The 113,950-nt window shown below is 41.2% G+C and overlaps 12 protein-coding genes and 1 long non-coding RNA gene across 28 annotated transcripts; 10 read left to right on the top strand and 3 right to left on the bottom strand.

Annotated features, from left to right (window-relative positions):
* Positions 1 to 13,030: 13,030 nt before the first annotated feature.
* On the bottom strand, positions 13,031 to 16,857 carry LOC139775449 (uncharacterized). Its single transcript, XR_011718831.1, has 2 exons — positions 16,509 to 16,857; positions 13,031 to 16,022 (listed from the first exon to the last, which is right to left on the bottom strand). It is a non-coding gene; the product is annotated as an uncharacterized lncRNA (long non-coding RNA).
* A 26-nt stretch (positions 16,858 to 16,883) lies between these two features.
* Rhea (Talin_middle and talin-RS domain-containing protein rhea) lies at positions 16,884 to 59,210 on the top strand. 5 transcript variants are annotated; one of them, XM_071711437.1, is made up of 15 exons: positions 16,884 to 17,036; positions 25,858 to 25,973; positions 42,415 to 42,607; positions 43,479 to 43,880; positions 44,005 to 44,275; positions 44,358 to 44,861; positions 45,198 to 45,295; positions 45,837 to 45,925; positions 46,675 to 47,133; positions 47,239 to 47,274; positions 47,619 to 49,432; positions 49,628 to 51,530; positions 51,658 to 52,404; positions 54,321 to 54,959; positions 55,419 to 59,210. In XM_071711437.1, the coding sequence occupies exons 3-15, from the start codon at positions 42,469 to 42,471 to the stop codon at positions 56,982 to 56,984; spliced, it is 8,667 nt and encodes a 2,888-aa protein (XP_071567538.1). In that variant the 5' UTR covers positions 16,884 to 17,036; positions 25,858 to 25,973; positions 42,415 to 42,468; the 3' UTR covers positions 56,985 to 59,210. The 5 variants fall into 5 exon arrangements, with proteins under 5 accessions (XP_071567538.1, XP_071567555.1, XP_071567517.1 ...); XM_071711454.1 differs by lacking the exons at positions 16,884 to 17,036; positions 25,858 to 25,973 and adding an exon at positions 30,563 to 32,155; XM_071711416.1 differs by lacking the exons at positions 16,884 to 17,036; positions 25,858 to 25,973 and adding an exon at positions 34,868 to 35,711.
* Positions 59,211 to 59,949: 739 nt separating this feature from the next.
* Rpl7 (ribosomal protein L7) lies at positions 59,950 to 62,134 on the top strand. The gene is made up of 6 exons (XM_071711327.1): positions 59,950 to 60,086; positions 60,502 to 60,622; positions 60,746 to 60,921; positions 61,025 to 61,272; positions 61,605 to 61,702; positions 61,985 to 62,134. The coding sequence occupies exons 1-6, from the start codon at positions 59,992 to 59,994 to the stop codon at positions 62,093 to 62,095; spliced, it is 849 nt and encodes a 282-aa protein (XP_071567428.1). The 5' UTR covers positions 59,950 to 59,991; the 3' UTR covers positions 62,096 to 62,134.
* Positions 62,135 to 62,285: 151 nt separating this feature from the next.
* On the top strand, positions 62,286 to 69,470 carry LOC139775383 (uncharacterized). Its single transcript, XM_071711320.1, has 21 exons — positions 62,286 to 62,667; positions 63,066 to 63,321; positions 63,396 to 65,002; positions 65,090 to 65,203; positions 65,289 to 65,447; positions 65,538 to 65,695; positions 65,791 to 65,848; positions 65,963 to 66,145; positions 66,228 to 66,450; positions 66,523 to 66,592; positions 66,759 to 66,967; positions 67,069 to 67,267; positions 67,336 to 67,581; positions 67,662 to 67,781; positions 67,859 to 68,001; positions 68,082 to 68,268; positions 68,343 to 68,430; positions 68,517 to 68,639; positions 68,726 to 68,881; positions 68,947 to 69,051; positions 69,208 to 69,470. The coding sequence occupies exons 2-21, from the start codon at positions 63,201 to 63,203 to the stop codon at positions 69,373 to 69,375; spliced, it is 4,437 nt and encodes a 1,478-aa protein (XP_071567421.1). The 5' UTR covers positions 62,286 to 62,667; positions 63,066 to 63,200; the 3' UTR covers positions 69,376 to 69,470.
* Positions 69,471 to 69,616: 146 nt separating this feature from the next.
* Positions 69,617 to 73,054, top strand: LOC139775429 (uncharacterized). 2 transcript variants are annotated; one of them, XM_071711393.1, is made up of 4 exons: positions 69,617 to 69,844; positions 70,540 to 70,739; positions 71,491 to 71,684; positions 72,494 to 73,054. In XM_071711393.1, the coding sequence occupies exons 2-4, from the start codon at positions 70,543 to 70,545 to the stop codon at positions 72,679 to 72,681; spliced, it is 579 nt and encodes a 192-aa protein (XP_071567494.1). In that variant the 5' UTR covers positions 69,617 to 69,844; positions 70,540 to 70,542; the 3' UTR covers positions 72,682 to 73,054. The 2 variants fall into 2 exon arrangements, with proteins under 2 accessions (XP_071567494.1, XP_071567503.1); XM_071711402.1 differs by lacking the exon at positions 69,617 to 69,844 and adding an exon at positions 69,851 to 70,091.
* Positions 73,055 to 73,832: 778 nt separating this feature from the next.
* On the top strand, positions 73,833 to 75,720 carry LOC139775402 (eukaryotic translation initiation factor 4E type 2). 3 transcript variants are annotated; one of them, XM_071711348.1, is made up of 6 exons: positions 73,833 to 74,051; positions 74,536 to 74,611; positions 74,695 to 74,937; positions 75,021 to 75,173; positions 75,252 to 75,461; positions 75,553 to 75,720. In XM_071711348.1, the coding sequence occupies exons 1-5, from the start codon at positions 74,032 to 74,034 to the stop codon at positions 75,405 to 75,407; spliced, it is 648 nt and encodes a 215-aa protein (XP_071567449.1). In that variant the 5' UTR covers positions 73,833 to 74,031; the 3' UTR covers positions 75,408 to 75,461; positions 75,553 to 75,720. The 3 variants fall into 3 exon arrangements, with proteins under 3 accessions (XP_071567449.1, XP_071567439.1, XP_071567434.1); XM_071711338.1 differs by having other exon boundaries at positions 73,834 to 74,051; positions 74,527 to 74,611; positions 75,574 to 75,720; XM_071711333.1 differs by having other exon boundaries at positions 73,836 to 74,051; positions 74,527 to 74,611.
* Positions 75,721 to 76,032: 312 nt separating this feature from the next.
* LOC139775416 (motile sperm domain-containing protein 1) lies at positions 76,033 to 78,487 on the bottom strand. Of its 3 annotated transcripts, none has more exons than XM_071711369.1 (6): positions 78,338 to 78,487; positions 77,682 to 77,852; positions 77,437 to 77,600; positions 77,203 to 77,362; positions 76,822 to 76,965; positions 76,033 to 76,757 (listed from the first exon to the last, which is right to left on the bottom strand). In XM_071711369.1, exons 2-6 carry the CDS (start codon positions 77,818 to 77,820, stop codon positions 76,726 to 76,728), a joined length of 639 nt encoding a protein of 212 aa, XP_071567470.1. In that variant the 5' UTR covers positions 77,821 to 77,852; positions 78,338 to 78,487; the 3' UTR covers positions 76,033 to 76,725. The 3 variants fall into 3 exon arrangements, with proteins under 3 accessions (XP_071567470.1, XP_071567480.1, XP_071567460.1); XM_071711379.1 differs by having other exon boundaries at positions 78,342 to 78,449; XM_071711359.1 differs by lacking the exon at positions 78,338 to 78,487 and adding an exon at positions 78,147 to 78,326.
* Positions 78,488 to 79,244: 757 nt separating this feature from the next.
* Positions 79,245 to 83,986, top strand: Moca-cyp (nuclear cyclophilin protein Moca-cyp). Of its 3 annotated transcripts, XM_071711232.1 has the most exons (10): positions 79,250 to 79,405; positions 79,513 to 79,738; positions 80,015 to 80,319; positions 80,444 to 80,531; positions 81,257 to 81,286; positions 81,393 to 81,538; positions 81,626 to 81,722; positions 81,796 to 82,048; positions 82,240 to 82,335; positions 82,423 to 83,986. In XM_071711232.1, exons 3-10 carry the CDS (start codon positions 80,037 to 80,039, stop codon positions 83,104 to 83,106), a joined length of 1,677 nt encoding a protein of 558 aa, XP_071567333.1. In that variant the 5' UTR covers positions 79,250 to 79,405; positions 79,513 to 79,738; positions 80,015 to 80,036; the 3' UTR covers positions 83,107 to 83,986. The 3 variants fall into 3 exon arrangements, with proteins under 3 accessions (XP_071567323.1, XP_071567333.1, XP_071567343.1); XM_071711222.1 differs by lacking the exon at positions 79,513 to 79,738 and having other exon boundaries at positions 79,245 to 79,458; XM_071711242.1 differs by lacking the exons at positions 79,250 to 79,405; positions 79,513 to 79,738; positions 80,015 to 80,319 and having other exon boundaries at positions 80,438 to 80,531; positions 81,153 to 81,286.
* Positions 83,987 to 84,549: 563 nt separating this feature from the next.
* On the bottom strand, positions 84,550 to 89,331 carry Alix (programmed cell death 6-interacting protein-like protein AliX). The gene is made up of 15 exons (XM_071711210.1): positions 89,053 to 89,331; positions 88,222 to 88,337; positions 87,873 to 88,000; positions 87,515 to 87,793; positions 87,348 to 87,449; positions 87,044 to 87,266; positions 86,772 to 86,895; positions 86,512 to 86,689; positions 86,281 to 86,442; positions 86,069 to 86,212; positions 85,757 to 85,972; positions 85,519 to 85,668; positions 85,302 to 85,446; positions 85,034 to 85,225; positions 84,550 to 84,942 (listed from the first exon to the last, which is right to left on the bottom strand). The coding sequence occupies exons 1-15, from the start codon at positions 89,250 to 89,252 to the stop codon at positions 84,833 to 84,835; spliced, it is 2,469 nt and encodes an 822-aa protein (XP_071567311.1). The 5' UTR covers positions 89,253 to 89,331; the 3' UTR covers positions 84,550 to 84,832.
* A 2,521-nt stretch (positions 89,332 to 91,852) lies between these two features.
* On the top strand, positions 91,853 to 96,193 carry LOC139775350 (cytochrome P450 6A1-like). 3 transcript variants are annotated; one of them, XM_071711288.1, is made up of 7 exons: positions 91,853 to 92,098; positions 92,966 to 93,131; positions 93,585 to 93,960; positions 94,222 to 94,747; positions 94,993 to 95,214; positions 95,372 to 95,623; positions 95,786 to 96,193. In XM_071711288.1, exons 3-7 carry the CDS (start codon positions 93,628 to 93,630, stop codon positions 95,956 to 95,958), a joined length of 1,506 nt encoding a protein of 501 aa, XP_071567389.1. In that variant the 5' UTR covers positions 91,853 to 92,098; positions 92,966 to 93,131; positions 93,585 to 93,627; the 3' UTR covers positions 95,959 to 96,193. The 3 variants fall into 3 exon arrangements, with proteins under 3 accessions (XP_071567389.1, XP_071567381.1, XP_071567396.1); XM_071711280.1 differs by lacking the exon at positions 92,966 to 93,131 and having other exon boundaries at positions 91,854 to 92,098; XM_071711295.1 differs by lacking the exons at positions 91,853 to 92,098; positions 92,966 to 93,131 and adding an exon at positions 92,681 to 92,897.
* Positions 96,194 to 96,960: 767 nt separating this feature from the next.
* On the top strand, positions 96,961 to 101,091 carry LOC139775333 (probable cytochrome P450 6a13). 2 transcript variants are annotated; one of them, XM_071711265.1, is made up of 6 exons: positions 96,961 to 97,188; positions 98,503 to 98,875; positions 99,116 to 99,641; positions 99,922 to 100,143; positions 100,279 to 100,530; positions 100,691 to 101,091. In XM_071711265.1, exons 2-6 carry the CDS (start codon positions 98,543 to 98,545, stop codon positions 100,861 to 100,863), a joined length of 1,506 nt encoding a protein of 501 aa, XP_071567366.1. In that variant the 5' UTR covers positions 96,961 to 97,188; positions 98,503 to 98,542; the 3' UTR covers positions 100,864 to 101,091. The 2 variants fall into 2 exon arrangements, with proteins under 2 accessions (XP_071567366.1, XP_071567371.1); XM_071711270.1 differs by lacking the exon at positions 96,961 to 97,188 and adding an exon at positions 97,456 to 97,869.
* A 1,338-nt stretch (positions 101,092 to 102,429) lies between these two features.
* LOC139775370 (probable cytochrome P450 6a14) lies at positions 102,430 to 107,697 on the top strand. 2 transcript variants are annotated; one of them, XM_071711308.1, is made up of 8 exons: positions 102,430 to 102,615; positions 102,759 to 102,860; positions 104,240 to 104,406; positions 104,673 to 104,848; positions 105,085 to 105,607; positions 106,237 to 106,458; positions 106,595 to 106,846; positions 107,007 to 107,697. In XM_071711308.1, the coding sequence occupies exons 3-8, from the start codon at positions 104,280 to 104,282 to the stop codon at positions 107,177 to 107,179; spliced, it is 1,473 nt and encodes a 490-aa protein (XP_071567409.1). In that variant the 5' UTR covers positions 102,430 to 102,615; positions 102,759 to 102,860; positions 104,240 to 104,279; the 3' UTR covers positions 107,180 to 107,697. The 2 variants fall into 2 exon arrangements, with proteins under 2 accessions (XP_071567409.1, XP_071567413.1); XM_071711312.1 differs by lacking the exon at positions 102,430 to 102,615 and having other exon boundaries at positions 102,701 to 102,860.
* Positions 107,698 to 108,713: 1,016 nt separating this feature from the next.
* LOC139775326 (probable cytochrome P450 6a14) lies at positions 108,714 to 112,846 on the top strand. The gene is made up of 6 exons (XM_071711253.1): positions 108,714 to 108,875; positions 110,284 to 110,656; positions 110,886 to 111,411; positions 111,689 to 111,910; positions 112,040 to 112,291; positions 112,449 to 112,846. The coding sequence occupies exons 2-6, from the start codon at positions 110,324 to 110,326 to the stop codon at positions 112,619 to 112,621; spliced, it is 1,506 nt and encodes a 501-aa protein (XP_071567354.1). The 5' UTR covers positions 108,714 to 108,875; positions 110,284 to 110,323; the 3' UTR covers positions 112,622 to 112,846.
* Positions 112,847 to 113,950: the final 1,104 nt, after the last annotated feature.

Raw genomic sequence — 113,950 nt, 5'->3', positions numbered from 1 at the left:
TTTGTGTGCTTTTTTCGCAACATACAGTAGCTTTTTCCATAAGGAAAGTCGGATGATTAAAATTATTTTGTCTTGGTAAGTACTCGCGTAAAAATCGCTCTTTCGAAAAGAATTTGACTGTAAAATAGGACGTATGGATGATTCGAAAAGATAGACCATCACTTCAATTTCAATACACGCTATTTTTTAAATGTTATAAAATGTAATACTATGTTTTGATATCCCGAGTAAAAAATCTTTCTAAAATGGACTTTAGACAATAGTTCGCGTTAGAATTCTATTTATAATTTTGTGTCATACATTTTAATACGCATGTATTTTGATATATGTAAGCTTTTTATGGATGTTAAATACAATAATTATTGTATATTAAGATCACTTTCGACGATCTAAAATTCATGTCAAAATTTTAGACAAAAGGAAAGAGTCGTTGGATCCAGTTCAGATATATAGAATACATATATTAAAATATATTTTATAATATTAGTTCTTAAATTCTGACACAAATTTTACATCGTCGAAAGGGAGCTAATAAATAATGAAAATAAAGTAATAGTTAGTAATTTTGTTGCATACTGAATATAATACAAGAGAAACAATGTAACTTCTTTCTGAGAGGAAAGAGTTATGTTTGCGATCTATTGGGGCGGCAGTGTGGTCTAGTGGTAGAGCGCCAGACTCGTAATCTGAGGAAACCAGGTTTCGAGTCCACTAGAGCCATGTAAACATGGAAAGTTTTTTCCGAAAGCTGCGCCCTCCGTGCAAGATAGGCTCTTGTGCGGGGCAAACTGGGCTCCGTCTTTCGGAAAGAGACGTTAAGCCGTTGGTCCAAAGGGTTAAGTGAGAGGAGAAGGGTAGTATTGGATGAGAATTGATAAAGGGTTGGAAACGTCCCTACAAAACGCCTTGCAACCCTGAGGGGAGTCAATAAACGTATTTATCTTTTAAGAGTTATGTTTGCGTACGATAATGGCTACCATTGTAACGATATGGATTTACGAAGCGAGAATAGAAGGTGCGGAGAGCGGGTTTCTCCCTTGGAATAACAGTTTATAGAAAAATTAGCGGCACTTTACTATGCAAACACACATCGAGTCCGCCGCGTAATAGCGCGAGGTTCCCTGCGATGTCGGGGCACAAAAAAATCTCTGCAAACAATCCCATAGCTAATATAAAAAGAAACGATTTCTCTTTAACAGCTGCGAAACGCAGATGTACGTTCACGCGCTTGGACAAACACTTTACCGTCATTTCTAACCAAATCGTCATTTTAAGAATTGTACCTTTGGATAAGAATTAAGAAACACTTTGGAAAAATTTTACATTTATCTTTAATTGACCAAAAGCAGATTTGATTGCAAAGTGGAATAAAATAAAATCAAAATTCAAATATAAAAAAAATACACGCGTTTTGTTTCTCCTTAAAATGTAAGCTGTTTCTTTAATTATATTATTACATTAATATATATAACACGCTCTCACACTTATATATATTTTCGCAGCAAAAATAACGCGTCTAATAAATCCTACAGCGATTCTTTCAAGCAATTGTTTACGCGATTAGATTTATGCATAACTCAGATGTTAGATTTCCCGGAGCAGTCTAACGTCCCCGACAATTCCAATCCGGAGGACACACGCGGGGTGCATAAAAGTTTCTATATTTGGGCTCTCACGTCCGTCAGATCCACCCTTACGTGTCGCAGGCGTAACGCGTCCAATCGTCAATAGTGCGTGCTCGCATAAACGCGCGTATCGCCTACTGTGACAAATCAAAATATATATCTCGTCGGCGATGCCCGCGAAGATGTGGGGTCCGCGATTATCTTCTAATAGATTCTTTCGGATACGCGCGCGCACGCGTATTCCGGTTACGCGGATGATTTATACAACGGGGGCGCCCACCCCCCCTTTCCTTCGATGATTTAGGGCACGACGTAGCCCGGGCGTAATTCCACGAGCGATTTGCTTGATCGAATTGCCGCGTCGCGGTAAACGTATCGTATGCGTATCGATTCGATTGATTAAAAGCCCCGGGGCCCCGATTGGAAGTCATGCACGCACGACGGGGTTCGTCGCTCTTCCCGCTCGAATTTATTATTCCACCATCCCGAAATGCGACCCCCGTCGAGAGACGAGAGTAATTTCATTCATATACGACTGGAATGATTTCGGGGGCCCGGGAAGTCATTAGGTGTAATGATATAAGTAACGGTGGGTGTGATGCATCTTTACATGTGTATTCTTAAATTTGTCTCACTGCGAAATTAGGAAATGAGTTAAAAACCTTTGAATCTGATCTAGTCCCTTCTATCCATCTTCTTCGGTCGTATTTATTTTTCAAATAAAAGTGAATAAATTTCGTAATAACAATCAAGATTTGTGGAAATAACTCCAGTCGTAATTTCGTGTTTTCTTCGCTTTTGACGTCGTGATACAAGACACTTATATAGAAGACATGGAGAACCCTTTAACGTGCAAGATTAATTGCATTCTCATTGTGATTCTCCGTAAAACCATCCCACCGTCGGATTCAAATGCAAATGCAAATGCGCGTTCGATAATGGCCTCTCTAAATAATTGATGTTCCGGATGCTGCGCTTTCCTCTTGACTTCCTTGACGTGCAAAATTTCTCCAGTTGTGCCGCGCCGGGGCTCGTTCTCTGAGGGGAGTTTAGACGAGGAAAAACAATGCAAAAATAATCCAGGTAGAACGTACAACTCATAACGACATCATCATCACTTTATTCATCACTTATTGTAAGTTGCTTCAGTCGAAATTCCGGGTACTTGGACCGTGCATTTGGGTCGCGTTCAGTTATTTAATCTCTAGCGTTGCATACATTTCTCGGTAATTACATTGACCTAGTCGACATTTGACGCTCGCGACATTTGCTGAAGTAGTACGCTACACTTCGCTCGTTATATCGCGGTCGCCCACAACATCCTGTAAATTCCTCCGCGCGCATAATGCGCTGGCAATGAGTTGGCGGCGTCGATGACGCGGCGAATTTTCTCTCTCGCGGATTATCAAACATCCTTGCTCCTAATTACAAGAACAAAAAACTCGCGGGAGAAGAAGGAAGCCGCGCAATACTCTCCCGCGCGCGAGGAACAAAGGCGATATATATTACGCGGAAGAAAAAAAAGAGCTACGCGGACGATGACATTTATAATCTTACGCGGGCGAGGGCATAGATCAACGATGTTTTTGCTCGGATGAGAAGGGGATCTCCCTCGGAGATCCTGAATTCGAATTTAATTATTATTAATTGTCTCTCGTCGATGAGACTGCAGGGGCGGTGTCCCCTTCGGCAAGGAAGCTTCTTACTTCTGCAGCCAGGCGAGTTTAACTTAGGTTACTGGAGGTTTCGTTGCAGCTCGCGTATAATTTAACTGCCGAGGTCTCGACGATCGAGGATTAAAATCGCAAGGACCATGGTTACACAAAATCAGTTTTTCATCATCATTATTAACCATTCCTATAGGTCGCCACTGCTCCTACTCAATATGTCGTTAATTTAACTAAACCAATAGAGTTAAAATAATACTGTTTTGTGTTAAAATAATAAATTTCGACACATGGTAGTCAAAAATAACAAAACGTTATTTAACTCAAGATATTGGTTTAAATTTCATCTTTTAATATTTAACAGCCTAGGTATTATCAGATAATATTATCACATCATGAAGAAGGTTTGTACAATGTTATCAAAGTTAATATCCTACCCCTCCGCTGTCCAGCACAAGGGTTAAACGAGCAGTGCAGCGCGGCGTGGGGAAAACACACTCACACATGAGATTAAGGCACCACTTAAGGGAAGAGTATCGAGCCACTTAAGCGGTAATCCGACGTGAACGGGTACTCCTCGGTACGGCGATATCGAGGGGGGGGGGGGCAATCTGTGTACTCTAGCTGCTACCCTCAGCTGGGCGTATCCAGCGTATCGCTCGCTCCAGCTCCAGGGGCCAAGCAACTTTTGTCCAGGCCGACGTGGAGGGTCTCAGCGGGAGGGTTGTCTGCAAAAGGACGCGAATGCGTCTCGAGCACTCACGATGGTCAGTTTATGTGGTTTCCAGATATTTATGGGGTGCGCGGCCAGCGAGCCTTAGAGGGTGACCCCTCTCTTCGGCTATATATTGTACAAATTGGACGCGGACCTCGTGAAAATGCGAGGCAATGATGTGATAGAATTTCCGCCATTTGTATACGCGCCGGCCGGACTGTCCTGCGTTTGCGGCCGATTTAACTAAGAATATTATACATTGTTCCGATGTTATCTGACATTATTTGACGGTATCTGACGTTATACTTTAGTTTTCAAACATCTAATTGATACTGCCCTCAGTGCAGTCAAATTTTTAATCAGGCACTTTGTGGTAATTATTAAAAATTTAGCGGTAAACGATAATATCCATCCTTGGCGATACCACATGGCTATTGATTAAATTACAAACGATGATAAAAAGTTTAACTTTTCGTTGCGCATATAGACGCGTATTGTTTAGAGACGTGATTTTAATTATTTATCAATTTACTCGAACATACATATATTTCTTTTTTTTTCCATTCTGTTTTCGTTTCTATGCTACCCTTCCAGATTTAATTCGCGATCGTGTGAATTTGTAAATGGCGTGGCTAAATGTTTCTTATACATTTCTTCTTCACAATTTCGAATGAGTCAACGGGATCGGAAGCTCTCGCTGCAAACGCGATGACAACGTGCCATGCACGCACAAGTGCACGCAGGCGTTTGTAATTTAATATTCGCGTCCCCCTCCGTGCGACGTGTTCATTACTTAAGTCCGCACCGGGTATACGCGCACATCCCTCCGATCGTCGCGCGTATCCGTGATCGTTCTACCAGGACTAATGCACCGCGCGGCCAAATGTTCGGTGCGATTTAAATGTTAGGGGGGAACGGTTAAGTACCCCGGTAGTTAACGCGCACCACCGCTGTAACTTTCGCGCCGACTGTTAACTTCTCTTTTGGGACCTCGGAAGACTTGTTAACTAACGCTTTATTATCGTCATCGGTTAGCCGTCGCGATCGAGCGAAACGTCGGGCACTATGCAAACGATTATTGTATTTGTAATGCATAGAGATTTACATATCTGCCCTCCCCCTACACAGAAAAAAGTGTAAAATCAAAACTTATGTATTAATAATATTAACGCGTCCATTGAGTTTTGTATATGCGTAACAATCTATAATTTTCTTATAAGAATTTCAACTTTTTTTATTAAGCTTAATAAAATGACTTTATTCAAGCAAGTTTTTCTTCGTTTAACGGAGGAAGATCGGTGAAATAAACGCAGGCCGGTGGATGGTCATTTCAAGATTTCCACGTTAAAACTAAAGATATTTTCAAATCAAGAATATTCTTTTTTCTGTGTACAGATATGAATATAAATACTTTAGTGTTAAAATATTTCCATACCAAACTATATAATTATATGAGTAATTGTTTAAGTAAATAAAGAAGGAATAACTTGGAAGGAATAAAAAATTGTTCGATAAAAATTAGAATTATTACGTAACTCGATATAATATCGACGATATTCATATATCTTGCAGAATTAATTACTTTCAACGGGAAATTATGTGTAATTTAATTTTAACATTTCTTTGAAATTATTATAAGATAATTTGGTTAATCATGAAAATATATTTTAGTGTTTTTGTCACGTTTATAATTGCAAACAACTATTTATCGCGGAAACAAAGAACTTCGACCTCCCCGTTTGATAACTCCGTAAACGCTTTTATCACAGCGAAGGGACTGAAAGAATTCGTGTCTCGGAGTGGATATGACACTTAATCTAAGTTCTTTATACGCGTGTTAATTCGACGGGGCAAATTATGGGCGACACGTGTGCCAAATTGAGACTGTAATTTTAATGGCGCGGGACGAGTGGCGGCGGACCGATTATCGCTGATTTAATTAACCCCGGGGGCTCCATTTCGCGCGAAGCGAATAGAACGTCATGTATATCTCGTCAACGACATAAATTACCAGCAAGTTAATTCTCTAATTCTTCTTTACATTCGATATATTCTTCCGTTGCAAATATTTGTAGTAACCACGCCTACACTGTTAAATATTAAAGGGTGATATTTAAACCAATACCTTAAGTCAAATAACATTTTGTTGTTTTTAACTGCCATGTGTAATTCCATTGATTTAGTTAAATTAACAACATATTGAGAGTAGGAGCAGTGGCAACCTATAGGAATGATTAAAAATGACTCAAATTGAATATAATTGGACACTACGAATTTAATTAACATAATGTATATATAGAATATTCGCAAGATAGATTTTTGCGTTATACTCTGAAACTTTCTCGCGTCAAAGAAATTTTCCAGATAATAAAATGTAAGAACTAAGAACTAACATTACGAGCAAATAAAACTTTTTATGCTCCAGTCTAGATCATTTATTGCATTCTTTTCTGCATTTATGTCTTCAAAAATACGCGGCATCCGGACGGAAATTTGCCTCGAGTATCCCAGAAGATCCGACTTCAAAATGGCGATGCGAACCCCGGATTCGCGTCACTGCTTCTGTCCAGCAAACGACGAGTTTCCGGCGAAACTTCATGCGAGCGTCACGTGCGCCTCCGCTGACAAATGACACCCCGTGATTCTCGGTTTGCTTGAGCCCCGGGCGGATGCGACGACGTATCGTTTCGTCGGCTCTCCTCACTCTCTTTCTTTCCCTCTCTTTCTCTCACCGGCCCTTCTTCCACGCACAATAACTGTTTTTCTTCCCTTTCTTCTGCCGTCGCGGGGGCCAACCCTCTTTGTGCGTGTGCCCGCCGTTTTCGCTCGACTGACTTTTCAGATTCCGTGGAATCATCGTTCGTCTATTCTATCCCTCCGCATAAAAATCGCTACCGGAACCGGATGCCGGAAGCGCCGACAGGGGTGTCGTCAGGGCCGAGAAATGGGCCTCCGTGCACCCTCGAACATCCGTGCCGTTCGTCTTTGGGGGTGAAATCGGATCGAGACTTAATTGATATCTTCGTTCGACACCCGGCATCACGGACGACTTTCCGCGAAACGGAATTGTTGCGTAGAATCAGTATTAATCGAGAAAAAATTCAATTATCCCCTGGAATATATATGTATTTTAAAACACAAATATATCCTAAAGTGCGTTAAAATACTTGACATTTTAAACAATTAATGCTAAAAAATAAATTTCCCAATTATTTATTCACCTTTCTACTCTAAAAGGAGTATAATATTTAAAGATGAGAAGAATACATTTATTCAATGAATTTTTCTATTTCTCCCGTTTATTGAATTTCTTGATTACCTTAATGGTTTTAGTTTCTAAAAATTATCAGACGAAAGGGGGGCTGCTCTATTATATAAAATCTTGCGATTCATATACAGGATGATTCTCTCCCGCATCGTCGGAACACAAAGATCGCGATCAGACACCACGGTTTAATTCCCTTCGAATACACGATCCATCGAGTGCATTGCAGCTACTATTCGCGCGTTAGACACGGGCGATTTTTTATGGTGATTTCGATGCTCGTGCCCGACGCTATCTCGTACCTTTCGTCGTGCAAACCCCGGCGTACACGATCGAGAGTTTGTCAAATCATCCTCGGCTGCGCGCATAAGGGCTCGTTCTATTGTCCCCTTTCTAGGGCTTCACGATGTATCCGTGCCCCTTCTTCTCCGCGGGGAGACCAGTCATAAACTATATGAGGTAGAAACATCTAAACATGAGTAAAGTTAATGTTGCACGCGAGAGCGTTGGCGAATGCAGCTATTTGCATGAAGAGCATCATGGAGCCGTGCTCGTCTTACGCTTGAGTTTGATATCGTTTTAATGTATCTGATTTAATGAAGTAATACCTTTCTCGTACGCGTTATTAATACAATACTAGACCGCAATGTCCAGATTAAAATACAATATCGAATAGATTGGTCCAATCGACTCTGACAAGTACAATCGCGATGAAATTTTATCTCCTCAGAATTGTACGACAATTTTTGATTTAATGAAATAATATGTGTCTTTCTCTGCATATTAATACAATACAATAGACTGCAATGTCCAGGTAAAAATACAATATTAGATAGATTGGATTTAATCGATTCTGAATGCAGTCGCGATAAAATTCCATGCCTTCAGAATTGTACAACCATTTGTGATTGAATAAAATCGTGTCTTTGTCGTACACATTATTAATACAATATTAGACTGCAACGTTCAGATTAAAATACAATATTAAGTCGGTCTAATAGACTCCGAATACAATCGTGATGAAATTTCATGTCCTCAGAATTGTACAACAATTTTTGAATTAATGAAATAATGTCTTTCTCGTACGCATTATTAATACAGTACTAAACTGCAATATCCAGATTAAAATACAATATTGAATAGATTGGTCTAATCGACTCCGAATACAATTGAATAAAATTCTATGCCCTCAGAATTGTACTTTCTACAGTTTCTCTCTTCGATAGGAATAGAGGAACTACTTTACGAGAAAGATACGGCAAGATTTATGGATAATAATCTCACACTTCCCTACGCGCAGTAGTCATTTCTTGAAACAGAAATATTTGCTTCCTATGCTTACAAATAAGTTCGTTTCCCGCAGCGTTTCGAGGAGTAGACGCCATCGAGCAGCAGCCGCAGCTACGAGCGATCGAAACCTCTCACAGAAATGAATTTATTTCAGCGGATTTATTTCCTCGGGTTGACGGGAGCTGACCATAAATCATCTCGACGAAGGATATGATTCCGTTCCGAAGCGATTCTCGCTCGCGAGTTTTCGGCCATCTCTTCGGCGTAAAATTCACCATTTGAATTCTCACACAATTGTACACCGTCGCTTTACGCTTTAATTTGCGCTTTAATTTGCCAGAGAAAACGGCGTCTTATTTTATGAACAATTATTGCCTTGTACAATATATATTTATTACATGTTTATACATCTATAAAATAAGTTGAATGTTTCTCGTAATATTTATCATTATTAATACAACAATTAGATATACAAATATATGAAAAAAACCAACGATACGAAACATATAATTTCCTATAAAATAAATAAAAATTGTTTTTGAATTAGGCGAAATTTATGAAAATAACTAATAAGACGATTTTCGTGCAAATAAGAAAGTTAACTTTATACAAATTATTTTCGCAGATATTTTTATAGTTACTATCAAAAATTACATGGGAGCTTTTTGAATCCTAAGCGACGGAGAGAGCCTAGCGCGAGAAGAAATACATATATACGTTCGGATTTTACTGAGTTATATTATCTCTCCAACGGTCTTATTTACACGTCGGAAAACATGACTGGGATAGTCGTTCGTCTAACGGATTAAGGATCCATTTATCCCCGTTTTCTCAAACTCCGCGGACCTTTGACAAAGCCACCGTGCTCGTTTCGCTTAACAGTGAACGACGTAATCAGCACACGAGCTAGGACGGCGTTGGCGAAACGCTGGCGTTGGCCGGGAACGCTCATCGTGCGGCGGACCAGTTTTCGGGGGCGAGTCCTCTCCCGGGGATGGGAAGTCGCCCGGAATTGACAGGAGCGCGCCCGGGAGAGGGGAGAGGGAGAGACGGGAGACAGAGAGAGAGAGAGGGCCCGGGACATTGGCTCCAGACCCCCTGGCGCCGTCGCGACGCTTCCCAGCTTTTGGCAAAACACATCCTCTATCCCGGTCGCATCCCGGTCCCGCGGGCGCCTAGGTTTCTTTTTTACGACCACCGCCGCTGGTTTCAGCACCCGGGAGTTTCAGCGTCCCCCATAAAATCTCGTCTCCTCCTCGCACAACATCCTCCTCCCTCCCCTACACCAGCCCTCGACGTCCCTCTTGGCCACTCCTTTACGGAGGCAACGCTATCGTCTTAATAGCGGAGACGTAACTTCCTCCGATACGGGAAAGTCGTCGAATTTTATTCCCTCGCGATACGATTTCTCATTACCCGTTCGCTATCGATTATTACGTCCGAAGGTTATTATGAGTGGACGAATGAGAACTTTTCCGCAGTGCGGAACGAGTTTCGTTTCAATAACGATTTAATAATAGGCAAAATCTTGTTTTTCACGAGAAAGAGAGAGAGAGAGAGAGGGGGAGAAAAAAGCTCAAAAAATTTCCATATTATTTGTCAACTTTGAGAATTGGACTATTGGACATGTTAAATGTAATCTTGCCAGCACTACGTGACTAATGACTTGCACTTATTTCGTAGAAAACGCTCGAATAAACTTGAGAGACACTGGTCCTCTCTCCATGCAAGAAAGGCAATAAATATGAAAGCAGATAGTCTCGACGATCTCGATCTTTCTTTCTAGATGAGTCTATCGCCCCTCTCACCCTATTCGCCATTCGTATTGCGTGCTATCGCTACGGTATAACGAAGTGCGTCGTAGGAAACTTTCCCCATTGCCTCCCCGGGAAATTTTATCTCCTACCCAGAATAATAGATCCGACGCCGTCTCTCTTCGAAGAGTTATTTCTATATATTCTCTGATACTCAATAGAGAAAAAAATTTTTTTTTTAATTAAAAGATACAACGAAAATTTACTAAAAGCTTCGATCTTCGCTATCCTGCTTCGTCTATATTGAACTCGAATACGGATCTTGTTCTTATTATTCTTAAATCAGGTTGTATATATGCTATTTCCACTTTTCTTCAAATGTTTTATGTTTATTGTACTGTGTTATTAACAAAAGCGTGTGTACGATGTGTAAATGCATGCGAGCGTACACAAGTTGCATTGCGTTCGGATTCGTGGGTTCGCTAAACCCGAATGACTATACGCGCCGGATCAGTCAACCTTGCGGGATTAATATAAGAGAGCAACAAACGCGGACTCTCAACTGGTGACTTCCAGCGTCTTATTGGTAAACCACAAAAATTCGCGAAAACATAAACTACAAAACCCGATCTCGAAAGTAATTTTGAGGGAATAGAAGTACACGAAATATGAGGGATATTTCTAAAGTTCTGAGAATTGTGCTTATATGATGTCCATTTCCACTAATCCAGATTAATTTTAATCTTCTTATTTTTTCTCATTGTCAGTTTTGAAAATTAAAAAATTTTCGACCAAGTAGGTCAGTCCTGTTTCTCGCACCGCCGTACAGGTAGCACCACGTGGAAATCACTACCGCGGTGAAACTCGGTCGGTAAAGTGACGCGCGTCGCGGCGACGCGCGACGCGACCCGCGCTCACGCGGCGCCGGAAGTCCTGGCCTCGTACGGTAAGAACGAGGCGAGGACTTCCGTAAACGGATGAAAATTGGGGTGCAAAACGTGACTGACTCTGGCGATCGTCCAGATTCATCTCCACCGCCGCCAGCTTTCCTGGCAGCGGGATCTCGCGATAAAGGAAATTTATCGCGCGTCCCGCATATAGATATGTGTGTCACGCAATATCTTTCATATTATACGTTTTATGCGCGGGCGCTCCCTTGTCCTATTTTAGCGAGAGGGCTCCCACTTCCGGTGTTTTGACTCTCGGAAAATTGGGATGGTCTAATGCGCTTTGGAATATTCAAACCGGGCCAACTAATCTTAATCTGCTTTGATCAGTACCTAATCAAACTATTAATAATCATTTAAAAGCGCGTTTAATAATACGTATTATTTTATTTGTCTCGCTATTATATCTTATTTTGTTATATTATATTTTTATTTTAGTACGGCCAGAGAGATTGATTGGTTTTGACCAATTAATAAATGATTGATACAACCAATAGAGTTGCTCGCAACAATATTTCCGCCTACACAACTCAATGGCCCTACACTATTAAATTCATAATGTCCAATTACACTCAATTTGAGTCATTTTTAATCATTCCTACATTTCTGTGGGTCGCCACTGCTCCTACTCAATGTATCGTTAATTTAACTAAACCAATCAAGTTAAAATAATACTGTTTTGTAATTTTGACACACGTAATAGTTAAAAATAACAAAAATGTTATTTCATTCAAGGTAGTGGTTTAAATGTTATCCCTTAATATTTATAACAGTGTAATTCAATCTCTCTTTTCACACCGAATTACTAGCGCAGATATTAGACAAGTCAAATCGATGTTCCGGTCGAAATTGTACGCCTGCAATAAAATATTTCTTTCGAAAAAAATCCTAGAAAAGGAATTGCGGCCGGCAAACGCAAACGCGAAACGCTCTCGTAAAACGCCTACTTGCGGCCGGTCAGGTGCACAGAAGAATCGAAAGGGGCGCCCACGCTAATTGTAAGAGGGAAACGACATACCGAAGGGGGCGAGGGCGAGTCCAGCCTTGTTTCGACGCCGACGCGGCAGGCACGCGAGGAATGCCGCGAGCGGGCGAATTACGCTAAAACCGTGGGCCGGACTGGCCGGCCGGAGTAGCGTAAGTAACGAGCGAGCGTCGCGTTGCATTCTTTTCGCCTTTTTTAGCGTCCAGGCTCGTCCGACGGTATACGGCACGGCGACGCGTCACGTACAGTTTGCCGCATCATTATCCTCGTAAACGTCTCCCGCGCCCGCCCTTAATTATCGCCCCGATGCGGCGCGGCGGCTTTTCGATCCCGCGCCCGAGATCGCTCCTTTCGCGAGACGAGAAATGCGATTCCTGATGGGCGAATGCAAATAAAATCGCGGCGAGCGCCCGAAGCGAGAACGTTGAGATAAACTATGTGTTCGCCTTGATTTGCCTTAATTCCCGTGAGAGAGACCAGCCGTCAATTGGAGGACTTAATCGATCTAGCGAGAGGCAATTAAGATACTGAATCAGAAAACAAAAAACAAACAAAAAAATTCTTAGTGTTCCTTATGTGAAAATCATCTCTGAGAAATTTATTAAAGTCCTTGAAAAACATGATTTTCAAACAGCATGCTCTTTGTTCCCATTTATTTAAAAAAAAAACCGAAACTGGAAAAGACAGACTTAACTTGATGTCTCACTGTGACGTAGTGTATAAAATTTCTTGTAAAAAAAGCAATAAAAGGAAATTAAAGGGCTTAGAGCCACAACTAGGTGTTCATGTTGATGTATTTAATATGAATTAAAGTTCACAAACGTTTTCGGTCTGTGTTTAGACCATCTTCGGTGCAGTTCGCATAATTACAAACGAAAAGGTAATCAAAAATTGCAGAAGCATCCAAAAACGCATTATTTGCAGTCTAACGCAATCTTAGAAAACGCAAAGGTTCCTTCCGCGTGGGCGCGTCCAAAATTAAAAGTGAAAGTAGTGATATAAATGTTCTTTATAACAAGACATATTGTAAACTGTCACTATGATGTTTTAATAACAGTCGAGGGGCACGTATTATATATTTTAGAATTAAGATTCTTATAATTTTGTGAGGCGACTTTAGGCAAGTATTCATAGTCGGTTCTTATATTTAAGTGTAAGATATTTAAGTGTAAGTCATGAACCAATCACAGAGCCATATTAGCATCTTAAGACATTACTTAAGACGATCTTGAAATAAGATCCGACTATGAATACCGGCCTTAGTTTCTCTCCCTTTGCTCATCACACACTTGGCCGTGGCTTATTTTTCAAAGTGTCTTAGCCACGCAAGGAGAAGCTTGCATGTTGTTTCATTTATACGAAAATTGGAAACTGTTGTTATTACTGTCAATGGTCACGTCTCGTATTCGCGATACGCCGCGGGAATGATAAGACAACGAAGTCGAAGGTTTTCCATTCGCGAAATGATAGAAGGAAATGCACGGCCACTTCCTCGAGATAACTCCCTGGATGATAATGCGTCAGTTTGTCCGTCATCGCTTTGCGTAACAGTGCTTCAAATAAAGAATAACGAAAGTTCTTCAGTTTCCGTTTTCTCAAGGCTTCAGTTTGTCAATCTCACGTCCTCTGGAACGATTTAGTGAGTGGATTTCACTTCTTTTTATCAGTTAATCCCAATTTTTATCTCTAGTTCGAATACTTTGTAGACTATGAAAATTGGCAGAATTTTTCTACAGTATTTCCTCTAGAAAATTAAATATCTTTGTACATTCAATTTTTAAATACTCATCTCCCTAACAACACATGTAAATTATGAGAATGTTCGGAGAATATCGCAAAAGTAGAGAATATTATAGCGATGTTCTCAGCTAATTAGCCCGAATTAAGTATATATTCAGTACATTCATGATACCATGTGCTGTTAGGGCTTACGCTCGTCGGAGAGCTTGAGATTATTTAATTCATCTATCACCGCGTCTCTGAAGATGGCTCAAAGCAGAACCAAAACGTACGATTTATAATTTGTATTCAATTATTAATTAAATGTTACGTTAACTCACGCACAACTAACCGCGTTTGACTTTCAAAGCCCACTTCTCCTTGTTACTCGCTAATTTAAAAAAATAATGATTGCACGGCCAATGTGTGCTTTGGTTTTAGTTTCACCGAAACAATCGGCAAAATAGGAAGAAAAGAAGGAAAAAGGAAAGAATATAAATATGCGCCGATAAGCTTGATCATCTTTCGCCGAGCAGTTTTCCCGTGGAGAGAATTTTTCTCTCTGCCGCGCTTCCTTCCCTTTTTCTTTTCCGCATCGCGTAAACTATCCGAAGAATTTATTTTCGTCGACCTGGCGATCGATGTGCCGCGCAAAACTGCAAATCGTAAAGCCGTACGTGCGCATTTTCCCAGCAGCCGCGGGGGCGAACGAGCGTAGCCATGCGCTCCCGCGTCTCGTGCCCGCGATAAGATACGCGAGAGCGCCGGTGTAGTAACACGATTACGTAGCGCACCACGTACGGTACTCACGAGAGAGCCTACGGTCTCTTTCTCTCTCTCTCTCTCTCTCTCTCTCTCTCTGTCCCTGGAAGGAGGCCGCGGCATGACCAAATTTGGTGCGGCCTCTCGCTCTCCCGCTCCTCGGACACTTGCCGGAGAGGAAGTTCGGCGTTTTTAACCCGCCGCACACGTGCGGGACGGAGCGCGGTCCAGATGGAGCGCATTCACTGGGACGCTGACCGCATCCAGTGTTCATTTTCCACCGATATAGATTAACTTTAATCTACCGTTTAACTTACCTTCTATTTTTCTCCAGTTCTAGGAATTAGAAAAGAGGATAAAGAGTATAAATTAAACCGAGATTAAAGTTAATCTGTAGACACACAGAAAAAGAAGAAGCATACTCGTATAATTAAGTCCTACGCAACAATCTATAATCTTGAAAATGAGATTACACTAGGCCAAGTGAAGAAAACTTGCTTGAATGAAGTCATTTGTCCCTAATGTACCTTTGTGTAGTTCAACCAAGAAAATAAAAGTTAAAATGAAAAGTTGAAATTCTTATAAGAAGATTATTGTACATATGTATTCGGGTATATAATATGTATAAGTTTTTATTTGACACTTCAATTTTTTTTATGCAGATAGAAATGGACAGACGCCTGATGCTTTATTATTCGCGCGGTATGCCTACGTTATTATTAATAACGTAGATATTATTAATAACGTTGCACCCGCACGATCGACGTTTTATTTATCGAGAGAAAGAGAGAAAGAGAGAGCGAGCGAATGAGAGATAAGGCAGAGAAAGAGAGTGGGAGAGAATTTACATTTCAACTGTGAAGCGAAAGAGGAATTCCACGCTGCGAATTGCTGAGAATTCGTCGCGAGGCTACGCGCGGCTCGTCGCAAGGTTGCGAAACGCTCTCGCGGCGCGGGCGTAATCGTTATTTTTTGCGGAAGGACAAGCGCGGTCGATTGTTTAACGCCGCGCCGCGCGGCGCCGACGACGGATTCATTCGTGGCGTTCTTATACTTATACTTAGAACAGTCCCCGCTTTCCCGCGGGTTATGGATTTTGGAGGCGGTATTTTTAGAGTGACGCGCGGTTTGTTTGGTTCGGGTTATTTGCATCGGGATCGTAGGGCTGTGCGCGTCGTGCGCGACGCCACGGCCGCGTCCACGTGGAATCGACGAGCGCAAGTGCAATGGTTTTTGTTCTTTTTTTTTAGGTCCAGCGAATTTTGTTCCAGTACCCAGGAACAAGCCTATTACCTGCATAAAACATAAATAATTAGTTATGTGCATAGCAAATAGTTTATGGAAAAACGGTTTAATTTCCGAGTGTGCAGATTGGGGAAAAACTTGCAAAAAACCCATAGTTGATAGTTGATAGGACGAGGGGGAAGGAAAAGGAACAAGGACGTGAGGAAATATGTGTGTATCACACCGAATCTAAGAAATGCTTGGGAAGTTTACATCTGATAGTAAGTGGAATTTCCTTTATGTTGTAATTGCCCGTGTTACTGATGAGGGGATGATTATCGTGATCATAGTTGTATGCTTTAAGAATCATACCCCGGATGACTTCATTTATATACTCTGTCGCAAGTGCAATGAGCGCAAGTCGCGTCATATAAACGTCCCAAACGTAATCTTTTTCTTACGGAGGATAGGATTGTGAACCTTAACCGGGCCTCACGATTAGATTTTTCAAATCAACGAGTGAGAAACGTCTCGGAATTCAAAGCGGAAACGCACCTTTACTGTTTACTTGTCATATTTTACCGAGGAAACGCTTGGAAACGCACGTAGCCCCGGAAAAGCGTAACCCGAAATCAGCACAGAGAAATCGTGGCTCTTTCGAGACGTCACGCGGAAAAACTCGGAAAAATTGAAAAAATCGATCATCAGGAATGCCTCAACCAGAACAATGTAGAATATCTCTTCACATGCCTGTTTGATTCTTTTCACTCAGCCCATGCTGCCCATGATTCGCACACGCATCTTTTTGCCTACTTTTGTCGGATTTCTAACGAAGGGGCGCCGCGGCGCCCTCGCGTTCCCACGCTTCGGCCGGCCCTGGCCGCCGCCGTCGTCTCCGCCGCCGCCGTACGTCGCCGCCGCTACCGCCGCCGAGCCGCCGTTGGACGACAGGAACGGCGGAACCGGGAACGGCGGAGTCGCGAGAGTGTTGTCGGACGTAGTGCCCGTGTGCCTCGAAGTGATAAATTGATTTCGTCCGACGGGAGAGACGGCACCGGCGCGCATCTATGGATATTCCTCGCGGTGAGTAGCGGCGCGACGCGCCCGGCCCCGAATTCGTCCGGCGTGCGATTAAAACGCGCGGCCACGCGGCCGCCGAATATTGATTTTCCCGTTCGGCGTTTCCCGACGGCACGGAATGGGCGTGCTGCTGCCCGCTTACCGCTGCCGCTCGCCCGCGCCGTCCGTTCGTACGTCGAATCCGGCCCCCTTCGGATTCTCCCCCTCCCCCCGTTCCCGCGTGTTTTATCCCGCGTCGCGGACGCCCGGTCGCGCGAGCTTCCCGTCCGCGACGGTCCCCGGCCTCGCCGCGGTCCCCGTGTCGCGCGTCCCTCGGCGTGGACCCGCCGTCGGCTCGGGTAAATAATCGTCGGAGCGGAGCCTTAACCTCAAAGGAGCGACACCTCGGACGTCGGTGCCGTGCGCGCACGGTACAGCGGTACTGGACGATCCAACGGGTGGCTCCCGAAATAGGGATGATTCACGAGACGGCGACTGACAGGTCGGTCCGCCGCGACGACGACGACGACGACGGCGACGACGATTCGTGCGTGTGACACGATCGTGCGCGCGCGCGCTCGCGTGCGGAGGACAGGGGCGGTCGCCTTATTGATATCCACGCTCCGGTGGTTTTCGTTCGGTTAAACGCGCGACGTGCCAAAACAATAGGTCCCCGGAAAATCAATAGGATAGGCCGTGCGAGGGATTAAACAGGGAAACCCGACGTCGTCCCGTCGACGTTTTGCCGCTGCCGCTGCTGGAGGCGGGACGTCGTCGTCGCGACGCCGGATCTCCACCCGGGACTGTTTCCCCGATCCGCCCACGTGTCGCGCGACCCCGGCTGGCTTTATCGGATTCCTTAACGGTCAATCCGGATGCCCGATTTCACCGCGATCTCTCGCGAGACAGATATGAGATTCGTCGTTAATGGCCCACTTGTATGGAACAGCGGATTGCGGATAAAATGGTTTCGGCCTTCCTCGAAGCTCCTCGGCGTTTAATCCCGATTGGACATACTTCGATTCATTTTCTGTTTATTGTTTAATGACCTGTTTCAGCTTATACTTATATTTACGAAGCATAAAATATATCAAATTAATGATTCCACCGTGAGAGATTCACTAAAAGAGTAGATGACCGAAAAAGACGGATCGGTGAAGTTAATCGACTTCCGGAAATGAGGAGTCATTCAATTAGTTTGAAAATTAGCGATGAATCACCTTATATACTACTCTTTTATAGTGAATCCTGCAGTAGAATTTTCTCCTACGAGACAGAAGAAACCGGGACACTTTGCATATACGCGGTATATTGACAAGACTTGTTCTTACGTTCTCACCAATTTCGCCAAAAACCAGTTTTCATTTCGACAGATCAATTTTGACGCGACGATTCCGACAGAGATCTCTCCATCGCGTTGATTAATTGTCTTCTCATTCACCGGGTATCTCTTAATGGCGCTGATGATGGCTTTCTGATCCTCGCGGTAACAATAGCTGTTAATTGTCATTATCGTGACGTAACACCGACGATTTTTTCGGAGATGCGAAGGATTCTTGTACAGTGACTGACGGTAAAAGAATAATTTTATCTACATTGCACACAACGCCCGATATACGACATAATTGGATGCGGGGCTCCGCGGAATGATGATAGCAGTCACAAACCCCAATTTACGGATTCATTATGCGTGACATACGAACACCCAATTATCCAAACGCCGCTCCCACGCGCTCGATGTGGAGCACGTTTTCGCGTCTTAATGGGAGTAGGGCTAATCAAAATTATACCTCCCGTAATCAGTGCGCTAGTCAATCTATGATCGCAGCGAGAGGATTATTACGGGCGAGCACGCGAGGATCGTTAGCAAAAATGTAAGAAAACAATATTAAGACACTGAGGAAGTACAGGTACGCACGTGTATCAAAATGTCAATGAGAATAATTTTAATTTCACGAGAAGGAAAAGAGAGTTAAAGGCATAACAATTGATATCGCAGTTTTTGATACGCACAACAATTGATAGCTCGCGAGACTCTCGATCAGTACAAGTAAGACATGTTTCCACGCTCAATATATCCGAATTCGAATATCTGAAGTTTCGACGAGCGATATATACATTTAAATGAAAATATCACAACATCAAAGTTCTTGGAAAAATAATAAATAAAGATATCTGTCTTTTTCCCCATTTCATGTAATATTTTCTGATACATGAATTTATATAGCTCATCAGTACGTGCGTTTGTTAAACGAATATATAAAAATTCGTCATCACTGGCGTTTATCAAGAGACATGGTAATGCCTCGCGCCAATATACTTTTAAAATACGTTCTTTTACGAACGAGACGCTACAGAAGGTTTTTCTAGAAATAAACCATTGTTTTTCTTATAAATCAATGTTATCGAAAGGTGCAGATATTGAAGGAGAATACAGATTTTGCTGATTACACGAGATATTTACTGTCAGCAACTGTCAGTACTGAAAATCTATGGTATACGTGACGCAAAATATAGAAAAATATAGATTTTCAGTACTGACAGTGAATATCAGAATGCAACCAATGTAACACATGGCGCGCATAATTAACAGACACGTGCGAATACGCGCGAAGAAATTCATTCGCCTAGAAATAGTAGGCACACGAAACCGCGTATGATCCATCGAGATATGCTAATACGCGCGAACAGCAAGTTTTCTCATCAATTCATGCAAAATTGTTCGAAACTTTACGTTACATAAATTGCAAGCGAAGTATTATCCCTTATAAACTTCTCGCCTTTTTTTCTCTTAGATATAAAATTGAAGTTACATGTGGCGGTACAGAGATCGAAATTGACTTTTTAATACGCGATTGATCGTTTACTAATAATTATTAAATGCGATGATAATAAAGAATATCTTAGCTAGATCATTTTACATATAGATATACGAGCGAAAAGATCTTGCCTCGATTTTATTTTAATTACATCTGAGAACTTGGTTCGAAAAACTTTCGCTTCCAATTAATCACGACCGGGAGAAGCCGTTAAATATCTCGACGTTTTAATTCAGGAAAATTCGATTCCGCATTATTCGAGGAGTCTGCAATGAAAGTCGGGGTCTAAAATTTTGGTAGCGGGTCTCGTACCTGTTTGAACGCTCGGTGCCAAACAATCGTTTTCACGCGCGATGTTAGTCATCGTCCTTTATTTTGTGAAAATAGTGATGGCAGATTTCCATGGGTTTACCGAGAAGCGGCGGAGACGCGGGTGGTGGGTGGGGGGTGGGGATAAGATAAAGCCTATCCGTCGCCCGTGAATTCACGACGGACGACGCTCGGATTACGTGTTGCCATTTACGACAAAGCCCGGTAAAAACGGAAGGTACAGTTCCGGTATATGAGCCCGCGGGTATATTAATAGCCCGGAGAGCGCCGACGTACGTCCGGTGCGTGTGTGTACGTCAGCGCGCTGGACGACTCAAAATTAGTAGCAGCGGCCTCCGAACACACACACACACACGCACACACCGCGGCCTTTTTCCTCGAAGATCGTAATGGAGCGCGAAGAAGACGACCGACTTATGCGTGCTCGCGACGATGACGCATAAGTCGCGTGAAACTCGTGGCGTCATCGCCGCGAGAGGAAGAGAGAGAGAGAGAGAGAGAGAGAGAGAGAGAGAGAGAGAGAGAGAGAGAGAGAGAGAGAGAGAAGGGGGAAGGAGGAAAGAGAGATTGTGCATGTGCACCCCGCGGGTGCTGCGCTCCGGAGCGCGCACATTGATAATAGCCAGCCTGAAGGCCGCACATGTGCGCGAAACGCGCGTACGCGGATCCTGAATGGATGGTATTAGATCACAACTGTGTCATTGATTTAAAAGCGCGGCGCAAGTCACTCCTTGTTGGAAAAAAACGAGAAAACGGCGAGATTCGTGATTCGCGTGGAAAACCTCGCGAATAAAAAATTTCCGATTAACGGCGACGATTACGGGATCTTTTTTTTTACGGTTATTTTCTCAATAATTAAAATAGAAATTGGCGTAGGTATTTGTAGGGAATTTTTTTGGCCGCAGTTGAGACAGCTCTGCGTATTGTTTCGTAATTTTTCGCCGATCGATCGTCGGCGCGATCCTGGCCTTCTCCCGTTCGAATCCAGATGTAGCACGGATTGACGGGAGACAAAGCTGCGGCGGGCATCGACTGCCTCCGGAGTGGATTCCCTACACAGGAAAGAGTATCTGCTATTTGTCCCGCGTTAGGGTTGCACTCCTTCAGCACGTACAGCCGCTGGCAGCCACTCGACGATGTTATTGAATTTCTGGGATGGTATACAACGCCAGACGCGTCGCTCGTTCCAGTTTTCCAGATATGGAAAACAACGATGGTCGAGGCTATTAATCGACAATCGATCGAGGATACTTTATCAATAGCGCAAATACGGAACTTTTACGTAAAGAAACAGTTACAAATGCGTATTAAATCGCGAAATATGTGTCTCGCGGGGGCTCGGGGCCTTGGCCCGTTTATCAGCCGGACTCACACGCCGGTGTTCGCGAATTCAGCATCCATGAACGAATCGGGCCGAATCTCTCTCTCTCTCGGGTGTCACGCGCCGCGTGTCGTAAATCCGCCGACGTTACACGCGCGCTTAGTATCGTTATTACCACCTGTCCTTCGATACATCTTATTCCCCGTTTTTCCTCCGAGCGGATCGTTCATTCGAGCCGAAGCCGTCTCCCCGCCCTCCCATCCCCCCCGTCCGTCCATCCGTCACATTTAATCCGAGACCACCCTTGTTTGCGTGGTTTTCGGTTACAACGCGCGTCTAATGGATTATCCTTACATTCCGCCCTAAGACACCTTCCATCTCGTGTCATCGGCTCGAATGGACGCGCACGCGCGAAGCATATAAAAATAACAACGATTCCGATATTTACCGAACTTATTAAGAGATTTTACCGCGACCGGTCGGCGCGCGGACAAAGATCGTCGGAGGGAGGAGGATATTGTAGCGGGGTGTATATATCGACGCGGCCATTCCGCCCTTTTACGCGTGTCAACGTGTTTCCAGGATGAGACGGAGATTGTCGAGAATAATCCGATACTTTGATACACTCTCTCCAGCGCGATATCCGAATTCGCACGAAAATGCGAATTTATAAAACTCGAAATTTGTCGCGCAATTTTCACAGAATTCGCCTCATTTAAACGCAGCAGGCTTTTTTTTTTAGAATCACGATGCATTTAGCAGTCAAATCGAATTAATTTCGCGAATAAACGAGGGTTTGTCGTTTATAGGATTTCTGAGGGTTAAAATTGCGCGAGTAGGTACTGTTTGAAAAGGGAACACACTGCCATTTAGTAGATTCTTTTACGTCTTGTTGCATTGTAAATTCAGATCGCGTCATCTTTCGCACGACCGAACCACTCGTCGCGAACGTGCCAAGTCATTAGAGCGAACGAGGATGTTTCCCGAATCGATGAGCGCGAGGACAAGACGACTCATTGGATTTACGACCGTTATGATCCTCCGCATAACCCTACGTGTGCAACAACCCCATTACAGGGATTATACGTTATGACCGGCACAATGCCGCAACTTTATTAGTTGCCTCTCGCGCTCATTTTTACGACGATCGAGAGATATTTTATTGCGCATTATTCGCGACGGTGGTGTATCGCGCCAAATCGCGTTTGTTAGGTAACGAGCGAACTGAAGGACACACCTCCCCCCCTCTCTCTCTCTCTCTCTCTCTCTCTCTCTCTTTCTCTTCTTACTCTTATATTTAAGAAAGAAATTTAAAAATGTTCTTTATTAGATGCACTCCTTTGTCGTTTACTCGAAGAGTTACGTTTTGCGCGAACTCTTTATATTACTTCGCATTTTTCGAATCTACGCAATATACGCGCGGGAGTTTACGCATCGATGAAATAATCAAAATAATGTATCGCGTATTTCATTCCGCGTAATCTTGATTTCGAGATCTTGATAAATACACGGTATCATTTAATTACTTAAATGAATATTTATTTTAGCTGAAACAGCCGCGCGCTGATCCGTCTATGACAAGATGAAAAATATCGCGTCGATGTTTAAACGCCAGCTTTCGCGACATCTCCAAAACAAATTTGTCACCCCGCAGTTTTGTACACTCGAAAGTTCGACCGTGGGCCATTGAATTTTACCACGTAGCCACGTAGCTCGCGTTTATGCCGCGACGGGGGTTAATGGATTAGCGAGCGGAGACACCCGCGTAACTAAGAAAGTACATTTGAGGCGAGAAGTTCCCGGCGGAGAGATTAGAGGCGATACAATAAATTCGTAACAAGCCGCAACTCAATTTCAGCTTGCCGTCCTTGTTATATCTCGTTCTCGTTGCCGTAATGCGATACCCATTCCGCCGCCGCCGACGTCGTCGTCGTCGTATAGTCGTAATCGTGTGTTCGTAACGTGCCTCATAATTTAAGACGACGACTGCATAACAAGCGCCCACTTGTTTGCATATCGTTCTCCCTGCGCGCACGGTAATTGACGCAATGGTTAATTTCAAACAACCGATCTCTCTCTCTCTCTCTCTCTCTCTCTCTCTCTCTCTCTCTCTCTCTCTCTCTCTCTCTCTCTCTCTCTCTCTCTCTCTTTCTCCCCGCCCCCTCTCCCTCTATTACACGCGGATGCTGGCTGCAAGAATTCCAACGCTGCGCGAATTGCATCGACGCACCACGCGCGCAGACCGCGTCTCGAATTTAATAATCCGCAGCGAAGAAATTTCGTCCCGATTCGGCTCGATTAATTAGCCATTGTCGATCCCGGTCGACGGTCCGCCTCCACGTCCTGTAGGTGCGATCAACGTCGCCTAATCGCCGGTATGCGGCCGCAATCGAGCGGCATTATCGCCGCGGCGATTTCGCCGCTGCGAAATTACAGGGTACTGCCTATATGCGCGGTCGGGTCGCACAGGACACGCTATGTCACGGTTATTGACAGGTCGTTGGCTGTCTCGCAGTTTCGTCCGTTACGCGAGAGACCAGCGGGGAAACGAGTCATTCGGCATCCGCGCTCTTGCTTAGTTTACAGTTTGAAATTAGAAACACGGCGGTAGATTTTGACGGGGGGGTGCTCTTTAACTTGGAAAAACGATTTATTTTGACGAAGGCCACACCGTTATCGAAATTAAACGGCGACTTGTTTGCGATGCGTGGAGCAAATTTAGCGGATGAGCACATCGAGGCAATTTATTCATTAAGGAGGGACTTATCGTTAATCAATCAGTGAATCAGCGAGGAAATATTTCATATGTTTCGTTTCGGAGCTTCTCTCTTAACGCGCTATCGCTCTTTAAAGAGAGACGCGATTTTTTATCGATGTCACCGGAGGATTTCTAAACAAGTGTTAAAAGATCGCACGCCGATTTATCTTCATACGGGACCTTTTAATTAAAGACGCGCAACGACTGAAAGCGTTGTTCAAGGCGCTTAAGATGTCAACAACGATCCATCTTGTCCTGCCTCTGCGAGGGGGGGACGTGATAAACTCCCATCGGGCGAATACGGCCCAGATATAGACGATTCCACGGGGCCCACTTGACGCATATGCCACACCCTCGAATCGTCGCCGGAGACGAGTGACCTCGCCTTTCCGCACCCCCGGAGCACCCCGAAGTCGAGAACGGATTCCAGTTCCGCTTCTGATGCGCACCTAAACATCCCTGCCCGCCCCGCGCTCTCCACCGCCGTCTACCTATTCACCCACCCCCTTTCCTGCCGCACAGAATGTCCGTATACGCACGGCGGTTAGGGGTAGCGCGCCGGTGACGAGAGAGACAGGGGTGGCCCCTGTATACGCGTGTGTGAAATAGAATCTCGAACTCTCATTGCGCGCGTACGTGTATTACCGTGTGTACGGGCCGGGGGGAAAGGGGGGGGGAAGGGGGGAGGGTTACGCTGAAGGAAGGGCAAGAGACGCAGGGGGGGTAAGTCGGGGACGAGAGGGTGCACGCGCGGATGTGTGCGTGGGTACATGCAGCCAGCATCAGTGGAGCGTCTCGGCGTTGAAGGCGCCAAAGCGTCGCGGCGCCACCCTCGGCGCCCGCCATAACGCCGCCAGCACTCACCCCCTTTCTGACTTTCTCTCTCCCTCCCCGTCCCCCTCTTTCTCTACCTCCGTGTCGCTCTATCTCTCCGCGTTTCCATTCGTTCTCCACCATCGGCGTCTCGCTTCCTCCGTCTTCCGCCAACACAGCATCCCTCTTTCTTCGCCTTTTCGTACCAGCGACGCGCCCGAAATTTGCGAAAATCTTCCGAGGCGCCATCCTCTCCGTTCGCCGTCGTCTGCCGTCGTCTCTTTCGGGAGAGAAAGAATCGTCGAGAATTCTTCTGCCACACCGCGGCAACCGTTCCCGGAACTTTTATTCTTCTTTTTCTCTTCGCCTCGCGATGACACGTGCCGGGCATGCTCCATATTGCTGATGTCGCGTGGATAGGGTTACTGACGCTTTGTTTTGCGAGCTAGAAGTTTTTACGAAGACTCGAAGACGAAAGAACAGAATGTAGGTAATTGTTTGGTGGAGAACTGCGTTGTAAATCTTCCATATCTGGCTTTCATCATTTTTATTTTATACGTTGCATGCGCGTTAAATTTTTTAAATTAAAAAAATTATAAATAGTCTAGTTCTAGTCTTATATAATTAAATTTCTTATATTATTTTAAATGAATATTTATAGACATTTCAATTGATATATTTTTTATAAATAAGAGAGATCAGATTTAGTTTACTGTACCGTGCGATTTTATTTGCCCTTGAATTAAGGCATCCACTCGAGAGATTGTACAGAGACTTAATTTTATTACCTTGGATAATTTCCAGATACGCGTGATTGACGAGTAACGAGAACGAACGAACGTGGATTTTCGGATTGCGCGCACACAACCTGGGGAGAGCGAGACCAGCAACGGCATAAGGAACAACGACGAGGCAACGAAGTAAGTAGCGAAGTGGTCGCTTCCGGTGCGCAAATCGTATTCACGGCTCGCTTTCCCGTTCCGGAGGACCTCGTAAAAGTGAGCTCCGTCCCCGCGCGCCATCCCTCTTCTTCTCGCTTCTTCGACGTGAGTCAGACGAAAGTGCCCGCTATACCTCCCCGCAAGTGCCATAAACTCGCTCCTCTCCCTCCGTCCGTCTCATTCGTGTAACCCTCGCTCTCCTCGCAGGCCCCCACCGAATTTATCTGTATACTAGGACGAGGGGGCTCGTCCCGCGCTCAATATGGAATATTTCTGGGCCATAAGCCCGAAAACATAACACTTAATTGCGACAAATATGACCCGTAAAATTTGAATAGGCATTTCGAGATCGGCGGGCGAAAAGAGGGGCGGAGAGAAGGGCGAGGGCATTTCTATCCGTGAACAATTCGAGGACGTGCGAATACACGCGAATACGTGCGGATGCACGCTTCGATCTGATCGAAGCCGATCGCACTTTACCATAATATTCCACCAGAGCATACGCGACAAAATCTGATGCTCAATATATAAGTTTCTACAATTCCGTTTCCCTTTGTGGTTCAGCGAAATCTCGAGTATTTTTGAAGAAAAGATGAGGGGAACACTTTTTTCATAACGTTGCTGAGAACGCTGTTCTGGTTGTTAATAAGAATATGGGCAAATGGCCCGTCGCAAATGGCGTTAAAAGGTCGATGGTCTCCGTTGACCAATTCGCTCGTATCTCCCCGCATTATCTTTAATCTCCATTCTGCGGTTCATGCAATCTGCACATCTGTCCACCGGTCCGAGCTCGGCGGTTACAGTTGTCGTGTTTGTAGCCGCGGAACGGAGGGATCAGGCGTCGTTTATTGCCGAACCCGTCTCTCTCGTTCGGTTTGTCTTCGATAATTCCGCAACGTAATGCCCTAAGCACGATGGGAGGTTTAAAGTGTGAAGGCACGCGCGTTCTTTCTCGTCTTACCACAGTCCGAAATTAAAATCTACTCCAACTCTCACGACGAAATTGCTTCCTTCCCTGTTCCCTCGATTTTCTCACGCGAGAGTTCTGAGAATGCGCTCGCGCAAAATTCTTACCCGAATTGCATACGCATGTCAAATGAAAAATGAAATTCGAAAAGACCCCCGTTCCCGTTCCTGAGTTTCGGAGTAACGCGTGACGATCCATCTAGATGACAGCTGAAAATTCCATTACATGATTAAGCGCATTATGCGCGACGCGGAGAAATCCTTCGTCCGCGAGATTTGGAATATTCGAATTTTATGAGCGATATGTACATTTCGGAGTGGCACGAGCATCGACGGGACCGTACAATGGAAACGTTATGGTCCAGACATTTTGGCGCCGAACTTACAGCGCTGCCTAACACATCGAAACACGCTGCGAACAAACACCGAGTCCGACAACACTTGTTCTACTTGCGTGTAGATTTATATGACAAGTTGAACATATGACATTCGTTGCCACGTTTGATCGTAACTTTTACTATTGCAGCCATTTTATACTTTTCTCCATACGCGCGTATGGAGAATACTGTAACCATTTTCGTAGATGCATTTTTCAGATAGCGCGCATTTCGTTCCTACTCTATTTTATTATACAAAAAAAGTACGCGATAAATCGTAAACTTTCGGCGAGATCGGAAATTTTTATAAACGATTACAATATATAATCATATACACGATAATGCGAGCGAGAGTGATGTAATGAGTGATACCAGAGTACGATGTATGTTTTTGTCTTCCTACAATCGAAAATTATCAAACGTAATTCACACTTATTGTCAGTGGCGAAGGTTACTTCCAACATTCAGTGTTTTAAACAATACGCAAAGCTCTAATAGTTTACGCTTCCACTCGCTAACAATTTCACGTGAGAGGATCCTCCGTATAATTGGGAACCATAAAACTTTTCCGGCCGTAAATCGTTGTCGGACGAGCGCTGCATTTTCGGGGACCGACCGCACGCGCGCGCGAATCCGGGGGTAACTCGAATCGACAGGCGCATTGTCAAGCCGATTAATCGAACGATAAGTTTCACCGTGTATGGAGAGAGTGATTGACGCTACCACGATAAGGGTTGATGGCCATGGAAAGAGAGGGAGAAAGAGGGTGGGATAGAGCGCGAGATGGTGAACAAAAAGAAAAGCAGAGGCATACTTAGAGGGTAGATCCTTAATTCATCCCGAATGGGACGACTTCGTCCCATCCTCTGTTTTCTGTCTCCCCCCCCCCCCCCCCGGCCGTAGAAGCTTGCTTTCCGTCATTTCCGCCGCTCGCAATTGCGAGGCAAGAAGACACGCGTGATATACACGTGGACATCCTGCCGGGGCTCGGCAAATGTCGCTTTTAGGGTATAAATAAGTTTTCATTAATACTGTAATAATGCGGGCGTGTATTTCTGTTTCGAGATAAGCGTCGTGTTTCCCATTTTTTTAAATCTATCACGATATGAATTGTTTTTCCCGTTATGTCACAGCCGCAGATCGCGTTTATGTTTGCTCCCTTTTTTTCGGGATTGAATTACTTGACTTTATCGCAACAACAATTTGATTCCCTGACCATGCATCTAAATAATGCGACGACACATTTATACGCATCTAAAAAAAAATGCCTTGTTTTTATTTTATATCATTTAAAACTCTCCAGAGAAATTATCACGGGATTGCGTCTTAAAATATTTTATCGAGCTCAACTCGTCAAATAATATCTACTTCCATGTCGTTTAACGTAATCGCGTTTCTCGCATTATCACGTATATGAGCCGCAATTGGGAGCAATGTAACGAACATCTTGATCAAGTCGTAAAATTGACAGCGCGAGCCGCGCTCAAATGACAAAAATATCCGCATCGGTCGCGTGCGGGAATATTCGATTTTTTTATTTCGGCCTTCTTTTTCCTCGGGAAGAAAGCTCGGCGATGTTTTGCAAGCGGGTTTATGGTCAAGCGGCCGCTCGCCGACTTCCGGGCGGGAGTGCCGCTCGCTGCATAAATTGCCTGTACATCTCAATTCACCCCCCGGGACGGTGACCATTCCCTTACACGTCGTGCTCCTGAGTGACACTCCCCCATCCTCTCCCGCACAGAAGACCTCCCGCCTGCAGACTCGCATTATCATCTCCCTCGCGTCCCCCCGTTTTTCCCCCCACCCCTCGGTCCCGCGGCCGATAAGGCCTGTTTTCGGATCTTTTGTACGGCCAGCGACCTAAGCCCACATCTAAGAAAATTATCGGATCCGATCTTGCATTGCGCTTCTTCCCACGTGCGATCGAAGCTCTTTCCTTCATTGGATTATCGCATAAAATATATTTAAATGAACGCTGGTTGGATACGCGCGTGAGATTTGTGTTAAACTGCGCGCGACGCGAATAAAAGTAAACGAGAGAAATACAGCCGAACTGATAATGTGAAATTTAATGATTACGCGAATCGACCGCTGGATGTAAAAGTGCCTACAACGTTCACCGGTCGAGGTAGCAGAGGGTGCTTTTTTGCTGATACTCCGAACGCGGCGAAACGCTGAAGTGCCACGTTCGAAAAAGCTATAGGTTGACGTGGTAATTTTCTTCTTAGATTCGCATTATCATTTTTTGTCATTCACCGTGCACGCCACCTGAGATGATATTGCTGTTTACGCTGGGCGTCCATATCCCTCGGTTCGCTTTTTAGCGCATAATTCATTTTCGTAATTTAAGCGATAGGGTATCTCGGGCCGCGTGACGTAAATAAATTTGGTTTGCGCATCGATGTATGTAAACCTTTTTCTCACTAGTCGCCGTATCTGAGAAACGGAGACGCTCGCGTGGAAAGTTCACGTTACAGTTCACGTGCGCGGAGTAACATTTTTACTTCATTCATTTTTCAATAAAAAATTTCGAAGTTAAACTTTTCTACAAAATTCGGGAACAAGGAAAATGCAGCATATATAATATACCTATTTATGAAAAAGTGATCTTAGAACCTCTGCTTTTATTCCTAAGAAAGATAACTGTCTTGAAATGGCTCTTAAACTCTCGAACTTGCGGAATTAAATTTTTATGGTTCGAACTTTTAGACCCACTTGTGAAAAGTCGAATTCACCGAGATGTGAAAAGTACAATATAATTAGTAGTATAGTTGCCTCGTAAAGCAACTACTCGAATAATCACTTGGTACATGTATCTGTAGCGAGCGACGCACGTGTGAAATTGATAACGTTCGTATTTCAATTCGGTGGTACCCGAAAGATTGACCGAGGCACCAAGTCGGAGTCTTTGCAGCGACATCATTAGTTTAATTGCAACTGCATCCCCGTAATCGTCCTATAAATTTGACCGGTGTCATCTCGATTACTGCAATTTACTGTCAAATTCGTCGCTGGAGCTTGGCGCGGTGGCGCAAAGTCTCGGCCTCGGCGGAAAACACGCTCGCCCTTTCGCGCTCACCGCGGGGGATGAAGGGGGAAGGGGGGGGAGGGGGAGCGAAAAAGGGCCAGCGATGTCCTATAGCGCGATACGACACTCGAATTTCGAAGGGGTCGGCATCACGCTGCTGCTGCTGCACCCCGCTCGCGCGAGATCTTCCCGCGGCGAGATGGTAGAGGGGGGCTTCGGCGAACGGACGACTCACCCCCTCGCGAATTGGCGGAGCACGAGGAAGCGGGGCAGCGTCGGACGGTCGCCGCCAATCGTCGCCGCCCTCGTCCACCGATAAACCCTCGCGTCTGCGCCCCTCGGCCGGGTGTCCCCTCGCTCGGTTCCCTACGTCGCCCTCGGTTCGGGTACCGCGCGCAAGGCCGCAGACCTATCACTTCTTTGGCGACAGCCGTCGGGGTAACATCCTCGCCCTTGCTCTCTACCCTCGCACTCTTCTCCCATCCCTTCGACCCTTCGCATCCACCGCCAGAAATCAACGATTCCGAAACTTCCACTCGAGCTCGCTTTCCCAGCTTCCCGAACTTCCTCCTTAATCCTTTTCCTTCCTCTTCCTTTTTAGACGTTTGATTTTAAATCGATCCCTCACGTGCTATCCTTATTTCACTTATTTATTCTCCGTTCCTGTTTGACCGGCTTCGCGAAGATAGTCTTTAATCGGGAGGGGGCCCGACCGTTTCCATCTCGCGTCGCAGTGAAAGACGTCTCGCGATCGTTCCCTCCGGACGTGCAAGCAGTATTAATCGGTTTAACGTTTCTCGCAGGCAGGCAGGTAAAACAAACTTCCGTTTCTGTGTTTGATTCTCAGTTCCCTTCGAGCCATCGGCGGTATTACGGTTTGTACGAAAAAAAAAAAAAAAAAAATTTCCGTTATTATTTCCACTATATTCCGACCGCGCGCTAAAACCGTGCTGTCTATCGTCGAGTCCCTTTTCTGAAAACACACGTGCGGTTTCGCTTGCAATTTTCGGAAAATACTTTCGCGGTTCCGTTTGCGGTTGTCTCTCTTTTTTTTTTAATGTTTATTATCGTCGTTCGGCCGATTGTCTTCTCGCCGTCCGCGGTCGCGCGAAAGAAACGTATAGCCGGTCGAAAAGTGCATCGCGATGTAGCGCACGGCTGTCGCGCTCCGGAACTTCCTCGTGCCTTAGAATCGCCGTCCAGATCGTGACAATAAGTTCTCTCTTTGAGATCCCTTTTCTCCGAGCGAAACTGTCCGACACTTTCCCGTTTTTGTCATACCCCCCGCATTTCTTTCCTCTTTCCAAACTGAATCAACTTCGTCGTCGACATTCGACGTAGAATCCCAACCCAACGAGCTTATTTTCCCTCCGAGACGATTATCGATCCAACCACGAGATTGCCTTACCGAGATCCAAGTCCGTCCGGATCTTCCCGAGAGTTCTCCTCCTCCTCCTCTCCTTTATTTCCCTCGATCGAGGTTGAACGAGAATCAAGCTCCGTCCCTTTTCCCTGTGCCTTGTACACTAGTCCCGATTTACCCGCTCCCGCTTTTGTGACCGGGGCGAACGATCGTGATCCCGAAGACACGGGGATCCCGCAGCGTGCAGTCGACGAGGATCATCCCCCTACGTAGAGTTATCCTCGTAGACGTACAGAAGTCTCGCTTTCCTTCTGTGCCGTCTCGCTTGTACCTCGCGCTGAATCGATCACGGGCGCGACGAATCCGTCCGAGAAGAGATCTCCCTCCCCCGAGCGCGATCGAGTGACACCACGATGACACCGGCGCGGTGAGTAAGAAACTATTCAGCTGTATGATGCAAGAGAGAGTTTCGGCTACGATTGCAAGCCGTAGCTTTAGCGATTGTTAGCGAAGTAGAATAAGGTCGCTCCCGTTCTCTCGCTGCGCATGCTTTTGATGTGTCGCGCGCTATCACGTCGATCTAAAACGACTGGAAGTTCACGGAGAAAATCTAGGTTTTCTCCAAACGTATCTCTGTAGACGTAATTTCGTGAATCTCCAATTAAATAAATTAAGATCCCAGGATGACTGTTGGTAACTTTTAGTTTTGCTGACATGCTCCGAAAAAAAAAAGACAAAAAATATAAACTGAGCTGCTTTAATCACTTAAAATCTGACCAAAAGCACTCGATAGCAAATAATCAGTGTAAAGAATTTGTCGATCGAGATCTACGGCTCTATCTTTTGCGTCCATGTTTATTTGTGTAAGTAGATGGTGCGTAATATTTTGCTGCATGATTATTTGATAATAGTACAATTAATAAATTTATTATTAGGTAACAAAAATAATAGATGTATACATAGAAGTGAAAATATATTTATTAATTTACTTATCGGTAGGAGTTTTTTTTTTGTTAACCACTATTGAACCCTGTACCAAAATTAAAAATCACACGTTCTGATGTTTGCCGGACTTAAAATCGAACAGACAAACGAGCTAACAAGATCGAGGGGGTATAAAATTGATTGCCACAAAACGATCGAGATAGCATACTCAATTATTAAGAGCGAGTCGTGGTAACAACCCCCTACGATCTCGAAATCAGATAGTATAATACGAGGGTCGACTTTCCGGGGTCCCGAAATTGTCCGATATCGAGGGGAGGCAAGCTACGGTAATAACAATCAGGCATTCACGCACACACGTTGGATTCTTTGCCTCTAAAACCGTCCGTCCCGTGAAATTGTTTTAAATGAACGAAACGAGATAGATTCGGCCTTCCGGAACCCACAAACGACGATGTTAAATTTCACGATAGGGATCGATACGGTCTAGGGGTTTCCATTATTACGGTATTTGCTATTCTTTAATATAAAATTGTTTATATAGAATTGTACGTAACTGGGGCAAACAAGTCAAACGATCATAAACTGATATATGTTGAAAGAATCGAAAGAGAGCGATTTGTAAAATTTCGCGGCACAGAATCGGTGAATAGGATGGGGGGGGGGGAGGCGGCGGGAATACCCTAAATAATTATTTGAACAAAAATAAAAGGTTCATAATGTGATACGAGCAAACGATATAGATTCTGAGTTTGACATTTTCCCGATAGAATTACGTTACTGACAGTACAGTTTTCAGCTGTACAATCTCTCGTTTACATATTCAAGTATTATTAATCATTTTCCAATAGAGGGTTTCCAATAGAGACACGGTAACGGTCCGGGTTTATTGATGACGTGTATGTTAAAAGTATACCGAATCTCTCTAGTAGATATGATTTTATGTGGCGACACGCTCGCAGCACTTGACATTTGTAATCAAATTAGGATATTTGAAGTCTCTCTCGTGGCAGATATTTAAAATGTTTCTTCAATTAAGTCGCTTGAACAATTCCTAATTTTAGACTGACTCTTCGTGAAGTGTAAATAAAAAAATTTCAGAGGTAATTGTTCTGCCTTCTTTTCGCAACGTTGCGGGGCAAACTGTCGTTTCTAAATCCGGCCGGAATTACGGATACGGATTACTATACGGTTCTTTATCTCCTTTTGTCTCTCATCTGGCGCGACAAAGGCGCGCGGCGGCGTATCTTTTATTTTAATCCTTTACCGACGCGGTGGAGGAAGAATCGATGATTTCCGCATCTGTCACCGCCCGGTCACGGGCGTCCAGACGTTAAAACGACTCAACCCGACACACAGGCGTACGTTTATTTGAAATCCCGGCAGACTATTCCTTGCGGCTCGACAATAACGCTACGTTCCCTGTTAGCGTTGGCTCCGAGTCTCGCGCGATCCCTCGAACCAGCTCTGAATCGATTCGAATAAAAATTCGAAGTAAAAACGTCGCGATTTAACGAAAGCGTGAGATAAAGAAATTCAGAGTGTGACTGAAAAAAATAGCACGCGTTGGAAAAGTAAGATCAGATAATCGTGAAAATCGGGAGAAGATCAAGAGACATGTATAATTATTCGCCGTGAGATAAAACGTTGATATGCTCTACGTCGCTATATCCATAAAAAAATGAATACTAAAAAGATATAAAATAAATGTAAGAATATTCTTTTATTTTATTTTAATTAGAGTGATTATAGTTGGAGTTTTAGTTCTCAAACGGATCGATGAGAACGAGAGAAGCTAATCGTTCGGAGAAAATCGTGAAACAACCGAGGCAACCGGGGACGTGCGCGATTTGTTCGCGCTCTCGTGACGCTCGAGATTTTCCCGTTTGGTGCACGGGGGTGTGTTACTGGGGCACTAGTGCGCAGAAGCCCCGAACATGCCCGATGTAGATCCCAGAGAGAATCGTCGTAGCGATGCCCCCTCCGGTTCCCCGTCCGCCCCGTCGCTCCGTCCCCCGCCTCGGAGTCCCGCATCCCCTTCGGGAGAGAGAGAACGCGCGAGCGAGCGAGCGAGCGAGCAAGCGAGCAAGGGGGTGGCTCCCCGATCCCACCCTCTCGTCTCCACATTTCGAGCCTTACAGCTCGAACCGCGGCACATTCAGTTTCTGACCGGCGATCGAAGTGACGCGTCCGTTCGTGCCCGTCGTCGCACACCTCTCTCACAAGTTTCCCTCGGGATTCCATCCGTCCGTCGCCCCGGAGGATCGGCGCGAGGATCCGGTCGTCCGGGCCACGTCGCGTCCGCGGTTTCACGGGGGGGGTTGCCGCCTGCGGGATCGCGGCGCGCTACACACACGCGGTCGGGGATGTCGCGCGAGACGACTCGCGTTCGCTCGAAGCCATCGATCCTCGCAATCGAAGCGATTCAGTGACGCCTGTGTGGGGCTCGTCGTACGATAAAGCCAATCGGGATAAGTGTCGAGAAATAACGCAGCTTAACATATATGATTTGATTTTGAGCATACGATTTTGCGTATCGTGACGATTTATTCTTGCAAATATAAGAATCCTGATTCCTCGAATTTTGCTTCTCGGATTTTACCTCTGTATCTTATATAATTCCCCTTTTAACATTAATTTAAAAAATTGTACGTAATGAATTAGCATTTATTCCTTTGATCCAAAGTCAATTGAAATTTTTTTCAGTGAAAAATTATTGTTATTAATATATTCCTAGTATTTAATCCTGCTTCAATCAAGCGGCGTCGACGTTCTATGAATAATCTCGTTCATCGAGGATCGCCGATTGGTCGTTTAATGGAATATCGATATAAATGGCGGGATTTACGAGGCTACCGAAGCTCGTTGTCACCGTCGTCGTCGTCGTCGTCGTAAATCGGTCGCGATCGTGAATAAAAATACAGTAAGAAATGGAGCTGAACCCGTGCTGCAGCTTCGTAGGGATAGTAAATTATCTTTACACGAGAAGCTTGCACCGGAAACGACGTCAGCCGGCGCCCAACGTTCCACGATCCTGGGTATTATAGGAGTCGCCAATAGCCAAAATTAGATATATAGATGTAGTTGCTGCTAGGCACCGCTAAAGCAAGCCAATACGAATGCGTCGCCGGAGGTAAATATCATCCACTATTTTTTTCTTATGTGATCAGTCATCGCGCGTTGCATCGTCCGTCCGTTATCGCTCGTTAGCTTGCCACGTGGCATTTGCCTGCCTTCAGCGAGAAACATCGTGCCTCGTTTCGTAAGATTATTTACACACGTGATTCCTCGCGATAATGGAAAGCATAAATCGACGCTTTGTGCCAATTTAACGAACGGAGAACACATTTCGTTTTATAATTATGAAATCTCCGATTTGAAACAGAAATTTAACATTCACTGATATGTATTTCCTAATTATAATATGCAGTTCATAAATAAAATGAGGCTCCGATCGTCTCTCGTCTCTAAATGCTGTTCTGATGATGTTTCATAGACGAAGTGTTTAGATGAAGTGTTAGATTTAGATTTAGCACAGCTCTTGGCGTATTAAAAAACTTTCGTCCTATAAAGTTGTTCGATACGTGACGTCACTCGCGAGGAGCTGTACGGCTTTATTTGTTCAGTTCGATGAAATATTCATTTAATTTAGATGGCTAACAGCATATACTATTTCATACCCTTACAAGTGAATTTATCAAAACTTTTGTTGCGCCGTTGGGAGTTTATTTACAAACGTTTATTCAATCGATCCGCATATGTGTCGGGTGAACGTCGATAAGTTGCATTTGTGCTTTGTTTAACGTCCGCAAATGCAGTGTGTTATATTTGCGTCTACATGTAGCTTTGTACCACACCGAGTGTGTCCCGAATGCATATATTTAACGCAGCGTAACGTATAAGGTAATAAAGTAAAGCGTCACGAGAATAAAAAGGATCCTTTTCTCATCCGCCCTTAAAGGCGGAGAGAAACTTTAACGGAGTAATTGTAACAGCGTCTCACAATATTACGAAATTAACATTGTAAAAGTAAATTCGCGTAATGTACGCCGGTGTAAGGAAGCTGAAACTTTCATTTAAGCATCTACCTGTGCGCACTTCATCGATTCTGGGATGTAGATAGACGCGATAAAGGATCAAGTTCCCCGCGATCGCGCGGACGGCGTAGCGTATAAAGTACTTTTATTCTCGCAAGGCTGGGAAATAAGGCTGAAGAATGAGTTTTCCTCGCGAAAAATTAATAGCAGCGAGAATATCAATATTCTCGTAAGTTGTCGGATAATCGTAGGGGTTAATAAATTATTCGGATAACCCGTAAGGGAGTTACGCGCGGGTTTTATATGTTCCTACGCGGTTCAACCGGGGTAGTGACGTGCGGAAAAATGTGATGACATCCGCAAAGGGTGGCAACGACACTGAAAAAGAGAGAGAGAGGGGGGGGCAAAGCGTTCGTGGGATAGAGGGTGTGAGAACCGACCGACTGCTACCCTTCTCGCGAGGCGGCGATGAAGTTAAAAAAGCTGACGACGGCGTTATAACTTGCTCCGAGGATGGAGCATGGTAACTACATACTGTAGCCAAAGTAAATGGCAGTAAGTGTTTCGTATCTACACGCCGATATATAGCTTCTACTCGAGCAAATTTCATTTAGTAGATTGTACGCATTTTTTACGGTGTCTCAGTCACGATTATTCGCGGCGATTCATTATTCTTATCTGAGTGTTTGAAGATCTTAATAATAAGATTTAATATTTTCCAACATTTATATAGAATTTATATAGATTTATATAGAATTAAAATAAATCATTCGCGATTAGAACAGTTGTCATTGAGATAAATTATTAATCAAAAATTACATTTGCAATCTGCAATTAATTGATAATATTATCAGATGAAATATTATATATCGTTTTCATTATATGTATAGTGATATGTTAAATTATGAAATTAATTATAAAGGCATAATTACTTTATAATTAATGGATCATGATTACTTGATGATTACACTGCAGTCATAATTAGTAATTTAGTCAGCGATTATATCGATAGTAATGGTTGAACCGGTCGGTAATTATTAATTTCCGATTTTGCCTAACTTTTGCATAATTCATCAGTTAGCGGGTATCTAAACCAACTTTGGGAAGTTGGGCTTCAATGAAAGAATCGCCAAAATCGAAAAACGACATTAATGTATGTACCAGATAAGACCGCGGGAAATTATGTTATCAGGATTAATCTTGCGAAGTGGTGGTGCGAAGTATATTCTAATGCATAGGAAATGTAATTTGCGCCGAATATATGCATAAGGCTTGTGTGGCGCGTGTGGCCTTGTTAGCACTCGCATTGCTATCATCCTCCAGGCAAAACCGGGGCAAAAACACCGGTAACATCACGTCCGAGTTGTAAACGCCGGTGAGTTGCATTCGTAAACCCGCGGCCCGAACTTGACTGAAGTTTAAATGAAAACTCTCTTTCTGCAGTTCTATACCTGGAAAAATAGCCGGAGATCGGGGAATCAGTTAAGACACAAGTTAATTCGAACCGATGCTCGCGTGTACGAGCCTGGGGAGCCGCGCGAGAATTTGCACAAAGATTAATTCGAGGGTGTCCAAATTATTATATCGATAATGGCACAACGCTTTATCCGCGGGTATCCGCGTGGCCCGCTAATGGGAATCGCTATCTAATTCCCGGGGATGCGCCGCGCGCGGGGCAATCGGCGGGGGACGTGGAATTTTTCCGCGAATTATCGCGAGATTTTAGCGAGCGGCAAATAACGGTCCGAAGCTATTCAATCGCGCGCGCTGCGCCGCGATGATAAATGACGAGAGAGAGAGCCCGGACGGCGACAGATTAACACGTTTCCACTATAGATTCGCCGTTTCCACGATAATCGACGGAGGCCCGCCCGGCTGATTGGCACGTATGCGCGGCACGATCCATTAGGGATGAGGAATACGAGGCCGGCGGGATTAGCCGATTTTGCGGAGCGCGGCCGCATAATCGCGTCTTCGTTATCCACCCCCCTTGCCCCCTTACCCGCCGCCCGCCGCCCCGGATCGCCGCCCTCAATTAGCTCGCGTCAAGTGTCATCGCGGCGCGGATACTATACGCGACGTCTAATTTTAGAAACGCTCTCGATTAACGCGAATCGCGCAACTGGCACTCTCCACACTCCACACCGCCTCTTCCTCTCTTTTTTTTTCCTCTTCCTCCACTCAGTCCGCCTCTTCTCTCTTTTCTATCGCGCTCGTCGCGTTTGATAACAGCGCGCTTCGTATTCGGGCGATCAGCCGTTATCGAAATGGAAGATCCGTAGAGAATTTAGACGGTATGAGTATAGGGGAGAATAAAATGGCCGGGAATTTGTTTTGGGATACCTCAAAGGGAGGTATTGGAGAGCTCGATCGAGATGAAAGCCCTATTTATGTTTCAGTACGTTGGAAAGAACAACGGCGCGCTGCACCGGGAGCAAGATCGCCGGATAAAGAAGCGGTTTTATCACGTTACGTAAACAAATTTTCCTTTCCGCTCCTAATAGCGTGCTCCTTCCGCCTTCCTTTCCTATCGCGCGCTCCTTTTTCCCCGAGGTCATTGTAAAAAGAATGTCTCCCATTTTCCGTAGCGACGTTAAGGAGACTTTATGAAAAATTTATCGACCATTATTTCACTTTTAATTGGGGCTGCAATTGCGTCGCGTGACGTTCCACCTTTGCTGTCGCAAAAAAGAAATTTTAACTACCCTTTACTTTCGCGTCCTTAACTGTTCGTTTAATCGAACTTGTAAATAAAGAATTGAATTTAACATGAGCCGACGAAACAAAAGAGTCCCCGCCACTTTATCGCCGGCCTTTCAACGATGAATGTGTTGCGCAACGTGTGTCCCTCTCGTAAGAATATTCAATTTCCAGCAATATCAATGCCAGGCATTGTCGTGAAGTGGCTCCATCCCACTGGCAGTATGTATGGAGTTGATGATCCAGTTGTATGTAATGAGGTCGTTCCCTCTGAATCGAGTTCGTGCGGGTAGGAAGGTGACGTATTGCGAATTGAACGAAAGTAACTTCGTAGCCGACGGTGCGGTTTCAATTTCGCAGTAAAACGCCGTCGGCTCTGCGAGCGATTGCCTGTTGCGCGATTTTTTCCCCCCCCCTCTTTACATTCTGCCATTAGGACGTTCACTTTGTGACCCCCCCCCTTTTTTTGGAAAGAGAAAAACTCCAGCGATATCGCTCAGAGGGAAAGGTATTGGCTCGTATCTTTGGGGGTGAACAAAATACATACCTAAAATCAGACATGCAATTTTCCACAATGACCTCGTATCGATATAGTTTTAAATTTCACATTGTCAAAGTAAATTTTTCCGAATAAACGAATTTGTTGCACAAACCATTTTTTAATCGTCGGCGAGAGGAAATTATTGATTTGTTATGATTATATTATAGCGCATCTGAATTTATATACAGCCGATCTTTAATTGCCTTTTCTATAATTGCGACGAAATATCTTACCGACTTTGAAAATTTTCCCCTCGACAATTTGACGGCAAAATACTCGATGACCGGAGACCCGGGCGTACATTTTTCGCAACTCCGACAAGCTCCATTGTGATCGACACGTTCGTGTTCGGTAATCGTCCAATCCATCCCCCATCCAGGTCAGAAATTCGATACGCGCGATGAAATCAAAACCATACGTTAATTGGGTGAAAATTGTTGGCGAGAGAAACGGGCGGGGGAGTGAAAGGGGAAGATGGGTGAAACGGGGACGAGATGGGAGAGAACGCGCGAGAAAGAGAAGAGAGAGAGAGCTCGTAAGAAAGGATAGCCAGGGGTATATGGCAGGGGGTCACGCTTGGAGTTTGACACAGTCAGAGACCGGCGTTGCCTGGCAACCTTTAAGGGTGGAAATCCACATTGGCGTAGGGTGTATACCTGCGACGAATTTACGCGGCATCGCCTATTCCTCCTGGGTCCTGTCTGCCTCTCTCCCTTGCTCCCTCCCCCCCCCCTCGGCCCCCCTGCAAAGGGCACGCGTGGAAAAACGCGTGAATGAACCCGTTGGCTGTGATCCCAACTCGGGATGAATACAACGAAATTGGATGTTTATCCCCGCGACGTCTAACGACGCGCTTATTGTCGCGGAAGAATGCTTGCGTTTCGCGCACCGCAAATTAGCGTGAAGATAGCAATCTTCCTTCTATATAAAAGGACCGAAGCCCCGAAGTTGCACTCGAGCTCCGCTCCGCCCCCGTCGGCGCGTTTTGTACCCCCTCCCCCCCCCGGAGCGGGGGGTAATGACACTCCGTTTGAATTCAATGTCATGATTTAATCTATTCATATCTTAGAATGTGAGCGTTTGCCCTTTGCTCTCCTCTCGCAATTACTCCCGGCGAGATATCTTCCCCGGGGTAATCTTTATTAAGGCGATCAAATGTATATAAACGGCACGCTCTCCATTCGTTCTTTCCCCCCCCCTGAGGAGCCGCTCGTTTAAATTATATCTTGACATCGTCTCGGAGTGTTTTACACGTTTATAAATCACCGAAGCTGCGTATCACGTGAGAATTTAATTACTTCGTTCGTTGAGTACGTTCCCTTTTATTTTTAGCTATCGAATCCGATTTAATTATCTCGAGCTCGAGATTGAAAGGGCGTATTTTTATTTACCTACTGTTTCCACGCTTTTTTTAACGGGAGCAATGTATTATTCCTTATAAATATAACAGAGTTATCGCAATATTTATGTAGTTCCTGCCTTAATCCAGCTTAATCTATACTTCATCCATTATGTAAGTTAGAAAACTTATTTGCACATCTCTGATACTTTTTACTTTTATCTTGCATTATTATATCCTATCTTATGAAACATAATAAGTTGTAGGAAAAACATGTGGAAAAAATCTAAAAAATGTCAAATGTACATTTTGTGCGTTTCTACGCTCGTGAAAGACACGTTGCTACTCCCTGGTAAATTTTGCGTGGCAAAAATATAATACATGTTACTATATGGAAGATCGATATACATATAGACAGGAATCTTACAGTGGCTGCCTCCTTTGGTCTCGCGCGGATCATTTTTAATCCATTGCCCTGGTCCCTTCACTCTTCTCGCAACCCCGCAAACCCGTGCGAGACGTATTCCCTTCTTCTCGGCGCTTTGTCCAGATAAATCGCAACAGAAAGTATCGTAAAGAACTTAACTGGATCTCGGCACAAAGCGGAAAGCTCGCTTTCGAGCGAGCGCGGCGCGGCGCGGCGGCGCGATTATTTTTCTCAATGTCGTTAGCACAAATAATTACAATTCTCCGGATTAACGAATACAAATAACATAACGAAATTTCAACAACGTTACACGATTACATTAACGAGTTTCTGTCATTAGACATTCGTATAACGCGGTAGGGGACATAATAGTCGGCCCTTGCAACTTGTTGCGTGCAATTTCGCCGTAAAGCGGAAACTGCGTGCTCCTGCATAATCCTTTAAATTGCCGTCCACGTAATACCGGGATTATTTGATATAATTTCGCGAGATATAATTTCACGCTGCGTGCGATCGACGAGACGCCGCGACCAGGACGATTACACGCGTAAGATTCGTCGTCTTGAGAAAGAAAAAAATACTCGCCGATCGTCGACGAAAGCGTTAAGAAACGTTAATTAATGTTAGCGAACGAATCGCGTCGCTCAGTCTTGATTTACGCTCATAATCTTATTTTATGGCGACTGGTCTCTTTCAGTCGAGTGACTCTGGAGGTTTTCGCGCACGCAGAAGGTCACCCCAGGCAATCGCGATGGCAACCCTATCTTTACGCATCTCCATACCGGAGAAGAACGCCACCAAGATGATGCAGTTCGATCCCAGCACGTCGGTGTACGACGCCTGTCGTATCATCAGAGAGAAACTCGCCGAGGCTAGCAACATGGGTCAACGTAAGCGCTCGATATTTTACTCGACGGGGACCTAATTGTATTATCGAGATATTTCGTCAACGCTACGTGAAATATCCCAAAAATTAGATGTCGCAATATCTCTCGCGCAGATAGACGCATCAAATTTTTTTGTCAAGTTTTTTTAAATTACTGGTAATGTAATTTAATAATGTAACGTAATGTGTAATTTAACGGGGTAATACAGATATGAATATCCCGGAAATATCAGCGTATTTTATTTGCCAACTCGATAAAAGGATATCTAAAGAATTTTACGTTGAGATTTAATTTATTCCGATGACGAAAGCAATGGATATTCAGCTCATTCCTAAAACGTGCGCGTTTTTACTCATGTCTAAATGGACTAGCAATATTAAATATATAATATTATATATTGCATTAATAAAGGAACGGGCCTTGAACTATTATGGAACATAAAGAATATTAGACCTATATTTTTTTAGCTGCTTATCTCAATAGTTGGAGGTTGAAACAACCTCTCGAAAATAACAATTTTTTATTTTTTACGAATATAGGTATAAGACAAGATATTTGAAAATATAAGATACATGAAAAAATGTTACACAAAAGTTTTTATTTTATATACTCTTTACAATAGTGTATTCATATATTTTTCGATATTCGCTAAAAATAAAAAATCCGTTGTTTTCGAGGGATTGTTTCAGCCTCTAGACGTTGAGATAAGCAGCATAAAAAAATAAAGGCTTTTTATGCTCCACAAATTCGAAGCCCAAATCCTATTCTCTGTAAATCATAAAAGATATAATTCCTGTAATTCTTATTTCTCATAATATAAAGAAACAATAATTAATATAAACAATAAAGATTAAATTTATTGTTCTTTGCGTAGCGAAAGATTATGGCCTATTTCTCGCTGACGAGGACGTGAAGAAGGGAGTTTGGCTCGAGCCCGGACGAAATCTCGACTACTACATCCTGAGAAATGGAGATCTGCTCGAGTATCGCCGTAAGCTCCGTACGCTGCGAGTCCGCATGCTGGACGGAACGCTGAAGACCATGTTGGTGGATGACAGCCAGCCCGTGGCTAATCTCATGGTGGTGATATGTACGAAGATAGGTATCACGAATCACGACGAGTATTCCTTGGTGCGCGAGCTAGTGGAGGACGAGAACGAGAATCAGAAACCTGGAAATTTTGGCACTCTCACATTGAAGAGAAAGAAAGAGGAGAAGGGCGAGAGGGATGCGAAGATGGAACAATTGAGGAAGAAGTTGAAAACCGACGACGAAGGTAAAATAACTTCCCAGCTCTCGTTGGTGGATATTTAATTTGAAATTCTATCAGCATGCACACACATATTGAGGAAAAAGTTTGCAAAATACATTTCTGACTTTCGTATTGTTTTGGTTCACAGTGAATTGGATAGATCCAAGCAAGACCTTGCGCGAACAAGGTATAGACGAATCCGAAACCGTTCTGCTGAGGAGAAAATTCTTCTTCTCGGATCAAAACATTGACAGTCGCGATCCTGTACAATTGTCGCTGTTATACGTGCAAGCGCGAGATGCAATTCTGGATGGTACGCATCCGATTACGCAGGAAAAGGCTTGCGTGTTCGCCGGGATCCAGTGTCAAATTCAGTTTGGCGATTATAAGGAGGAGAAACACAAACCGGGTTTCCTGGAGTGAGTTACATTCAATGTGATCGATCAATGTTTCTCGATTCTATATCGATTAATGTTTTACTTATGTTGCATTCTTTTTCAGTCTTAAAGAATTCCTGCCGCAATCGTATGTGAAGGTAAAAGGAATTGAAAAGAAGGTCTTCGCGGAGCACAAAAAACACATTGGACTCTCAGAGCTGGACTCCAAGGTCCTGTACACGAAAACCGCCAGGTCGCTGAATACGTACGGCGTCACGTTCTTCTTGGTGAAAGAGAAGATGAAGGGCAAGAATAAGCTGGTGCCGCGTCTACTCGGCGTGACGAAGGATTCGGTCCTGCGACTCGACGAGAAGACGAAGGAGATTCTGAAGACGTGGCCGTTGACGACCGTGCGGCGTTGGGGCGCCTCGCCGAATACCTTCACCCTCGACTTCGGCGACTATTCTGACCAATATTACAGTGTACAGACTACCGAAGCAGAGCAGATACTCCAACTGATCGCCGGTTATATCGACATTATCCTGAAGAAGCAGAAAGCGAAAGATCACTTCGGTATCGAGGGAGACGAGGGATCCACCATGGTGGAGGATAGCGTGTCGCCGTTAAAGTGAGTATCTCTCACGCTCTCAATACATGTTAGCTTCTCCGAGCCACGTGTGGATCGAAGTAATAATAGCCATTAAGATACTGTTAGAGCAATTATCAGTTCTCGACGAGAGTCGGACTCGTCTTAAAGCGACCGACTTACGTTCAATCACGCGTCACGTCCTAACAAGATTTCGCGACAATATTTCGCGTTAATCTGATGTGATCATGGAAGAGTTTCTAAGACGCCACGCAAACAAATGTGTTAGAGCTGTTTCCGATTCTAATGGGTATAATTCGCGTTAAATAAGAGTGATACTTGACTTCGAGATTTTATACGTGCATTTTCATTCGACAGAGCCACCATCATGCAACATGAGACCAGCAATGTTGGTAAAGGGAATGTAGAAGCCGTCTCAGTCGCGATACCAGCTGTTATGAGAGCGGGAGGAGATGGTAAGCGAAATTATAATTTATTACTTCACGTTTTATTTTCTAGATAATTTGATTAGGACTGTTTCTAAAGATATTCTTTTGTTATATCAACAGCGATTATATAATATATAATTATCAGATTTTTATTTGGGTGTATATGGTAGCTTATGAGAATATAATATTTTCATAAATTAAAAATTATGTCTGCTTTAAATTTTTAAACGTAAGTCCTGATACACCGCTCTTTTACTCAATGTACTTAGAAAGAGAAACTAATTAGCAAATTTTTGCACGATTGAATCCTCGGATCTTAGCTGTTCATATGTGTTCTTGTACATACATACACCTTTTATTTTGTAAATACACGTTTAACTAGCTTCAGGCGTTCATGAAAGTGTTGCTTATAAGATCAAATAATTAAGCATATATATTAAACTTGCTTTTAGCTTTCAACAGAAAATTATTGTCTAAACGAATAGATTTACAGTATCGAGGACTCGATCGGGATTGTCAATAATTGTAAATATAGCCATAGAGTTAGAGTGCATGGTGTGATTTATAGGGGCTCGACCATATGGAACCGGTCACATAGGTGGTGCCCAGTATACAACCGTCAGTGGACAGGTGAACATCGCCCATGCTCCGCCTATGGTAAGCACAGTTAAAAAGCACCCAAGCTGCTCTCAAGCTCATGTCGGTGTCTTTTAGTTGCTTGTTATAAATATATATGCGTCTTGAAGTGTAAAAATTGGAGATCCTTCGGGAACTTTCGACTAGCAAATCGTGTGTCTCTCTAATGTGTAATTATTAATTGATTATGGGAATATATATGTATTTAGGACGGTATTATATTTCTTGTGAATGTCTAAAGTTGCACCGATCATTATACTGCACGTTAGAAAGCGAAATTTTAAGGGACTAATAGACGGTTAAATTTATTTTCATGCTAGGCGCCTTCTATTGCGGACACAGAGTAGGTACACCACGATACATTTTCAGTTATCTCTTATTCTTTGTTTATAGACCGTTCATTTTACTTCTCCGGTTTGATTCGTTTGCATTTCATGTTCGTCGATCGACTATCTCTCTTTCTCTTTCTCTCGGTACAGCGCTTACTGGATAGATAAAATCTCTGTAACTTGCGATTCATGCTTTTTCGACAGAATACTTGCTCGTAATCAATCAATATCAGTAAACTCTGTATCGCCGCAACTATTTGTTGCAGTTTATCGCTTCGTTATGTACGTGCATTTCGTTCGTTGATTGACCGTTATAAGCGAAATTATTTTATTCCTACTTGCATTTGTTTACGCGAGAAATATCTTTTTTATGATACCGCCAATCAATCAGGTTTACAACGGCCATACGTAAGTTTACAATGTATGAACGTTTGAAACTAGGTCCAACAAACTAAGGTGACATCCGTCCTATCTGAACCGCAACGTGCCTTATTATCGACCATCACCGCTGGTCACGAGGTGATCCACATCGCCGAGACGGAGCTCACCACGAAGGCTCAGTTACCCGAGCTCGGCACGGATCCAGCATCTCTGAGATGGATCGAGCAGACGATCGACACCCACAAGCAGAACGTGGGCTCGCAGATCGCGGCGATGAACGCCGCGACCGCCCAGGTGGTCACGTTGACTTCCGGGCCAGCGGACGACGTCGATCACACCGCAGTGGGAGCGGCGATTACCACGATCGCCACGAACCTACCAGAGATGACGAAGGGCGTGCGGATGATAGCTGCTCTTATGGACGATGAGTCGTCCGGCGAGCGACTGTTAGACGCTGCCAGGAAACTCTGTTCTGCGTTCTCAGACTTACTAAAGGCCACAGAACCGGAGACCAAGGAGGTGAGTTCGTCGTAGCGGAGAGAGCTGCATAAAAAATATAATAGAATTAATACGTGATCTGTCCGTGAAGTTGAATGCTATTTCAACTTTCCTCTTTCCCCACAGCCTTTCTACATAACATCTACGCTCTACGGACAATATGTAAGCACTAACATTCGTAGCGCACTAATATTAGACTTGCTTTTACAGATGCATTAGACTTTTTCCGAGCACTCGACTTTAACCCGTCTATATCCTTGAAGTGCAAATTTCGCTAATAAAGATTTTTAAATATATTTAATTAAATGGTAAGATCAATCTATATTTCCTACGATTATGTGTGACATAGACGAGTTAAATGATGCACATGTAATTTCTTTAAAAACACTTGAAAGGCTCATCAGACACGAATTACTATTTTAAACTTTCTTTTCTCTATTCCTTCTTTTCTATTTTTTATCTGGTTTTTTGGACATTATAAAAATTATTTTTTGCTTACATTTTAGCCGCGACAGAATCTATTGAATGCGGCGTCGAGAGTGGGTGAGGCGTCGCATCAAGTATTGACAACTATTGGCGAGGAGGACGACTCGAATCGCGAGTTGCAGGACATGTTACTCGCGCTCGCTAAGGCCGTGGCCAATACCACCGCTGCTCTGGTATTGAAAGCGAAGAATATAGCAGCCACGTGCGAGGACTCTGCCACACAGAATAGGGTGATATCGGCCGCGACGCAGTGCGCACTGGCTACATCTCAGCTCGTGGCTTGCGCCAAGGTCGTAGCGCCGACCTTACATTCACCCGCCTGCCAAACGCAGCTGATGAACGCCGTTCGCGAGGTGACCAAGGCTGTGGAGCGCCTGGTTCAAGTCTGCAACGAGACGTGCAGCGATGATAACTTGCTGAAGGAGCTGAGCATTGCCGCCGCCGAGGTCAGTCGCACCTTGAACGACCTTCTCAATCACATCAAGACCGCCACTAGAGGAGAGCGCGCCAAGGAATCCATCCAGGAAGGCGCGGTGGAAACCATCTTCGTTGCGACAGACAGACTGTTCGCCAGCACCGGTGACGCCGGCGAGATGGTACGACAGGCGAGAGTGGTCGGTCAAGCTACCGCGCAGCTGATTCAGAGCATCAAAGGCGAGGCGGAGAGGCAGACAGACTCGGAGCAGCAACAGCGTCTGCTGGCAGCGGCGAAGCTACTCGCCGATGCCACTGCCAAGATGGTGGAGGCGGCGCGGCAGTGCGCTAGCAGCCCGCACGACGCCAGGATGCAGGATCAACTGCGCCAGGCAGCGGAAGAGTTACGAGCTGCGACCACAGTGGCGGCAACCCCGGCGTTACGTAGAAAACTAATTACGCGTCTAGAGGCGTGCGCTAAACAGGCCGCGTCCACGGCCACGCAGTGTATCGCGGCGTCTTCTGGTGCCGGACACCACAATACTAATCCGGCCAGCCAGGAGGAGCTCAACATGGAGTGTCGCATGATGGCGCAGCAGATTCCATATCTCGTATCGGGAGTGAAGGGCACGCAGGCACAACCGGATAATCCTACCGCACAGTTGAATCTGATAAACGCTTCCGAGCAGTTTCTGCAACCGGGCACCGCTGTGGTGAAGGCGACCAGAGCCGTTCTACCGACGGTCACCGATCAGGCGTCCGCTATGCAGCTGAACAATACCTCGCAGCAGTTAGGATCGTCGTTGGCGGACCTTCGATCAGCGGTAACGCGTGCCAGGGAAGCCTGCGGCGGACTGGAGCTCGACGCCGCGGAGGAGCTGATAAACAGCCTGAAGGATGAGCTAGGAGAGTTTTATCGCGCTGTCGAGGCCGCTTCGTTGAGACCGCTACCAGAAGAGACGACGGAATCTACCGCGCTGCGACTCGGCGCCACGTCGAAGAACGTTGGATTTGCTATGGCGCAACTGTTATCCGCCGCCAAGCAAGGCAACGAGAATTATACCGGAAGTGCCGCTAGAGAAACCGCATCGGCCTTGAAGGATCTTACCTATGCCGTGCGCGGCGTAGCCGCCACGTCCAATCAGCCGGAGACGCAGAAGAAGGTGCTGATGACGGCAGACGACGTAATCCTGCGATCGTTGCGTCTAGTCAAGGAAGCGCGACGTGTACTGAAAAATCCTGACGATCCTGACAACGAGGCCAATCTAGCCGTGGTCGCCAAGGACGTCTCCTATTCGTTGAACAAGTGCGTGTCCTGCCTGCCCGGACAGAGAGATGTCGACGAAGCGATACGCAATATCGACGACATGACTCAAGTGCTCAACATGAATGAGTTTCCACAAACTAGCAAGAATTATGGGTAAGTAGCTTTACATAGTTGTGTATTTTTTTCACGTTTACCTTGAACTGGTTTTTAAAATATAGTCGCGCGCGTGTATTTTTTTCGCGTTTGATTTGAACTGATTTTTAAAATTATCTCTTATCTCTACTCTATGGAATAACAGATACATAATATTACAACTAATTATGTACGCCTCGCATTTTTATGTCGTAGGCAATTGCAGAGCGATCTCAATAACGCTGCCGTCAATTTGAACGATGCGTCGTCGAACGTGGTATCATCCGTGCGTTCACCCGTGCAGCTCGCAAATTCGTCGAAACAATTCACCAACGCTTTCGGAGATCTGCTGAGCGTGGGGATGGAAATGGCAAGTCAGACGACAGTCGAAACCCGTACTCAGGTGGTGGTATCGTTGAAAAACGTCAGCATGACGTCCAGCAAGCTTCTCATGACCGCTAAATCGATCGCGGCCGATCCCACTGCGCCGAACGCGAAGAATCAACTCTCGGCGGCGGCTCGCGCGGTTACCGACTCCATAAACTACCTGGTGGACGTGTGCACTTCGGCGGCGCCCGGGCAGAACGAGTGCGACAATGCTATCAGAAACATCCAGTCCATGCGATCTCTGTTGGACAATCCGAGCGAGCCCATCTCCGACGCCTCGTACTTCGAATGCTTGGAGACCGTCATGGAGAAGAGTAAGAGTCTCGGTGACGGTATGACCGGTATCGCGAATCACGCGAAGAAGTCGGAACACGAGCAGTTTTCCGTCGCGGTCCGTGGAGTCTCCTCCTCGATTTGCGGCTTGATCGAAGCAGCCGCTCAAGCGGCCTATCTAGCGGGCGTGAGCGATCCTACGTCCGTAGCGGGTAAACCGGGTCTGGTGGATCAGGCACAATTCTTGCGAGCAGCGCAGGCCATTCACAGCGGTTGCCAGAGCCTCGGCAATCCGACCAGCACGCAACCGCAAGTGCTCTCAGCCGCTACCATGATCGCCAAGCACACCAGCGCGCTTTGCAACGCCTGTAGACTTGCGTCCAGCAAGACCAGCAACCCGGTGGCTAAGCGACACTTTGTTCAGTCCGCCAAGGACGTCGCCAATTCGACGGCGTGTCTCGTTAAGGAGATCAAGGCGCTCGATCAGAATTATTCCGATGCCAACCGCGAGAAATGCGCGGAAGCCACGAAACCGCTACTCGAGGCGGTCGATAATCTCTGCACGTTCGCGGGTTCTCCCGAATTCGCGAGTCAGCCGGCCAAGATATCCATCGCGGCTAGAGCCGCCCAGGAACCGATCACAAGCGCCGGTAAATCCATTATCGACGGCTCGTGCGCTATGGTGCTGGCGGCCAAGAGTCTCGCGGTCAGCCCGAAGGACCCGCCGACCTGGCAGTTACTGGCCAATCACAGCAAGAGCGTCAGCGACTCGATCAAATCGCTGGTGGCGTCGATCCGCGACAAGGCGCCCGGCCAGAAGGAGTGCGACGCCGCGATCGAGAAACTGTCGGCGCGAATACGCGAGCTCGATGCCGCTTCGCTCAGCGCGGTCTCGCAGGCGCTGATGCCGCGCCGCGAGAACACCGTGCAGGGATTCACGGATCAGATGGAGAGCAGCGCGAGCGAGCTGCGCGAGAAACTGGAACCGTTGCGTACCGCTGCCAAGTACGAGGCGGAGAACGTCGGCCACGCCGTCAATCAGATCGCCCTTTACTCGGAACCGCTCGTCTCGGGCGCGATTGGCGCCGCGTCTAATATGGTCCATTCGAAGCAGCAGATGATACTGTTGGATCAAACGAAGACCGTAGCCGAGTCCGCGCTGCAGCTGATCTACGTGACAAAAGAGTCCGGCGGCAACCCGAAGGCTGTCGCGTTGCACACCGAGGTGGACGAAACCGTCGAGTCCACCAAAGACGCGCTTCAGGAGCTGCAGAACACCTTGGAAACTATATCGACATCTGCGGGTATCGTCACCGGCCTGATCGACACGATTTCTCGCGCGATGGTGAGATTGGAGGATCATCGTATGTCCACTATCGACACCGTGGATTCTTACGTGGATTATCAGACGAGGATGGTCGAAGCTGCCAAAGAGATCGCTCGGTTGGCACAAGAGATGGTGAATAGCCTCTGATATTACACCCTATATAATATCTAATCAATCTGAAGAATCCATTTAATCATATAAAAATGATTAAATATTACAAATTAACAATCAGTAAATTTCTCTTTCTTATTTATTTCAGTCGACCAAGTCGAGCACCGACGTAGCCAGATTGGGACCCCTAGCGGTCGACATATCGCACAAGTACACTCAACTAGCTCGCGATACCTCCGGAGCGTCCGCGGCTGCCTCCAACGCCGACGTGTCCGCCAGACTTCGCACCGGGGTCCAGGAACTCGGCCGGGCTTGCGCGGATATTGTGCGCGCCGCCGGCACATGCCAAATGGCACCCGGTGACGCGTACGCCCAGCGAGAGGTCGCGGAGTACAGCAAGATCGTGACCGAGAAGGTGTCACAGGTATTGGCTGCATTGCAGGCGGGCTCGCGCGGCACTCAGGCGTGCATCAATGCCGCCAGCACGGTTTCCGGAATTATCGGCGACCTCGACACCACCATCATGTTCGCCACCGCCGGTACGCTGCACGCCGAGAACGAGGGTGACACGTTCGCCGATCATCGCGAAAATATACTTCAGACCGCGAAGGCCCTGGTGGAGGACACGAAGACATTGGTAGCTGGAGCGGCGTCCTCGCAGGAACAACTGGCTGTCGCGGCGCAGAACGCGGTGTCGACGATCGTTCAGCTCGCCGAGGTCGTCAAGTACGGCGCGGCCAGTCTGGGCAGTCAGAATCCGGAGGCCCAAGTGATGCTGATCAATGCCGTGAAGGACGTCGCGTCTGCACTTGGCGATCTCATACACGCCACCAAGGCCGCCAGTGGCAAGCCCATCAATGATCCCAGCATGGCGCATCTAAAAGATTCCGCCAAGGTAATTCACCTGTCTGAAGTCCTTTTCGCTTTCCTTTCTGTGGGCATCTACCTGTGACGTTCTAACAACGACAATGGAACTGGAAACTTATCATGCGCTTCTGTTGTTGCCTATCATCTGATTGAATACGCTTATTTGGAAAGAAGCCTGTTGTTTGTAACGAAATGATGAGGAGGTAAATGATTGATCTCCGCAAATACGGAGTAACCCGTCTAAACGATTAATAATATACTAATTTGGCAACGAAACGTCTCCTTCGCAGACTAAAAACGTACGATAAATATTCTAATGAAATTCTAACTCTAGAGAATTTCCATAATTAATTTGCCAAATTCTAATAATACCGTTTCGAACATAAATAGAACCTACAATGTAACTTGAATATCTTTCACGGAGAGATTTATGTAAGGTGAAGTTACAAACCCCCTACAAGATCTCTCTCAGTGATGTTGGCCTAATCTATTAATCCGCCGAGTTTTAATAACGCTGTTTCAAAACGTAACCACGGAGAATGTTTATCCTTAGAGACATTTTTTGGGGTGGACTTTAATTGACTTTTAATTCTGATGAAACGTCCTCGTATTTGCCTCTAACTGATTTCGTTCTCGCTCTACTAAAATCTCGCGTAGCGTCCATGCAGAATTGATAGCGTAATTCATCGTCGTCGCTCTCGAATTGTGCAAGGTCGTTGGACACAGGGCGACGATACCCAGACCAAAGCACGACCGGCGCTATTAAAGTCCACCTTGAATCCCCACGCGTTTAGCTTCGTATATATCTACCATATGTGTGACATACCTGAGCGAACGGGTGTTGTTTTTACATCTGGCGGACGGCATTCAGTAGAAAATTATGTTGTTTGTTTAACGATATACTCTCCGCCTGTTGTACAACGCTTCCTCTCTCACCTTCCTCGATGCGATATCGAGTCCCGCGATAATAGCAGCAGCAGTAGTGCAAATTTGTCTGTATATCTTGAATGTTTCGACGATGCGAATGGTGGACTTTAATGTGTGCTAGTCTCATTGACGATTTTGGTCTGGCCCGGTCCGGGATAGGTCTTAGAACGGCAGCTGCAGCAGCAGTTCGTCCATCTGAGCGACATCGGCGGCTCGGAATCGGAATGGTTCGTGTCCGATCAAGAGGAGGAACTAATCCGTCTGCTATCCACTTCCGAGAGCTCTCAGCCGGCTCAACGGACCTCCGACTTACTGTTGTTCATGTAGCCGGATTTTCGTTCCCTCCTCGTCGTCGCATTTTCTAACGCAACCCTATATAAGATAATCTAATAATCGATATGTAGCCATGTTATGTACACGATACTTCTACGTAGAACACGATGTAGTTGCTAAATTGTGCAAGATATCGGCGAGACATCGTCGCTCCTTGCATTCTAATAATTGATTAAAGAAGTTTGTAATATTATCTCTTTGCATTTTCTGAAAAAAAAAATGGCATGTAACATAATTTTGCCGAAATGTATCACTTTCTTCGCGTTAGCGAGTTATTTATTTCGAGGTCTTCCAATCTTATCTTAATTGAGTTTACATCCGAAATGCACTTTGTCAGGCGAATCATCGTTAGGTACGTACATTCCATTCACAGCGTTCCGTTTGAACTGTTGACAGGCTTCTTAACGCTTCCACATAATTCTGCTTATCATTTCGTTATTAGAAAATCGTTTGATAGGTTCATGTAACCATAACATGCGCTAATTACTCCCGCGTATGTTAACACATTGCAATAGTAGTTACTTGCATTTAAGCGTATTTACTCATCAGTTTAAGATCACCACTAAAACTTTAACTTATACTCACTAACTATATATTCCATCTCTCTCTTTCTCTCGCAGATATTAATGTTACAAGCGTAGCTAGCGATTCGCCCTTGAAATTACATTCAATCTTCGTCCACAGGTGATGGTGACCAACGTGACGTCGCTGCTGAAGACGGTGAAGGCCGTGGAGGACGAGCACACGCGCGGCACCAGGGCGTTGGAGTCCACGATCGAGGCCATAGCCCAGGAGATCCGCGCGCTCAGCAGCTCGGAGACGCTGAGGAGCAACGTGACGCCGGAAGATCTCGTGCGCTGCACGAAGAGCATCACCATATCGACGGCGAAGGCGGTCGCGGCCGGGAACAGCTGCAAGCAGGACGACATAATCGCCGCCGCCAACATGGGCAGGAAGGCCATCAGCGACATGCTGTCCATCTGCAAGGGAGCGGCCCACAATTGCGCCGAGACCACCGAGCTGTGCGAGCGTACCCTTCAGGCGGGGCACGATGTCGCCATTAATTATCGAGAGCTGCTTCAGGCGATCCTGCAGATAGCGTCGAGGTCGGGCGACGCCAAGCACACCTTGCCGGTGATCTCGCGCAAGATCGCGCAGAGCGTGACGGAGCTGGTGGCGGTGGCGGAGCTGTTGAAGGGCAACGACTGGGTCGACCCTGACGATCCCACGGTGATCGCGGAGAACGAGTTACTTGGGGCGGCCGCCAGTATCGACGCGGCTGCCAAGAAGCTAGCTAGTCTGAGACCGAGGAGAAGCATCCAGGTGAGTTGTTTCCACGTGGTAACCCCGTGGTAATTTTGCGAAGCAACAGGTGCGGTATGGCACACACGTGGATGGCACGAGTCGTTCCGGTCTCCGCGAGATATGTTTGATTTTCTTGGTCGTTGTGAATGATCGACCGAGAATCGAACATATTATTACGGCGATTGGAAAAGTCAACGTTCGCAATGGAGTATTAATTAAGGACATGGGAGACACGTATAATATTATATTGATATGAAAGATTCATCGTGTTTTCTATTAACTTCTGTTTCACGAATAGAATTATTTATCAGAATTTCTTTCAAAGATACTGCAAGACCTCTTTTCTCTTGTATAGAGAAAAGAAAGTCAATGGCGAATTATCTTAATTTGTAAAAATTATTTTCTAAGGCCGCGTAATTTTGTTTCCAATTGTTAGCATAAATTATATTTTGTAATACATATTCTGTCGCTCGACAGGAGGCTAACGAGGACATGAATTTCGACGAGATGATTCTGGAAGCCGCGAAATCCATCGCCGCCGCCACTTCGGCGTTGATAAAGGCCGCCAGTGCCGCGCAACGAGAACTCATCGCGACCGGCAAAGTGTCACGCACGCCGCTGACCAGTTCCGATGACGGCCAATGGTCCGAGGGTCTGATCTCGGCCGCTCGAATGGTGGCGGCCGCCACCCACAGCCTCGTGGAATCCGCGAACGCTCTCGTTCAAGGAGTAAGCTCCGAAGAAAAGTTGATTTCCAGCGCTAAGCAGGTTGCCAGCAGCACGGCGCAACTGTTGGTCGCTTGCAAGGTCAAAGCCGACCCTGACAGCGAGAGCACGAAACGTCTGCAGGCGGCCGGTAACGCCGTGAAACGTGCTACCGATAATCTCGTACGTGCTGCGCAACAGGCTATCCAGCAGGAGGAGGACAGATCGTTGGTCCTGAACCGCCGCATGGTGGGCGGTATCGCGCAGGAAATCGACGCACGCTCGGAGGTCTTGCGAATTGAGCGCGAGCTGGAGGAGGCCCGAGGCAGGCTGACCGCCATTCGTCTGGCCAAATATAAAAATCGGCCGGATCTGGCCGACGGAGACGGCGACGTGGCGGGTGGCGATCAGAGCGGCTACCAGAGTTACACCACCCGGTACGAGACGAGGGCGTACGAGCCGCAGACCACGACCTCGCCTATTCAGACGATGAATCACACCCTGGATCAGTTGCAGTCCACCACGCAGCACATCAGTCATCAGTTTGCCGATCAGCAGACCTTGGTAAGCCCGGAAAAGGTACATTCGACGCAGAGCACGCTCGAGAGAAAGATGAAGGACGGTCAGTACCGGTCTACCTTGGATCAATACGGATCTCTGGACAGAAAGTACACTATCGATAGTTTTCAAGACAGGAGTCCGTACATCGTCACCGAGAGAAAGATCATAACGGACAACTCACCCGGCCAGTACAGCTCAATCGAGCGAAGGATCAATCAGGAGAGTTACGGAGTCACGGAGAGAAAACACGCGGACGGATTCGCCTCGTATCCGCCGCCCCAGCACATCTCGTATTCCATCTCGAAGTCCCCGACCCCCAAGATCGTCCAGGAGCAAGTTACCGAGGACCGAAAGTCTCCGCAGGATCAGCCCAAGTATCTGACTGATCGGTTCTCGGGCGTCAGTCCGATGAGCACGTTCCGTTCCGAGAAGCAGGTGGACACTCAGCGATTCAGCAGCGGTATCCCGCAGCATCAAACGTTCAAGAATGTTGAGAGCAAGGTCATCCCCGGCGGCAAAATCGAGACCATCACGACGAAGGTCTACTCGTCCACGCCCGGCAAGAGTACTAGCAGCTCCAACTACGAGACCACCGAGGAGACCAAGCAGTACGCGTCCGGCAACGAATTGTCGACGTTCAAGGGCAACGACAGCGTCGAGGAACGCACGATGAAGCAGTCGATGCACAAAGTCACGGAAAAGAAGACCGTCACTATGACGACGTCGAGTCGGCAGGAGTCCAACACGAAGACCTTTCGTTACGAGGACAAGCAGTGAGAAGGGAGAATAACGAAGTCCGCTGTATACAATCGAAGCGATAATTTCATCCGGAAATGAAGAAAAAAAAGTGACCTAAATCTAAATTCGAGCCTAAAAATGCGATATAAAGAGCGATAAAGTACAGATAAAATTATTTTAGTACAATAAACAATTTTCTCAATCGAGATCAACGACGTGTCGAGCTTTTGAAATTGAAATGAGATTGATGCGAGGAGATGATTCTTGAACGGATAGCAACGAGTGATTTCCGTTACGCGTTAAGAGCCTGCGACGCTTTGAAACAAGGAGAAACGATAACGCGGCAGGATTATTTATTAGCGAAACGATAGGAAGTGCCCTTAGGTAGATGTAACACTCGTGCTTTCGATCAGCAGCCTTACGAACGTATTTAATCGTGGATGTTTTCGCAGCCGCGAGCCATGGATCGTTTTTTTCGATAGCCATACAATTTTACGAGACGCGAGTTGACGTAACAATTACGTCGAATGTAAGAGAACCAACGACATATATAATATATGTCGTTGAAGAGAACGCTGACCGTTTCACTTTCGCATTCTCACAGTAGGTTCTTCGTTTTTTTTTTTTCCTTCGCTTATACAGCTCGAGGACGATAGAGATAATTATGCGCTTGGTTTAATGTAGAGTTAATCTTACGTTTATCTCATTTACGGTTAAGAAACCGCCGGATTAACAAGAGAAGCAACATATCATTTAATTTTATTAATTTTCCCGATGTCGTGCGGTGCCGAGGACAGGCCCGGCGACGCGCCACCGCTCTATTAACACTTTCCGTTTTCTTAATTAACCCTCACTCTCCCTCTGGCGTCTCTATTTATTCTGAGGATTCTCCACCCCCTGTCGCAAATTGTCTCTTTACCCCTTACGTTTGTTTCTAGCACGATTCTACGTCTAACAGCGCATGTAGATTCTGAGGATGTTCGAAGGCTAAAAGTATAAAAGTATAGGACGTTATAGGGACACGTTTTCTCTCTATATTAGGTATATTTTCAATTACATTTTACTGAACGATATGTGCTGTTAGGGACGTACCGTTAATCTGCAGGCGGTAGCTCGTTTTCGAATTGAATTTACTAATTGTAAGCTGACCTTTTCCGAGCCCAGCTAGGCTTCCAACGAGTGATCGTTCAGTGCAATTGTTATTCGCCTTCGCGACTAGATAGGCCTACGCAAGTATCCCTTAGTATGTACGAAATTCGGGGTAATCCCCGCGTCGCGTCGACGACGACGGAATCGCGATCGTCTAGCGAGAGAAGTGCCTACCGAGCTGCCAGCGAGCTGCCGCTTCCCTCTCATTTAATGCGCTCGTAGTACGACCTTTAAGGAATTTCTAATATTACCAAAAATCGAATGCTTTACTAATGTGTTTAATGGAATGCGTGTGTGGACGAGTGTGTCGGCCAACCGAACGGCTAAAACGTCGAGCTCTTCCAAAGCGATGCGCGCGTGTCGTGTACCTTTAAAAGGGATCGCCCATCGCGAGCCTGGTGTCTTCCTTCAAGATCTTGATAATAACGAAACGAGTCAGGATGGTCGATCTCTTTCATTTTCGATTGATTCCGCTAGCCGATTTTGGTTCCGTGTCTTGCGATCACGCTGTGAATTATAAAACGAGACGGAGAAGCATGCAGTGTGTTATTTTGCGAATAATTTTTTTAGATTTATACGCGAAAATTTGACTGGATTTGAACAGATTAATCGTAAACAGCGCGCATCGCAAACGGTTTGTGTGGATCTTTATATCTCTAAACGAATGTGCCATGATATATTAACAAATGTATCGCAAAATGACGAATTATACATAATAAATAGAGAGAGATGTATACATAGATATATATTACATATATATACAAGAAACGCAGCGATCTTTGTGAATAACGTTTGTAATAACGTTTCGCATATTGTTTTAACGATTTATATTATATAGAAGGTATTTTTTTAATAGTTCTGTAATTGTCTCTTATACGCATACATAGAAATATTTTTTAGATCTATTTTTCACGGAATGTTACGACGTTATATCAGCACATTATATACAATGTTCTTTTTACTTATTATTATTATTAATCTTGATTACGCGACGGAAGATATTATTACGGTTAACTATTATATGGTTTGTATTATTAATCTCTTTTGCCATTATTAAAATCCAGATATTTATACAGACCGTCTGTAACAGACGTAACTAATAAAGAGTTTCTAACACTCGCTGCCTTTTATTTTCCCAACCAGATATAATGATGTTATCCTTGTAGGTATTTTGATTAAATTAAATCTCTCTCCACTTAAATTCTAAAAATTCTTTAAGAATTAAAGTCGCTTTGAATTATTTTTTTCTTAGACATGAAAATTATAAATTATTATTAAGATTATTTAAAATTGAAAATTCTCTGCGTGATTATTAATTCGTTGCAGACATTTTAATTAAAATAAAATTTATATCGCGCTTTGACTTAATATTTTTTTCGTTTAACTGTAATTTGCAATTAATTTCAAAATTGAAAAAGCGGAGTAGCATCGTCAAATCGAGCTCTCACAATGCAGCGCAAATTATACTTTTTATAATTTTTAATAGATATATATTTGAACTGAATTAAATTACATATTTTAAAGTGTTAAATATTTCATGTAGAAATTTTTAACATATAAAAAATAAAAAACATTGTCAAATTGTGCCCATAAAGTGAAGCGTAAATTGCATGCGCAATTTTTAATTAGAAAAAGACAAAATGTATTCAATTTCAAATTATTTGAAATATATTTTATTAAATATTTCGACCGTGGAAATTAAAAATTTTTTTTTATGGCAATCTCTTTACGTCATCTAGTGATTTCTTTCTCTTCCGTAAATCTCAAGCGCAATAATCTGGGGAATCTCGTAATTCTCGCTTCGACCAATGAGCTCCTCGCTTTCAATCCAACACTACGGCGATTGGCCGTCGCGTCGCACGTTGCTGGCGACCACGTGACGTGCTACCGCGCCCTCATGCGGGACTTGCGGGAGCTGTTTCTCTGCCGCGAGGTGCCGCGAGGCAAGGAGAGGTTAAGTGGTCCTTTATCGCGTGCAAGAATGGCCGACGCGTAAGTAAACTTTGATGGCTCGCGAAATCCGGCCGCATCAGCCGACAGCATGATTTCGCGAATGCAAAAATGTCCTACTAATAATCCTCTACGATGCATGCGTATTAGCGAATCTATATTTTTACTTTGAACGAGCGAGCAAACGGGATTGTCAGCTCGAAGTTTGCGAGTGCATCGTCGTCCCTCATGGGACGGCAATATCGTTTACTAATATACGCGTACGCCAGAATGAATTTATTTCCCATCGATTATAAATTCACTTTACTGTTTGTATATTGCGTGAAATCTAAAAAAATCGATTAAATATCGTGATTGGTATAACCTAACTTTGGCGAGAGTTTACGTGGTTTATCAAACATGTGTACACTCGAGAATCTGGCAAAGCTATTCTATACACGATCGTTTTCTCACGCAGGAAGAAAGAAGTTGCTGTTCCTCCTCCAACCAAGAAACTGCCGGCGGTGCCGGAGTCAGTGTTGAAGAGAAGAAAACGCCGAGAGGCAGTTAAAGCTGCGCGCCTACAAATATCCATTAAGGTAATCATGTTAACAACGATTTGACAGCTTATTTCCTTTCTTCCACAACAGAACCTTTCATATTTCTTCGAATAGAAAAAGGATTGTGTGACTAACTGATTTTTATTTTGCATTATTTTGCAGCAACGCGCAGATCGCTACAAGAAGAGGAAGCAGATCTTCAAAAGAGCTGAAGAATATGTGAAGGAATACAGGAGGAAGGAGAGGGATGAAATCCGGTTGATGAGACAAGCTAAGAACCGTGGAAATTATTACATTCCCGGCGAAGCGCGTCTTGCATTTGTTACCCGTATTCGGGGGTGAGTATGAGCATGTCGTCGCTGACGTAAGTCATGCCTATCTTTCTTCAGTCTTCAAGTTAATTCGACTCGATTGTAATACATTACATCGCAATTATTCCAGCGTGAACCAAGTGGCTCCCAAGGTACGAAAGGTATTACAGCTGTTCCGCCTGAAACAGATCAACAATGGTGTTTTCGTGAAGTTAAACAAAGCGACGATCAACATGTTACGCATCGTCGAACCGTACATCACGTGGGGATACCCGAATCTGAAGTCGGTGCGGGAATTGATCTACAAACGTGGCTTTGCCAAGATAAACAAGCAGCGCGTACCGATCACCAGCAACGCCATCATCGAGAAGAAGCTTGGTTAGTAAAAACTGTTCCCTAATATTTCTGCAAATTATCAGCGATTGTCCGTAAAATCAACGAGACGCGAATAGCGCACGTCATATTCTCGGGAAAATAGTTCGCTGACGAATCCATGGGAGTCTCGGAAACATACGTATTCTCCTTTCCAGTTTGTCGGAAATTAATAAAGCAATTTTTGTCATCGCCTGACTATGTAATCGCTATAGTTAGGTGTTTCACGAATTGATACAAAAACTGTAGTAATTTATACATATGTATGAGTTATATCGACTTGCGTCACGGTCGGAGAACAATTTATCGAGAGAAGAAAATTTTATTTTTACACTTAGGTCGATCTAATATCATCTGTACCGAAGACCTGATCCACGAGATATTCACCGTCGGTCCGAAGTTCAAGTTCGCCAGCAATTTCCTGTGGCCCTTCAAGGTATGCGCCCTTCAAGATATTAAAAAAAAAAGAACCGTGATATTTTGTACCGCGACATAGGCATGGTTGTAGATTGATCCAGAGTCTATTAACCTCCTACTGTGTCGAAGAGCAATACGAGTTTTTCTTGCTGATGAATGATTTTGATGTCATAAATTTAAGACGAGCTCAAACATTCTTTCCGTTACTTCAAGAACGAGCATTTCGTATCTCGATCACTTTGTTCCTTCGGCAACAACGTTGCATATCTGTATCAAAAATTATTTCTCGATGCGTTTCCAGCTTAATACGCCAAACGGTGGGTGGCGTAAGAAGACCAACCATTACGTGGAAGGCGGCGACTTCGGCAACCGAGAGGATAAAATCAACGAGCTCCTCCGAAGGATGATTTAAGTTTATAGAAATCTTCGTAAATAAAATCCTCTAACTAAACTCGTGTTTCCTGTTGTTAATTATTCACATACACCTGATTAACATGTTACATATGTGTACTAGAAATAGAACAATATTGTAAAACCAAGATATCTAAAAAAAGAACCGCTTATTGGTATTTGTAAAATTTCCCTTATATTAAAGAATTAAGAAATATCTTCACATTCAATATCTCTGAAGGGTATCGTCGGTTTTTTAATCAATATTTAATCATAAGTTCTTCGATTTGATTCGGAACACCGGCGGGCACGTTATACGCACGTCGCGAGTTGCGAATAAAGCGACGGTCGATCGATATTGCGCAATTTCCCCGGCGAGGCACACGCGTGTGTGTACAACAGCTTTCATCACACACACTTTTCGTAGAACGTAACAGTAAGGTTTCGACCAATCGCGTTGCTCGATTCTTACTTCTACGGTTACGGACGGCTGAATTAAAGGATGCACGCGGCTCTCGGGCACGCAACGGCAGATACGAAAAAAAGGGGGAAAAAACGGCATTTTTATCGCGCGATTCGTCGCATTCGCATGCGGTAAGTGCGTAGATTTCAATTAAGAAAGATTAAAGTGGATGACTTATATTAACACACGGACGACACGTATAACCTATCCGCGCTGTCCGCTTACGTTGCAAAAATGACGAGGAATCGCGAAATCGCTTCGTTATAACGACGCAGAACTGCAGGAATTGTGAGCACTCCGCTCGGAGTATCGGTCTTCTAACACGTGGAAGGCGCGAGTTCACTTTTAGAGCTGTAAACAAGAGGTTGGACTACTACCCCAATGTCACGCGTTCCACGTTCGAATCCCCTTGGGCCACCTTTTTTTCCCCTCACTTTTTTCCCCGTTTTATTTATCGTCACCAGAATATCGCGAAATAAAGCGATATTCCCAAGAACATGTGCTATAAAAAACGATAATTGTGTTACAGGTGAAATTAAACCTTCTGTTCCGATGTCCCTGGGTTGATGAAGCATAAGAGATTCAATTTCTCCAGTTGTCTCAATTCTCTTGTATCCTGCGAACAAGAGAGACAGAGACGGAGAAAAGGGACAGCTCGTCTGACATGTCATTTAGAAGAAGTAAATGTCCGGATAGACCTAGAACAACATCCAAAGTCGACACGATGTTACCTCCTCCCGACTTTGAGCAGCCACAGGGCGTTTGTATTAATGACGCAGCTCGTGGTAGGTATTCTTACTACTTTCTGTAACTCCACTTCAAGACGGCGTTAATGATACCTTTAACTTTTCAATTCAAGCGTCTACTTCAAATGAAGGTATCCTGTTGTCAGAAATGGATAGGAGGCAAGACGAGGCGGTGGACATTCAGTATCCCAATGTTCAAAATAACAGTAAATGCGGTAACACATCCATTATTCTAGATACGCACGACGAGAACTGTGTACATAAAGGTACACGGTTACTTCGTACTCAGAGTAACTCGAAGGATTTCATCAGTAAAGGAATCAATGATCAAAGATCGGGCTGTATAGGCCGACAGATAAATATAGGGAGAGAAAATTTAGATAGCCGAAACGAAGTACCTGAATCTGGCAATTTAATTGCCTTGCGCAGTCCAGCAAGCAGTGAAACCGATTTAATATCTGAATGTCTTAATGAAATGAGAAAGACATTTCTAGAGTGTACGCCAAAGACATTTTCTCAAAGTGTACCCCAAAGGAGGAAACTGTTGTCCTCCGTTAAATGTAATAAACCGGGAACGTCGTCTGTGGAAGTGAGAGACGCAGACGTCTTGGCAATATCCAGAGACAGTGGTACAAGCATTGTACATAATTTATGTGAAGAGGACAATGTTCATTTAATTAATAACAAGAATGTACCTGATAAAAGTGAAAGGGATTTCCAGGAGGGCAAAATTAATGATCGGATATCGAGTAATTTTTTCCAATTAACTCACGATGTTAATTTGAAAGAAAAGGGAGAAACTGAGGAAGTCGGGAGTCGGATAACTGCACTACCAGCTAAACCAACAAGATCACTGCCTCGGATTATCTCTATCGAAGATAATTACGAGAAAAAGTTGATATTAGTTAAAGATAAGAACAAATTGCCAAGTTCGGCGCAATCATTCACGGAGAGTATACAATTGACGATTGCAGATAACGATCCAAAATCGATAGGAGAATATGTAGGACTTGTAATTAAGCAACAAATCTTATCTGACGAGGACACAAGTATGCGGGAGACGGTATCTGAAGTAATAAATGAAAATAATGAGAATGAAGCGATACATCAAGATGTGACAAGTGAGATAAATGTGGAGAATGACGAACAAAACCCGTTACCTGTAATGCCAAATGTCAAGAGGAAAAGGGGTAGACCAAAGGGATCTATGAAGAAAGTAATAAATGATTCCACGGATCAGAGCACGCTGAACAAATCGAGAGACTGCGATACGTCGCAAGAAATTCCCGATACCGTTGCCGGACCCGTGTCACGCAACACAAGACGGGCTAGTAAAATTAAGATTACCGGTATAAGCGACTTAAGCGATAAAAGTGATGTCGCAGAAGATACAACTCTCGTCGTCAGGAAACGACCTGTGTCACGCAACACAAGACGGGCTAGTAAAATTAAGATTACCGGTATAAGCGACTTAAGCGATGAAAGTGATGTCGCAGAAGATACAACTCTCGCCGTCAGGAAACGAGGTCGACCACCTGGTTCTGGAGGCCGCGGCCGGGGTCGCGGCCGAGGACGCGGCAGAGGAACATCACGAAATTCCTTAGATACCGAGTACATTCCTAGATCAACAGCGAACGATCCTGAATCAACGAAGGAGAGTAACAAGATAGATGACACAGGCGCAGCTACGGATTCGAACGCTCCAAACATTGAAAAAGCTGTAAGTTGCAATATATTTTAGAGATCTCCGCTACAACATATTATAAAGTTATAACGTGAATAATTTAATCAAGACTTTTACTTATAGGTACAATTGGTGACTTGTGCCAAGTGCAATAAGGAAATGCCGAAGAAGCAATGGTCTTGGCATAATTTACACCGACATAATAACATGGCTTGGCGAACGGATGAGGAGCCATTGGTAATAAAATATTCGATTGCGCATTGCAGATTTTTATATTATTAATAAATATTTATACGAAAAACAAATTTGTTTATGTATACAGGATTTTGAAAATGACGAAAAATTGCTCAAGAGAGTATTGACTTCTGCTCTGAAGAAAAATAAGAAATTTTATAAGTTCACTTGTGAACAATGTGACGCTGTGAAACGGAGTGTCGCTGGTTTTATATCACATATGCAATTTTGCGGTAAAACCCAAAAAGTAAGCGCAAAAAAGCCTACTTGTTACGTAACATATATTTTGACATGGGGCATTTTACTAAAAGGTTTCTCACCTATCTTATTGCGTTAGGAAAGGGAAGCGTTAATGGTGACATGTCCCATCTGTGAAGCAACTATGATGCCTTCCTCCGTGGAAGTACATGAACGTTTCCACAGGCAACAAGAACAGAATAAAATTAAAGAAGCAAATTTACAAATTGAAAAAACTAAACGGAAAGCGGCAGAAAGGTAGGCACAAAATTTCAATTAAAAGTTACTTAAATTACGCTTACTAATAAAGCTATATGTATACATATATACACGCATATATTTTGTAATTACAGAGCGGTACCAAAGATATTGGAACTCACCAAATTCTTGAAAGAGAAAAATCTAAGCATGGTAATGAATATAAATTCCAATTCACGTATATTAAAATTTGTATATTAAAATTTTATCTGTTATTTGTCATTTATCATACATATATGTATGTTAATACACTGTTAATATATTTAGGACGATGTAATAATACAAACGTCCGAAAAGAAAAAAGTACCAAGCACTTGGAAAGTTATGTGGGAAAAGGAATTAGATTCAAACGGTATCGCGTCTTGTAAACAAATAGGATGCACTTTCACGTGCTCCTCTTACGAAACTATCTGCGAACATTACAGTCAATGTGATTTCGCGCCACAAGAGGTACGTACCGTATTTCATAATTTTTACTACGCTTGAAAGAGTGATGAAATATATGAAGGAACAATATTTCTTTCTTTTCTAGAATTTCATGTGTAGTATTTGCAAATTTGCCGCGGATTCTAGAGATGAGATTGTAAATCATATAGAAGAGGCTCATTCTAGCGTGGACATAGATGAATGTTCCGATTACGAGATGGAGGAAAGTGAGAACTCAGATGAGACTGCTGATGAGAGTATGTCCGAACATAGTATAAAACTAAAGTTACGCAGTCGTCGTTCGTCGAAAATAAACTCCAATAGTACAAGTAAGTCGAATAGACAAGCCATATTTTACTCTTAATTGGCAAGTTTAACTGGATATATCTCTGAAATTTTAGAGACTTGCAGTAAAGAAGTCCCGCAATCACCCACAACTTATAAACAAGCTTTATGTTGGACTCTGGATTTGTAAGTATTGATTAGCTTGCGTGTGTGTTCCAAATATTATCAACGTTTAACTTTGATTTTTAACCATAATTTAACTGCTGTACGGTTTATCTTCTATTACTTCACATTAACAAAACTAACTTTTTATTTAAAAATCTTTGATTTATCTACAATTTTGTTGTGACAGCGAGCTGAACAATTATGAACTGGCGTTGTTCAAAGATGATGTGCCGAATTGTTTCACGTTATTGGGAGACAGCGATGCCGCAACGTATTTGCCAGAGCAAACGGCTTCGATGGCCTTCAAACGTGTAAGCGTCAATTCATCGAAAAATACAGAGAATTCTGATGACAATTGGAAGCGCATAAATAGGTTCGAGGGTAATGCTTGTAAAGGTAATTTACAAGATTTTACTATTTTACTATAAATTATGATACATTGAAATATTTAGCAAAGAACCTCTCGGAAAAAAAATTCAATTGTAATATTGTTTTAGATGTGACAACATTTTTCGTCGGCGGTCCTGTATGGGCGTTAGCATGGCTGCCCATTCCATCACCGATATATTCCAAGAACCCGACGCAATACATCGCGATCAGCACGCATCCCACGATGGAAAGCCAATATACCGTGGGAAAGAAACATTCGGGACCAAACGTCATACAGATATGGGATGTTGGACCTCTAAATCACGAGTAAGTAACTCAAGACATTACGACCGTTTATAAAGTTATTGAAATTGCGTTGTATTACATCTTTTCAGAGTCAACAGCGAAAACAGATCACCTGTCTTAGCCTATGCGATCGCGCATAATAATGGTACAGTTTGGTGCTTAGAGTGGTGCCCATCAGGATGTTATCAGGATGTCGATCTTGGCAATTATGAAATGGGTGAAAATAAGCTCAGACGAATGGGATTACTCGCGGCTGCATGCTCCGACGGATGTATAAATATTTATTCGCTACCGTTTGCGGACGAACTTAAATTCGAGAAATCGGAATCTAATTCGTGAGTTATATTGATTTTGATCGCGCATTGTCTCTCTTTCCGTTATTCATTAAAATTCTTATGCGATTTTTGCGTTTAAGGTGGCCGATTTACAAGACCGATCCGATAATAACGCTGGTTGTAAATATTCTTACGTATGACGCTGGCAAACAAGACTGGCAGTGCACCAAGCTGTCGTGGACGAAGGGGCACGGACACGAGTAATATTTCGCGATCTAAATTACTTTTCCTACGATTTACGTGTCTATTGTAAGAATAATTGTAAATATCTTTTCAGCATCATCGCGGCGGGTTTCACGAACGGTTACATCGGATTGTGGCACCTCACGACTACCTCTCCTTTCTTGCTCACCGAACGAAAGAATACAAAATTCATAGACGCATTCAAACATTTCTTTGCTCATCATAACGCAATTACCAGTAAGTGAATCTTGACTCGTTCAAGGGAATGGAAAAGAAATGTATGTGCATAAACGCCATTGTCTTGTTCTTTCGCATAGTGGTGGCACTAGTTCCAGACGACAAAAACCGATTCCTCGCTTCCGCCAGTGTAGACAAATCGTATAAATTTTGGGACCTGGAAGAGACAGGCACGCCACAAAGTTGTATAAAGAGGGGCATAGTAGTGAACGGCGTGTGGATGACGAACTGGCCCTGTGCAGTTCTTAGCTTCGACGATGCGATTGGGTAAAATTTATTTTATCGCGCGCGAGGATTAAAATAACCGATAAAAGTCACTTCTGACGCGATTATTTCTTCAGGTACCATTATATGCATACCTTGGTGGTGCCAGTGAGAGAATTCGGACACAAGTTATGTCCAATTTTAGCGACCAACTCGCCAACTTATGTAAGAACATCACATATTACCTCTGCTCGTCTCTTTCAGATGACGATCGAGCGTACGCTTTCCTAATATAACGTTCGATTTTTCAGGGTCTCGCTGTTTCTGATCATGCTAACGGTATCGCACACGGCACTTTAGCTGGAGAAGTAATGACTGTCTTTCTTCATCAATTGTTGAGTCCAGTAGACAAAATGTTACCTAAGAAAAGACAGGTAGGAAAGTTTGTACCTTCTTACGTCGTTATATTCATAATGTAATTACGTATTTTGTTGTAATACATTTTTATAATTTGTCGCAGTTGAACTCTTACATCCAGACGGTGGATCTCTTAGAGGAGCAGCAACATAGCGATGAAAGTAAAGATAAAACAAGTTCCGAGGAATATCACTACATGCCAGAAACCTATGACAAATGCAAAGATCGTTTTGGTGTTATTTTCCACGATAATTTAACGGTAAATTGCCAAACGTTTCTCTCGTAATATCTTACATCTTAACGTTAATCAATTTTCTATTTCAGAATTTGAGAAAGAACGTCGCCCGAGGTAAGCTGAAGGATAGTCTGAACAACGACAAGCTGAGGTCTCTCCCTATCGAGCAATTTCCATTTACTTCTGTAAACCGGGTACGCCGGCGAAGATTCTCTCCTATTTTTCCTCGAAATAATTAAAAGCACGTTTCAAGAATCACGGATTTTCCTTGCTCTCGATATAGAAACGTAACTAAATACGAAGCGCTGATAGAAGATAAAATTAATATATATATATTTTTTTTCTTTTAGATGACTTGGAATCCAAATGGATGGAGTTATCTGTGGCTCGCGACGGCCTACCAAAACGGTTTGGTGCGACTGTTGAACGTCAGTTCCATGACTACAACCCGCGAACTCAATAATCGGCTACCGGAGCACGTGAAATCCATGCTCTCTAAAAGAGAACAACTCGACTAAACGCCAGAATCGGGAATTTCGCGGATCACCCATTTGTATATAAAAAAAAAGATGCATGTACAAGATGAATGTCGAATAAATTTTTCATCACGTAACGAGACGAATTCTCTCCCGGCTGATGTGCCCGGCACAGATTCTCGACGAGGCGCGTCGTGGAATCTCTCGCTATTGCCGGCCCTGGTGGCCCTGGAACACATCTACATTCATACAAAGCGTGACGTAGCGACGAGGCGTAGCGAGAGAGAGAGAGAGAGAGAGAGAGAGAGAAAAAAAAAAGCCAGATACCAGTCAACGAGCGGGATCCAGTGTGGGATCGGAGCGCGTCGAGCGGAGAGCCGCTATCTCGCCGGCCGTGGTTTCTCCTATCGCCGTCTCTCGAAATTACATCGGGACTGATAAGGCTTCCGACCGGAAGTGCCCGCAAACCCGCGCCGAGCCGCGCCAGTCGAACGGTCCTCCCGACGGTGCGGTAAGTGCGAAAAGAATCTCATTTATTTAACAAGGTCTTGTTTTCGTAGTGACGCATCCGAGCACGCTGGATCCTCGCGAGGGTTCCGCGTTATATCTTGCACGCTTCTGGAAGAAATCGCGTCTTTAGAACACGAATATTCGGAACGTACTCCTCTCCACTCGCTTCACTTGCGCATCTTAACTGTAAAAATGAAATACCGGAGAGCACTTCTGAGCCCGAAACCTGCTCGTATTTTAACACAATTGTATAATAAAATTAAATATAAAATAAAATTAGATATAGTAAAATTTGAAAAATATTATCAAACTAGCAACATCATTCGTTGTTATCTTTATAGTTACAATTGTATAATGTTGCTAGTTTAATAAAGGTCTTAAAATTTTATTTTAAATTTGAGATTGGGTGCAAGAGCGAAGGGTGTAAGAACGTTAAAGGAGCGATTTCCTTAAAAATTTATTTAGAAAGAGGAAAAATTGTGTGACCGAAGATATTTGAAAAATATCGATAAGAATAAGCAAACGCCACAAAGAGAGCCTTGGAATTTGGAAATCTCTCCGCGATGCATCCGAGGATTAGAATGAGCCGGCTCATATTCGATGCAACGCAAATGAGTTTCGATTGTCGCGGGAAAGAGGATTGAGATTTACGTACTCGTAACGATCAGTTTTTCTTTTTTTTTTTCCAACGCGCAGAAGATGGGTCTCAACCCCATGAAATGGAAAACGAGAAGTATCATGCACGGCGTTCTAGGCGTTCTGCTTCTCTACGTGCTGTTTGTTTATAAGAAGAAGCATCAAGTGATGTTCGAGGGCATCATAAATAAGTCGGATCCCAGACTGGTGTGGGAGTTCGTGGCCGATTTTAGCAACATGAAAAAGTTGAACCCAACAATGTAAGTAGGAATCGGACAATGCCCTGAGGTACGCATCTGGAAATGTTGTGTATTTCTGTTAGGAATTATGCCGTATTAAAACTTTTATGTTAAATGCTCATTCATGTGTAAACTTAATATTTTTGTTACGTAAATTGAATTGTTTTTCTGTGATTTTATATTTAAAATCAATTCAAAATGTAAAGTTAAAAACAATTTTTTTTAATGTTAAAGTAACACACTTTGCACATAGTCTAACTTTTACTCGCATTATTTTAATCAAAAGTTTGCATAAATATATACATTTGTAAGAGTAAAAATAACTTTCTTTTTACGTTTATTTGATCAAAAAATGTTAATTTTACACAAAATTAACTTAATGAAGATCGCATTTATTGAAATATTAACGTAGTACTATATATTATCATCATTAAACATATTAATATTATGTTAAATTAACACAAAAATTTGAGTGTGGACCATTTGGGACGTGCGATATATGTATAAAATTCAACGCAAATTTGCCCATTGCACTGTGCATAGAAACGATCAATATTATTACATTAATAAAAAGAAGAGGAAATAAGGAAGAGATAAAAACGAGAGAAAGAAAATATACATGTATGCTCCATTTTGATTCTTTTATCTTCGAGATACAGAGAGAGAGAGAGATATGAAACGACGCAGGTCATTTTCAATTCGATAGGGCAGAATGAGATATGTTGTGCAGCTTTTTCCTCAATCGATCAGCATTTGATTTATTTGAATTCAGAGAGGATTTTAGCGTGATCGACGAGGGTGGGAATTACGAACATTGGAAATACTCCGTGCGGTACACCGAACATCTAAGTCACCTGCCGATGATCCGTAACGTGGCACACGGGCACTACGCCGTCAAGCCGGACGACAACGGCTACGTCATCAGTTCCAGGCATCGAACTTGCTTCCTCTTCGACCTCTACTGTTGTAAGTGGACACCGCACGCACGGTGGATCTCGCTCGCATTGCCTGAATCAACAAACGCAGTCAATTTTTCTTCCGTCTCGCACCAATTATTCCGTATAAATCGCTGACGCCAGTTATACAGACTCGCTCAAACGTTTCAGAAATTCTATAAGATTTTCAGAATGCAATGAGGAAGAAAAAGCAACCGTGCAAACGTATGAGAACGAATCTTTGTAGCTTAGAAAAACGCGAATGATATACGTTCCTAAACTACGTAGTCGTGCCATAAATTCTGTTCCTAAGAAAAATGGGAAAGTATTAAATGAGACGAATTAAAATAAATTAAATAAGAGTTTGAAGCCTGACTGTTTGAAGAAATTCATGAAGACAAGAGGTGGACATTTTTTATAGACGTTATGGCTATTTTTATTTTGTAATTTATTAATTCAATAAAACGAATTTGCATTTTGTGCCGCTTTTTATTTTAGTTAATAAAATAAACTTATTTTTCTCTAAGGAACAGAATTTGTGACTATAAACGAGTAATATATTCCTGATGAACTTTTAGCCACGATTCTTGCGCAATTCTTAAAATGCGTGATCGATTCTCGTAAACTCGTAAAGTAAGAAGCAGAATAAATGCTATTCAACGATCGCTCTTAGAAACGTCGTTTTCGAATACATCCTGGAACTATTTTTGAACGATCAACTCTCGTTCGCGTGTGCGCCTTGTACTTCGACACGTGCCTTTTAGCTCCGACCGTATAAACTCTCGTCACGGTGCCGAGACTGATCGTACTTATTCTAATTCGCGCTGTTTTGCTTTTCAGTGGAGTCCGTTTCGCAATTCAGATTCGACACGGACGGCGCGGAGGACACGAGATGCATCGAGACCGTGCAATACGAGTGCCCGATCGCGTTTTCGCCACTGTGCCGGAGGGAAGTCGTGTACCAGCGAGAGGAGATCCTGAAGAGGCTGAAGCTGGAGTTCGCTGTCGGCAACAGCAGAGAAAACTAGGAACGTCGACTATGCGAGATATTGTGCTTACAGCTTGCGGAATCCTTTTTTTTTCTTTTTTTTTTTTAGAAAACTGGCATTTTATGAATGTTTTAATATGATTAAATAATAATGTAAAATTTATATTTTAAGTTAAGCGCGTTATATCTTTCTTTAAGTAACTCGACATCGACTTGATGAACCGTTACTTATACGAACTTTTGTGTTTTCTTGCGATCGAGAATTGAATGGAAGCTATATAAGGAAAATCCGTTTTACATTCTACAATTCACATTTTAATTTTAGGGAATTTTTCTAATTCTAAATGCTGCGCATTTCAATGTATTTTAATAATGTATTTTATATATATTATAATAAATATATGTATATTACATTTTTTTAAATGTTTTTATTGCGGCACGTAGAATGACTTCTCAAAATTCAATTAACTTAGTTGGTTTCGATTAATTTTATATCAACTAACACTTGTATAATTTCATTAACATGGATAGTATATTGGATAGAATTATTAATTTCTTGATATTGCATGGATTGTATTTCATTAACATGAATAGAATCGTTAATTGTTCATCATTGAAAATATGGATAAGAAATTTCGCCTCAAACAATTCCGCCGATTAAATTAATCAGCAATTAACTTATCAAGTAGTATTTGTACTATTTCATAAATAGATTTGTTAATCTTTTGTTGTTTAATATACGAAAAATTAGCCGCGACAATTAATGATTTCTTATAAAGTTTAAAATTTCTTTATAAAATCGTTTTGTATCTCGTACGAAAACTTTTGAAGCATTTTGCAATTGAAATCGACAATCAAATAATTTATATTCATTAATTATTTTTACATTTGCGCAATTAACCAACAAAAATAAATTAAACAAAGTTATTTTCGCTCACGATATTATTTGTATTTTGTATAAGGAGTTTTGAAGTAAGTAATTGAACCATTGAAAACATTCAAATAATTTAAATTGAATATTTTTAAATTATGTAACTAGCCGACTATCCACTAAATTTATTCGAATGATACAATTCGCTGTTTCGCGGCGATCTATACGCGATCTAGTATGACCAACGTGTAAGCGCAAAATCTCCGAGATAGGAAAACGGCGGAAAAAAAACGGAGCGTAAAAGGGAGAGAGAGAGAGAGATAGAAAGAGAAGAAAGAGGACAGAGGATAGATCTGGAAGATCAACAGTTTATCGAAAACACCGCGGACGTGAAGGCTCAACGTGCGAGTTTAGTGAGGGACGAGTGTTTTCGCGAAAGTTTTGTACTCCGACTCGCGTCTGTAAACGCTTGACAGTGTCCGTTCGACGCACGTATTTACGTTCCCGGCAGCCGCAAGCATGTCCAACAAATTCGACACGTAAGTGGCCCGTTATCGCCCGCGGGCGTTACTCTTCGAGGTTAGACGCACGCGTTCGAGCGCACCGCGCACCAGCGTGATGAGCGGGATCTCGACGGGGGTCCGGGATGGTCGGGATAAACGTCTCTCCCCCCCCCCCCGCGCTGCGTCGCGTTTCGTCCGCACGAGCGTTCCCGTCCGGGCGGCGAGAGTCCCGTCTCGACCCTCGACGACGGAGAGGATAACATATTTGTAACCGACACCATTTAGGATTCTTGTTGACGTGGATAGAATGTTATCGATTTCGCATTGATGTGAAAAGAAAAAAAAAATAAAGAAATTAAAGGTCAGGAACGGCGACTCCGGGTAGAAATTTTACTGCGAGCGATTTTGCCGATTAATCGGATCGAGGTGACCCCTATTTAATACGAAAACGGGTGCTTGAGGTATACAAATTAATATTTCTGTTATGCTTGACTCTCATAAATTGTGACAGCGCTTACAGATTGAAGGCCACCGAGGACAGCGGAGACGAGGAGTCTCAATCAAAGGACAATCAAAAGGTGGAGAAGGGTCCATTAGTGAGTAGAGAGTCTTGTCTGGGCGCACCGAGATGTTGGCGTCGATGTAAACCCGACGATTGACCATGTGTCCGCCTTTGCAGCCTCCAATAGAGATAAGTCCAAACGAGCACAAGCTACAGTATGCTTACGCGCTGTGGTACAGCCGGCGTAGCCCTGGCAAACAGACCAGCATACAGAGCTACGACCAGAATCTAAAGCTGGTCGGCAGGTTCGCGAGCGTGGAGCAATTCTGGGGTCTTTACAGTCACTTAGTACGACCGTCGGATCTCACGACGCACACAGACTTCCATCTTTTCAAAGTCGGCATAAAACCCATGTGGGAGGTAAGCAATATTCTGCCCATTTACATTCGATATGCGTGAATATTATTTGTCAAATTTATCTCGCTCGTTCTCGCTTCTTCTAGGACGAGGCGAATCAAAAAGGCGGCAAGTGGATAGTGAGATTACGAAAGGGCTTAGTTTCCAGGTGCTGGGAAAATCTTATATTGGCAATTTTAGGAGAGCAATTTATGGTAGGGGAAGAAATATGCGGCGCGGTTGTGTCTATAAGATTTCAGGTAGGCGAGACGTGCTTACTTTTAGTTTTTAGTCAAATATAAAAGTTCTTTTTATCTCTCAATCGGTTAATTTGATAGGAGGATATAATATGTGTTTGGAACAAGACGGCGTCGGATGTGACGATAACAGCGCGGATTAGGGATACCTTAAGAAGAGTATTACATCTTCCACCTACTGCCTCTATGGAGTATAAAACCCACAATGAGAGTTTGAAGAATGTGCACCGACTCTAAAGTTGTATAATTTCGAGAACGAGACGTATTACAACTTTCCTGACAGACTTACAGGTAATTTAAACGGTTCGACATCGAAGATTATTTCGATCCGAAGAGAAAAAACTTCTTTTCTCTAATCATGTTACGTTTTCTGAAAATACAGCCGACTCTTATTGCTTCCCAGAGGATCACATCTGACAGAAAGTAAATTAAGACATGCGAGTGCTGGGAAATATCCACTTGACGATACACTTCATTCACAAGTGTCTGTGTTGTAACTTATGTAAATAATGAATATACATTGATCATAAATAAATAAAATGTTCTTATTTCCAAGGCGTTTAACATGAAGAAAAAATTTGTGGCTCCTTGGTCAGCGAGTAGTCTCACATATCTCGTCTTTACCCAATCTCGCGAAAGCACGTTTCTTAAAACAATGGTTGCCTCTTCTAAAATTAATTTTAAATTTTCTTTATATAGAGAACGGTCAGGAGACAGATTAGTTCTATCTCTCTAGACGTTGCAAGTATTTTTAATTAGAATTTTTATTTTATTGTGAATTGTTATTATGTCACGCATGTGACATGGTACTTTGTACACAAGATTGTAATGGATAATGGAAATTAAAAAAAAAAAGAGAGAATTGTTCATTCAGATATTTTTAATATTTCAAGTTTGATCCAACTTTATATACAGGAAGACCCTTACCTAGCTGTACATGAGATCATGGCAATTAGAATATATAAAATGATCGTGATTATGAATGGCGAAATATATCACAATGATTATATATACAACATAAAGATGCAAAGTCATATAAACTAGCGATATGAACGTCAACAAACGTTCTTGTATCATTACATTACGTCGTTTATAAAGGACATATACAATTTATCCTCGGTATATATACATGTTTTAAATAATAAAATTACATTAGTTTCCCAGTAGGCCTGGAGATGTATAGTTCACGAGCCAGAACATCTCTTATTATACGTTTCGATCGAGACCACTTCGCTTTAAAATAGGGTAGGATATTTCTTATAATATATTATATTATAAAGTTTACATGTGTATACGAAAAATATATGACAAATATTTACTATTTATGCTATATATATATATGTATATATACACACGTATAAAATTATAATATAATTATTATCAAAAACAAATATCAGTATCTTGGTCAATACAATGTTGAAATTTGTCATTTGTAGACTAGAATCGACATTTCATAAGAAAGGAGGCCCAATTTAACGAAGTCTTGTATTAATTGTGCTTTTATCCTACGATTCTCTATCCTGTGTACAAAGTTGTTTGTATAAAAATCTAAGGATTATAGTCCTAAAACGATATTTGCAACCATACCTGCAACAAAAAAGTTATTGTAATTTTGTATACAAGTATATTGTATATATAATTGCATACGTACCTAATACAAATGAGAATATTAATTTAAAATTTACAGAGAGATGGAGGTAAGCAGGCATCCTATGATTTTGTTCTCCTTCAGTGGGTAGGAGTAGTCCAATTATGCATATAATTCCTGTGATAAGCGCTACATAATTTGTACCTCCTAAAATATAATTCGTGACTATTAACGCGCTGTTAATTTGTTTGAAGATAGCGTGATCAACAGAGAATCTATATATGTCAATGTTTTATTTATATACTAGTTTAAACTTTGCAAATAAAAGTTATTTGCATGGAAATATAAAATTTCTATTACTTTGCTTAAATATATAAACAGATCTTGTGATTTATCGAAAACGTTCGAGTTTAGTTTAAAGCAGTCTTTTAAATATTTACTCACTATCCATCGTTTTATTTCGGCTTATAAGCGCATAGGATTCTTGTTGCCTAGTTTCGTTTATTGGAAGTTGTTGAAACATATCTGGATCTGGTGTCGCTCTCCCAGCTGTATCCATCACTCCAGGAAGTAGCCTAGCTTCTACATCTCTTTTCCCAATTACCTAGCAGGATTGATTTGAGTTTTAGACCCCAAATACAAGTGCCTCTTTCGATCACGTAATGTTATAAATATTACCTGCTTATTAGGATATTCGTGCATGAGTATCCTGAATTTGTCAACCACATTGCAGTTACTTGCCAAAATCGCCGTATGTCTGACAACAATGTCGACACACGAGCTAGGTTTTATTACACCCTCCGGATCAACCACCTGATATTTGTATGGCGCGGTACACAAGACTGGAACAACAAAGAGTTATTAAAGGGACACAGGGTCATAGTTAAAGACACATTTGCCAGAAGAAGAAGACAAACAGTTACCTCTGAATTTTACAGGGAATTCATATGGGTTATACAAAGTTAACACTTGCTTGTGGGTGGACTGGTCGTCCAGGTAGAACGTGATGCTTTGTGGAAATACAAAGATTGGAAATTTCCGAGGCGTGGCCGCTAACGACATTGTTCTGCCTTGATCCTAAGCTACCCATACACCTGCAAAGATGCGATATACTCGGTTACACGGGCATTCGTCGCCTCAATTTACGTATCTTCCTGCGCTTTTCTTCAGTTACAAAATCACAAAATTATCGAGGCCGCTCTTTTTACACGCGTTCAGCTGATTATGAAATATCCAATTCTATAACCCGACCCCACGTAACACTCAATGCATTATGCATCGCGAGAAGCGTGGCGCAAAGTTACGGAGTCGCGAGTACACATTTGAAGGCAACGAACTGGTGTGTACGCCAATTTGTAGAATTAAATAAACTTGACAAGAATTCGTACCGAATTTCCGCGACTTAAATTAATAACAGCCGATATCGGCTGATCGTCGATTGAACCGTCACTGGTCGCGACGCACGGCGAAATCGCGCGACTTTCGTGCGGAAACGAGTGACCTTTTCTCGCGATCGGGCCTCACATCGCGTCAAAATGGAATGCAGTAAAAAAAGCTTATACATATGCAAAATATTTACAAACAATTGAGTATCCCGTGACACATCGCTGTAGCTCGGCCACAAGCACACAGAGGCCGCGGACGCGTCTCTGCCGCAGCGCGCGGACGATTTCTTAGGGACTTTAGCTCTAGTGACGATTTCGCGCCTAGAAAACGGACCTGCTGCGAAGCGTCATGAGTCATGAGGTTTGTTCGCGTCGCATACTCCAATAAACACCAAGAGCACTTGGATCACGGATAAAAGGTGGCGATCGGTGCAGATGAGTTTTTGGAGTGCGTTGGAGTGATTAGGAGCATGGTGGGGCTTGCGACGCGAACAAACCCATTGGCTTCTGCACACAGGACGCGGAAACGCTTGCCGCGCGGCAAGAGGCGACGCGGTAGCCAATCAACGTGTTGCTTTTCCGTAAGAACCAAAAAGTTTATTGGCTACCGCGTCGCTTCCCAATTCCCAATTCCCAATTCCCAATTCTCAATTCTCAATTCCCAATTCCCAAATCCCAATTCTCAATTCCCAATTCCCAATTCCTAAATCCCAAATCCCAATTCCCAATTCCCAAATCCCAATTCCCAAATCCCAATTCCCAAATCCCAAATCCCAATTCCCAAATCCCAAATCCCAAATCCCAATTCCCAATTCCCAAATCCCAAATCCCAATTCCCAATTCCCAATAAGCCTTGTGTCCACGATGCTAGAACTGTGTCCGAGTTTCGGTTTAAGCCAATGAAACTGCTACTTTTCTGTAAGAGCTACAAGTTGATTGGCTTAAACCAAAACTCGGGCGCAGTTCTAGCATCGTGGACACAAGGCTTAAGAGAATTGATTGGTCCATATGCATGTGTATAAGAAAATAGACCAATCCGTTTCTTTATGCATATGGTTATACACCTATGCAAGTTTGTCTGGATAGACCTTAACGGATTTTACTGCGCTCTTCGTGGACGTTCACGTTGTTAATACGTAGCCACTTTTTTGATCGCCGATGTCCCTCGAGCCCGGGGCCTCTCCGGGGAATATCGTATGCGCGCGTGTCGGAATAAGTAACCACGTCGAAGTCGTCGAACACATTCCACAGATTCGAAACCGGTGCGGTTCGCGAGACCACAGTAGTTCCACCGAATCCTAAATATTCGGAGAAGGTAAGAGCGCGATCCCCGCGAACCTTTTAACCTTTCCGCCCAATTTTTTTCCAGGATTCCACGGACGTGCGCGTGCAATCGATAATTATTGCCCTTGAGGCTCCTCCCGTCGTCCTTACTGGTTTTTTTAAACCTGAAACGACACGTGCAAAGGGCGCGGGACGCCATTCTCGACGTACCGACACTCTGGAATCGCGGAGTCATACCGGATAAGACGATCTGTGCGGCGATTGTGATGCACCGTGTGTGAGATCCGTCGGCGTGACTTGTCGCGATTAATGTACTAACGTGTACACTTTCACATTTTATTCATTTCATATTTCCACTCCACTTTATTCCTGTTTTCTTATTCAATCCACTTTACGTTCTAAATATCTTTTTTTTGTGTGTGTAAATTTCTGTCTTATGCTTATCGCGTGCGCTTATTTATTATTACACAAATTTAGAATTACATAACTTGTTACATGCTTCCCTGAATTCCTTATACATATTCGCATAATCTTGTACGTGATTAAAATTCGTTCTATGCTAATTACTCGTTTCTTGACACTTACAGATAATCCGGAGACCCTTTCGCCATGGTTAACGTTAACGCGAGGGTGTTCTTCGACGTGGAGGTCGGCGGACTGCCCATGGGCAGAATAGTCTTCGAGCTGTTTTCGGACACTTGTCCCATAACGTGCGAGAACTTCCGCGCGTTATGCACCGGTGAAAAGGGACTTGGGAAAACGACGGGCAAGCCGTTGCATTATAAAGGCATTGTTTTTCACAGGGTTGTAAAGGATTTTATGATTCAAGGTGGAGATTTCTCGATAGGTAATGGGACGGGTGGCGAGTCGATTTACGGCGGTACATTTGCAGGTAAATATGTGAGAGATTCTAATATTACTAGAGTCAACACAGTATAATGATTTAATAGAAAAAAAATGGTATGAATGAAGATTGTACTTTGCCTTCTTCAAGCAAGCGTTGATTCTTTTTGCAGATGAAAACTTTATTGTGAAACATAACAAGCCATATTTGTTGTCAATGGCGAATCGCGGTAGAGATACCAATGGCTCACAATTTTTCATGTAAGTACATTGAAGTATTATTTACTGTTCTCTATAAAATTGCTGAACGCATGCACGTGTAAATCTTAAAATCCGTAAGTTTAATATATTACGATAGTATTTATTATACAAAGGTTTTGTGACTGTATTATACATAACTGTATTATATGGTTGCTTATACGTACGTAGGCAAAACCTTACAGGTACTTTAGCAAGCAAGATATTACAACACAGCTGTTATTATGCGTTTCTCTTGTTATATTAAAAGATTTTTCGTCGGATAACAATTTGCTTTCGCTCCATTAACTAGGCGTTTTATGTAAATCAGGGTGAAGTTAATGTAACATTAATATTTAGTCACGTTCACCAAAAAGAACTCTCCCACGTTTAAGTAAATGTAAATGTGGGAAATCGAACGATGTGAGGCTGATCTTCGTAGCAATTGTATCGTATGTTCCAAATAGAAGGTCGACAGATTTAATTGCGTGGTAAAAGCCGGCAAGGCTTTTACACAGAAATGTACAGTATTGATACTTGTGTGGCGAACTCACGGCAGATAATTGAAAAAAAAAAGAAAAAAAAAGAACATAGGAGTAAGAATCATTCTGGAGGAATGAATAACTTAGCGATGTTTTTGCGTAGTCGTGAGGGGGTCTGCACACCACTACTACAACACAAATGACCAATGAAAGCTCTGGCTCTTTCTGTTCATCTCTCATCCCCTTAATCATATTTTGTTGTTGTAGTACAACACAACCAGCGCCTCACCTCGACAAGTGAGTATAAGTCACGTTTCGATCAATTGAATTCGGGATGTACATACCGAAGAGCGTTAAATGACCTGAGCCTACTTTGTCTATAATGCAAACATCTCGTTTCCAGTGTCCATGTGGTTTTTGGAGAAGTAGTGTCTGGGCAAGAGATCGTTACGCATATTGAAGGACTTCCAGTAGACCGAATGTCACGTCCGTTGCAAGATGCTAAGGTTGTGAACTGTGGCGAATTAATCTTGAAGATCAAAAGTAAAGGTGCCTATGCTCTCTATTTTTCAAGCACGGACATAAGATTGAACGGGTCATAATTCTCTGATAAATACATTGCGTGTATGTTTGCAGTGAAAAAACGAGAAGCGAAGCAAAGTAGTTCGGCGGAGTCGGAGTCCGATTCTTACTCTGCCGATAAGGCGAAGAAGAAGAAGAAGAGCAAGAAAAGGTACGTCGACAAACGCAAGAGAAAGCTGTAAGTCCCGGATATTCGATAAATGTAATACATTGTCTTGTTTCAGTAAAAAGAGAGCAAAGTCGGAAGACGGTGAAATTCGGGATTCTAATGAGGAAGACGATGGGCAACCTCATCCGCTGGTGTCAGTTACCAAAATTGATCCCGATGAAATTCCGGAAGTACCGGCGAATAAATTTCTGTATAGAGCAGGATCCACCAACAATGCAAATCAGAAGGAATTTAGACAGCATTACGGAAGAGATCGTGTACGATCTCACAGAAAGACTGGCCGTGTTTTCAAGGGTAGAGGAATATTCGTAAGTGATCGATCAATTGTCACCAAGTGCATGTCGATATCTGTTACGTAACCGTGGCTCACTCAATTCATTAGTCGGGTCTAACTAATGAACAAATGAAAGCACAGCGTCAGATTTTATTCATTGATTTATCTTGTCCATTTGCTATGACACCCCTAAGTACGGATACACATTTTAAAATAAATTTTCAGCGATATCATACTCCTTCTCGAAGTCGTTCCAGAAGTACAACACCACCTCATTGGAAGCAAGCTCAAAACCGTACTATCAAATTGCACGAATTTCAGGTATATTCTAGTATACATTATATCAAAGTATGTTAAACACGCACATCATTGTTATTCCCTACTTACGCACTGTGTTTTATATTGCAGAAAATAGAAAAGGACCGTATGAAGAAAGAAGAAGAGTTCAAACAACGTGAAACTGATAGAGGTAAAAGATTCGCAGAGAATCCCGATGAAAATGATCAAGTGCCAGACCTAGATAACAATATATGCCCGACGGAATTAATGGAGAATAAAGAGAACGATCAGACGGACGAGACAGCGGCTATGGCTAAAGTGGCGCAAGATGATAACGTAAAGAGAAACACGGAGGGAAATGACGTTATGCAGAGCAAGGAGGAGATGAAGCATAACAGGAATGAGAAGTTCAGACGCGACGCTAATCGATCCTACAATGATCGAAACTCTCGACGTGACTCCAAGGACAGAAACAGAAGACGCGGACGTTCTCGGTCACGAGACCGTCGAAGGTCCAGAGAGAGAGACTACGATCGTAGAGGAAGCCGTGACAGAAGGAATCGGAGAAATTATTCTCCTCGTAGGCGAGATTCTTACAGAACCAACAGACCCGGAAGAGACAATTACAGGCACTACGACAAGCGCAACGACCGACGTCGGAATAATTCTAATTCCCATCAGGACAACGATATCAACTCCCGCCACGACAAGACCAAGTATAAGAAAAACGACAACGTATCGGACACGAGCCAAGCGAAGTTTAAACGCCGCTCGCGATCGAGCAGCTCCAGCAGCCAGCACTCCAAAGATTAATCCGCGTTGTTTCACATTCTTCCTTTCGCTTATTATTGACACCAACGAAATACTATTAAAATAAAACTTGTAATTGTCATTTAAATCAATAAATATTTGAACGATTAGCTCATAATGTAGTATTTATTATTGGATGTCTCATAGATAAGCATACGGATCTATGGCACAATAATAATTGCTGCAAAACTGCACTTTTTTTGTTATTCATATATGGATATATTATAATTACGGGGATGCAGTTTGAAATAAATAATTATAACTAATTATCGCAATTATATATATCTGATAACGAAGCATAAAGTTAATACTGCATTATTTAATCGTCCAAATATTGGCAACATATTTTAGATCGGTTTGTGGTACCCCGTCAACGCTTTTCAACAATACTATGATTATATCGATGTACAATCACCGACATATTATTAGTTTGTGAATCAATAATGCCGTAATAATACATCTCGACTCTCTTTCGATCACACATTTGTGGTTAATGCACGTGTTTCATCATTGGAATGTACAATAAGGTTTATCTATATTTAAATATTCTTACGAAAACGTCTATTTTTCGCATCTCTTCTCTACTTTTTTCTTATGTTGGATATACATGTGTATTGCTAAATATTTTCAAAATATTTCCATATGAAGATTTCTCCCAAGATTTCGAATATCAATTCCTTTTAGAGTTCAAATCGAATTATTCCGCTTCACATGATTAGCTAAGTCACACAGCGAAATTGAGTCTTGAAAATTAATGATAAATTAAGTCAACGATTAGAAAATACGCTTTAAATATTTTATATGTAAAGCTCTTGAGATATATGTATGTATACATTTACATATACATATAATGTGTAAAATTGTAATAAATGAATTACTTGTACGCGATTCTAGTGACGGCTGTCATTCATCATCAATAAAACAAAGATTTTTTTTGTAGATTTAATATTGTAAGAAAGCATTCAATATTTCAATACGATCAGTGACTTCAAATAGTTGTTTTTAATATCGTTTTAAATGTAAAAATTAATAATCATCAAATAAACTTTTGAAAGTATTTAGTATAGCGATATCGCTGTAGACCAGCACCCACTGTTAAAATCTTAGATAAATTCGTTTAGCCATCTTTTTAATTAATGCCCGTTCAAATTAATAAATATAATTAATAAATATACAGACTCGACGCTTTGTTTAACATATACGTCGTAACAGTGCTATTTTCTTTACAATTTACATCATACATTCATATAATTATATGCAATTATACGATATACGATGTATACATCATATATTGATAAATTATATCGTGAATATAATTCATCGTCATTATAAATATATATATATATTATATATATATTTGTACGAACGTAGCGTGCCCTCGAAGTCATTCTGTCGTTAGTCGACGCATTGAGATTTCTAGGTGAAAATAATTTCTATACGTTCGACTTATTTTACAAAATATATTTATAAATCGATAATAAGCCCTCTACACAAAATTGATAAAGCGGCGCTTAAAGCTTAACAAATATCAACGATCTCGATCTGTACTAGATAAAGGACTCGACACGGTGAAACGTGTAACAATTAGTAAACGCAAATTCCCTTGGATTATACGCAACATTGTCGGCCAATGTTGGTTAATAGCAGATTTCTCTAGAATTTATATATAAAATATGCGTGATATACGAATATACTTCAAATCGCAGCTAATACTGCTTGCCTGTATGGTTCACCATGGATTTGGTGGACCATGCGGCGGTTGAGTGCCACCGTAACGTGGTAACGTGGCGTAACCTCCGTACGGAGATTGAGGCATACCCTGGTACGGATTGTATCCTCCTAAAAAATCAACAAATCTCATTACGTGCCTCTTGGACACATATACGTGTATTACAGATGACGGGACTGCGTGCGAGGTCTCTATGTATACCTTGTTGCATAGGATACGGCATCGTAGCATATGGATTGTACGTCGTCGGCATTGGCGGAGGAACGTACGCTGGATACGGCGTTGCCGGCGTGGCACCGTAAGGTACAGGCATCCCACCTTGATGCTGGATCGGATAAGGCAGCTGCGGCGATGATGCGGCGGCTTCCGCCATTGGATTTATGCCAGGCGGACCTACTCGGGTAGAGAGTCGATATTTATTCGATTCGCGACGCGTTAACGAAGTCAACGTAACATAACAGATCCGTACCACTGCCGTGATGAGATGGAATGTTCGGTGTTGCAACGGGACCGGTCTGGCTCAGGTTCGTGGTTAAATCTTTCAAGAGTTCCTCCTTCTCGGTTTTTCGGGCGAAACAGAAGTCGGATAGCTTGTTTTGGAAAACGACGAGTAGCTAGCGAGAGAGACAAATTGGTTAGACGACGGCGACAATCCCGAGGGAGAGAGAGTCACGATATAAATGTACCTGCGTTAAATCGTTATAAAATTTAGCCCCTTCTACTAGGTTATTCTTCAGCTCTTTAAATGCATCGTAAGCGGAAGCCAGTTTACAGAGTATCGCTTCTCGCGCGCTGCCGCTACCAACTTGTTCGTTTGTAAATTCTGCATGGCAACTCTAAAACCATCGCAGATCGTTATCAATGTCCGCCTCTTGTTCATTTCTGATCTTGACTGGTTGTCCATCATGAAAATGTCAGATATACCTGAATTTCAGCAACTAATTTCTCCTGCTGCGCTATACTTTCTCGCACTTGCTTCTGCAAAGGTCCGTAACACTTTCCCAGACTCTCGACAGATATATTTGGTTCGTCGATCGCGCCGTCCTTGGCCAGTGCCGAAAGGAACGTCATCTTGATGTCATTGGCAGCAAATTTAAATTCATTTTCGATAGAGTCTCGTACAGTTTTTAATGTGGCTACCTAACAAAGAAAAAAAATATATATTGTGATTAGAATACAAAAAAAATGTCTCAATCCATTTATTGCTGTTAATTCTCATGATTTTTTTCCACTTACATCATCCATTAATTTCCTGAGCTTAATAACAGCATTACTTTCTTGAAGAGCAGAACCTTGCGGAATAGCCCTGGCAAGCTCATCCTCGTCCAAACTCAGGATTTGGATCCCTTCTTTATGGCTTTCAAATTTTTCACGAACTACCTATGTATGACCAATATGGAACGTTCGTAAGATTCACGAAATTTTCTTTTCTGTCTTTGAATTTTTACCTTATCAGCGGTGACTGCGTTATTTATAATTTCACGATATTTGTGTAAATTGCTAGTAAATTGTTCTGTCAATCGGGCACTGGGTGTCCGCTTCCAACGTTCTTTGAATTGCTCTCTTAACTGGTTGTCAGATTCACGCTCTTCTTGCAGCATTCTCTCAGACTATAAGTAAAAGTAAAAGATAATATGCAACACTTTCAAGGAGCTTTAATAAAAAAGTAATATTCTTACCTCGTCTAAAAGCTCTTTATTACGCTGCAATAAATCCGGCATTTCTCTCATAGATTCTTCCAGAGCTTTTATTCCACCAGATTCTCGTACGTAAAGCGCTTTGTCCAAAAGCGATTGAGGTATTTCCGTTCCACTCGTATCTTCTATAGCCGCTGGTAAGTTCAAACTTGCCAAAACGCTGTACGTATATACGATAAAAATATTTAATGAGGGATCTATGATTAGACGACAAAAATTGCATTATATTTCATGATGTGTACCTATTTAAAAGTTGCGTCATTTCACGAAGATTCGAAATTTCGTAATTTACAAGCTCATTACGACGATTCTCGTAGGCCGACATTGCGTGGCGCACGTTAAGAGGCAACAGATCGGCAAACAAGTCTGTAAGCATATGTCAAAATGATTGACATTACAAGACGAAGGCATCTCTCATGCGAGATCGATATCGCATGAATCATCTTATTTATAATTTCAAATATTATGTTATTTACGAGAGAAAGGCATCTCTCATGCGAGATCAATATCGAACCTTTGAAATCGGCACTGAATACTTCAGGTAGCGGGAGTAGTTTAGCAACGCTAGCTTTTCCTATAGCTTCCACGTTCTTGATATCTGGAATTCTTTCGTGATATATAAAATCGTTATCCTTTTTCACCTCCGTTAGATTTCTCTGCGCCCTGTTGGCGTAATCTTGGAACAAATTTGGTTTATTCGATCGTTGCTGAGCGGCCTTGAACAGCTCTACGGCGTGCTGAAAATGTTAACGCATCTTTATAGACACCGAAAACATGAGTTTAAAGTGAACAATTTAGAACAATGCTACTGCAATTACCTCCAGCCTAGCAATTTCCTCGCCAATCAATTTGTTATTCTTGCATACAAGCGATTGATGAAATTCAGCCATGGCGCGATAACCAGCTTGTTTACCTGCGACCTGCAATAACATTTATTTAAAATAATGTTTGAAAGCAATTCCGTACGTCAACCCCATGCACTAACCAGTGGTACCCATTCCTTGTCCCAAAACGCGCGAAAAATTTCTTTCTGGAATAGTTTCAGGGCATCCGCATATAGTTCTTCTGCTTGCGCTGCTAGTCTAGCAACAATACCATCCTTCATAGAATCGTGGATCGCCTTATGCACAAATATCTCTTGCGCTTGTGCGAGCATTAATGCGCTCAACGCTCCGAGTGTTTCCGGGCTAATATCAGGTGTCGGTTCTTGCTGAATCGCCATCATAACGTTTCCTTTCAGGTGATTAAATATTCCAGCTGATTGCTGCAGGGAAATTAATAATTAAACACACGATAAAGTATATTAATCACATAAGGGCAAAAAAAAAGCAAAAAGGGCGAACCTGAAATAACTTAGCTGACAGCTTTAATCCTTCGTCGCTGTCTAAGGATTGTGTTGCCGCCACCGAACTTTGTAAAGCGGCGATATTGAAGAGCACGCATACTTTCTCATACGCCAATGTGCTGATTGCTACATAAAACAATATTACTAGTTGTATCACATTGTTATTGATATACGCAAGTGAAACCTATATTGTCTTATCTTATCTACAACTTTAATAAGCACTCTCAATCTAGAGATTACTCATCCTAACATCTGTTTACCAATTGCTTCAAATAATTCTCGAATAGTTCAAATTTCACTATAAAAATTAAAATCAAGGATAGACAATTATATCTTTCGGTATTTACTCAAGCTAAGTTTTCCCCCAAAAATTGTACGGTCGAAGGCGTCTTTCCACTTGAATGGTATTTGCAACTCGTGAGCGGGGATTTTTCCTTCCAGAGCGCATAATTGATCATAATAGCTGCAAATAAATAGTCATATATTCATAGTTAGCAAGCTTTTCAGTTATGAACGAACGAGATCCTTTCAATACATTTTCAGTGTACATATAGCAGAACTCGTTCTATCGCCTTTAACTTTAAATCTAACTTTGCATTAAGACTTCTGTTAAGGTCCACTAACGATAGAACATAACACTTTATTATCTGTCTTTAAACCTTAATCCACAAAAATCTTCAGATTTTAAACTCTAAACTTTCTCCAAAGTTACAGAATGGTATTTATAGTCAAATCTTATATATAAGATCGTCTTAAGTTCATCTTGAGATACTCCGTAGCCAATGAAACGAGTACAACACCTGAAGATAAACTTGAAACGATCTTAATTATAAAATCTGATTATGAATACTGCGCTTATAAGATGGTATTGATAGTCCCATGTCATTTCAGTGGATGGAAGATCATTTAAGATACGACCTGAAACGATCATCAATTTGAGATTGAATTATGAATCTTAAAAAAAAAAAAAAAGGAAAGACCCGCGACATTCTTCTCGAACGTCGCTCGTCACCGGCTTTAGACTCGCTGACACTCGGTAATTCGGAGGTGCGAGGGAGGCGGTAGGGTAAAGACGTGCGAAATACGTCCGGACGTTTCCGTCTGAGAAACCGGTGACGTCCGGCACGGCACGTCGCACGCATAATCGGAATAATAAATTAAATTGGGATGACTCATACCTGTAGATAACCTGCAAGGAGCTCTCATACTTCTCGAAGGCGCGCCACAGAGCGTTGTTCCGCAGCTTGCTGAACTCGGCGATGGCGTCCGCGTAATCCTTGCCCGTGCCGCTGTACGTCGAGCGGATGACATTGGTGAGCGGCTTCACCACGTCCACGTCCGAGGGCTTCTTCAACGGGATCGCGATCAGCTCCGCCATGTTTGACGTGTGGGCCCGTCGTCCGTCAGGTCCGTCTGTCCGATGCCGATCGCCCACCCTTGCCACCCTCCGCCACACGTTTTTCCCCCCTCAGTGCCCCTCACAATTCACGACGATCACGCAATGCATAAATTAAGATGCCTTTTCATGCGCGCGGTATGCTGCAGCAACAAATCAGTCACGTGACCAAAATTAATAGTGAAAGATATCATATTTTTATAATTTTTATAATAATAGATATATTTCTTTTGGAACAATCATGCAATCGGAGAGTTTTACAATAAATTGGCCAATTGACGACGCAGGTGGTTGGGGAGATTGGATTAACCATTCGAAATTGAGGATATCAAATTGTATAGACAAGAGGGGGTCGATTAAAAAGGTAAAAATTAAAAAAGTAAACAAATTTACTAGATTTCGACCAATTAAATCGTAGATACTCTAGTGAATTGCCACACTTTTATAATTTTCACCTCGTTTCAAGATACATAATCGATCCTTTACATCTCGATCAATCGAACAGCCCGAATCACAATTTCAGTCTCGATCGATTGATCGAGCTCAAATTCTGATCTTCTAACGCGCGCGCGTGTATGTACGTACACTCGGCGTCATAAATGCTTTTCCACCTGAAGATAGCCGAATCAAATAATATAGCTATCTATTATTGGCATTTATGACACGCTGTGTGTATACATACAACGTTAGATAAAAAAAGATGAGATTTAACGCACTTTAAGGCGCATTGTCATCGCGGTGTAATAATTTAAGTCGCACACGACACATAATACAAGTAAATACACGTGTGTAATGTAAGCGATCTCTCGTAGAGTAGAAAAAACGTGCTGATTAATTGTTTATCTCGATCGGCTTGGTACACGGAAAGTCAGAATGACTGTAAACTCCGATTAATTTAATCGGCGATTAACTTGCTGCAAATTTAATATCTTAATTAATTAGTATTACAACATACTGTTAATATTTAATTAGTAAAATTAATATTTTATTTATTCAGAAGTATAATTTATTACGTCGCACGCGACACACGCGCGTAATACAAGCATACTTAAAAGCGATATCGCTTATAGGGAACAATAAACATGCTGACTAATTGTTGATCCCGACTTGGCTCACGAGGAAAGTCAGAATTCCGCGAATTCCGATTAACTTGTCGTAAAATTAATATTTTATTTAATCAGAAGTAATTAGTAAAATTAATATCATATTTATTTAATTTTATTATTATATCATACAATTTCGTTAACATCTTAATTATTGATATTATACCCATAGAATTGTTAATTTTTTGTTGTTCAACATATAGGAAAAAAAGATTAAAGTTGGAGAGACAACTATACATTGTATTGTATATAGTTGGAATTATATATAGCTAGAAATTTTCTTTTAAGCGATTAAAACCGATTAAGTTAATCATGACAGAACAAAGAATCATGATGAGCTCAAAATGACATTAAAGTGGCGTTAAAGTGACTTTGAAGTGATGAATAAAGTCATGATGACATATCATTATGAGTTTTAATTTCTATCTAGGATCGGAGTTTGGTCGAAGTCGAATATAGTTTGATAACTTGTCTGTATTTTTCCGAATGACTTTTCTCGAGACTTATGATAAATACTTCATAATTAAATTCATGTATTCGCATAATAAAATAAAAAATTATGAAGTATTCTCTTACTCTTTTGAATTAATGTTCTCCCGCGAGTATTTCTCGGAATAAACGTCGCGATTATTCTTATCAACGACAGATAATTCCCAGGTTTCGTTAAAACAAACAAATAATGATAATTCACTACCTGGATAATTAAATTTTAATTGTATTGTAACAATATGCCTGTAACGACTTCGTTTTGTATACTTTTAGAAATTTCTCTTGATAAGGACACAAAACCAGTGTCGAAACGTCGAGTTAACGTAAGAATAATTGTCAGTTTGGTCAAAAATACAACCCGTGTTAATTTTTCACTGACAAAGCAAAGAATTTTGGAAATTTTTTAATTGTATTATTCGCGTCGTCAATTTTGTCGAATTATGGTTTCAAGCAGAAGAAGAAGAAGTCAAAATGATGTTAAAACGGCTATACAAAATGTTTATTAAAAGTCACCTTAATGCTTCCTTTAAATATTTGATGGGAAAAAATCGAAGGCACATTTATCAAAGCGTTAACATTCGACAGTGCTTCGTTATCGCAAAAATAGCTGCAATTTCTTCTTTTCTTTCGCTACTTCCTATGACAAGGTTCTATAATTCCTTTTACATTATAGCCCAGTTTCAGCTAATTGTACAACTGAGAGAAGCACATAGGATCGATTATCTTACGGATTAATTGACGCATTTATTTGCAATATAATCGGACAATTCAAGTTTAAACGGCGAGGAAATAATAAATATTGAGAAGATTAGAATATAGGCGAAGATTTCTCCACATTTATCAGAAAGCCAAAATCCACATGTTGATATATACAATTCGTCAAGCGTAAAATGATCTTATCTAATCAATTAAGACTTTTCCGAGTACCATAACTTGCGGAGTCACGGCAACGAGACGTACTACTTGATGCGACGGAGGGAGATGAATCCCGAAGGTACCGCTTCCACAATTCATCGTGACTCACGAACTTGCACGCGTAGTACACGTACTCTTCTCGCGCTGGAGCGTCCGCCGCGCTTATAATTCCGCACGATCTAGACGGCGACGGTTAGTTGAATTACCTCCAGTACACCGTCGCTAGTACGAGCTCGCACTTACAGGCTGACGCGAGCTGATGCACGACTCAGTATATGGTGGATGCAATTAAATCGTAATTATACCGCCATCCGCGTCCAGGTATGTCACGTCCGTCGCTTGTATACCAACATCAAATTAAAAAAAAAAGAAGAAACAAATTCTGTAATTTCATCCTCGAATATGTGTTGAAAGAAATTACTTCGTCGCACTCCCATTCATCATCATCATCGTCATCAGTGAAGAAACCGCCCATCGGAGTCACTACGAAGCGGAAAGGAATCGATCTCGCGATACTTTCGGCCCAATATTTTCTCCTTACCGAAACATCGCGATGGATAAAACGATATCGATATCGATCGTAATGATAAACATATCATTTACTTTATCTCTGAAGTACATCGCGGTGCGTTGCAGGTCGGACATTATCAGCGAGCCTCTCAATCCCTGAACAATATGGTTACTTTACATCGAGTGTGCACGCTATATGTGTGTTACATGTGTGTGCATTCAGTTATTCGTTCCCGCATTGAATAATCGTCATCAAATATAAAACTAACATTGACGGGTCTGTGACCGCTATACTCTCCTACTTTATCCCCACTGCGCAGCTCGATGCACGGCTCGAGGTCGAGAACGGGCTTGGATTTAAAGGCGAAAGAACGATCTCTCGGTTCCCTTCTACTCCAGTATCGCGGGAGATGTTAAGATCGCGTATCTGTTGGCGCTAAACTTTCTTGCGAATGCAACTTTCTTCCTCAATTTAAGTGGCAATCGATGAAGTGAAAGATAAACAATCATCGAGTGATCATCGAATTGAATTTATCGAGAAATTTCATTTGTTTAGTCGGAGATAAATTCTACGCCTTAGATTTCAAAAAGATTTGAATGATATCAAAACGTAATACTTATATGTATATTCAAACGTGCTATATTGAGATAATTGCCCACACTTTCTTCTTCTTTCAGTAATTTCTCAACTCTGATGACGCAATGTGGTTGCGCATTTGTACAAATATTAATTCGTTCTAGTTTTTCCCCGCGGACAAACTTAGATTACCTGTCGCACTAGCATCATGAAAGATATGATGAAAGATGAGACTCATGCAATAACTTCTTAATAAAGCATTTAAATGTAAATCAGTTATTAAATCGTCGATTGCAAAATATCGGAAATGAGATACTTGATACTAACATATACAATACGAAGAAAATAATATCTGTGATATACCAGAATACGATACGTTATCAAATTGATATGTCAATATAACAGTTAATGTATCAACAAAGTTGAATAATTGAAACTGTCAATATCAATATTACTAATAATGCACATGAATATTTTAAATGGTTTATAACTAAAGGAACGTTTCTTCGATGCTATCATCTCCAGAAGACATGCTAAATTGAATACATTTTACTTAAATCAATATTTATTTAAGAATAATATTTATCAAATCTAATATAAACTAATGTATTGTTTAAGATGCATTTTGATTAAATTTCATCCAAATTTATCATTTTAAGTTAAAATGTTTAACACGATAAAGGTTTATGTAACAAAACAATCTTTTTCCTTTTCTTTCAGTAAAGAATATTCGTAATAACTAATAATCGACGATTGCTGGACAATGGAACCCTTCGAAATCCTGTGCGGCCTCGCCGCCATAATTCTCACTCTTTATTATTTCTTCACGTCGACTTTCGACTTTTGGAAATCACGCGACGTTCGTGGTCCACGACCGATACCGGGGCTGGGTAATTTTAAAGACGTTATGCTTAATAAAACATCCGTGGGCGATTATTTGGCAGAAATGTATAACACCTACAAAGATGAACCAATGATTGGGATATTTGCTAGAAAAACACCAGTTCTTATTGTACAAGATCTGGATTTAATTAAGGATGTTCTTATCAAAGATTTCTCCGTATTTGCTAACAGAGGAATACCCACTTCCGAAAAGGTAAGAATATTTTAAGCTATTATATTTAAATACTTATATAATATATATATATATGTACGTATTTAAAAAAATATATAAATAAAACACACATGTCGCATCTGTTTTAAAAAGATTCATAATATACTTGTATAATTTTCGTATAATAAGACTTATTTAAAAATGCGAGATGTAGACTCCAAGAGACTTATGCAAGTTTCTGTAAGTTAGTAGAATTTGATTTTGAGTTAAATTTACTTGATTACAATACTTTCTTTGTCACAGGCCGATCCGCTGTCGCAACATCTTTTCGCTTTGGAGCCGAAGAGGTGGCGACCGTTGAGAATGAATCTGTCACCTGTTTTTACATCCGGTAAACTAAAAGAGATGTTCTCTTTAATATCAGAATGTGCTGACAATCTTGTCCAATACATGGAAAAAATAACGAGCGAAAATAAACCTGTCGAATGCCGCGAGTTGACGGCCAAATATACGACCGACGTTATCGGCAGCTGCGCCTTCGGCATCGAGATGAACGCTTTGTCGGACGAAGACAGTGAATTTCGCAAGATGGGAAGAAAAGTATTCAATCCGACTTGGATAAATATATTACGAATGAGAATCAGACAAATGTTTCCGTGGCTTTACGAATTGTCCGCGTACGTCCTACCACAAACAGAAACCACCAAATTCTTTATACGCGTTATCGTGGAGACCATGAACTACAGAGAAACGAATAATATCACTAGAAATGATTTCATCGATATGTTGCGCGAATTAAAGAAACATCCAGATAAATTGGGCGATATCGGTATGCATGTTTATACATATATTACTTCTCTCTGTCATAAGACTATCTTTCACATAGAAATACCATACCAGTTTGCATACTATAGTTTAAGATAACTTTAATATAATTTTGAAAATAATAAATTTATTATGTGTGTGAATTGTTGAGTGATTATCTAATCTAATAAAGAATTAAATAGAAATAAATTAATCTCAAACAACATTAAATTGATATATTATTGATTTAATAAAAACATGATATTTTAGGTATGACAGATAGTTTATTAGCTTCTCAAGCGTTCGTATTTTTCCTTGCTGGCTTTGAGACTTCATCGACGACTATTAGCAACGCGCTCTACGAGTTAGCATTAAATCAGAAAATACAAGATAATCTGCGTGAAGAAATAGATGAGGTCCATGCAAAACATGGCAGAGACTTAACGTACGATAATATAAAAAAAATGGATTACTTAGATAAAGTTTTCAAAGGTAAGTCGTTTGAAGAATAATATGAAGAATAATATATGCTATATTATTTGTTTTTTTTTAAGCGATATTGTAACATGATATCATTGCTTAGTAAATTTTGATCTAATTGTAGTTTTTCAATATTTCCATAATTTAACACTATTCTTAATGCATTTAGAAACATTACGAAAATATCCGCCGGGGACAATGCTTATGAGAGAGTCAACGTCGAGTTATACTTTCGATGGTACTAAAGTTAGTATACCGAAAGGTCAAAAGGTATGGATTCCCACTTACGCGATTCATCGAGATCCTAATATTTATCCAAAGCCAGATGTCTTCGATCCAGAAAGATTTAATGAGGAAGCTGTGCGAAGCAGGCATCCGATGGCTTATCTACCTTTCGGCGACGGGCCAAGGAATTGCATTGGTATAGTGAAATAATTTGAAATATCCCTTTTCATTTCCCTCCAGGCAGAAAAAAATTTTTAATCGAAAAATATTTTTAATTTGTTACATATTTTTCAAATGAAAGTACTTTTGATCGAAAACTTTAATCAAATTTACATCATGATCGTTCTTTTATTTTCAGGAGCACGTTTTGCTGTTTATCAGAGTAAAGTTGGGCTCGTAAAGATACTACGAAACTACAAAGTCGAGACTTGCGAGAAAACTCCAATACCCTACGTAAACGATCCTAAAGCATTCATATTAGCGCCAAAAGGCGGACTACACTTGAAAATAACTAAAATTAATCGACCTTAATTTTTTCAAATTTTTCTCGAACTCTTCACAGAAAGCGTAATAAAAAGCGTGAAAAAATCTGTTAATTAGAATTAGAACAATGATAGAAGTCATTGTTTCCGCTGTAATAGTTATTAATTTTTTTAATGTTGCTGTGCATTTACATCATATGTAAAATAGTTAATAATTAGATAGTTTAATTGTAAGTTTATGCTGTTATACTGCATATCTTAATAATATATGTAATCTTTTAAAATTGTTTCTTTATTTCTTGAGATAAACGCCCACACAACACAAAACTAAATATAAGTATTTCAGAAATGTTCCAAATTTTCAAAAGAGTTTCTAGATTAACGTCGTTGGTAGGTACTTGAGAAGGTCTTAAATTTAAGATCCGACACTATATACGTTTCGACCTTACTTGGTCTCCTTCAGATTAAGAGAAAAATACATTTAAAAATAATAAATTTATTACATATGCTTTGTTAAATTATTAATTTTTCTAACAGAATTAAATTATTTATAATTTTGAAAAAAATTACGTTTCAGATTACATTTGACAGATAGTTTAATAACTTCACAAGCATACAGGATATTTCATTGCTGGTTTTGAAACTTCGTCGTCGATATTAGCAATACGTTCGAGATCGAGTCTTTCATTACCGCAAAATTAATATCCGCGATTTCTTGTTCTCTCTCGCTTCTTTAACAAGGTTCTGTAATTCCTTTCGCATTATATTCCGCTCAATTGCGGCTAATTGCACAGCCAAAAGAAGCATAGAATAAATCATTATAAAAAAAGACGTTTTCACTATATATTTAACTTAATCGATGCATTTATTCGCAATATGATTAAACAAAACGGTCAAAAGCTCAGCACCGAAATCCGCATGTTAACATACTGTATATGTATATTAGGTGTAACATGTGATGTTATCTAATCGACTTTTTCGAGTACCACTACTTGCAGAGTCACGATAACGCGCACTAGATGCGATGCAAGGAGATAAATCTTGCAAATACCGTTTCCACAATTCATCGTGACTCACGAACTTGCACGGGTACACTCTTCTCGCGCTGGAGCGTCCGCGCTTATAATTCGGCACGATCTAGACGGCGACGGATAGTTGAATTACCTCCAGTACACCGTCGATAGTATAAATTCGCACTTACAGACTGACGCGAGCTGATGCACGACGCAGTATATGGCAGATGCAATTAAATCGCAATTATACCGCCATCCGCGTTCAGGTATGTCACGTCCGTCGCTTGTACCAAAATCAAATTTCAGAAAAAAAAAACAAATTATGTAATTTTATCCTCAAATATGCCATGTGTTGAAAGAAGTTACTTCATCGCACTCCCATTTATCATCATCATCAGCGAAGAAACCGCCCACCGGTGTGGAATCGATCTCGCGATATTTTCTCCTTACCGAAACACCGCAAAAAATAAAACGATATCGATCGTATTGATAAACGTATCATTATCTCTGAAGTGTTACATCGTGCGTTGCAGATCGGACGTTATCAGCAAGTCTCTCAATTCCTGAACAATGGTTTACTTCGTTTATTTTACATCGAACGTGCGCGCGTTACATACGTGTGTGTGCATTCAATCATTCGTTCTCGCATTGAATAATCGTCATGAAAGTAATATTGACGTGTCTGTGTGACCGCTATACCTCTCCTACTTTATCTCCACTGCGCTGCCAGATGCATGAGATGTTCGGATTTAAGCGCTAAACTTTCTTTCTCGATTTATAAGTGACAATCGATGAAGTGAAAGATAAACAATCATCGAGTGGTCATCGAATTGAATTTATCGAGAAATTTCATTTGTTTAGTCGGAGATAAATTTTACGCCTTTAGATTTCAAAAAGATTTGAATGATCGGAACGTAACACTTATGTATTCAGCATGCTATATTGAGGTAATTGCCCATACTTTTTCCTTCTTTCAGTTATTTCTCAACTCTGATGACACAACATGGTTGTGCATTTGTACAAATATTAATTCGTTCTATAGCGTCTTTTCCCGGACGAACTTAGATTACTTGTATTATCTGTCACCTCTAGCATCATGAAAGATACGAGACTAATGTAATAACTTCTTAATAACATTTGAGTGTAAATCAGTTATTAAATCGTCGGTTGCAAAATATCGGAAATGAGATACTTGGTACTAACATATACAATACAAAGAAAATATCTGTGATACCAGAATACGGTATCAAATTAATATCAACGTAACAGTTAATATATGAACAAAGTTGAATAATTGAAACTATCAATATCAATATTACTAATAATCGACATGAATATTTTAAATGGTTTACAACTAAAGGAACGTTTCTTCGATACTTCGATACGATCTTCAGATGACATGCTAAGTTAAATACAAAATACATATTATTTAAATCAATATTTATTTAAGAATAATATTCATCAAATCTAATATAAACTCGTTTTGCTTAAGATAAATTTTGATTAAATTTCATCCAAATTTATAATTTCAACAAGACGAAGGTTTATAAAACAAAACAATCTTCTTCCTTTTCTTTCAGTAAAGAATATTCGTAATAACTAATCGACGACTGCTGGACAATGGAACTCTTCGAAATCCTGTGCGGCATCGCCGTCGTAATTCTCGCTCTTTATTATTTCCTCACATCAAGTTATGACTTTTGGAAGTCACGTGGCGTTCGTGGTCCACGACCAATACCGGGGCTGGGTAATTTTAAAGACGTTATGCTTACTAAAACATCCGTGGGCGATTATTTGACAGAAATGTATAACACCTATAAAGATGAACCAATGATTGGGATATTCGATAGAAAAACACCAGTTCTTGTTATACAAGATCTTGATTTAATTAAGGATGTCCTTATCAAAGATTTCCTCGTATTTGCTACTAGAGAAATACCCATTTCCGAAAAGGTGAGAATATTTTAAGCTATTATATTTAAATACACATATCCAAAGAAAATATAAACAAAACACACATGTCGCATCTGTTTTAAAAAGATACATATATACTTGTATAATTTTCGTATAATAAGACTTATTAAAAAATGCGAGATGTATATAGACTTCCAGAGACTTATGCAAGTTTCTGTAAGTTAGTAAAATTTGATTTTGAGTTAAATTTACTTGATTACAATACTTTCTTTGTCACAGGCCGATCCGCTGTCGCAAAATCTTGCCCTTTTGGAGCCGAAGAGGTGGCGACCGTTGAGAATGAGACTGTCGCCTGTTTTTACATCCGGTAAACTAAAGGAAATGTTCTCTTTAATATCAGAATGTGCTGACCACCTAGTCCAATACATGGAAAAAGTAGTGAGCGAAAATAAACCTGTCGAGTGCCGCGAGTTGACGGCCAAATATACGACTGACGTTATCGGTACCTGCGCCTTCGGCATCGAGATGAACGCTTTGTCGGACGAAGACAGTGAATTTCGCAAGATGGGAAGAGAAATATTTAAACCGTCTTGGAAAAATACATTACGATTCAGAATGAGACAAATGTTTCCGTGGCTTTACGAATTGTCCGCGTACGTCCTACCGCAAACAGAAGTCAGTAAATTTTTCACGCGTGTTATCGTGGAGACTATGGACTACAGAGAAACGAATAATATCACTAGACACGATTTCGTTGATGTGTTGCGCGAATTAAAGAAACATCCAGATAAATTAGGCGATATTGGTATGTATCTATATATCTATATATTTCTTTTATCTGTCATGGGACTATCTTTCACATAGCAATACCATACCAGTTTGGACACTAGTTTAAATTAATTTTAATAAAGTAAATCACAATAAAGTAAAGTTAACTTTTACTTTTATAACAACAATTTGTTCTTTATTGTTGAATTTTAACATAATATAACTTTGAAAGTAATAAATTTATTATGTGTGTGAATTGTTGAGTGATTATATAATCTAATAAAGAATTAAATGGTAATAAATAAATTACATTTTAGATTTGACAGATAGTTTAATAGCTGCCCAAGCGTTCGTATTTTTCGCTGCTGGCTTTGAAACTTCGTCGACAACTATTAGCAATGCGCTCTATGAGTTAGCATTAAATAAAAAAGTACAAGACAATTTACGTGAAGAAATTGACGAGGTCTATAAAAAACATGGTAGAGACTTAACATACGATAATATAAAAAAAATGGATTATTTAGATAAAGTTTTCAAAGGTATGTCGTTTGAAGAATAATATATGCTATATTTTTTTCAGCGATATTGTAATATTATATCATTGCCAATAAACTTCAATCTAATTGTAGTTTTTCAATATTTTCATAATTTAACACTATTCTCAATGCATATAGAAACATTACGAAAATATCCGCCAGCGACATTACTTAGGAGAGAATCTATGTCAAGTTATACTTTCGATGGTACTAAAGTTAGTATACCGAAAGGTCAAAAAGTATGGATTCCCATTTACGCGATTCATCGAGATCCGGATATTTATCCAAAGCCAGATGTCTTCGATCCAGAAAGATTTAATGAAGAAACTGTGCGAAGCAGGCACCCGATGGCTTATCTACCTTTTGGCGACGGACCAAGGAATTGCATTGGTATAGTGAAATAATTTGAAATATCCCTTTTCATTTCCTTCCACGCAGAAAAGTTTTTAATCGAAACATATTTTTAATTTGTTACATATTTTCCAAATGAAAGTACTTTTGGTCGAGAACTTTAATCAAATTTACATCATAATGGTTCTTTTATTTTCAGGAGCGCGTTTCGCTGTTTATCAGAGTAAAGTTGGACTTGTAAAGATACTACAAAATTATAAAGTTGAGACTTGCGAGAAAACTCCAATACCTTACGTAAACGATCCTAAAGCACGCATATTAGCGCCAAAAGGCGGACTACACTTGAAAATAACTAAAATTAATCGACCTTAATTTTTTCAAATTTTTCTCGAACTCTTCACAGAAAGCGTAATAAAAAGCGTGAAAAAATCTGTTAATTAGAATTAGAACAATGATAGAAGTCATTGTTTCCGCTGTAATAGTTATTAATTTTTTTAATGTTGTTGTGCATTTACATCTTATGTAAAATAGTTAATAATTAGATAATTGTAAGTTTATACTGTTACTTATCTTAATAATATATGTAATCTTTTAAAATTATCTTCTTTATTTCTTCAGATAAACGCCCACATAACACAAAACTAAATATAAGTATTTCAGAAACGTTTTAAATTTTCAAAAGTTTCTATATAACACTAAAACGTCATTGGTTATAGTCTAAAATACAAAACAAAGAAACATAAAATTTGAAATGTCTACACGATGTTTTTATGAGAAAGGTTTTCATAATATACATACAAATCAACTGAAATATATATAATAACAGAATATTTGCTAAAATCTTTATAATCCTCAAGCAAGTGCATTCAAAACTTGGTGAAAGGTGTAATACTTATTCTTGTAATTCTATTTATTATAAAAAATTATATACTTAGTAGTCTTATAATAAAATTACCCTTCTTACAAATATTTTGTCCTTGTCAAGAAAATGTTTTGCAAAATATCTCAGCTTATATAGAGACAGTTGCAGAATCTTTAGATGTTTGTGAAACCTTTCATAAACGTTTTGTAACAAAAACATTGGACATTTTCACATATCCAAGACGTATATAGATATGAGATATTTATATTGTAACGCTATGCTAAGGTCTCTGAAGCCGATATTCATAGGCTGTTCTTATTTCAAGACCGTCTTAAGTAATATCTTAAGATGCTAATACGGCTCTGTATTGCTTCATAACATCTTAAGATTGTACTTGAGACGGTCTTAAATTTAAGATCCGACACTACATACGTTTCGACCTTACTGGGTCTTCTTCAGATCATAAGAGAAAAATACATTTAAAAATAATAAATTTATTACATATGCTTTGTTAAATTATTAATTTTTCTAATAAAATTAAATTATTTATAATTTGAAAAAAATTACGTTTCAGATTACATTTGACAGATAGTTTAATAATTTCACAAGCATACAGGATATTTCATTGCTGGTTTTGAAACTTCGTCGTCGATATTAGCAATACGTTCGAGATCGAGTCTTTCATTACCCCAAAATTAATATCCGCGATTTCTTGTTCTCTCTCGCTTCTTTAACAAGGTCCTGTAATTCCTTTCGCATTATATTTCGGTCAATTGCGGCTAATTGTACAACCGAAAAAAGGATAGAATAAATCATCATAAGGAAAATGTTCTCACTATATATTTAACTTAATCGATGCATTTATTTGCAATATGATTAAACAAAACGGTCAAAAGCTCAGCACCGAAATCCGCATGTTAACATACATATGTATATTAGGTGTAACATGATGTTATCCAATCGACTTTTCCGAGTATCGCTACTTGCAGAGTCACGATAACACACACTAGATGCGAAGAAGGGAGATAAATCTTGCAGAAACCGTTTCCACAATTCATTGTGACTCACATACTCTCCTCGCGTTGGAGCGTCCGCGCTTATAATTTCGCACGATCTAGGCGGTTAGTTGAATTACCACCAGTTAAGGCCTCCGCACAATGAAAAATATAAGGAACAGATATTAGCGATTAGGACTAAAGAATCAAGAATAAAGTTGAATGCACGATGAAAAATACAGGCATCAGAAACAGAAAATAACACAGGTAATAAATTTTTAACTTATCGGAAGCCGTGTATTAATGCTACACCAGCTTTATTCCTGATTTCTTATATCTAATCACTAATATTTGTTCCTTATTCCTTATATTTTTCATTGTGCGGGGGTCTTTACACCGTCGCGTGCTAGTACAAGACTACAAGTTCGCGCTTGCGGACTGACGCGAGCTGATGTACAACGCAATATATGACTATGACGAATGCAATTAATCGCACCGCCATCCGCGTTCAGGTATGTCATGTCCGTCGCTTGTACCAACATCAAGTTTCAGGGAAAAAAAGAAGAAACAAATTCTGTAATTTCATCCTCGAATATGTGTTGAAAGAAATTACTTCATTGGACTCCCATTCATCATCATCATCAGCGAAGAAACCGCCCACCGGAGTCACTAGCGGAGAGGAATCGATCTCGCGATATTTTCTCCTTACCGAAACATTGCGAAAAATAAAACGATATCGATCGTATTGATAAACGTATCATTATCTCTGAAGTGTTACATCGTGCGTTGCAGATCGGACGTTATCAGCAAGTCTCTCAATTCCTGAACAATGGTTTACTTCCTTTATTTTACATCGAACGTGCGCGCGTTACAATATGTGTGTGTGCATTCAGTCATTCGTTCTCGCATTGAATAATCGTCATCAAAGTAACGTTGACGTGTCTGTGACCGCTATACCTCTCCTACTTTATCTCCACTGCGCTGTCAGATGCACGAGGTCGAGGTCGACGACGGGCTTGGATTTAAGCGCTAAACTTTCTTGCGAAAACGATGAACTTTCTTTATCGATTTATAAGTGACAATCGATGAAGTAAAAGATAAACAAACATCGAGTGGTCATCGAATTGAATTTATCGAGAAATTTCATTTGTTTTAGTCGGAGATAAATTCTACGCCTTTAAATTTCAAAAAGATTTGAATGATATCGGAACGTAACACTTATGTATTCAAGCATGCTATATTGAAGTATATATATATTTTAATTGCCTATACTTTTTCCTTCTTTCAGTTATTTCTCAATTCTGATGACGCAACGTGGTTGCGCATTTGTACAAATATTAATTCGTTCTAGCGTCTTTTCCCGGACAAACTTAGATTACCTGTATTATTTGTCACCCCTAGCATCATGAAAAATACGAGACTTATGTAATAACTTCTTAATAACATTTGAGTGTAAATCAGTTATTAAATCGTCGGTTGCAAAATATCGGAAATGAGATACTTGGTACTAATATATACAATACGAAGAAAATATCTGTGATACCAGAATACGGTATCAAATTAATATCAACGTAACAGTTAATATATGAACAAAGTTAAATAATTGAAACTATCAATATCAATATTACTAATAATCCACATAAATATTTTAAATGGTTTACAACTAAAGGAACGTTTCTTCGATACTTCGATACGATCTTCAGATGACATGCTAAGTTAAATACAAAATACATATTATTTAAATCAATATTTATTTAAAAATAATATTCATCAAATCCAATATAAACTCATGTTTTGTTTAAGATAAATTTTGATTAAATTTCATCCAAATTTATAATTTCAACAAGACGAAGGTTTATATAACAAAACGATCTCCTTCCTTTTCTTTCAGTAAAGAATATTCGTAATAACTAATCGACGACTGCTGGACAATGGAACCCTTCGAAATCCTGTGCGGCATCGCCATCGTAATTCTCGCTCTTTATTATTTCCTCACGTCAAGTTATGACTTTTGGAAGTCACGTGGCGTTCGTGGTCCACGACCGATACCGTGGCTGGGTAATTTTAAAGACGTTATGCTTAATAAAACATACACTGAGAAAAAAAATTTGTTGAAAAACGGAAAATGTGTTTCATCTAACTAAAATATTTAGTCCGATACGTTCAACTAAACATTAGTTGAATTAACTAATTCTTGATTAAAAAATGTTGATGGTTGACATGAATGAACTATACCTTTTTTAGTGCAACTTAATTATTGTTGAATCAATCATTGGATCAACAACTATACAAATTTAGTCCGTATAACCAATTTTTTTTCTCAGTGTACGTGGGCGATTATTTGGCAGAAATGTATAACACCTACAAAGATGAACCAATGATTGGGATATTCGATAGAAAAACTCCAGTTCTTGTTATACAAGATCTAGATTTAATTAAGGATGTCCTTATCAAAGATTTCTCCGTATTTGCTAACAGAGGAATGCCCACTTCCGAAAAGGTGAGAATATTTTAAGCTATTATATTTAAATACATATATCCAAAGAAAATATAAACAAAACACACATGTCGCATCTGTTTTAAAAAGATTCATATATACTTGTATCATTTTCGTATAATAATACTTATTAAAAAATGCGAGATGTAGACTCCAAGAGACTTATGCAAGTTTCTGTAAGTTAGTAGAATTTAATTTTGAGTTAAATTTACTTGATTACAAAACTTTCTTTGTCACAGGCCGATCCGTTGTCGCAAAATCTTTTCCATTTGGAGCCGAAGAGATGGCGACCGTTGAGAATGAATCTGTCACCTGTTTTTACATCCGGTAAACTAAAGGAGATGTTCTCTTTAATATCAGAATGTGCTGACCACCTTGTCCAATACATAGAAAAAGTAGTGAGCGAAAATAAACCTGTCGAGTGCCGCGAGTTGACGGCCAAATATACGACCGACGTTATCGGCAGCTGCGCCTTCGGCATCGAGATGAACGCTTTGTCGGACGAAGACAGTGAATTTCGCAAGATGGGAAGAAAAGTATTCAATCCGACTGGTATAATACGAATGAGAATGAGACAAATGTTTCCGTGGCTTTACAAATTGTTCGCATCATACGTCCTACCGCAAACAGAAACCACCAAATTCTTCACACGCGTTATCGTGGAGACCATGGACTACAGGGAAACGAATAATATTACTAGAAATGATTTCATTGATATTTTGCGCGAATTAAAGAAACATCCAGATAAATTGGGCGATATTGGTATGTATGTTTATATATTATACTTTTATCCGCCATAGGACTATATTTTACATGGAAAAATCATACGAGTTTTCATGTGTCTAAAAGTACATTTATAAATCATATTAAAATAAAGTTGACTTTTACTTTCATAGCGACTTCTTTATTACAGCCGTAGTACGGCCGACAATAATTGCCGGTTGAACATAATATAACTTTGAAAATAATAAAATTATATACATATATAAATTGTTAAGTGATTACCCAGTAAACAAAAGGATAGCAGTGTATGTCGACAGATTGATAACAGATTAGATCAAAACATGTCAGCAGACTGACATTAACTGCGTCCCTTATGTTCTGTTAGTAAAGTCTGCTAACATAATCAGAACGCAGATTGGCAACAGAAACCGCGCGGACAGAGCCTACTGACAGGCAATGTAAACAGATTCTGTCATATTTCTGGTAACAGTTTGACAACATCGTCTGATAAAGCAGCTTCTGTATGAAAATTGTTGTCCTTCAGACATGAAAATTTACTGCAAGCTCTGCTTAGAATCTGTCTGCGCAGGTTTAGCTATCTGGGTTAGCTAATTTCAAACAACATTAAATTAATATATTGATATATTAATAAAAAGATGATATTTTAGATTTGACAGATAGTTTAATAGCTGCTCAAGCGTTCGTATTTTTCGCTGCTGGCTTTGAAACTTCGTCGGCGACTATTAGCAATGTGCTCTACGAGTTAGCATTAAATCAGAAAATACAAGATAATCTGCGTGAAGAAATTGATGAGATGTATGCAAAACATGGTAGAGACTTAACATACGATAATATAAAAAAAATGGATTATTTAGATAAAGTTTTCAAAGGTATGTCGTTTGAAGAATAATATATGCTATATTTTTTTTCAGCGATATTGTAATATGATATCATTGCCAGTAAACTTCAATCTAATTGTAGTTTTTCAATATTTTCATAATTTAACACTATTCTTAATGCATATAGAAACATTACGAAAATATCCGCCGGGGCCAATGCTTATGAGAGAGTCCACATCGAGTTATACTTTCGATGGTACTAAAGTTAATATACCGAAAGGTCAAAAGGTATGGATTCCCATTTACGCGATTCATCGAGATCCGGATATTTATCCAAAGCCAGATGTCTTCGATCCAGAAAGATTTAATGAAGAAACTGTGCGAAGCAGGCACCCGATGGCTTATCTACCTTTTGGCGACGGGCCAAGGAATTGCATTGGTATAGTGAAATAATTTGAAATATCCCTTTTCATTTCCTTCCACGCAGAAAAGTTTTTAATCGAAACATATTTTTAATTTGTTACATATTTTCCAAATGAAAGTACTTTTGATCGAAAACTTTAATCAAATTTACATCATAATCGTTCTTTTATTTTCAGGAGCGCGTTTCGCTGTTTATCAGAGTAAAGTTGGACTTGTAAAGATACTACGAAACTACAAAGTCGAGACTTGCGAGAAAACTCCAATACCCTACGTAAACGATCCTAAAGCACTCATATTAACGCCAAAAGGCGGACTACACTTGAAAATAATTAAAATTAATCGACCTTAATTTTTTCAAGTTTTTCTCCAACTCTCCATCGAAAGCGTAATAAAAAATGAAGAAAATCTGTCAATTAGAATGATAGGAGTCATTCTGTAATATATAGTTATTAATTTTTTTAATGTTGTGCATTTACGTCTTATGTAAAATAGTTAATAACTAGATAATTGTAAGTTTATCTTTTAAAATTGTCTTCTTTATTTCTTCAGACAAATGCCCACATAACACAAAACTAAATATAAGTATTTCAGAAACGTTTCAAATTTTCAAAAAAGTTTCTAGATAACACTAAAACATCATTGGTATTATATAGTCTAAAATACAAAACAGAGAAACGTAAAATTTGAAATGTCTACACGATGTTTTATGAGAAAGGTTTTCATAATACATACAAAATCAACTGAAATATATAATGAAAGAATATTTGCTAAAATCTTTATAATCCTCAAGCAAGTGCATTCAAAACTTGGTGCAAGGTGTAATACTCATTCTTGTAATTCTATTTATTATATAAAATTATATACTTAGTGGTCTTACAATAAAATTACCCTTCTTAAAAATATTTTGTCCTTGTCAAGAAAATGTTTTGCAAAATATCTCAGCTTACATAGAGACAGTTGCAAAATCGAAAACTTTTTCGAAAACGAATTTTCCTCATTGGACCATCGGCTGCGTTCCGACATCCGACTACGACATACGACTGATTGTAGAACCGGCCTAAGGTCTCTGAGCCGGTATTCATAGCCTGTTCTTATTTCAAGATCGTCTTAAGTAATATCTTAAGATGCTAATACGGCTCTGTATTGCTTCATAAGATGCTCATCTTAAGACGGTCTTAAATTTAAGATCCGACTGTATACGTTTCGACTATATACTCACTTGGTCTTCTTCAGAGGATAATAAGAGAAAAATACATTTAAAAATAATAAATTTATTACATATGTATTATAAATTCATTAATCTTTTAAATAGAAAGTTAAGTTATTTATAGTTTTGAAGAAATGACGTTTCAGATTAAATTTGACAGGTATAGTTTAATAACTTCACAAGCATTTAGATATCTTATTGCTGGCTTTGAAACTTGTCGTCGATATTAGCAATGCTTCGAGAGTTTTTCGTTACCGCAAAATTAATATCCGCGGCGATTCCTTGTTCTCTCTCGCTTCTTGAACAAGGTCCTGTGATTCCTTTATATTTCGCTCAATTGCGGCTAATTGTACAGCCGAAAGGAGCACAGAATAGATCATCTTAAAGGAAAATGTTTTCGCTATATATTTAACTTAATCGATGCATTTATTCGCAATATGATTAAACAAAACGGTCAAAAGCTCAGCACCGAAATCTGCATGTTAACATACATATGTATATTAAGTAAGTGTAACATGATGTTATCTAATCGACTTTTTCTAGTATCGCTACTTGCAGAGTCACGATAATTAAGGCACACTAGATGCGTCGGAGGGAGATAAATCTTGCAGATACCGTTTCCACAATTCATCGTGAGTCATCACATACTTGTCCACATACTCTCCTACTCTAGGGCGCTGGCGCTTATAATTCCACACGATCTAGACGGCGACGGTTGGTTGAATCTCCAGTTACAACGTTGCGTGCTACACATTCACTTACGAGCCGACGCGAGCTGGTACACAGCGCAATATATCTCCCGGAGATGCAATTACGTCGCACCGCCATCCGCGTTCAGGTATGTCACGTTCGTTGCTTGTACCAACGTCGAATTTCAGAAAGAAAAAAAAAGAAACATTCTGTAATTTCATCATCGAATATGTGTTGAAAGAAATCACTTCATCGCATGTTTATTTATCATCATCATCATCATCAGCGAAGAAACCACCGGAATCGCTACGAAGCGGAGAGGAATCGATCTCGCGACTTTTTCGACGCAATATTTTCTATTTTCCGAAACGTTATTGCGCGATGGATGAAACGATATTGATACCGATGCTATTGACAGTATTATTTATTTTATCTCGGAAGTATTACATCATATACGTTACATAAGTCAAGCGTTATCAACGAGCCTCTCAATCCCTGAACAATGGTTTACTTTGCATCGTGCGTACGTTACATGTGCTGCATTCAGTCATTCGTTCATGTATTGAATAATGTCGTCATCAAAGTAACATTGACGGGTCTGTGACTGCTATACCTCTCATACTTTATCCCCACTGCCGCTACTAGATGTACCATGCACCGCTCGAGGTCGAGGACGGGCTTGGATTGTAAAACGATAGAACGATCTCTCGTTTCACGTTTATTCGTTTTTTTTTCTACTCCAGTATCGTGGAAAATATTAAGTGACAAGCGAGCGAAATGTAAATAATCGCCACGTAACAGATTGCGTGGTCATCAAATTAAATTTATAAAAAAATCTTATTTGTCCGGCGATAAATTCTTCGCCTTAGATTTCAAGACGATTTGCATGTATTAAAGCGCGCTATATTGAGAAGTAATTGTGCGTATTATGTACCAACTTTTTTCCTCATTCAGTAATTTTTCTAATTTTGATGACGCAACGTTGGTTGTGCATTTGTGCAAGTATTAATTCGTTCTAAAGTTTTTTTTCCAGACGAACGTCTTCAGATTACCTTATTATATTTCGCATTAGCGTCATAAAAGATAAGACTGACAATGAGAGATGTAATACTTCTTAATAATTAATATTTAAGTACAAGTCAGTTATTTAGTCGTTAGTTGCAAAATATCAAAAATGAGATACTTTGACTAACATATAATACGAAGGAAACGATATCTGTGATACCAGAGTGATAAGACTGATAAGGTATCAATTTGGAACAGTCAATGTATCAACGAATTTAGATTATTGAAACTGTCAATATCAATATTGCATAATACATTTGAATATTTAAAGTATTTTATAAATTAAAAAAAACGCTTCTTCTCCAGGTATCTCCAGAAGGCACGCTAAATTAAAGTTTTCTCTAATTCAATATTAATTTAAGAATAATAGTCATCAAATGTAATTTAAACTCATGACTTGTTAAAGATGCATTCTGATAGTATTTCATTGAACTTTATAATTTCAACACTATAGGACGTTTATGTAACCAAATGTTTTTTTTTTCTTTCAGTAAAGATCATTCGTGATAACTGATCGACGATTGTTGAACAATGGAACCCTTCGAAATTCTGTGCGGCATCGCCGCCGTAATTATCGCTCTTTATTATTACCTCACGTCAACTTTCGACTTTTGGAAGTCACGTGACGTTCGTGGTCCGCAACCGACACCAGGATTCGGCAATTTTAAAGACATTATGTTTAATAATTTATCTATAGGCGATTATACGACAAAATTATATAACGAGTATAAAGATGAACCAATGATTGGGATATTCGCTAGAACAACTCCAATTCTTATTGTAAAAAATCCAGATTTAATTAAGGATATCCTTATCAAAGATTTCTCCACATTTGCTAACAGAGGACTACCCACTTTCAAAAAGGTGAGAATATTTTAAGCTATTATATTTAAGTATATCCAGAAAATATATAAATACATACACGGCGCATGATTTTGAAAGATTCACATAATATTACACTTCTATAATTTTCGCATGACAAAAAGTTATTAAAAATATGAGATGTATCTCCAAGAGCTTTATACAAGTCTTTGTAAGTTAGTAGTTCTTAATTTTAAATTTACTCGATTACAATTCTATATCTTTGTCACAGGCCGATCCGCTGTCGCAACATCTTTTCGCTTTGGAGCCGAAGAGATGGCGACCGTTGAGAACGAGACTGTCGCCTGTTTTTACATCCGGTAGACTGAAGGAGATGTTCTCCTTAATATCCGAATGCGCTGACCACCTCGTCCAATACATGGAAAAAGTAGCGAGCAGAGATGAACCTGTAGAATGCCGCGAGTTGACGGCCAAATATACGACCGACGTTATCGGCAGCTGCGCCTTCGGCATCGAGATGAACGCTTTGTCGGACGAAGACAGTGAATTTCGCAAGATGGGAAGACAAATATTTAATCCGTCTTGGAGAAATACATTACGATTCAGAATGAGACAAATGTTTCCGTGGCTTTACGAGTTGTCCGCGTACGTCCTACCGCAAACAGAAGTCACCAAATTCTTCACGCGCGTTATCGTGGAGACTATGGACTACAGAGAAACGAATAATATCACTAGACACGATTTCGTTGATATGTTGCGCGAATTAAAGAAAAATCCAGATAAATTGGGCGATATTGGTATGTATCTATATATTTATATATATTACTTTTATCTGTCATAGGACTATCTTTCACATAGAAATTCCATACCAGTTTGCACACTAGTTTAAAATAATTTTATGAATCACAATAAAGTAAAGTTAACTTTTACTTTTATAACAACAATTTGTTCTTTATTGCCGAATTTTGACATAATATAACTTTGAAAATAATGAATTTATTATGTGTGTGAGTTGGTTGAGTGATTATATAATCTAATAAAGAATTAAATGGTAATAAATAAATTACATTTTAGATTTGACAGATAGTTTAATAGCTGCCCAAGCGTTCGTATTTTTCGCTGCTGGCTTTGAAACTTCGTCAACAACTATTAGCAATGCGCTCTATGAGTTAGCATTAAATAAAAAAGTACAGGACAATTTACGTGAAGAAATTGACGAGATGTATGCGAAACATGGCAAAGATTTAATGTACGATGATATTAAAAAAATGGATTATTTAGATAAAGTTTTCAAAGGTATGTCGTTTGAAGAATAATATTCAGCGATAATCTAATAATCTAATATGATCCCACGGCTAGTAAACTTTAATCTAATTGTAGTTTTTCAATATTTCCATAATTTGACACTATTCTTAATGCATGCAGAAACATTACGAAAATATCCACCAGTGACAGTTCTTATGAGAGAATCCATGTCGAGTTATACTTTCGATGGTACTAAAGTTAGTATACCGAAAAATCAAAGAATATGGATTCCTGCATACGCGATTCAGCGAGATCCGGATATTTATCCAAAGCCAGATGTCTTCGATCCAGAAAGATTTAATGAGGATGCTGTGCAGAGCAGGCACCCAATGTTTTATCTACCTTTCGGCGACGGGCCAAGAAATTGCATTGGTATAGTGAAATGATTTAAAATCACTTTTTATTTCTTTTTGCGCAAAAAAATATTTTCCAATTGGAAAATATTTTTATTACATATTTTCCAACTGAAAAGTATTTTTGATCGAAAACTTTAATCTGATCAATATCATTATTGTTTTCTTACTTTCAGGAGCTCGCTTCGCCGTTTATCAGAGTAAAGTTGGACTTGTAAAGATATTACGAAACTACAAAGTCGAAACTTGCGAGAAAACTACAATACCCTACGTAAACAATCCTCGAGCATTCCTATTAGCGCCAAAAGGCGGACTACATTTAAAAATAATTAAAATTAATCGACCTTAATTTTTTAAGTTTTTCCCGAACTCTCCATAGAAAACGTAATAAAAAGTGAAGAAAATCAATTAGAACAATGATGTCAATGATAGGAGTTATTGTTTCTGCTGTAATAGTTATTAATTTTTTTAATGTTGTTGTTTAATGTAAAATAGTTAATAATTAGATAGTTTAATTGTAAGTTTATACTGTTACATAGATATCTTAATAATATATATGTATAATATTTTAAAATTGTTTTCTTTATTTCTTGAGATAAACGCCCACACAACACAAAACTCAATATAAATGTTAACATTGTACCGAAAACATTGTACAGAAAAAAAATTCTGATTCAGTAAAGTGTAATCATTGTGGAATAATTGTTTCGAAAAGTTATAGAATGCAAGAACTAAAGATCACTTATGCGATATACATAACGTAACAGTAAGGTAAATGTACCAATGTCGGGACACTTAAGACCTATGTCTGGACACCTTTATCATTTTAGTTTTTATATAAATATATAACGCGAATTAAAATCAAAGATAAAAATACGATACAAGAAAGATATTTTTAGCTTTGATTCTTTAATTTTTATTCGCGTTATAATTTATTTAAGAACTAAAATGATAAAGATGTCCAGACATAGGTACGTGTCCAGGCATTGGTACGTCTTACTAGACAAACATCCAAAACGTGGTGTCATCCTAGAAAATTACAAAGTATTAAAATGCATAGCAACATGCAATTATTGCAAAACAATAATAAGTTTTAAGTATGGTGTGTTCGTTCTGATAAATCATTCAGAAATAAATCACCTTGATAAATGTAATTGTATTGATACGAATATAAAAAGAAGAGCAGAAATATGGGACAAGTACGACGTAAGAGGTAGAGATGCGACGTGCAAAACATGTAAGACGGTTATAAAACATAACAGTAGGATAACACCTTTACGGAGCCTGCCACTTGCGAGTTTGTGAGTAAGTATTTATCCAAAAACGTATAAAATATTGATGAATATAAAGTAGGTATAGTAATGAAATAATAAATAAGTAAAGATCTAAATAGTCCAGTTTTTATCACGGCACATATATGTATTAATAAATAATTATATGCAAATTTGACTGAAACAGCGATTGTCCGTGTGTGTTTATACTGTTTATGGATTATGGTAGAATTCCTCGAAACAATACAAAATCATATTTCGTGTATATTTTCGAATAATTTAATTAAATCGATAAATTAAACGAAAAACCGTTTTGGAAAATACATATACTCTAAATTATAAAGCGTGAGGAGAACGACAGCTGAGAGCTGATACCATGAGAAATAAATTGGAAATATTTACGACAA

The sequence above is a fragment of the Temnothorax nylanderi genome, unplaced genomic scaffold (genome assembly GCF_030848795.1).
Source record: "Temnothorax nylanderi isolate EJ_2023f unplaced genomic scaffold, tnyl_v1.0 TNYL_tig0005_pilon, whole genome shotgun sequence".
Lineage (NCBI taxonomy): Eukaryota > Metazoa > Arthropoda > Insecta > Hymenoptera > Formicidae > Temnothorax > Temnothorax nylanderi.
Note: the sequence above shows the minus strand (reverse complement) of the source record. Positions and strands in the feature narration are given on the sequence as shown.

Excerpts from the sequence above, each read along its gene's own strand:
- Rhea (XM_071711416.1), top strand. The coding sequence starts at position 35,604 with ATGGAGCTGAACCCGTGCTGCAGCTTCGTAGGGATAGTAAATTATCTT. Across the intron at positions 35,712-42,414 it reads CCAACGTTCCACGATCCTGG|TCGAGTGACTCTGGAGGTTT; the intron begins GTATTATAGGAG and ends GGTCTCTTTCAG. Across the intron at positions 54,960-55,418 it reads GACCGAGGAGAAGCATCCAG|GAGGCTAACGAGGACATGAA; the intron begins GTGAGTTGTTTC and ends GTCGCTCGACAG.
- Rpl7 (XM_071711327.1), top strand. The coding sequence starts at position 59,992 with ATGCGGGACTTGCGGGAGCTGTTTCTCTGCCGCGAGGTGCCGCGAGGC. Across the intron at positions 60,087-60,501 it reads CGTGCAAGAATGGCCGACGC|GAAGAAAGAAGTTGCTGTTC; the intron begins GTAAGTAAACTT and ends TTTCTCACGCAG. Across the intron at positions 60,623-60,745 it reads GCCTACAAATATCCATTAAG|CAACGCGCAGATCGCTACAA; the intron begins GTAATCATGTTA and ends ATTATTTTGCAG.
- LOC139775383 (XM_071711320.1), top strand. The coding sequence starts at position 63,201 with ATGTCATTTAGAAGAAGTAAATGTCCGGATAGACCTAGAACAACATCC. Across the intron at positions 65,849-65,962 it reads AAGAGAAAAATCTAAGCATG|GACGATGTAATAATACAAAC; the intron begins GTAATGAATATA and ends TAATATATTTAG. Across the intron at positions 66,968-67,068 it reads CGAGGGTAATGCTTGTAAAG|ATGTGACAACATTTTTCGTC; the intron begins GTAATTTACAAG and ends ATATTGTTTTAG.
- LOC139775429 (XM_071711393.1), top strand. The coding sequence starts at position 70,543 with ATGGGTCTCAACCCCATGAAATGGAAAACGAGAAGTATCATGCACGGC. Across the intron at positions 70,740-71,490 it reads AAAAAGTTGAACCCAACAAT|AGAGGATTTTAGCGTGATCG; the intron begins GTAAGTAGGAAT and ends ATTTGAATTCAG. Across the intron at positions 71,685-72,493 it reads CCTCTTCGACCTCTACTGTT|TGGAGTCCGTTTCGCAATTC; the intron begins GTAAGTGGACAC and ends TTTGCTTTTCAG.
- LOC139775402 (XM_071711338.1), top strand. The coding sequence starts at position 74,032 with ATGTCCAACAAATTCGACAC. Across the intron at positions 74,938-75,020 it reads GCATAAAACCCATGTGGGAG|GACGAGGCGAATCAAAAAGG; the intron begins GTAAGCAATATT and ends CGCTTCTTCTAG. Across the intron at positions 75,174-75,251 it reads TTGTGTCTATAAGATTTCAG|GAGGATATAATATGTGTTTG; the intron begins GTAGGCGAGACG and ends TTAATTTGATAG.
- LOC139775416 (XM_071711369.1), bottom strand. The coding sequence starts at position 77,820 with ATGTCGTTAGCGGCCACGCCTCGGAAATTTCCAATCTTTGTATTTCCA. Across the intron at positions 77,601-77,681 it reads ATTCCCTGTAAAATTCAGAG|TCTTGTGTACCGCGCCATAC; the intron begins GTAACTGTTTGT and ends TTGTTGTTCCAG. Across the intron at positions 77,363-77,436 it reads ACGAATATCCTAATAAGCAG|GTAATTGGGAAAAGAGATGT; the intron begins GTAATATTTATA and ends CAATCCTGCTAG.
- Moca-cyp (XM_071711222.1), top strand. The coding sequence starts at position 80,037 with ATGGTTAACGTTAACGCGAGGGTGTTCTTCGACGTGGAGGTCGGCGGA. Across the intron at positions 80,532-81,256 it reads AATGGCTCACAATTTTTCAT|TACAACACAACCAGCGCCTC; the intron begins GTAAGTACATTG and ends TTGTTGTTGTAG. Across the intron at positions 81,287-81,392 it reads CCAGCGCCTCACCTCGACAA|TGTCCATGTGGTTTTTGGAG; the intron begins GTGAGTATAAGT and ends TCTCGTTTCCAG.
- Alix (XM_071711210.1), bottom strand. The coding sequence starts at position 89,252 with ATGGCGGAGCTGATCGCGATCCCGTTGAAGAAGCCCTCGGACGTGGAC. Across the intron at positions 85,669-85,756 it reads AATTAGTTGCTGAAATTCAG|AGTTGCCATGCAGAATTTAC; the intron begins GTATATCTGACA and ends CGATGGTTTTAG. Across the intron at positions 85,447-85,518 it reads TTTATAACGATTTAACGCAG|CTACTCGTCGTTTTCCAAAA; the intron begins GTACATTTATAT and ends CTCTCTCGCTAG.
- LOC139775350 (XM_071711288.1), top strand. The coding sequence starts at position 93,628 with ATGGAACCCTTCGAAATCCTGTGCGGCCTCGCCGCCATAATTCTCACT. Across the intron at positions 93,961-94,221 it reads GAATACCCACTTCCGAAAAG|GCCGATCCGCTGTCGCAACA; the intron begins GTAAGAATATTT and ends TCTTTGTCACAG. Across the intron at positions 95,624-95,785 it reads CGGGCCAAGGAATTGCATTG|GAGCACGTTTTGCTGTTTAT; the intron begins GTATAGTGAAAT and ends TTTTATTTTCAG.
- LOC139775333 (XM_071711265.1), top strand. The coding sequence starts at position 98,543 with ATGGAACTCTTCGAAATCCTGTGCGGCATCGCCGTCGTAATTCTCGCT. Across the intron at positions 100,144-100,278 it reads TTTAGATAAAGTTTTCAAAG|AAACATTACGAAAATATCCG; the intron begins GTATGTCGTTTG and ends CAATGCATATAG. Across the intron at positions 100,531-100,690 it reads CGGACCAAGGAATTGCATTG|GAGCGCGTTTCGCTGTTTAT; the intron begins GTATAGTGAAAT and ends TTTTATTTTCAG.
- LOC139775370 (XM_071711308.1), top strand. The coding sequence starts at position 104,280 with ATGGAACCCTTCGAAATCCTGTGCGGCATCGCCATCGTAATTCTCGCT. Across the intron at positions 104,407-104,672 it reads ACGACCGATACCGTGGCTGG|TGTACGTGGGCGATTATTTG; the intron begins GTAATTTTAAAG and ends TTTTTTTCTCAG. Across the intron at positions 106,459-106,594 it reads TTTAGATAAAGTTTTCAAAG|AAACATTACGAAAATATCCG; the intron begins GTATGTCGTTTG and ends TAATGCATATAG.
- LOC139775326 (XM_071711253.1), top strand. The coding sequence starts at position 110,324 with ATGGAACCCTTCGAAATTCTGTGCGGCATCGCCGCCGTAATTATCGCT. Across the intron at positions 111,911-112,039 it reads TTTAGATAAAGTTTTCAAAG|AAACATTACGAAAATATCCA; the intron begins GTATGTCGTTTG and ends TAATGCATGCAG. Across the intron at positions 112,292-112,448 it reads CGGGCCAAGAAATTGCATTG|GAGCTCGCTTCGCCGTTTAT; the intron begins GTATAGTGAAAT and ends TCTTACTTTCAG.